The following is a 144,179-nucleotide window of genomic DNA, read 5'->3' as shown; positions in this document are numbered from 1 at the left end:
TGTAAAATACACTGTTTCTAAGACAAAATGTGGTGCCCTGCAGTAAGATGGCTAATCCAAGCTAAATATATTCAACTAGCCAATAACATCCCTCTCCAAACTATTTGTAGTTAAATCTTGATCTTCCTCCATTATTTTTTTGGCACCTAGAATAGTTGCTTTACTGGTCATAAAGTTTGTTGCGGGTGGCACTAAGATGCGGAACGCTAACGCGATAACTTCCAGTAAAGCTGTAACCTGAGACCGACTTCTGTCTTTTATTTCTCAAGTTCTATTCTCGCAAGAGAAACTCATTTTCATGTGACGCCGGCCCGCCATCTAGCATCGCACCATCCACTTGCCATTCTTCACACCAAAGCACTTAAATCAGGCCTGAGCTGGAGTCACACTGCTGATTCTGCAGCAGCTGTAGCGGAAGATAGTCTGTTGTGACATGCTGGCAATTCTTTCTGCCTCCGATGGCTGCTCACTGGGATGGTAAATATGAACCCGAGATATCACCGAGTGGTTAACGCTCCTCTTGTGGAGGCAAATAACAAAATTAGAATTTTACCATAAACGTACAGAAAATACAATATGGGGGTTTCACTTCAGGCTGAAGGCAATTTGAAATTGTAACAGCAGAGGCATGAGCTGCAAGCGTGCACTTCCTATTCTCTTTGTGAATGTCACACGGGCCTCAGTTTTTTTTGTGACGCAGCTTTATGGTTCAACCTTCAACTCTAATGGCATCATGAGTGAACAAAGCGTGTGCAGCGAGGCCACTGCGGCCGGCCTCCTTTAAAGGCACGAGAACAGGTCACATTATCCACAGCAGGGACTTTACACCCATGAGAGTGTGCCGTCCAGCACAGACGTTGCCCTGACAAATGAGACTGTATTGATGAGGAGAGGAAGAATTGTTTACCCGACCCCTTGTGTCAAGAAACTTTGGGGGCGACGCCGTGTCAGTGAGGAAGAGAAACTTTGGAGATAAGCTCTCGGGTGCCTGAGTCGATCAAATAAAACTCGGGATTCAGATTTTCTCTAAAGCTGCTCCTCAAATAACTGCATGTTTAAAGTTTATGTAGGACTTCTAATACTAATATTACTTTCCTGCGTAAGAATGATGTGGATTGTGCTCTTAATGTGCTTTTGTAGGCTGACTGGATGCAGTGCTTCACATAAGCATTCACAAATTAGTGGTAGTGTGAGTGAGGTAACAAGTGGAACAAATAATAAAATATTTAAGACAAATATAGACTCACACGGAGCCTTTCATCCATGATCTGCAATAATTTTATCTTGTCCATTTCCAGTTTATAGATCCATCAGTAAATATATCATCAACGTTAGTAAATTGATGCTTACAAATGCAAATGGAGTAAAAATAAATAAATATCAGCATGAAGAGTTTTGACTATCAATGAAATACAGACTGCTTGGCTGCAAAGCAGATTAAGTTGGAATTTGAATATCCATAGCGAATGAAGACAAAAGGTGGATTGCATCTTCAGAAGAAGCAGTGAATACGATCCATTCTGCAGATGCTTAGCATTTTTCTAATATTCCTGTTTGAGTATGAAGCTTCGAGTCCGGCGGTTCGACAGTTATTCAACGCTGAAATACAATTCATCAAACCACTGAATAGTCCCGCGTACTTGCTACATGCTGATAGACAAGCCAGCGAGTGCTTGGACGAGCAATGCTAATGGTGTCACTACATCTGTACAGCTCATTCTATGTAAACGCTGTTCATGGGCCAGACCAGTTTAGCTCACATATCCTCATGATGGATGTTGACATGCATCTGGTCTGCAGTGCGATTGCTGAGGCAAGAAGAGATAGCAGCCGCTTGGTTGGCAGACCGCCATTTGAGAGTGGGTTCCATCTCGGCCAAGGATGGCCGATTCCTGTCTCGTTCTATGTCATTTCCCACAATGGTATATCCACCTTCTCGAGGTAATACATGCCTAGCTACCTGAGGTGAGATGATTGTTATTCATACACATGCCGGGGGCTTCTTGCAATGCCCAAGGACCATAAACGGCCAGTGTATGTATGAGATGGGTGGATAAATTACAAGCGACTGGAAACGGAGCTCTAAAATAGATAACGTCTTCAGTTCACTGAAGATGGGAAATGGAATGACGGGAAACTCCACAGGAAACATTACGAGATTAAAAGGCGGTGCCTATGAGAGCCAGAAATCATGAATTTACTTTGTCAAATGTGAAGGCGAAGACAATGTGCAATCTAAAAAGGCAAAACAGGCATGCTTGTGCTCCATGACAGAGTTCACTGGAAAGGACGCAGATTGTTTGTATATAATAAATCAACCTGATCTCGTCGCATGTTTTTTTTTTTTTTTTTTCCCATTCCATTTTCTAACCGCTTATTCCATTATCGGGTCGCGGGCCAAGCTGGAGCCAATCCCAGCAGTCAATGGGCGAGAGGCAGGGGACACCCTGGACAAGCCGCCAGTTCATCGCAGGGCCTCTTCGCATGTACTGCAGAAAATATTCTTCCCAATTCTGTAGGTAAAATTAAAAGGAGTCTGTACACACAAACCCAATGCTTACCAATTTCATCAACGAAAGTCAGACATTTGCAAATTTCAAATGCAGCGATGCTAAATATGAATCCTCATCGCGAGCACCGCACCAAGTGTCCCCCGGTGCCTTTAATCCACCTCTTCAGTTCGTGCTCAGACGATGAAAGCTCATCTAGGCCTCTTTAAAACTAGTGTGGCAAAGAGATCCGCCGACTCCAGCTCCTCTCCCTTGGTTTCCACAGATCAACTCTAGGCGTCCATATTTCCACTGTTGCCAACAGGAGATGAGATGCTCTGAAATATACCTGTGAAATCAAAATCTATGATAGGCAAGGATGATGTAAAGGATCATAGTTAGGTGTTTTGTACACAGGGCCAGTCAGACGGGGGGAGACTGCTGTGTCAAGTCGACCCCTGCTGTGACAATGATTGCTCTGCTGGGACACATGGTGCTCTGGTGCTTTCATGCACTGGAGGTAAAAGCACTCTGAAATGGTGTGCGAGGCATTTAGCACATTCAGGGAGGGGGGACATTTAAAAAAAATCTAATTTTGCATCAACAATTAATCATTGTCTTTCTGAAGAATTTAATTTCCCTTCTGTGGTTCAGATCGCCACCACATTTCTGTGTCCGATTCTTCATTGTTATTCTGCATCTGCTACTAAATTAGAGATATTGACATTTTAAAATTTTCTCTGGCAATATTCCTGCGCTCATCTGTCTAACAATGCAGGTCGTCAGCACAGAATTTATTCTTAGAGGAGTGAAAACCTTGACGTAGTTTTCAGAAATAACAGCACAGTGGGAGGTAGCATTGTTGCCTAGCAACTTGATCGCAAATCAACTTCACACAACAACAAACATGTAGGGTACTGAATCATAGCATAGATAGTTTTGAAAAATTGAGTAAGGCCAATGAAGAATTGAATTGTCTTTCAAGTCGGGGGAGCAATGTTGAAGCCATGCAGGCAGAAGGTTCACCTGTGATTCGACACAACAAACAGACACTTGGAATTAGACTCCCATGCTCAATTTACGAGTAAACACAAGCCAGCGCAGCATTAAACAAGCATCTGGGAGCTTTGGCTCAGGCTGCCATCACATAAGCAGAATAATCCCTTTCTTTCTGAGGCTTAGCACAGAGGTGTGACTGCGTCTGAGGCCACGTCATTTAACACGCATTTTAAAAAGTAACGGTACCGTCACTGCTGCTGCTCTTTTACAGCTTCATTAGTAGAGTTTTATACTTATTGGTGCTGTAAGAGCATAAAATAATTCAGTCATATGACTTAAAAAAAAAAAAAAGAGGTAAATGCAGTTGAGTTAAATCCATGATCCGAGAAAAGTACATTAAAAGTGTTCCATGTTCTCTCAGGCTTCTTCACTGTTGCAGATGGATGCTCTTTGCACACCACCAACCCAGCAGGAGGCAGCAGAGAGCAATTGGCTGAATATGTGAAAGAGGAAGATGATACGTGCTCTGCCTTTTTTAAGGAGCTGGTTTTATAAAGATGCAGCGATGCCAAGGATTAAATTTCCTTTCCCCATCTCCTTCAAACACCATGATCAAACACAGAATTTTGGCATGAGTGATTTTAACTACCGTAATTGCTGAACTATTATGCGCACCTGTGAAAAAGCCGCACCCACTGAATTAAAAAATAAATATATTTTGTACTAAAATAAGCCGCACATATTCGTAAGCCGCAAGTGCATTGAGACAAATGATATTTAACGGAACACGGCTCGTAACGATATCCGCAGCAGGTCTCCAAGGTGAACAGCGTCTGGCATGTTAGAATAAGGGAAGTCGGCAAATCAGATCCGTAACTTCGGGATAAGGATTGGCTCTAAGGGCTGGGTCGGTCGGGCTGGGGTGCGAAGCGGGGCTGGGCTCGAGCCGCGGCTGGGGGAGCAGTCGCCCCGTCGCCCTCCCCTCTCCGCCCGTCGGAGGCTGCGCGGCGCGCGCGCGCGCCTGGCGGGGTGTCCCCGTCCCCCTTGCCCCCGTGCCCCTCATCCTCCGTCCGCTGGAGCGTGGTGCGGCAGGGGTGGGGACGCCCGGGAGGTCGAGGGGGTGGGTTCCTTCCCCGCTACGCGGCGCGTCCGACGCCGCGTAGCGGATGGCGGACAGGCGGCGGGGACCGGGTACGGCGGTCCGGCGGCGGCGACTCTGGACGAGCGCCGGGCCCTTCTCGTGGATCTCCCCAGCTACCGCAAGCGGGGCTTTCCCTCCGGGCGGGCGGGCGTTAATTTTGTAACGAAAATAAATAGGCTTTAACGAACCACGGCTCGTAAAGAAAGTGGGAAAATATACGTAAATTTGCCGCGTCGTTGCATAAACCGCAAGGTTCAAAATATTGGAAAAAAGTAGCGGCTTGTACACCGGGAATTACGGTAAGTTTTTTTAACCTAGCCAGAAAATTCAGTTTCCGAGAATGTGACGTGGGAACTTTGATTGCCCATTTCACTAGACACCAATTCATATTGGAAGCACTAATCGATGGTTTTGGGTGAAATGCAAAATCATTTTCCAGGGCCGTGAAATCATCCAGCAAAATTACACGTATGAAAAGATGGAAAAGAGGAGCCCATATGGCCTCGTTAGCATGCAAACACCTGAGAGGCACAATTTCATATAATTAGTAATGTCAAGGAAAAAAATACAGAAAAATACAGTGGGGGGGAAAAGAGGAAATTAAAGAAGACATAGACAATACATGATGCTTCGCTAACAATGATTTGATTTGTTTTTGAGACTTAATCATCAATCAAAGACAAAGCGTCTCCAATCTCTGACACAAAGTCATGCATGGAAGTCAGCAGGATTGAGGTCACTCCCGTGGTCCGCTCAAAGATTTCTCATTCATATCGGTCGTTAAACACACAAATCAGTCCAATTACGCTGGCCTCACACCGTCATGATGGCGCCGGGGGGACCACGACGAGAATGCCAGTGACTATTAGAGACAAACAAACTGCTCCAGAATCAGCCTTTCAATCCATAAAGAGTCCAAATCAAAGCCGCCTGCAGGCAGGAGGAAACAAGGCCAGACGTCTGCTTCAATATTTACTTCAATTCAGCAGAAGAAATAAGAACGCTCCACAAAAAAGTGAAACTTTATTAAAAATAACAGATGAAAATAAACGTGACCGCAGATGTGTCGCAAAGAAAAAGAATATTTTAAGAATATTATAAGAAGTAATATAGAAATCAATGTTGTAAAGCTTTCCATCTCGTTCAGGCAGACATGTAACTGTAGCTGCACTGCTGCAAACACACGCCCATAACATGCCTCATTCTCCTCAAGCGTCATCGCCCCCCCCCAAATTTGCCAGTCTATTTCAGATGCAACCATTTCTCTCTCCATCCGTCAATAACGCTGCGCCCCCTCCATGCGCATTTGCCACCTATAGGCTCTGATAAGAGGGATCAGGAGGCTTTCATCGCTCTCCGGTACATTCACGCAGACACGTCTTCTGGGGAGTGATGAGTTTGGAGCTTCTGCACCGAACTCGAACTCTAGGTGTCCTGCTGCTATAATAAACAGGGGAATCTCGTGAGGTCTCTGAATAGAAAGATAAATAAATGACAAACATTACAGTCATAGCTAATAAAGACCAGGCAGAGTTTGAGACTCATCTGCTCTGAATACGCCACATCCGTTTGTTTTCCATGCTGTAACACTGGTCTTCTTTTTGTCTTCGAGTGCTTACCGGGCTATAGCTTGATCCCCCCACTGTATGAAGAAAGAAAACGACCACCCACACTCCCTGGGGAGTGGAAAAATGGATCAGCCCCACGGTCTTTACTTCACACCTACACACTACCACGCACGCCACTCAAAACAGGATTCCATTTTACAAACTCAGATGGTTTTTTGTTCTCTCTTTTTACTCCCTGTGGGTTTTAGACAAAACAAACGTTCCTCTGTATTGACATGGTCTCGGTTTTAGAGTGCCTTGGGCTCAGGCACCATGATGAGTCACCAGGACCTGATCTCAGAACAGTTTGAGAAGCTTGCATGCCCTAGATATTTTACATAGTCGCAGAACAGATTAGGAATGCAGCAGCTCTGATCCTGTTATTATGATGCCTGCATGCCTTCTTTTTTTTGGGGGGGGGGGGGGGGGGCAGTTATGCCACATGAGACGATTTGCTCGCGCCTGCCAGGAGTCAGGAGAGAGTTCCAGTTCTCTGGATCTCAATCAGCAACTAACTAGAGGATAACTCTAGCATAGCATTTTAGGGGGACAGAAATGGAGATAGTCATCACGACTCTCTCCGGATCAGAGTCAATGTAGAATTTTTGAAAAGCTTCAAAAATGCCAAAAACAAATAAAAGCAGTACATTAATTTCCTGGTTCTTCTACTAAAGTGGCGCACTATCATGACGTCATGACGTCATGAAAAAAAATATAAATAACTTTAGAGGTCAGGAGCCTCGGTAGACTGTAGTTGATATCCACATGCGGCCAAATTGTTAAAATCACAGTTGAATGCAAAACCTGTAAAGGAAGACAACGAGTGAATTTAAATGTTTGCTTGTTTTCTTATGTCAATGTTGATATATGTACATTTATTCATCTTACATGCGCAGCCCCGCCCCACACCTAAAAATCTCACAAATGAATGCAAAACCAGGAAACGTCTCGTCCCTTTCGGTGGAGAGAACCAAACAGGGTCTGTCTTTTGCATTTGTCATATCTCCTGCAGCCCATGGTGACCGCAATATGTCTCAGACACTCTGGCTCACAAAGGACAGATCGACACCAAAGAGCCGTGGGGAATTGGAGCATTGTGGGAAATGGCTTCCCTGTGGCCATTTTGAACACGCCAGTCCATGTTCCTCCAATGAGTTGACTTCTCTTCAGCTCATCCCGGGGTGAACTTCTCTCTCTCTCTCTCTCTCTCTCTCTCTCCCTCTCTCTCACTAGGCAGGGATCACAGAGCTGCACCGGCAGATACAGACCAACCCATGTGATGGTTACTAAACAGCGCATGGCAGCCTGGAGCGCATACAGGAGTCACTGAGGACAAACTGCTGCATGCAACTATTACAAAAGGCATACTACTAAAAACAGCGGACATTAATAGAACACTGCAATGTGCGGGTCAAGATACCAAACATAAAGAGAAAGTATAATACCAAAGAGTTATGGTGGGGAAACAAAATTGAAAGTCTGTTACCACTTTGTTGTAGAAGAAAATACTTTTGAGGACAGATTCTTTTCACAATTTTGGACTTTCTTTTTAGTGAAACTCACTAATCAAGATATGTTGAAGTAATTTGCAGATTAATTAATAATTATAATCATTAGTTTACCTCTAAAATGTCCTCAACATCTACTAAATAGACTTGAGCTTTTAATATATTAAATTGAAAGCTCTCACCTACTAGTTTATATATCTGAGCAATACATGATAATAAAAGTAGGTAACTCTCTAACATTCTGACAATGTCAATCAAACATTAAAAACACGAACGAACAAACAGACAAAACAGTAGAAAATCACCAGCTGAAACTCAGTGTTTTTAAAGGTCCTCTATAATTTGTGTTTACTCCAAGAAACTGAACTGAATTATTGTGCAAAATAGTACAATTGTGATGCTGGAAGGACTTAGGCCTCATCTTTTAAATGAATAACTTGGTCAAAGCTTCTCTGTTTTGATTTTATTGTGAGACACAAAGCTTTGTGGTGAACACAGAAGCAAGCCTTTCTACGGATAATCAGGGGTTGCCAGACACGAAACGCTTTTAAAGGAAGAATAAAGACAGTATGCGATGACTTCCTCCGGTGCAATCGTGCCACAATACAATGTCAACCCCATCATATTCCATGGGGGATGATTAATATGCCTCCTAATGGGAGCCGGCGGAGACGTCTCTGGACGTGAGATTAGGTACGGGGCGTAAACAGCAGCCAAGACTACAGCAAGCGAAGCTAGGAAGAGCACAGTGCATCAATCACTGGCGACAGCTGGGACAGATGCAGGGACCTTCATCATCATCATCATCAAGAGAGGAGTGGGTGCTTCACTACATCAAATCAGAGAGCACTAATGAGTCATTTTTTCTAATATATTCCGCGAACCAGGAACCAAGCAAAAGTGCATGTGCTACCCTTCATCAGCAGATGAGAGGATTATCATATAACTTAATAATCAGAGCATTTATTAGAGCTCATCAACCCCGTATGTAAAAATCATTTGCGTGCACCATATCAGTGAAATCACATTCAAAATGATCAGTGATTTGCGCAAAGGGCAGATTGGAATTAAGAGGCAAGCGCCACTGTGGAGGCTGAACTCATCTTAAATGCATTGTAATCGACTCTGGTGAATATTTGTTTGTGCAAGTAGTGCAGTTCTACAGCTTTTTTGCTTCATCTCCTCCAGCCCATTCTACCAAATAAAGGAGGAACACAAATGTGGACCATTCATACATCATGTAAACAAGAGGCTAATGCCTCTCATCCTCCTAATTGAATGGCCACGTCACAAACTCTCCTTGTGACCACACGCCGACTTTGGTCCATTGAATTAGCACACAGCCTTCTGGGTTACAGGCTCGGGGGCCATGTTGGAGGCTCCAGTGGTGAATATTAGATTGCACGCCTCCAGATCTCATTAAAGGCAGCAACAGGACAATGTCTGCATCTCAAATGAGACCAGAGGCCGTCAAGCATCCTGACTCCCTGTTGGATCAACTGATTTGATTGATATAGTGTGTTTGTATCAGGGTACAACCGGGAGAATAAGATGTCCTTTTACAGGAAATACAATTAGGCCCCTTTGTACAAATGACACAATTGGGCATAACCAAGTATTTTGGATTCTATAATGTGCCGTAAATAGCCTGCTGCCAACCAGACACTTACAATATCTTCAGAACGATGGGTTTCCTCCAGTTTTCCTTTCCAAATGGCAGATCTGAAAGAGAGATTTCATTTTTGTCAGTGTCCATGAGCATGACAACATCTGCCTTTAAGCTATGCCGCTATGCATCAGGATGCATGTACAGCAATAATTCAGTACTTGGTGCAATTGAGTGAAGCATGCCAAATGAAGGCAGGCTAGCTATTAATTAACACAGTTCAGTAGCAATAAAATGGCTTAATGTCCACAGTTAAATTAAACAAGTATGGTGACACTCAAGGGGGATGATATGAAACCTAATAGTCCATTTACTGTAATTAAATATTCTACTATAAAAACAACTTTTTTTAGAACTAATAAAACCTCATCTTTACCCCATGTTTAGTATACTGTATTCATAGTACTAGTACATTTGACTAAATTTGAAATACAACCATCATGTGTTATTTATGCACGGAAAGGTCTGAGAGCAACATACGCATGTTAGAACACTGATGGTGGAATGAATCAAGAGCGTGTCAAGACAACCATTTAAAAACGCCTCTATGTAGTTACAAATGATGCTCATCTATGCCGAGCATGGATTTAATGGTAACCACGGCAACCCGATGTAAACCATCAATGTTAAGTGGAGAGAGAGCATCCTATTTGATAGAACTGAAGGCACGAAAGGTAAGGTTTCTCCATCTTAAATCAGATGATTAAGTGGTATAACTACAGATTTAACTTCTTCCCTCCAAAGGCAACACATAACATGCTAAATGTGATTAATTGATGACGAGGAACGTGATAATTTGACACCCTTACCATTTATGCCTCTCTACAAGACAGCACATCAAATATTCTCAAGTGTACACAACACTGCAATACTCATAAGGACCAGGAAGGACAGCGTCACCACAAACACACAGTATTAGACTGTAGCTCATATTGATGTTTAGATCTCAATATCTATTTAATAAGAAGCTGAGGGGTCCAATGTTGAAGGAACAATGGCGGACCTTCTTTTCAGCATCAGGCGCACAGAGCCAATATCCGGTATTAAGATATTACCCCTGAGAATAGAGAGCTTTCATCTTCTCTGAATCTCCTGCCATCTTCTCTTTAGAGATTGAATTCTGTTTTGGAGCCACTTCAATTGTTTTCCTTGTGCCGGTTTCAGTCTAACAACCAGCCTCAACAGCCAATTCAGAAGTTCCCTTGAATGCAGGAATGGTAACAGAAGGGAAACATTTGCACCTGGGAATTAGGCAGAAGGGGTGGAGCCCATGTCTCTTATTGGAAGATAATAGTTTGTTTTACTCCCATGTTCGTAGTTTCAGTGTTCCAGGATTTCCAGCAGGAGGGGAACAAGAGTCGACAGAAGACTGGATTTTCTGTTGGGATGTTGTCATTCAAACATCCAGCTCTTCTGAGGATTAAAAGTGAAACCGCATAAGGATTGCCCAGCAAGAATTAATTCACTGTCGTCTGTTGAGGCTGCAGAATAATGAAATGTTTTGCATCGGTTTTTGATGCATGGGAGAAAGTCTTTGTATGATCTGTTGCTCCATTCAGGCCAGGCCTGTCAGTCAACATTTCAATCTCTTGACAGCAAAACATTTGATTTGGTTGTGGGGGGGGGGGGGGCTTGAATGCAATGGCTGCTAATTATGGTGCTTGAGAGGTCTCTTTGTCATTGGACAAAATTGCACGACTTTTGACAATAAATTGTGAGCTGAATGTACAAGAGAAACAATGGAAGCGGAATGTTTGACAGAGATATTAGAAACAGGCGTATCTTCTGTGACACATCCAGAGCATTGGTTTGATTGTTGAGTGAACATAAGCTGATAAAATTTATGTTCAGTTTCCATGACAAACATATGCTCACTTCTCAAGCCGCTCAGGCCTTTGCCAGGGCGCAGTCGAGTGTGGGTGGAACACAAACTACAGTCAGGCAGTTAATTCCTACCCTCTGTTAAACTGTTCTGTTTTTTTTTTTTTTTTTTTTTAAGCGGTATCTTGTTCGGTCACAAGGGACTTGATTTACCTTGAGCTATTCAGAGATGTTTTCCTGTGATGAACAGTTACCTTGGAACCACCGTGAACATTTCTACAAACCAGCCGAGTGAAGTTAAAACAATTAAGGTCTGAGAAAGCAAAGCACTTCAATAACCGTCTGAGTAGAGCAGAATGCCCTTGAAGCTGGCCACTCAAATGAGACAGCATGATAACATTCAGATGGTCTCCCAGCATGATGATGACAAAACATTGGCAAGCCCTTCCCTCTCCGGTCATCCGTCCTTGAATTAGAAAGCCTTTACCCTTTGCATTAGTCGGTCTGACTTCTTCGACAGGCTGTTCTGCTCTGCATCAGCAGAAAAGACATCATGAGTATCATTCTCGCAGCCATTACCGCACAAGAGACACACACACACACACACACACACACAACTCACGTTTGATGCAACAGTCGGAAGGAAGGCAGATTTTACATAACATGAAGCCTCGCATGCTTTATTGGAGGAGACAACCGTGACCACGTGCAGCGAACTGCCAAGCCCAGCAGTCACCTCTGGTCAGGTTGACCCAGTTCCAGTGGAACATTGATCCAACACTGTTTAATTTGAAATAGACCATCTTAAGTGCAAGCCTGTCGGGGTAAGCTGTTTAAGCCAATGCTCTTAGGACTAAACCGAGATCAAGAACTCAAAGACAGTCTGGCTTTATTTAAGTAACGCCCCGCTCTATAACAGCAGGCTAAACCTTCACAAAATATGAACCAATCTAGAAAGTGGATCAGGTATACTCTTTGAACTCTCCCTCACGCGTGCTTAGAGCTGATCTCATTCCTCTCAAGTAGCACAATAACACTGAGACAGCGCAGAGTGTCTGCGCTTTGGATAATCATGCAATCAAAGTGCATTATTTGGCTTCCACAGGTGCAAAGCAAATATGGAGCTTTTGCCATTAATACTAATTTCAGCCATTTTTGGCTCCCTTGCTACAGCAGATCTCCATGAAAGTCATTACATTACGACGAGAGGCTTTCCTCCTATTTGAATGTTTGATAATAGGATATTATAGACCGAGGGTCTTCAATTCAGGCGTGGGAACACCAGCCATGCCAGCTCTCCCCAGCTGAGCTGTTAGACAACCTGCAAAAAAATGCTTTGTGCCAGACTAGAAAAAATGTGCGGTCCACTTTTTAAACACTGCATTAAAATATTAACCGTTTGGTACTTCCTGGATGAAGTGATTTTTAATGAAATGCAGCCGTCTGCCAGGATGATTTGGATTCAGCTTTATTAACTTAAAAAAAAACAATAAACAATTTGCCTCTAAATTTACATTGTAAATAAATTCATTGCACTTCCTAAATGCAAAGAGCCCTCAAATGAACACTTAATCACTTGAGATGGAATCACAATCATCTTATTTTAAGAAAGAAACGTAAAATATCACATTTGCATTCATCGTCTCCGCTTCCAAAATCAGATTAAATGTGAACTTCTGTGTAAATGTGCCTCCTACTGGAGATCCAGCTCATCCGGAATTAAATGCCTAACAACTACCAAAATATAGACAATTGTTTTTAACTGACCATTTTCGGCTGAGCTGCTTTCATTTAATTTAGGTGACGAGATGAGGGCAACCCTTTCATCAAACCTGGTGAAATTTAGTCATTTCCAAAATATTGGTCCATTTTTCCATGTTTATACATGAATAACAAACATCACATCTAGTGTGACATCCGCCCATCATTCATATTATTGTACGAAAGATGCAGCTCGGAGACGGCCGCTCATCGAGAGTAGAATATCTTTGGCAGGAGCACACACACCAAACCCATTCGGAGCCCGCTGGGATCATGCAGTTAAGAGAAATCCAATCTGTGCTCCTGCCTGTCCATTCTTTCTCTAGGAATCTTTGAAGTGGCATATCTAATGAGCTCTCACAACATTTGGTTTCCACTCCAGACAATACCTAAATGCATTAAGGTCAATATTTATTTATCTTCTGTGCTGCATCCTTAGTCCAGCAATAAATATGAATTTACTTTAAATCCATTCGATATGAACATTGCTAAGGGGGAAATGTTTTGCGGCAGGAGTTTAGTATTCTAGACACATCAGCATTTGCCCACAAATATAAAGACAAAAGCTAACCGAGTGTGTTGAAGGTTCCTAATTATTTGCAAAGGATTACAGCCAACCAATAAGACTGGCTTGGTGAAACACTTGTATGTCTGATGCTGCTCTCTTCAAAACCAGCACAAGGTGGATAAAAAAAATTACGAACAGACCATTGGAAACAAAGTTTTTAGTTGCAGTATACGCAATACTATCAACACAACTTTGACAATAAACCTTGGTATTAAACTAAATTCCTTTGAAATGTAAATTGCCAGATGTCTTTATATCGGCACATGGCTGCTATGGCATCATTAAAGATGACAATATTCTCTGCATAAGACAATAGTATTAGCATTAGGCTTATAGCGTAATCTTCTGAACCGTTCATTTATGAATTCAACAAACTTTCTAAGTTACAAGGTACAACAGGATCATCATCAAGGTGTCACTTGTGGCTCTTTATACTTATTTTTGGCCTGTTTTTGGTATTTAGATGGATAAAGAGAGGCCCTTATATGTCAGGACATCCAGGAAGAAACACAGAAACTACACAGACACACAAACTGCATCATAGCAGTCGCACAGATTAGACTTTTTTTTTTTAATCAAGTTTGTTTGATGAGAGTGCGGTCCGACTGGGACATGCAGCTGGCAGCAGAGGATGGAAGAATTGAATTAGCCCCGCTGTAAACACAGCAAACCACCATGGAGATTTGTTCCTAAGAGTAAGAACTGACCAATTTCCATTTGAGGAGCAGATGATAATTGAATGAATGAACCTGAGCCGCATCTTTTGTCATTTTCCTGCTTTGCAGATTTTCACCAAAAACACAGAATACTAATAGTTTCGCATGCCCAGATTTTGTAGCACTGGAGGTCACTTTAGAGCAGTCTAGAACTGGCTTCAGTAATAGAAGATAAAAAGGAGAAGATGGGAGGTTGCACATCAAAAATTCGAGTTTCAACCCGTTTTCCACAGTGAGGTCTGGATTTCACTTGTATACGAGCATCGAGTCGACCGTCACACCAGGAATTGTCATTAAACCTGCTTATAGTATGAGATCCTAGTTAGTTAGCCTCTAACTAGTTACTAGATAGAGGCTTGATGTGACTAGAGAACCTCTGTTGCAGAGTGCAACAAGTTGAGTCCATTTGCTGCTCAAACAGTTTCCTCGCGATGCAGCTGGTTCCGTCTAATCAGTTCCCTGCTCTGGCAAGAAGGACTCGACCTCCGCAGATCGCATCCATTACACATTACCAAATAGGGGGTTGCAGATAGTTTGCATTAGCAGTGCCACTTCTTTATGATACGAGTAGATTCTAATAAAAAATAGGAAAGGAGGAAAACAGTTTTAAGCTTTCTTTAACCAGCAGAAATTTGTGAATAATGATAAAGCTGCAGGAAATTATTATGCAAATTTGACCTGCTGTTTTAGGTCACATCACAGTGCTTCATAAAAAAAAACGGATTCACAACCAAAGACATTATAACTAGTCAAGCCTGGTAAGAAATGAGTATCCAGCTTCCACCGATATTCTCATCAAGTAACTGATCAACAGTGTGAAATGCTTTATTGTTTAGACTCTTTGTTCCACTTTATATTCAGAATCAAAAAGATTTAGCAAAACTGTCCCATTTTGATTATCTTAGTTTGTGTATTTGGAGGATAATTTGGAAGTCAAATATTGAATTGGTTCAGTTTCATGCATCGAGTCAGTGTCAGTCAATCTTTTTTTTATTTCAAGATAATCAATTTCCCCTTTTAATTGGAATTTAATGTCCATAGGAAACGACAAAAAGGAGGACTAACTTCCCATCGCCTCAGTGCTCAGCAACAAAAGGTCCAATTGTTGCAATTTTCAGGCTCATCCCACAATCTCAGTACTTTTAAATTTGCATATTGGAATGTTGTCAGAAGCAATTACCAGTGCTTTAGCAGAACACTCTAGAAAAATCGTTCATGCTAATCTGTGCTTATGAAAATTTACCCAGCCATTGACTGGGACATTTAATTAGTCTTCTGATTATGTTTTCTGCCTGTGCATAAATACAATCGTATTTGTATTTTAATTTTTAAAGGTGATAAGCCAGGGCAGGGAGAGGCCTGTGATTGGCCTGTGTGTTTTTCTGCTCCAGTTCCAACAGACATGTTATATAAGGTGTCCTGCTGCATCATGTGGACTCATCTGTGCAGGACAGAAGTGCTGCTGCTTGCAATGACGAGCGTGAAGAACGTTTATGACAGAAACAGCATGAATTAATAATTTTGCATGAAATTGAGACATTTATAATGGTTGTGCAAAATATTAGGTAGATCGTCCTCTTATTGGCACACAGAATCCACAGTCCTCAAATAAAATCCCTCTGAGAGTCTCACTAGTTTTCTGCATTTTAAGGCACAGATTTAATAAAACTCAACATGCAATATTGTCTTTTGCTTGGATCATCAGGATTGTACTTCAGAAACAAAGTGAAATATTGTCTTTCAGGATTGGATTTCTGGAATGCATCTAGCATTTAGGTTGTTTTTAGACACCAGACGGAGCAGCACTCCTAATCTCATTGTGTAGCTACTATGCCATGACAATAAAGGCTTCCTATTCCATTATATTCTATTCTATTCTAATATACATTTATTTATAATAACTTTAATTATGCCTTTGTGACCCACATACACAAGTATAAAACAACATTGTAATTTTCTGTAAGCATTCTCCAACATACACAAAGGAAATCTCAAGATCAGTTTTCCTCAGGGGGAATCAAGATTTCCCCACTTGAGTCGGAATTCCTGCACAGCAGCTCCCACCAATATGTTACAAACCACATTAGCTGCCCACCCAGAACCAGGAACATTTGCATGTCAGGATTGCTCCACCAGTGAGAAGGTGGAGGCATGAGAAAGCAGAGGTAGGGATCCTGGCAAATATCCATTTTGGACTCTCGGTTACCTTCACACAGCATCATAGTGGATGCTCATTGGATGGGTTGAGATGATCAAGATCATTGATATGAAGTCCCACAACAAAGCAGAAAATATGTCAGGACAAGAGAAAACAATTTATGAGTTAATCAATGTAATTCCAATTGAATTAAATCAATTGATACTGAAATAAATGACGCAACCACAGGCTGAACTGATATTGAAACGGGTGGCAGAAAAGGGTGACAGCCACGCCAGAGTATGTTACCAATTGCAGATGGTTATTAGAATTTGGTGCTCCCACCATTGTTTGCATTTGATAACAATACAGTATATAACAATATATATTGTATGAGGTTGTACATATCAAATAAATCAAAAATGTAAATCTTGAAATTCTCAAAAATCATAATAACTTAATTACCACTAATTACTGTATAAATCATGTTGTAACAAGTTGAAAAAGACTTCATGCAGGAATGCTACTTCCAGTTAAAGCTTTAACTGGCCAAGCTTAAAATTAATAATGTTTTTTGGCCTTAAATTCAAAAAGGAGAATCTGGGCATGTTTTACTGGAGTATTATATTTTCTTCACTTTTTCTTCTGTAGCATTTCATTGTATTGAGAGGCAATTTAGAGGGTATGCCCGATTAATGGACTGTTCTGACCCCCGGGTGACACAATTTATGTGTTTGCAAAGCTCCAATGGTAACAAACATGTTGTCTCATCTCTCTTAGCAAAGAGTAGTGCACCAAATGTCCAGCTAGCAGCCTCCCATCAGCAATAGGCACAGGCTACAGATTCTGCAGGGTCAAATGGTAAATGCTAATTAATATTAATTCAATGAAGGCCAATATTAAATAAAAAAATTGCTGTTCGCAAGCCAGTAAATATGTTGCTCTGCAAATTATTAATCTGACAGAATATAAATTGACAAAAAGTACAATTTAGTCTAATCCAACAGGATCTTTAGAGGGCAGAGATATATATATATATATATATACATATACACACACATTTATAATTACTCCCGTCTGATGTCATCCAGGAGACACTGACAGAGGGAAAGAGATCAATCAGACCTCTGTAGCCATTGGATGAGCACCCACCTACCGTAATTACCACCTTTGGAGCTGAACACCTCACAGCTGTTTATTACCAGTAGATTCTTCCCACACAGTAGCTAACCTCTTCTGACGAGGTCAGGCCTGTCCACCAGTAAGATAAATAAATCGTTAAATCGGAATACAGAAAACCCAGTCTCTCCCTGGGAGAAATGGAATCTGCCAAGCCATGGAGGAAAAGAACACCGAAGGTACGTCTTCATGTTTATATTGGGAAGGAAGATGAGCTTCCAATTGAATAATGCACTTCTCCTACCGTAGTGGAAGAATTCAGTTGTATGTGGGAGCAAAATAGAGTATTTGTCTATGTGCGTGCATGTCTGTATGTCTGACCTAAAAAGCAGCTGGACCAATCAGATGATCCATGGCAGTTGAGCAACACGCTCCACAGTATAAATAACTTGCTACGTGCCAGTTGCAGGCATAATTACAGAGCAGGCAACATAAAATAATAAGCCATGATGTGTGGACAGCAGGTGGGGAGGCAGCATCTTGGTCGTCATTAAGCAGTTCGCTAGGAAAGATGTCAGATCAGATATTAGCCTTCAGGTTGCGTTCTGGATTATGCCAAGATGTGTTGCTTATGTACATAAAATATTGCTTCCAATTCCACAGCGAACTTTACCAACAGCATCAATACAATAGGATAAGATGTATACGGTACATCTTCAATCAAAGCTATATTGTATCGTTATTCTAATATAAGGACGGATCTCATCCCATTTTAAAAGCAGAATATTATTTATGGATGTACCAGATGATTAATAAATGCATCTACAAATTTGCAGGTTGATTTTTTTTGTATATTATGTTACTAAAAGAATTTATCTTTTATCCTACTAATAACACACACAATACTATTTGCATCATCACAAAGTCAAGATCGTTCGTTTCAATGGAAAGCGGACTTTAGAGCATCGATTGTTAAGAGTCCCGCAAAGCCTGGAAAATGCAGGACATAAGATAATGGAGCAGGGATGAAGATGAAAGGAGCATGGTAACGCAGCTAATGAAAACCGCACACAATAAGAGAACTACAGAGGTAATTCCTCTATTTTTCATCTTCCAGTGATAAAGAATATGAAGCCAGAGGGACTTAATGAAAGCTGAAATAGGAAAAAATAAAATAAAATACACCATCTAGTCCACAGCTGTGTCTAAGGTAGTGAACAAATCATGGACACAGATTGGATCTCATTTGCTTATTTGAGTGAAAGTACAGTGGAGAGGGAGGCAATCTGACTGGAGGTCAGTGGGGGGATCTTAGCGAGCAGAAAGGCCAAATAATGAGGCATGCAGCAGGGTGCGCTTTGACCTTTCACGGCTGGTTTAGGAGCCTGATGAGGAGCGGGGGGGGTAGAAAGACGTTTAACCTGCTGAACTGGAAGCACCTTGGGTTTCTGTCAACTTTTTCTCCTCCACCAAACCCCCACCCAGGACTGGAACGGGTGTCGCACGGAGGATGATAAGGGTTAAGATGCTCATAGGCCCAGACGGGCATCATAAGCACGAAGTCTTGCGTCTGACTGCTCTTTCATCCGGCAGGCTCCTGCAGCAGGCTACGCTATTCTTCATCCCTCGGAGACTTGGTAAAATTGTGTTTTACTTTCAAGCAACAAAAACATGAACATATGAATGCAATAATCTAAACCATTACTGGATGAAGCATCCGTCCCCGACTTGTGTTCGCATTGAAGCCTGTCCCCTTTTCAATTATTAATCGTGTGATTATCCAAGAGTTTGTAAACAGCACGCCATCTGATGATTATATTCTGTTGTTATGTGTCACAATTATTGCACAACAACAACAACAAAAAACCCACAAAAGCAGGTTTAGCCGATTAAATTTAAAATTGGGTTGTGTCCAACATGAAATCCCACCTCTTAGGACTTTGAGGGTGGGCTCATATAACCTGGCATGCTCTCACGGAAAATACCTCAGTGGGTTGAAAGGGCTTGAGAGAGGAAAGCATCCCTCTCTCTGGTCCTCATTAAGGGAGGGAACACACTCAGAGAGACTTGTAAAATATCTAGCCAATATATGGAGAATCACGATTCCATCTTTTTCACACACAAAAAAGTAAAAAGGAACATTGATTTGCTTTCGAAGATTTTCTAAATTGATTTAAGAACTCATTTGGACAAATGGGCTTGGTATGGGAAATTGAGTGGCAACATTTCAGCACAAAAAAAGATTTGATGAAAGCTTTCAATACAACATAAAAGTAGAAATATTCAAACGAACAGCCAAAAGCTTGTTTTAGGTGTAGAAGCTAGAGACCAAAAACCAATAACTGTTACACATGTGATGAAAGACAGATGGAAAAAAAAAATGGAAGGATTACTTCAGACTAATTTGAAGCCGACATTTCACAAAAATGTAATTTGCATATAAACGCAGGGCTGTACTGGGCGATGCCAGGAAAAGATTGGGGACACTTAAGCATAGATGAAAGGCTGCTTTCCCATACATTAGATCTAGCACCTTAAAAGTTAGCAGCTGTCAGTTTTACATCTCAGACTTTTGAAAATGTTTTATTCAGGTGAGATTTGGCATTACTAAGTTTGCATATCAGAACCGGATGCCCAATAGTGACGTTGTAAAAGAACTCGTAAGAAGACAGGCTGCAGGCGTAGGGACCACGGAGCCTGGCGGTGACTTTGAACAAGTCAGGTAAGTCCAGAAACTCAGTCTTTCATCCTGCTCACAAGCAGGTTTTTCTCCTGGCATGAATGCTCATTTGACCGCCTATCAGTCGACTCCAACAGGGCTGAAACTGGAGTGAAAGCCGGAACAAGGGCATGCTAAACACGTCAGGTTTGATCATGAACCAGCAGCCGTGAGGATGTCCAAAGTTACCCATTTAATGAATGCCAAAGCGACCCCTTCCTTTGGCTTAGCAGAGCGCCTCAGCTGGAGAAGTCACTCACAAAGTTATCTGCCCAGGATTTGCCATTTTTTTGTTTTCCCAAAAGTGCTTTAAATGACAGTTATTTTCATGCACAGCTTGTTCTGCTTTTAAGTTGTATGCTAGAACAGACTAGAACAGAATACATTCTCATAAAACAAATGGCTTTCGCAGTTCTGGTCTACAGCAATCCACATTAAACTTAATTTCTAATGCTCAACTGTTTAGAAGTTAATGCTCCCACTAAACGTGCGTCTGTGTATTAGAGCTGAGTAAATAATGCAAATCAATTTCTACTTTGCCAGGATATGAGCCTCTGAGTTTTCCAATCGCATCAATCTACGAGGAGAGATGAGGTCTGAGCATCGACTCTCATCAGGGCCCATTATGGACTCTGGATTCAACGATTCCTCTTTTGGAAATACTAGGCTTTATTAGACATGGCTATTTAGCTCCGGCTTCTGTTTGGAGCATGCCTGCTTGTTGCTCAATACAGGGTATTAGCTCAAAGTGAAGGAAATGAATGCTGACAGACTGCGCACACGCGCACACACACACAGTGGAGTGCTTCTGCTATATTGCTACATTTCAAAACAACGCAGCTTCATTCTCCATTGCGATTTAAGCCGTTTAGAGCGATGCAAACAAATGAGAAAGAAATATTTGATCGCTGTTTCAAACACCCCAATTCCCCTCTTTGGCTGTTTACTGTTCAAATTACACTGCAAAGACTAATGAATAGAGGAAAGCTCATAACAGTCTGACTCGCAGCAAAAGTATTTCATGATCAATAGATATTTTGTTTTTGTATCATTAATGAATTTTACACAAGTTCCTCAGTGGCAAATCTTACAGCTTTTGAAATTCAAAACGCCATTAACCCTGAGAAGCATGAGATAATTCAAAGATCTGTGAGGTTACCGCAAACATGCTCGATAAAAACTGCTGTACAATCAAAACTGTCACGTCCAACCGCTTATCTATCACCACCAACCCTCTGAAATTCTATCCAAGCAGTGGCACGGGGAAGGCAAATTAGATGAATTGGAATACTTCCCATCTCTTGGGTTTACAGAGAATGCTTGTGAAAAGATTAACTATCCAGCAAGTGGCGGTTCAGAGTGACTCAAATATCCATTCCGTATAAGAGGTTTGTTGGAGAGCATCTCTCCATGCAATCAAAACTGCTCTGCTCTCCTGACCGCTTTAGTGCCTCTTGGTTTAAATGTCACAGTTTACTGCTTCTAATGGCTACTTCCTGGGAGACAACGTACCAAATCAGGACAAACATTAGATTCGGTCACGGCCTTCCACAGCCGTCAGATCTGTAGCCGATAAAGCAACTCGGGGAAGTGATGGAACAAGAGACTCACACGATGGAGGCAGAGCAACTCTGTTGCTACCGTGACCGCATCAACCCGTGTCTGAGAGGTTCCCACGGAGTGTTTAAGCTATATCTGAGATTTATACATTTTGAGTCAGCAGCTTTCCATTCCAAAGCAATTTCTTAGCCAAGATCCACTTTGAGCTTAATATCCATGTGTAATTATTTCTCAGTTATTTTTGGCAAACTGCAAATAAGCTGAAGGTGTTCATCTCCCTAGAGTACACACACACACACCTTATTACACATAGATTCTCTTCCATTAAGATTCCTTGAGGTGACCTTGAACCTTAAAAAAATCCACACTTCCTCTCATGACAGGAAAGATAAGTGAAGGGACTAAACATAGAGGATCAATACTATTCTCAATCAATTTTGGAATTATCACCAAGACCACCCCACACCCTATCAGAGGCAGCAAACAGGAAGTAGCTCAGGAACCAGAGAACCGTGTGCCTCTTAAACTCATAAAGGCTGAACGAGTCCATCATGGAAGACTAGCCTGTTGCTAACCATCTTAATTCTGTTTCTCACTCCTCTCAAGTTAGCATGTTATCATAAACAAAAAAAGACCCAAAGAAAAAAGATGCTGCTTCCTGATTTCTCTCCCACGCAAGTGAGGCGAGTAAAGCCCAGGCAGCTTTTAAGGTGGCTTTTGAATTGGTGATTGGAAGTGTGGGGAAAGAAAAAGAGAACTGGGCAAAATTAACCCTGGCGACGCCAACATGCGTGCGTCATCCTGAGCTCAACGTAGACTTCACCTCTTCTCTGATATTCCCAAACATGCGAGGCAGAGGTAATGAAGGCGGGTGAAAGCTGCAGCTTTCACGGATTCCCGAGGGGACCTCATTACATTGATGTAGGTAAGGGGCATGTTTAGGATGAAAGGGTCCGGCCTATTATTGGAGCTGAAAATACAGAAGGTTGTCACTCCAGCAGCGGCGTAATCCTATTACAGCCACTTGAATTCATTACAAACATGCCATGCATTCAAATTGAAAGGGGAAAGGTGGCCGATGCTAGCAAATTGCTGTGATTTTGTATTATTCCTAATGAATATTTGTGGAACCATGGATGCTAACCTCAGTGGAGAATCTACTAAAGGGGAGGAAAATCATTTTATGGTGAATTAAAGAAAGACGGGACCTTTTGCGATGGCATTTCACGGAGTGTTGTCTTTGCTCAGTTCTTTTTAATCCGCTGACACTGTCATCATTTGTGCAGCAAAAGCACTTCGTGATAAATCCCTTCTTTTCTCCAGAACCAGCACTCCTGGATTGGAAATACTCCAGCACAAATAATCTGCGGACACAAATAATGTTTGAATTGAGAGCCTTTCTCTTTGGCCTCCTCGTAGCATTGTTTAAGAAATTAAGTAATTAGCAAACAGTAGGATGTCATTTTTATTGAAAGGAGCGATTAACCCAGTTCACCATCTATTTACATTGTTTTTTGCATTGTTGTCCTTTTCCAATATACAAATAAAAAGTTTCAGTATAAACTTTAGGCATCCTTCCTATTTAGATGGCGACTGCAGGCTGGAGGCTGGAGATATCCACCCGCGGTGCGCTAATACAATCTGTCTACTGCACTCGCTTCATTGGCTTCTCTTCACTTGGCTCATATCTTCTCAAAGTGAAAAAGGAAATGAGATAGCAAGACCACTTCTCTCAGTGGGGGGGTGCACTTTAAACTGATGCCCTAGAAAATTCTTCCAACGTCTCCGTCTGAATGAGAACGCCATTCTCAGCATGCTTTCTCCTACCTCAAACTGTCGGGATTTGTTTGTTCAACAAAAAAACGATGATGCAAACGGTGATCAAATCATTGCCATTGAGAGCCGTGACTTTGCGTCATCAGACAGCCTTAAGAACGTTCGACCCGGTTTATGCAATATCCTGTCATCGATCCACACAGATGCCCGAAGGCGGTCGACTCTCGTTTTAAACACGCTGCAGAGATAATATCTCGTTTAAGATACAACACATCTGAAAATGGGCTTGAAATTATAGGGCCTCGCGTCCCCATCGTAACAAACCAAGTTGTGCGACTTTGAAAAGACTTTGCATTGCGACCAAACTGCAAGATTCCATCAACTGAAAACCATTTCGCTCCACCGTCTGGACAATTAAGTCGGTGCCTTTTCTCCCCAGTCATTGGGTCCTTTCGACTTGAATGAAGAAACCAGATTTGTAACCATGAGCCGTGGGACATCGGGAGCTACCCGGGAACAGCGGGGCCCCGGGCCCGCTGGGTTTATGCACAACTCATTTCAGAAGTCAAAGTGGGAGGAAAGAAGGGAGAGTCTGTGTGAAGCCGGCTGTCCTGGTGGCTGCGGTGCTGAAACTGGCTAGATTCCCATTAGAGCGTTCAGCCTCTGTTCTCTGATGGAGCTGGGAGAGCAGGATGTTAGCATGAGGACCCAAATGAGAACGATTCCTGAGACACTTTCAATTGTATTCATATCCGTCATTATTTGTGCCTCGGTTTTGTATATGATGCACCTGTAATCTGATCCTTTTCTTGAAGCGAGACGATGCTCATACTGGTAGCTATAGTAAATACTTAATGACGGTAAATAATCTGCTTCCATACTTCAACTTTCAATAAAAAAATAATAATGAAGATATATTTGAGCAGTAACCTAAAGCTTCAGAACCTTTTTGGCTTGTGATCTAAAGCCACTTGTTGGAATCTCCTCCAATTCTTCATGTGAGTAGAGAGGATGTCATTCTCAGTGTCATCAAACCTGCAAGTTAGAAAACTCACTTTTGAAAAGATATATATAAAAATGTCATCCATCATTAGAAACTCGTCACAAACCAGTACGTACCAAATACCAAAAGGCAAGAGGCCATTTTGATCTACATGCTGGCACCCCACCAAGTAGTGAGACAGTGTATTTAGCTACATATTGATTCCACATTTAAAAAAGACTAGTTCACTGACTATCAGATTACAAGAGCCACTTGCCCCCCCTTTAAGCCTCTGAACTGCACAAAATCCTATTTTAAATGACAATGCAAGATAAACTGGCTTTAAGCATTGAAATGCACGAACCAGGAAGGAAAGTTCAAGCTTCCCTGTTCATTCAGATTCTGCTTAGAATAAGAGGCAGAATCAATGCAAACAAAAGCCATGTTAACACCCATTCCTCATTGGCATGAATGGAAGTCTCCTCGTTATGGAGAGCTGCTGGGGAAATGCGTGCATTTTTCTCACGTGTACAGCAAACGCACCTAAAGTAAGGACTTTATATCCAGAGAGCGACTGAGAGGGGCAGAGGGAGTGCAAACACAGCCGGCTAGTGTGTTGTGACCCCCCGTTGCTTGAGATGGAGTCATGAGTCACTGACTGTGTTTACTGTGCAGAGAGAGACAGCAGGACAACACAGAATAACAAAATAATTTACTGGCACACCTCTGATGGCTCAATCAGGTCCCAATGATTTGCAGTAAGAGGGGGGGGGGGGCTGATTTCTGTCCGGAGGGGACAGATCCTCCTCGGAGCAGAGAAAACTGCTCCTGACAGCCACACAAACAGCACATATCAACGCCGAAATGACAAAGTAGTCAAAAAGTTATTTTATATTCCTGACCGGGCGTGTGTCCAGGAAGTCATCTCTGCAATAAATAAATAAAAATACATGCAATTGTTTGGAGGTTTAAGAGATTCTGCAGAAAATAATATGTCAACAGTGATGCATTTTATTTCCACCATCATATTTCATAAATAGAAAATCAAAATTGAGTGGGGAGACATTTAATTAGAGGTAATAATCTGCATGGTAGCTTTAAGGGCATCTGGCTGGGGTATATTTTTTTTTTTTAAAGCTGTTTGCAAGCTCTATGGGAAATTTCCCTGATTTATTCGTGTCTGATTCTTATTTACAGACGGAGAAATGAAGCCTCTCAGGCTGTCTGTTACGTAACACTGCGTTGGCTGCCAGCGGCCACCAAATGGCACGTCGGATTCTCCTCAAGGACGGCCAGACTGCAGGTTGCAGCAGTATCTAGTGGCTAACGTTTCGTGAAACCCCTTCTCCCAAATCTGCACGGCAAACTGCCCCCTGGTTGATCTGAAGACGCATGATGGAAGATGCTATAAATATGTTTCCCAACGAAAACAAACAAGGACACACGGAGGCTTTGCTTGCCCAGCCCAGGGGCTCCTGGAGGGGTGCGAGTGGGGTCGGGAGAGTGGGAGGATGTGATCCTGAGTTATTGATCGAGGCTTCTCATAATCTGAAAGCAGGTCTGGAGACGCCGCAGGGCCGAGCGTGACAAAGAGGTTTTTGTATGTCATCATGATGCTTGGGCGAGGTTTTCACCCTTCCTGTTTGCTGAATGGGTTCAGCAGCATTCCTGAATGATGTATGATGAGTTTCTGCCAGGAAGCCGCTCATCATGGTGTAAAGTGAAGCTGACAGAAATTGGACTGCAGCGTAAATTGTCTCGTAAAACAAAGATTCATAGAGAAATTCAAAGTTTACTTAACAAAAATACACCATCAAGTCTTTGTGGAGACAATATTGTGCTCAGAAATCTGCAGACATTGAACTGAACTAAACTTAACTGCACATTTCTCTGACTTGTTCCCTTCCAGGTCAAGACTGACTTCTGAATAATTGAGGTAAAAAATACATTTCCTAGTCCATCCTTCTATTTATAGCCAAACTTTATTGTCAATTTGATTTTCTATACAAAAGATTTTGTGTTCAGATTTGATAGACTGGCTCTGCTCAGGATTTAATGGATCCCTCCAACACTGTACAAGTAATCAGATGGTGCTTCCAACAGCTTTTAGTACAAGGAGGTAACTACAGTAATAACTTAAGATACAAGTATAATTTGTTCCTTGGCCGAGCACGTATCTCAATTTGCTCGCATCTCAGTTACATTTTTCCTAAAATAACTAAAAAGAAACATTTAGTTATGTAGAACTACAGGAGTAACAAAAAATATTTAATCAAATTAAAAAAAAGAGTTAAGAGAAGTAGGATATGTACAAATAAATTCAAGGCATGACTTAACGGGTAAAAAAAAAATAGATTTGACCACGACTCAGTAAAATAAATAAAATATCCGAGCTCTACTGGAGGAGCCCCTCTCATTGGTCCTCACTAATGACTAATATTCACAATGGAACAACCATTAATTGGGATACTTGTAGTTAATGAGGGTGGTTTGCGTGCGTGCCTGATAGGCAGTCGAAAGTGGCAGCCTCTTCATTAGCAAAGTTACAGAAAGTAATGCGAGGAAATCCGTCATTATCGCAACTTGCAATCACTAAACCCGTCAACGGGTGCACACTCATAATCTGAACGGAATTAGCATATGCAATTAGGAAAGGATGTGATTGACAAGACCGAAATCCGTCGCCTGAAGTTGGCAGTGCTTTAACAGTAATCTTTGTGGGCGTGAGTCTCTTCCCTCTAAAGCCTTTCTGAGCTCAGAAATGATGATGCCGTTTGACAGCTGACCTCTCCGTTACAGCAAATGTGTCCAAGTAATTGAAAATGTTCGGGCCAAAAGCGCCGTATTACCTTGGCAGTTTCATTTTTGTGTAGCGCAGCAGGACCAATAAAGAGCTGCATGCTTGGAGTTCAGGTTGGCGTTGAAAACCTTGCCTCCACGAGGAACAAAATATGATCCTAAACCTTAGTTTGATGGAAACCAACTTAAAGTATTCCATTTTGCCCCAATGACAGTCTTCCTTTCTCTGCTGCCCCTCCCCTCAAGGTTGTTCATCTATAGCCGTGGAGTCATAATCAATGGCAAGAACAGGGCACTGAATCTCTCGCCGTCCGCGAGACATGAGGGGGCAGCCATGTTTCATTATAAATTCAAGGCCAACGCGCTTCCAGGGAGGGGAAAGTGGGATGTCAAGGTAATGAGTTAATTTAGGAGATAAGGAACAGCAAATGCAATCGCTGAAATTTCACCAGCGGTAAAATGGCTCCTTGAACCATCCTATCAAACAGCCACTCGTTATCATCGTCGTTTTGCTACAGAGCGGGAAATGCGAGCAATCACGCGTCAAAATGGAGTAAAGTTTACCCTCAGGCGTCATTGCAAAGATCCCATTAAAGCCCCTGGTGTGAATAACATAGGAGGTTAACGTCAAAATGAGCTCAAGCAGTCGAGTGCAGGAGTCAAACAGCTTAAGAGAGCACAATGATTCCTGCCTCTATCGCAGAACCCAGACGACGCGGCTCTCCAGCATTATATCAAATTTAAGCAGATGCCTAGTTATTATCCCCAAGTGTTGGTCCCTTGGTGCTGTGGTAATGAGTGTTTTTTTGTCTGACTGGGTGGACATGTTTGGGAAGAAAGGCCTCTGCCCACCCCCCCCCCCCCCCCCCTACCCCACGACGCTTGGCTCTGTGAACGAACTATGCACAGCACGGACCGACGCATCCACCTTCCGTCTCGGACGCCTCAGACGTGTCACACTGCTCCATTTCTCAGGGATGAAAGCGTTGGTACATGGCAGATGAAACGAGATGAGCGGAAATTGAGGCCAATTCACTGTCGTATTTTTCTGTCTTTTGAGCTGTGAGGCTTTTTGGGGGGGGAGGGGGGCTGGTTGTGCCATCATTCCAGCAATTTACCCCGGCCGGGCTGCGGATCTCTCAAGTGAAAACATTCCAGTAGTTGAGGATGCAATACTATGGCAATGTTTTCTCTTCCCTAAAACGAGGGAGAAATCTCAAGACGGAGCCGACGGAGCGGCACAAAGAGAGCGGGTTACTAAGATAACCACAACAGAAGAGTGGAAGGATCTACGGCGTTCGCACGTGTCACTGGCGGTACAGTGCTAACGGGCGAGGAAGAGTATGGGGGAGGCGGCTGGCATGACAACCTACAGCAGGCAGGAGCCTTGGTTGCCATGGTGACAAACAAGGATGTTTGCATCAGAGGCAAATCTCAGCAGTCAGCATCGGAGGGCAGACATGCTGCTCGATGAGCAGCAGCCGAGGATTGTCCAGGTCAGAGACGGTGTGGTGTCTTTTCTTTGTCAGCCACAGCTCATGTTAGCCTGCCATGGCTTCTGCACATTTAGTATGTTGCTGTGCTCTCAACCTGGAGTTGACAGAAGTATACGAATATCTCTGACAACTAGGTTGTAATACTTAACAGAACATGCTGAAATAAATGTGATATATTTATAAATTACCGAGGCTATTTCTCTCAGGGGCCGAGCGGTGCAGGGTGACACTGATTTTAATTGCTTTTTTTTTTTTATCCCACCATGCCACTGTATCTTGCTCACACCGTTGGGGTGTCATGTTGCTTTGTGACACATGCATCCTGCAAGGTCATGCAGAAGTTTGTGAGAGGAGGCAAGCCTCGGCGGGAGGAAAAGGCAACTCGCTTGGACTGATTTCTCTCTTTTGCAGTGCAGATATATTTCTGGCGACTCCGACGGAAGTTCTGGAGCATAACAAAAACCTGGAAAGACACAATTAGCCTTTTAGGCCTCGGAAAAGCCTCGACATGATACTTGACATGTGAATGTGTCATTTTGTATAAATTAATGCATTCAACCCCGTCCTGAAACTTAATTTTCTCCCCCAAAATTGCATCCGTTTCGCCTCATACACCCTCACGAATGGTAAAGAATAGACACAAGTAATTTGATTCATGGCTCATCTATATTCTGACACTGGCATTGCACTGACTAAAGCATCATGGGACCATTGTGGATCACCTCTAATCTAATCGGTTCAGACGCAAAAAGAAAATGAACAAAAATGAGTCTAAAAGACACCGAGGACAGAGACTTGGTGAGGTTCCTGGAAGCACTAGCCTGGAGGTGAGATGACACTTAATCCTCTCCCCCCCCCTTCTCAAAATGTAAATCAGGTGCATTATGGGAAGTCTATATTCGTCTTCAGCTTTGGGTGTGTATGAACATTTCAGGTAAACCCAGAAAATGGTTGGGGCTTTTTTTTGGATGCCTCAATACATTCATGAAATAGTGAAAATGCCCTCCAGATTCTCTTTATGCGGCCTGCCTTTCAGTAATAATTAATCCACCCTTTCATTGTGCAAAGGGGGCATTTTGTCCACTATGTTCGGGCTCAGGAGGACATGCATGGAGCGCACGGGGCAAGGCTTGCATCCCATGGCACCCTCCTTATGCACAGAGATCGTATTAATCCGCTATAATATCAGGCAACGGCAGGAGAAACGCTATGGGTGGATGATGCGTTTTAACATTGAGCGTGAATCCGGATATTAAAAACAAATGGAGGCAAGGAAAGCAACTTTCCTCTAAAGGATATTTTAAAATTAGAGCCCTCAGACTGGAAGTAAGTTCTGCTCCTGCCCCCTCCCACCGCTGCCATAGACGTACAATTGCATAACGAAAATCTCTCACGGACGTCATCGAAAGAAATTGTCTCATTTAAGACAGGTAGTCGGGAATTCATTCAAGAATATTTCTCTCTTTTTTTTTTTTTTTACATAAAGATTTTTCCTCAGGAGACAAATCTGAATGTAGCCAATGTGACATGAAATCACAAATGCCTGCTCTGAAACCATGCACTTGTTTTCAATTAAGCAGACTGTTGGATGTGAGAACTGAGGCATGCTTATTCAACACAGATGGTTTTTTTACTAGCTTCATTAGACATTGTTCAAGCTGTGGCACTGATCCGTTCCGACTCATTCCAACTAAATGGCAACAGTTCTGACGATGCTGCGGCTGATGACTATGAATAAACGCAGTTTCATGAAACTGGGAGACAAAAGTCTAAGACTTGATAAAAGTGTAAAATGGTTACTGTGTGTGTGTGTGTGTGCCACCTGTCCTTTCCTTTTCTTTCAAACAACTTTTCTTTCAAAAAGGCCCGTTCCAATCAGGCTGACAGTTTCACATGGAGCAATCGGACTCAAATTTCAAGCAGAAGTGATGAAGAGGTAGACGAAGACTTTTTCTTCTGAAAGTCTAGCCCCTGATGAGTCCCCTCATTGTTTTTTTTCTACATAAATGCCTGATTGCAATGATTTGGGTAAACATTTTGCATAATGGCTAGTCATTTTCTATTCATCAGTAAAACTAAAAAAATAACAAAAGCCACAGCTAAATAAAATTTCAAAAATACCATATTTACACATCCATTTGTCTGTTTTTTTATGCGTAGCAGATGATCTTGAATATCATCATCCGGTCGCATTTATCTTTCTGCAAGAAAATAATTCAATTGGCTTTTTGCAGCACTGACTGCTAATCTTTCAAGGCACAGAACCTTTTCAAAGATTCTACTGACATGAACAGCATGGCTCATTTGGTGGGAAATCCGACCAGAGCACGGGAAACATTGAATAGATTTTGAAATTTTAAATGGCACATGTCGTGACAGATGTGGTGTCTTTTGCTCATTGTCATTTCAAGGTCAAATGTATTGCTTCAAATCAATGACGACTTTATATATTTTTAGTCGTCGATCAACGTGCTCCGCCTCCTGGAGCAGGGAAACAGTGAGAGCTACTGGACTGTAATTAATACACTGAAAACCTATCAATATTGAATGACTGACATGACTGCTTCTTTAAAGAATAGCAATCCGATAATCCAGACACACGGCTTCTTTTGGACTTCTTTTCCTCCATTTTCCAATAAAATGATGAAGTGAGAGGCTTCAGACGAGTGACTAATAACACCGGCCTTTGTTTCCCGATGGCTTTAGCTTTTTTTGAGAAATCCAAAACCAGAAGATAACTCCGCTCTGAAAGGTTTGAGATGCTCAAACAACCACTTGATTCGTCTGCGAGTCGACAAACGCCTTCAGGTTTCTCAAACGTGGTGCAGATTGCATCAGATGATGGGATGTGGACAGGCCATACTCTCAAGTATGGTGAATGTGATGAAAACCACATGAAAAAGTGATGTTAAAATGCAACTAAAAGCCACTTACATCTTATAATTGCATGCAAAATCCTGACAAAGCTTTTGTGCGATCGCATTGAAGAGTCTACAAAGAGTTTTTCAGGTTAAGATTAATTTGGTCAGGATTCGCTGAAACCCATCACTACGAAAAATATCCTCGGGGTGTTTTAAAAAGCTATTGCCAGCCTAGCAGTCCAAGCTGCATCAATAAGTGCAGACGCGGACTCAGCCCGTCTGATTCAGTTAGTGCTTATGAAATGGAGCATCTGCAGAAGCTCCCACACAGAATGTAAACATGAGCTCTGCCATGGGAAATGAAGGGTCATTTAGATGTGGGTGAGGAAAGCCTGGAGAGTGCTGCCTCAGACTCCCTCTCTCTGTCACCTGGTAGCCATCTAAGCTTCAGGGATCATGTTTTCCAATCACCGGGTTACACAGCAGCACCTGAGCGACTCCCATTCGCTCGCCATTCTCCCTCTCTCATTTGCCCTATCTCGTGAAATATTCGATATTCTGGGAGCAGGTGAAAGGTGATCGGTGATGCACCACTACAACCGCCACAGATATGCTTGACATGTTTGCGGAGAGCCAGGAGCCACTCGGGGCTTTATCATTCAATGTGTGGGGAGTGATAAGTGTACTTTAGAGCACCAGTCACTGGAAGAGTAGAGATGTTGGGCCGCATATGGAACTCAAGTGGCTTTTCAGCTGGATCTGCTCCCTCTCCAAACTCCCGAGCATCAGAGCTTGTAACTATGCACGGGACCTTATTATCCCTGGGGAGCATGCATAGTGGATAATCAGCACAAGCCACAGGGACAAAGGCATGCTGGAGAAAAGTCAAAGACAGACAGCGATGTCTTGTTCCCCTTTTCAAATGGTATTACAGCTCATTTCTGAATCAATAGCCTGCCTCTTTCCTCCCTGCCAAAGATAAACCCATCACAATTGCAGGATGGAGCAGAGTAGAGGAAAAAAGAAAAGGCAGGACAGCCAGCTAATTCTATCTGATTGAGAGAGATGAACAGAGGGATTAGCTCCAATAAGATGAAAGCAGCTGCTCATCTTCCATCACCATTCCCCTCCCTGCTCTTCCCGTCTCTCTGTCCGCCCACACATCCAGATTGTGGTCTCCCCTCGCAACCAGAGTCACGCTCTATATGTTGCAGCCCCATCTGCCTCGGCCAGCTGCACTCCGCCCTGTACCTACAGCGGCTCCGAGCGAGGCGGCACAAAAAGACATTCAGTACACATGAAAAGCAAAAGAAAGTTGCATTGAAAACGGGCGCCAAAATCGGTGTCACTGAGAGAAGCAGGGAGTTGCTGCAAACTGTAGTTTGGACCGATCCTTCCCAATAACGCCACCCACACACGGTTACAACAACAGAAATCTATGCCATCACAAAAGCAGATTGAAATATCACCCAAAGACACCCTGTGGCTTTACAACTTCTGGGGCAGCCCAAAGAGGAAATGTGTGCTCCTACCTGGCAACCCAGCACACCTTCAGCTCCAAATCTGCTTGCCCCGACGCGGACGTACGCTCATGTGGAGTAGGAGAAGGCAGTATCGGACCGAGAGAGAGAAAGCGCAAAATAGAGCGCTTGTAAGAGGGAGCATGAGGCTCAGAGAGACAGAGGGATAGTGAGAGGAGGAGCCTGATTTAGAGGAGAGAAGAGGAGGAGGAGAGAAAGACTGTCTGCCGCGTATGGGGCCAGTCTTGTGGGAGCAGTGTGGATGGCGCTAGATCATCGTCTGTTCAAATGTATGTGGTAGATGCACCTCGCAAACGCCGGGGAAGAAGAAACCCCAAGGACAGTGGGGGAGGAGGGAAAAGAGGCGGAGATGTGAGAGAGGCAGGAGAGACTCTGGGCTATTTACGCCGGCATCGTCACACAGCGGTTCCGAGGAATCCCTCCAGTAAGAGGAACACTGCATCACTGGGTCCTTGACTGTGATTGGCTGGGCAGTGTGGAGATGCCAGAGATAATGGGCATGTCATGCGACCCAAGATGACCCTTTCTGCACATATTAACATGCCCCGTCCGTGCTGGTCATTCCCCCGGGGAAGCTGCCACCTCCAAGGGCACTTGGAAAACAAATGTCCACTCCTAGCATCCTGGGTTCCCAGAGAGCACTTTTCTGTTTTTCCTGCCCTTGTACGTAAATAAATCCATGAAAGCAGACACACACACATCATCCTACAATAACATGTCCATGAAGGGAAGATGATTTCCCCAGGGGAAGGCTGGGTCTGTCAACAGAAAAGCCACACAAACACCTGCAAGGACAGTCTTCTATTGGAGAGACTCTTGTCGCATTGACACTAAAAGTAAAGGTGGAGTTAAAACCTACAGGTGTTACAAAATCAGGTGAATAATTTCAAAGGGCTTCAGTGGAATATTTGATTTAATTTTCAAACTTGTCTTGTGACAATTACTCCATTACTGTAAATACAATTTCATTAAACCCGTAAATGCGGCAGATTAGAGAGGAAATTGACCGGCTACGAGGTACAAGCAAAAAAAAATAAAAGAATCGGGTGACACAGGATTCATGATTATGAGAAGTGTTTGACGAAGCCATTTTTAGCTGCCGCAGGTAGTAAAGCAGGTCTTCCATTGGCTGCACGGGAGGACCGGGTAGGAGCATCGGACAGCTCAAAGGTCAGGCCGAAACCGACAGGCTGCAGAATGAATAGAGCTCGCTGCCTTGTGTTGAATGATTTACAAAAGTCTCAGAATCTACCCGAATAAATCGGTCGGATGGCCTCCTGATGATCGGAGACAACTGCTAACAGTAAGGGTGAAGTCCACTATCAGAGTCATGCAGGTTATTTCCTTCTACCAAATAACTGGACACACTGATGGACACCCACAAAGCTGGGGCTGCCTCATGACCGACAAAGCCTGCCTTCTGGAGCAGATGTTCCATTTAAGATGGTAAGACGGAGACACATCTGGCCTGGAAGAGGGAGAGAGAGAGAGAGAGAGATCCATCTTTATGATCGAAGCAGGAAGTAAAGGAACAATGAGAGGAAACAATGTTGCAGGACAATCATGGAGCCCTTTGAACCATTTGATCTTCACTACAAACAAAGTAACCAAATGAGCCGAGCTACTGCAGAACGTTAGAGATACATTCATAGGTGTGAGAAGTAGGACACACACACACACACACACGAATAGATGCAATATGTGCCCAGTAGATTGGAAAAAATACCATCCTGATCATTTTATTCTCAATCCATTTTAGCCATCAAATAAGGAAAAGTTGTGAAATATGAAGTTAGAAAAAGTGTGATGTGTTTATAAACGTGTCGATTAAATAATACGCACAGAAATAAAACTATCCAGTTGCTTAGCAGCTGTTCAAAGCAGAGATGACTATTTTTACTGGATTCAGTTCAGTAATATTTAATTAAACCCGTAAGTAGTTTGTGGGCATTATTGGCAGGGCAAGTTTATTTTAATGTGAGAGCCGATAGTAGCTTTTAATAAAACCCCTTTCGTAATCAAATCCCTCATCCTTCCCTCCTCTGGCTGTGCATTGCTTGTACAATGATTACGGGCTGCCTTTAATGGCAGTTTGTCTTCATATAAAAGAGCTCATTGATTTTGGAGGGGCGACACTGGCAGAGCTGAGCCTATAAACAGCAAGAACACCAGCATCAGAACATCACGTCTCTGGCCCCGCCAAACCAGGCAGTCAGAACCCGGCTCAGAATCCTCATGATGGTCCTCGTCCTGCAGGGCAGCGCTACGAACACTGTCCTCTGTCCATCATCAACTCAGAGACAAAATTAAAGTGACAACAACAATCATGTGATGAGGAAATAATTAGAGGGGCAGTGAAAGTCTGAGCAACTGTCTTCCTCAACTATCCAATGTACAGTTGGTGACTGATTGCTGCTTGTTCCAGGGAAAGATTAGAGGGTAGCCATTAGCAACCAATTACATTACAGACACGGGAGTTCCAGCAGCATAAGAACCAATCAATAACCTCGTTGATACTATTATCCTTTAAACATGCTGACCATCTTACAAAAACACACATTAATTCACGCATAGACCTTTATCCAGACGGACATAATGAACATTTCCAAAAAAGCTGTGCTAATGAAAAGTATCCTCAAATCATAAGCGGACAATCTCCCTAATCACTTAGTCCAAATAAGCCAATCAGAACCCTCCTTTCAAGGCGGTGAAGCATCTCATAGTAAATACTATACCCTAGCAAGGTCATTGGCTGTTTCCAATGTGGCCGATCGGCTTTGAGAGGTACTTTTCAGCGCCATTAGGCATCCACACCCGGTTGTTGGACCCAACTTGACTTGGGTCAAATCAACGCCCTGCCGGTGGATGATTCATGGAGAGGGAAGCTCGCCCTGGCCGGACCGTCTGCACACATGGTGCCCCCAGGACGCCTGGTGATCCTTTCACTTGTTTACAGATCGACAGCATCTCTGGGAGACAGACTGATGGATGATGGTGACGCTGATCCATTCCTGCATCAGCCATTCCTCCTTTGCCCGCTCTCACTCGCCGCCCGAGGCGAGAACGGAGGAGCAGACCCGTCTTAAAGTTTACACGCTTCCTCCAGAACGTACAACTCAATGTAGATGTAAAAAAAAAAAGATGTTGAATTTGGGGGTTGGGGGGGAGGGAGTTGTCAGATCGTTAAACTGAGGTGACAGGTCATAAGGGCAGGAAATTAATTTGCATAGAAATTGGCAAGTTGTCCCCAGCACACGTTATTCTGAAAGAGCACAGGGAGGGGTGTCCTAGAATCTAGCGTGAGCCCAGCTCAACACTCAGCAACTTGTCAGCCAATGACAGTCAAGGTGACACAGAAAATCCCAGAGTACTTTAAAAGTATTCGTAAGAGACTTTGTAGAGCACTTTTAAAATCCATGTGAGGCCAGATTGTGGCAGATGCTAATCCAACGAATGATCTGTCAGCGGCCATCAATGACTTCCTCTCTGGTATCGTAGTAGCAGGCTAATTTTTTTTGAAGGCAACTCTACATGGCTAAGAATTTACAACCTTTTTCTCTGCTTCCCCAAACTAATTTTATGTTTTCCAATAATCAAGCAGCCTCTGCTGGGCAAGTGGCAACTTTCTGGTCCTCCAGCCACTATAGTTCACATTGTCCTCTGTCTTCCGTCGATGAATATCATTCAATGAAACTATGGCAAAAGCTACACAAATTAACTTAAGAAAACAAATACGGCCATAAAGTAACATGGTGTGGTGTGTGTGTGTGTGTGAGTGAGTGTGAGAGAGAGTGTGTGTGTGGGGGGGGGGGGGGGGGGGGTTCACCACCACTGAGTCTGTTAATGGTTTCCATTGCTAATGCAAAATTGAGTTCAGATTAGTTTAGAGCTGAGACACGATGAGGTAATTCTCTGCTCAGCACATCGCTGATTAGATGTGAAGCCCTGATCATACCCAGTGCTTCATTTGCACATAGAGAAGTATGTACACGTACATATACACATAGATAGAGTAAAGTAACAGCAGTGACTCCGTTCCATTCACCACATCACCTCCCTGATGCTCTCAGGAGTCGCTCAAGTGCAGCATGAGCCAATCCGTTTATCAGCGCATCCGGACTTCAAGCTACTCTAATCATTTAACTTAACCCAAACATGCTTTGGGCTCGCCATGCACCAATACCGCCACCAACGCGATGGCACAAGATCACGCGATCAGACATTGACCCGTCTGTCATTCCAGTCACCGGATATTTGGGACTTGCATGTCTTCCGGAGAGCATTTGTCCATTACCGGGTCGCGGCTGGAGCCTATCCCAGCAGTCAACGGCCGAGAGGCAGTGTACACCCCGGACAAGCCGCCAGTTCATCGCAGGGCCTGCCTGAGAGTATACCACCTTATTACAGGACGGCTGCCTTCAGGGTTCAACGCTTGAGTCATGATAGTTCTCTGCTCACCGAAGGGTTACAGGTAACGCCACACATGTAAAAATAATAAATGTGTGGGCATTATGAAGAATAATAGAAACTCTGAGATTCACACAGCTCTCAGAAGCACATTTTATCTTAATTATTCAGCAGATGAACTTCAGCTGGTTGCGTGAAAACTTATCCGACTGTTACAAGCCACCATTTGAAAACAGGAAACGGCAGCAGCTAAATAACACGCCGATGATTCCAAGTCCTCTTTTGTTTACGAAGCCATCCAAGGTTACAGCTAAATTAATTGTATAGTGCTCAATTAGAGCCTGTTATACCAGACAGATACGAAGCAACAGCTCAAATTATTCTGTCGCAGGCTTGGTCGATGTCACTTTGCTTCAAGGGCAAATGAAAAACTACTTTCTCTGTTGCACTGCAGCCATTGCTCCACTCATGATTCGCCATCATGTCGTTCCCCTCGAGTTTGCCGATTTCCAGGTATCGTCCTTATCCGTGTATCGGGAAAGAGGGTTATGTTTAATTAGACTGTCACGTGACATCAGCACGAGTAGAATCACTCAGCTGCAGGCTATGGGTACAGCGCAATACAAATGCACAACCGCCAACCTGGATAGATATATATATAACCTTTTATTTTTGCTGCCTAAACACTGATAAAAATGTATGACAAAGTCAACCTCAATTTAAAGCCATGTTTTCTAAAACTCAAAGGCTGGGCAATACTGGGGAAAATATTTACTTTCTTCCTTACTGCAATATATTTTTCAGTAAATAATGTGTTGGAATGCATAAACAAAAAAAATCAGATATACAGTAAGTGAATAAATAAAGAAATGCATGTGAAACAAAAGAGAAAATATACGTACAAATGGTCAATCGTTTTGGATTATTTAAAGTCTATTCTACAACAATCTGTTCATCCCACTGTCATTCCTCCACTTTCAGTTTCGCTTCCCGTCATTTTAACACCAGTATGGACAAGTGTGACAAAGTATTTGGGTAAAATCACACATTTCTGAATAGAATTAACAAATTGCGCGTGCGTGCCAGAGAGAGATGTTTTCAGCTCTGAGATGAGCTTAGATAAACTTTCCTTGCAGATTAATCAGGACAAATGACAGCTTTGAACATTTTCTATGAAGCAGCAAAAAAACAATGTAATATCAATGCTATGTAGCTCAGGCCTCAATCACTCATGTGCCCCATTTGTTATTTCTGCAGCATTTATTAATCCACTCACCCAAATGACAAAACTGTAATATCTAGAACAATTTTGTTAATTATCCATATTCAATCTGTTAAAGTGGGTGGCACAGTGGTTAGCGCTGTCACCTCACACCGGTTCGAATCCCGTCTGTGCGGAGTTTGCATGTTCTCCCCGTGTCTGCGTGGTTCCTCTCCGGGTTCCCTCCAAAAACAGGTAATTTGGTAAGTGTGGAAATCACCCACTTATTTTATCGAGTCACTCAGAAACAATAAGATGAAACAACAGCATTGTTCCTCATTGAACAATGGAACAGGAGGATCCTCTGGCTCACTTTCCCCATAGCGTGCACCGAGAACGCGTTACTGCTTTTATGCAGAATGCGTTGCCGTAATCTCTCTTGTGCTCTTAATTTATTCAGAAAGCGACGCTTCCATTAGCAAAACAAAGAAATGCTATTAGTAACCAAAGGAGGTAGATAATTACACCGTATCGCCAGCCAACGAACTGTTGGAATACACCACCTGCGTTCTGCATTGTCAGGAACAAGACAATGTAGCCCTCGAAAAGAAAGAATCCATCCATCCACGCCTGCAGGGACTCGAGAAGATCTCAGGGTCGGAACAATTAACCACAGGATGGTGAAGAACAAGTGACAGAACACGAGACACCCCATAATCTACCTGGGCAGAAATAGCCATAATTTAGCCCGTCATAAAACACTTTGTATTTTTTATTTTTTTTTTTTTACTGAAATGAACTTGTTTTTTGCCCTTTTCTGAAGAAGTGACAGCGTCGTCCTCGATGCGGCTGCTGGCTTCTGCACAGTAATTTTCATCTCAGATTACTCACGCTTATCAGTCATGGTCAACAGACTCGCTCGTGCTCGCTCCCCAACGTCACAGGAAATAACTTGGCTCAGTGGTTTCGGAAAGCAAAAGGAAAAATGAAAGGAGGCGGGACCCGCTGGTGAAAGATCAACTGAGGAAGAGACATCATTCACAGGAGGTGGGATGTCAAAATCAGCATCAACCAACCAATAATGGCGTCTCCAAAAATGCATGACATTCCGTTAGCATCTCAGCAAAGCAGCCTGTGGATAAAGGAATGCGGCGTTTAGGCCAACGTTAAAACCAACTCGGATGGCCGCTTCGTGAGCTTTACGTTAGCCGTCGCTAGCTCTTCTGCCCGGTCAAGCAGATGAAGCTGTCCTTTCATGGTTTGTAAAAAAAAAAAAAAAAGAACACAAAGACATCCTCAGACACGATGTTGAAAGTGCTGCGAGGAGGAGAATCGACAAACCATTCCTGTTACAGCGACGTGCAACTTTTCATGAAATGCGTGACCTTTTATACGACGTAGAGGCCAAAATCGCTCTTCACAAAGATCAAACACTTGTTTTAGCCTAGACTAGTCAAATAAAAAAATAAGGTCAGTTAGTATGTCATAAGGGTCATCATCTAAAAACCCATCGAGGTCATCCACGCTGTGATTGGTCCCACTGGGGCACGCCATGCGATCGCCCGTTCTCGCCGTCCTGCAGCGAGGTGCCGTAGTGTAATGCCCTTACAGCAGCCCCACCCCCCCCCCCCCATCACCCCCACCCCCACCAAGCCGAGCTTGTCCCACAGGATTCGGCTCTGTGCAGCCCTCGGTTTCCGTAGAACAATCTCCCATCATGCACTGCAAATCCCCAGCTTGCAGAACACAATTAAAATGAATAGTACAGTAACCTAGCGAACCCACAGCCTCCTGTGAAAGGGAAGCTCTCTATCGCCGCACTGCCGGCGTGAAAACATCCATTCATAAACATAACGGAGAGCAGAAGTCAAGAAATAAAGAACTCTGTCATAGATGTAACTTTTTGGAAGGGTAACAAGGGTTAATGAAAAAAAAATCCTTTAACCTTAAATGCATACATTTAAGAGTAATTTCAAATGAAAGCTGTGATATAACAACATAAAACAGAGCTTGTTATACAGCGTCCTAACCTCCCTGATTAATTCCTCAGTTTGAACTTGCAGGACAGTGGGCAGATATTTTCTATGCTGTTGCAGCTCGTCTTTGATGTCTGTCATCACCCCCCCCCCCCCCCCCCCCCCCCCCCCACCAGCACTCCAAAGACCTGGTGCTCCCCTAAACCACCAGCTCTTTCAGGTAAGGCTCAGATCCCTTTCAAAGCTGGAGCAGCCATTCTTTTGCCTTCTCCTGGATTTGATTTCTATTTTATCTCCTTAAATAAAATGCACTCCCCAAGGAGACGGGGAATAAGTAACGGATGAGAGGGAGGGAACATGCTAAAATAAAGGTATCTATGCTGTAGTATTAATTCAAAAGGTGAATTTTCTATAAGCAGTCCAAGACTTTTCTTCACCGACAGTGCAGAAATAAAAATTACACTGCAAATAAAGTGGCTCCTCCTTAAAAAAGGTGCGGGAAGCAAACTTACATCTGAACCATGACATACATTTGCAATACTATGATGAAACAATTTTCAACTGAGCTAGCAAGGGTTGGTTATAGAAGGAAGCTTACCTTGGTGTGATGAAGAACCGGTAACATCAGGCAAAATGAGCGCAGGAAGGAACCATTGCGAACAATCTGGAAAGGGTGTGGCGTCCGGGCTGATTACAGAGTAGCTGCAGGTGTGCATGGGAGCACAGGTGACCGGAATGAGCTGATTGCAGGAGGAGGATCTGGAAGGCAGGAAAAGTTCATGCCCCGCCCTCAAGCTGTGACAAAAGCTGGTCTCAAAGCAGCATGTTCAGAAGGCCTTTAACTTTATTACAAATAGTTTTTTTTCCCACTACAAATTAAAACTCAGTCAGCTTTTTGTTCTCGAGCTTTTATTCTGAAATAAAGTCAGCTCTGATATTTTTCTTCTTTGAACATCTCCTGCCTGTATTAAACGTGTTTATATGGTACGCGGCACCTATATTACACCGCTGAATTTAATGCAAAATGTATTTATATAAATTTACATATAAAATTATATCAATATAATCAAAATTCTGAGCATTTTATTGTGTTTTATGATGATCAGATTGCTGCACCTGCCCCAATGAGAGCAGGCTTCACTCTGATTCAGCGCTTGCTTTATTCACGCTCCTATTTCTGAGCAATAAGCCGTGATCAAAGGACACAGCTGCATTTGCAGGTGGTGGAGTGGCCATACTGCGTCTGTAAGGGCGAAATAACGTCCACAACAAAGGCCCCGTGAGGCCTTCACTGTCTTTCATCAGGCTGAGGCGAGAGATAAATGGAGGGAGCAAATCCATCCACACTCTTTATCCAATCACTAATGGCTTTCGAGAGGAATCTTAAAACCACCAACGCTGCTGTTTCACAATGTTTTCTGCAACATCTCCCCCCCCCCCCCCCCTTTAAAACCAGCCATTATGCAAACCAGCCCACAGGATATGCCGTTTCATTCTATTTGCGCTCCTTCTGCCTCTTTCACTCCACGAGTCAAGATGACATGTTTCTGGTGAAGAGCGGAAAAGTGAAGCGATTGCTTGTGGATCCAATGTAATGCTGAAGATTTAAGGTTTCCAGAACACAAAACAGGAACATGTCGAGGTGGACATTTGTGTTACGGTCATAAAGTAACACTAGAGATGTAAAATTGAGGTAAAGAGCGGTGTTTTATGGGTGTTGGAGTTCAATATTTCACATGCTGAAGAAGACGACGTGATACCAGGCACTGCTTTTCCTGCATCTCTGCCTTCATGCAGGGATGATTAATGGGTTCATGGGCAGCACCGCGTGGAGAATGACCTTTTTAGGCGTGCTGCTTGCCAATAATGCTCTAGGTGGTCCTCTCAGCAGATCATGTGTGAATGTCAAAATGCTCAAGTGAAGCTGCATTTACCAAGTGTTCATATGGGGGGGGGGGATACAAACTAAAGAGCTGGTATTCAAGTCAAATATTAGTCCAGTTGAGAAGAGAGATCCGCCATCCGCTCAGAAAAAAAGCTCCATTTCAATTAAAATGATACTCAAAGGTGCAGCAACTCTACTTCAAGCTCCTTCTGGACTCTCGAGCTCCTCACCCTGACTCGTTTGGACCCCAGTCGTCCCACAAGGGAAGCGCATTTCAAACGTAGGGTCAGAATATAGTATTTGAACAGTTGAAGTGAAAATGGCATTTTCAGTATAATCTCTGGACTCCAGCAGCACAGGGAAATGAACAAAAGCCCAAAGACTGCCCGGCAGGTATAGAAAGCAAAATGAAAACGTCAAACTAAACACAAAGTCGAGTTTTTTGGCAGTATTTTGAAAAAGCGTGTCATTTTAAAATGAATAGCCCGAAACATCCAAAACCTTGACCTCGGTGAACGCTAATCTCTTTCCATTGAGCGACGCACCTTTCGGGAAAGCTTCCGGTCATTCCTCGTCTCTCCGGGTCAGAGCGCCTTGCGCTGAAGTCAAATAAAACCCAACATAGATAATTGCCTTGTTGGGGCTTCCCATGAAGGAAGCTCCCCCCGTGAGCTGTCATGGAGCAGGATGGGGATGGCTGACAGCCATTCTCAGTGTTTAAGAGCAGATGACAGATGGATGATTAGCGCATGTGTCTGTCCGATCCATCTGCGCGGTCCACTCTCACCGTTTACACACCGCAGGATGGCTAAAGAGTGATGAAGCGCTGGCCTCTTCGGCGTCCGCGCAACCAGGGTTCACCAGAAATACTAACTTTTGATTCTCCAACTGCAAGGCCGGGTGATGCTGGTTCGTGTTTATGCCGCGTCCTTCTCGGGGTGGGGGGGTGGGGGGGACACACAGCTCAGGGCGGAACATGCACCGCTGCCTCTTCCCCGCTGACTTGGACTCTGACTCTGATGAGGGCGGGAAGGGACGCCACGTGTTGTTTTTCGCACACATCTCAAGGCAGGCCTCCTTAAATCACGGCGTACGATAACACAAAACGCAACTTCTCCAAGGGAGGTCCACGCTGTCATGGTAACAGCGTCGAGCGACCTTCAGAGGCTGATGCTCCCTGGAGCCGGCTCCTATTCTGCTCGGCATGGACTTTGTGAGTCATCAACAACATTCAAAAAATCACATGTTGTGTCTCTGGAGGTTTGGCCGTTGTTGAAATAGGAAGGAATGATGGAAATAGCAACAAATAAATGTAACAGGATTGTTATTATAACAAATGTAACACTCGGGGAGCACAGACCTCCACCAAGCAGCTCACTCCCCTCCTAATCAGATTTAGATCATCCACATGGTGATCTGGATCATCATCACAAGGTTCTAGATTGTTCTTCGTATATTTATGCACCAACCATGGAAAGTAAAACTGAATCTGAGTTTGTGTATTTTTAACTGATTTTTGAATTCATAAATGGGTTTTTCAATGTTAAGATGAAATGTTTCTTTCCAGACCTCATTCTGGATCAGCTCCAGAAGACATTTTGCTTGATAGTTCATATCGGACCCCTTTACGACTGTGATTTTCTGGTGAGCGAATTGAATGCATATTTTAGAAGATCTGATTTTTGTTTTTTTTGAATAAGCCTCCGTTCTAAGTAGATGGAAATACCCACCTTCTTCCCATCAGATTTGTTTTCATCAAGATCCATCCAGCAGCTCTTCTGTAACAGATAAAGGCTTTCACAAACATAACCTCCTTTAGCGGAGGTAATGAAGAGGAGATGATTGCAGTGCATGCAGGATCAAAGGGTGACAGCCAACAGCGGCATGAGGATGCAGGCTGTTACGTAAGAGATTCAAAATGTTACACGGGATCTGCTTCAGCGCCGACTGGAAAGCAACTCCAGAGAAAGATCTCACAACAAACCCAGATGTGAAACGCCGTTTTACCTCAGGAGCATTTAGCTCTGGGTGTCCATTCAAACGGTAATATATCACCAGGGAACGCCATCAGTGGAGTCAGCAACCATCACTGAGCACACACACACACACATCAGAGACTGTTTGTGTCACACTGATGGACTCCAGGGTGGAAACACTGCCGCTCACTGGTGAGAACAGGAACTGACAGACTTGTCAGGGAATCTGTCCATCATCTCCAAGATAGATGAGCACAAATCCTGATCATTGCATGCAGTATTTTAAACAAAAGTATTGATTATTCTTCCAGGTACCATTTGAGGGTCTTTGGGGGGGGGGGTGGAAACTCATCTTAGTTATAGTTATTTATAGTTATCCATTAATCCTAGCAGTCAATATCATGGCATTCAGTACACAGCATGGTAGTTTTATGATTTGTATTTATGTATGTGTGTGTGTGGGGGGGTGTGAGCTGTCTTCACAAAGCACAATCCATATCCCATTACCATGGCAACCTCAGGGGAGTGGGATGAAATCTTTGAAACAGACGACTTTATTCCCAACGTAGAAGCCGTCCACTCAAGCCTGACATCATCGGCGTCTGTTGGAAGGGGGCGTGTCTTAACTTACATATGTCTGTGTGTGTGCGTGTCTGTGTGTAAGGTTGAGGGTTGTTTGTGTACATTTATAAATTAAATATCAGAGTAGCAGGCTCCTTAATGTTTATAAATGATAAATAGTATAATATAACACTTAAATGCATAAGAGATTATAATACTATTATATATACGATTATAATAATACCGACCCAGACTGACCTGAGATCAGATCAGAGCTGCAACTGAGGGGGGGGGGGGGGCTGCTGGAAAGCTGCAAAGCTTTAAACGCAAAAGACTCAACACAGAATTACTGGATGACAAAAGAGACACTGAGATGAAGTTTCAACTTTCAATTCCGAATGAGAGAAAAGTCGAAGCGACCCGTGGTTTCTGTTTACGCTCCAGTCTGCAGACGTCTCATTAATGCTGGAGATCGAGTCAAAGAGTTTCTGTCCAATTATATCCAGAATATTTAACAGTGGCAGATTCAATTTTTGGAGGAGAAAACTGAATTCCATTTATCCTACTTATTTTTTTTATACATAGATCTAGTTAATATATGAACACGTCTTTACTAATGATAGGCAGGTCAAGCCTAAAGCCAACAAGGCCGGATTAATAGAGACACCAACCAGCAGGCGAAGGACAGATTTAATTTTGTTTTTTTAAAGATAATGGGCTATGATGGGTGAGAGAGCGATTTAGGTGGCAGTTGCATTGATAAACAGAATGGGCTGAAAGCCTTTAGACATGTTGTAGAGGCTGATATGTTCAGGCTGTCCTATAATGAAATAATCACTTGTCAAAACGGATTAAAATGTCTTCCCTGAAAGGGTTGGAAACGGAATAGCGTTTCAACTGAGAAAATCCTGATTAATAATACCTCGTTATCAGTCTACCATTACAGTTTTACATTTATCGGTATTATTAGCAGTATTTTCCATGGTATAAAGGGGCACTTTTTGAAAGCAAAGTTTTTGAAAAAACAAACCTGGGCCGCATCAGGCAAATTTTGCCCTTCGGTAAATGTCACGCTTTTGGAGTGCCATTAGTTGATTCCTCTGCGTTTGTGACCCGCATTAGAATCCTGTTGACTTTTTACACAGCATTTCAACAAAGGACAAATCCACATGTGGTCCAGGTGTCGAGAGAAGTGTATGTGAGGCGTCTGGTCTTGGTATTTCAGTTTCAACGTTGCCTGGCGGTGCAGACATAAAAAAAAAAAAGAAAAAAAAGACTAACAACGCATGAACTGAGAAATCTCTCCAACTTTAAAGAGCATTTATCCTGCTGGGCCTACAGTCTGACACCTTCTGAGAGTCGCACCAAATATCACATGGTCTGGAGATACAGTAATACAGTTTTAAAAAGTGAGAGTTGCTTTCAGGTGCTGGCTGAGGAAACGGGCTGGCGGGATAAAGTCGAGCGGAGGGAACAGGCAAAGGAAATTGCACAAATATGTCCAGCATCATTTCATCTATTCCATCCTGCTCTTTCTGGCAATCCTGACCCCTGACCCCCTCTGCGTGGATGAGTGCTCCCCTCCACCAGGGATCCCGGAGATGGAAGATTGCTCGGAGAAGCAAGAGCATGAAACCAACCGATAATGAAATATGGCTGGGGTTTCGACAAGGACAAGATCAGGTCTGCATCTCAGAATCTGCGGAAGCCGGCATCAGGCATGTCTGTGAAACATACAAGCCCAGGCAGTCTGGTCATTTCAAGCTCGGCTGAAGTAATATAAAGAAAATGCAATCCTGAAAACTCTTGAATGCTTCTCGACAGACGTTTTAGGAATACTGAGCTGAAGTCTCTTCTGCATCCAGATCAGAGGAGAAAAATCTCATTTCTGTTGTACGTATCGACATTTGCATTTTCCCTGCAGCTGAGGAAAAATAGTTTTATTTCCTACCCCCAAAAACGCACAAGTTTTTCTCATTTAGGGGGTTTATCCAACAGTACGCCTGTTTAAACAGAACAAAACATTATTTTTTTTTCCTGAGGACGTCATGGTCTGCCACTCATCTCAGACACGTTGTGGATAGAATGACACGTTCCCTCAAAGCTTCAGATTGGGTTCTGATGCCGTGTGAACTTCAGCGACAGTCTGAGCCTTCTGCGGCAAGCTGGAGGCAGATTCGAATTGACTCTGCCCTCTGTGACTGTTCCAAACGGCGGGCCCAACAAATTTTCATAAAAATGCTAATGGGGATTATAGAAAGGGCCCTAAAGGCGTTTGATCAGCCGAAAGAGGCAATTGTCTGGAAATCTAGTTGATATTAGAGGTGAAATCCTCTCTGTCGTCAGGCGAGGGAGCGAATGCATTTCAGAGGCGCAATCGAGCCGCTGATGAGCGGATGGCGTTTGGAACCCCTCGTCGCCGTCACGTAAAATGAGCTTTAACGAACACAAGCGAGTCAACGGAGGAGAGATAATCAAACTTTTATTTAATGTCTTAATCTTCTGTACATGCATAGTGTAATGGGAGGAGAGATGGGTCTGTGACGAGTGTGTGGGAAGGCGGAACTTGGCCCCAAAATACGCGAGTGCATGTGGAAGCAGAATTATCCAACGACGGACTAAAACCTAGAGATTCATCGCAGCAGTCACTGAACAGCTCCTCTGGAATAAAACATCTGTAATCTAAATGCAGGAAGCGAAGCGCCAAAACCAGCCCGTTTCCTTCGAGTAAACAAAAGAGATACGTTTCAAACAGTTTGCTCCTTCAGTTCATTTCGTTATCATGCATAAATGTGCTGTAGCTCACGCCACAACGTCTTGGATGCCACAAATAGAGAAGCTAAACATCTATCAAAACATTGCAGAAGCAAAACATGTAAACAAATTACAGAGCAAAAAGTTTCTGTTTGTTTTTTTTTACAGAAGGATCCACACACGGGTCTGACCCTGACATGTAATACTCAGAAGTTGAAATGCTTAAAGCACTTCCAGTATAAAGGCTCGCTTGTGTTTTATTTTCTCACTTTAGTAATTCCATTGGAGAGTTTGAGAAGACGAGGTCTTCTTTATCTAGCTTTGTTTGGGGGTTTGTGTACCAGGAAATGATCGGAGGGAATTCATCTCTTCTGATTGTTTATTAATAAAGACAGGTGTGGAAAAAAAGAAAATTCTTACATGCACTACGAGGAAACTTTGGCTGATGTTGTCTGGAATTGGAAATTTGGTGCAAATATTCCCCAAGCAGAGTCTTTGTTGGTAAAAGCAGAGGAGACAATTGTTAAATTGACTCTATTGCATGATGGAGAGACTTTCTAAGCACATTTTAAAAGACCGTTTGCATCTCTGTGTGCAGCAGATACATTCATTTTACGTTTTCTTTTAAGAGTTTATAAAAAAAAAAAGAAAAAAAAAATCAAACATGAAAAATCTAATTTGCCTATATACAATGAATTTACATTAAATATGTATACGATGATGCACAATCCTCAAGAGACTGTCACAACAATTCACCTCTAACAAACAGACGCACGGGAAAAAGACCACACTGCTGGACTCGACCGAGGGCAGGAGGTGAGAGAACGGAGAAGCTCCGTCCCTTGAAAGAGGCCGGGCGGTCTGGCGGAAGGTCGATTCTACCTCGTCAGCTGGCCCACCACTTTCAGCAGCGTCTTATTCTCCTGTTTGAGTTGCTCGTTCTCGTCTTCAATGTCATCCAGATCCTGGGAAAGGGGGCAAAGCAGGGGGTGAGTTTTCTCTGTGGGCTGATTTAGACAGGAATATTCACAGCCCTGCCTCCGCATCTCTGAAGGCCCCTGGTCAGGTTAGCGCGTCAGTCTGAGAGCTAAAGCAAGCATTACTTACAGCCCGGGTGCCCCCCCCCCCCCCCTCCCCTAGCCAGCCAGCCCCGACAGAAACAAATTATCCATTAACAGCTTCAATGAGTTGCAAATGAGAGAGCGCCTCAGCGGCGTGTCATGTGACAGTCCTCATTTGGAGTTCCTTCCATCACCGCTTGTGATGAGATATACTGCTCTACAGATCAGGAAGTTTCTACACAGCGCTGCGTTTCTGATAGAATCAATATTCAAGATCAAATAGAGCGTTTTATTTACACAATCGGCGCATTTGGAAACATAAAATGAACCTACGAGTTAATCACAGAATCTACAGTTCTCCTCATCTTTTTCCACGATGAGCGACCTCCTTGTGAAGCTGTCCAAGCAAATTCTTCACTACTTCCTGTCACGACTCTCGCAGCGCTGCCGCTGATGAAAAGGGTCCGATAACTGCTCTGGAAACGGCGTGCTCAGAGCTAAACAACAGTCAGCTGACACAGTTAGCAACCAGCTGGTGGATTTGTGGTGGAAAGAGCCAGATCAGCAGACCGAAATAAAGTTACACAATTGTGAACATTTTAAATTATACCAGTACGAACGAGAAAACGTGACCATGTGTAACTGGAATGGGACCCAGTCGAGCAAATATTGCTGACAAAGCAGAATAATCTCCAACTTTTCTATTGCGCCGGCGTTGTCCACGCTCCACCCATCCATAAAGGGTCAGAGAAACGGGTATAATACTGCCAAGGAAAAACTTTTAAAAATACAATTGAGTAATACTTCCTGTATACAGGAGGATGAATCTTCTGTTTTAATGGTATATTTTAGAAAGTATTAAAAAGAGTGTGCACACACCTGTGAAGGCCAGAGTGGGCCGTTCCGAATGAATTTGTCGTTTTCCAAGAGAAACCTGAACGGCTCACAACCTTTAATGCCATTTTTACCTGCATCGGTTCTGCCGTGTTTATCTGCAGACCCGGTTTTCCCATAAAGCCTCTCTCAGGGTCGTTCCTGATGGCTATCACCGTGCTGACCGTCCTTTCATAAAGCCCCTCTGTTATGGCTAGCTTCACAGTCGATGTGATGTTATCAGTTGGATGCTACGTGCAACGCAGCGCTTGTAGCGTTTGCAGATGTCGGTGATGTGTTTCACGACTCAAATGTCAATAACAAAGAAAACATTTGTCTTAAAATGTGCTATTACTAAATTCAGTTAGTAATAGCATGATAGTAAACTAGCGAACTAGCTTTAACTAACGTTGCATGCCTCTGATAACAGGCAAAGGCCACGACTCGAGGAGGGATTAGTGACACTCTGGGGTGAAAGAAAGATGAAATGAGGGTTCAGAGGGCTTAGGGGAGGTTTCTCTCTTGGTGCTGAATATAAAGAACACTCGACTTAGAGGAGCATTCCCTGACCTGTGAACCTCGACCACAGTTTGAGGAGGAAACGGTACCCTGACCTCTTAAGCCAGGGGTGGGCAAACCTTTTGACTCGCGGGCCACAATAGGTTCTAAAATTTGACAGAGGGGCCGGACCAAGAACAGATGGCTGGAGTATTTGTGTGAGCTAACATAAATGACACATGAAAGCTATCGCATTAAAGAATTTGACCTTTTACAGGTAGCATTAAAGGGAAAAGGTCAAATGAATGAGGTTTAACTATAATACAATTATACTTAATGATATAATTTGGACAAGTTCGGCGGGCCGGATCAAAAAGACCAACGGGCCGCATATGGCCCCCGGGCCTGGGTTTGCCCATGTCTGTCTTAAGCCAAACCAAATATACGCTTTATGATCGCTCAAAACCATCTTTGAAAATGCCTCTTCTCCACCCGAAGGCCAAAGTTTCACTGAAATCCAAGAGGAAGCTTTTTTTCAAGAACTGAAAATGGAGTCGGACATAAGACCCATCCCTCAAAAAAGGCCCGGCAGAGGATGTACTTTCTGCCACAAGAGCTGTTGATCCACCTCTGCAGCCATCATTAAATCATTCATGTTGTGAATCCATCAGTCTGGTTCAGCGCAGCCACGAAACACTCAATCATTTAGGATTGCATCTCAGGACACGATCTTCTTTAACTCGACCCCTCCAGCAGGTACCTGCACATCAAAGCGACCACACAGCAGCAGCAGCTTCTGTCCCCTTGTTCGTCTTGTGTCGCTACCATATTATCTTCACTTTATCCCACAAAACGGCCTTTCTAAACTCTTAATTTGTAAAAAAAAAAAAAAAAAAATTAAATGCACTGAAATGTAAAATGAAAAAAAGACAAACAGTCCAGTGTGACTTTCCTCTGACTTCACCAGGAAGCAGATGTGTTTTGCAACTTTTGTATCAAGTGCCACTAATGAGTTGTTGTCTATGTATAAAATGCAAATTGCACTTACATCACCTCTTTGTAAAGCATTTACTTCCCCTCTAACAAATGGTAAATTCAAAAATGTGGTGTTTTTGATGGGAATAAATTCACTGTAGAGACAATGCCGCTGAAATGTCAGATGCTAATTTTCATTATACAAAAGCTCTGCACACGTTTGTACACAAAGGGAGGCTAAGAATAACCTCAACCAGAGCAGAAAGTGATGCGGGCTGAGCTCACTCTGTTCAGTAAGTCGATTTCCTCCTTCAGCTTCCCGATGAGGTCGTCTTTGTCCTGGTGGGCTTTCAGCAGCCTGACGTTCTCCTGACGCTCTCCGGCCAGCTCCTGAGAAACAGTAGACGACGTTTCGCTTTACAGACAACTCTATGGGACAAGAAATTACTCGTTGCCGTCAAAAAGAAAAAGCCCTCACACAAACCTTTTAACAGGTAAATACTTCAGAGACAGGGACGGTAGTAAAGGAGGTCAAGTCTCTTTTATTCCTCATCATCTGAGGTAGCATTGACGTGTTCTGGTTAAAGGGGAAGCACCAGGTGAAAGCCCTCGAATTACCTGCCCAGCTTTGTTGCAGCAATCACTTCAACATAAATACTTCAAGGAGCTGAGTCAAGAGTTTGTATTAAGAAGGCCCAGCTGAGGGGTTCTGCTCATTTGATGAGAATGCTTCTTAACTGCAGACACATCCAACTGGGGAAAACATTATCTGATGGTAAGATTATAAAGTACACCCCTCAAATGGGATTCAGCTCAATTTAGCAGCTCCAGTAAAGGCAATCTGTGTGAGCCGTTGCAAACACCAGGCCTCGGATCCAGATGTCGGCCAGTAAAATACAGAAAAGGGTGAAAAGAAGAAAGAAAACGTGAAACTTTACTGAAGGCGCGTTTTCTTTTTACCAAAACTTTACATTCTGTGATGCAACAGCTTTAATCAAATGTAATTTTCTTTCCACATTTTGCATGCACCTGTCTAATTTATTCTAATTAACACAACAGGCTGTCAGTGAACAGTAGATGAATGGTTGTTTTTGTCAGTGTTTTCATGTTTCTTCTAAATTGTGCTTTATTAAAAGTCAGAGCATTTCCTCTCTGCCTCCTTGAAAAACCACAGGAACATAAATGGATTTCGTTTCCTGCACAGGGGTGTCACGTCAGCGATTAGCACGCAAGTTGTAGCATGCAAATGTCAACACGTATCCATTTGTGTTCATGTTGGAGAGGATTTCTATTCAAACATTTAGTTTTAATATTCTTCTGCTGCAGATCAGCTTCATACAACAAAGATTAAAATAATGAATTCATTGTTTTCATTTGAAACAGAAATACAACCAAATGATTAAATCTTGGGTTTCAGAAATGGCCCCTCAAGTTGGCAAGATAATATTGTACTTTCACAGGGTTTATTTTTTTAAATCACCTGGAGACCCGCATTGACTTTGGATTTGCTTTCTAATCCAAGAAAGCCTGAGGGGGGGCTGTCCCCATTTCATTTTTATCTTGGAGAAAAGTGCTAAAAGGGTGCTGGGAGAACTGGAATGAGGTGCTTGTGAAACTAGAGGAAGAAAAGCATTATGTAATTTAGTGCTTTGTTAGCCGACGGTCAAGTGTCCCCCCCATTTCCTAGGTGAAGGGCATGGCAGGTCGTCACCTGTCTTCGGAGCCTCTGCAGTCTGCTCATTGGCTAGATTGAACGGTTTGAACTGGGATATGTCAATTGATGGTGTGCAAACTTTAAGTTGACCATTTTTTTAAGAATTTCTTTGAAGCTTCCAATTTCCTTTACTGTTGTCTGATGATTGATTATGTTCTTATACAACTGTTGCTTGGAGGTATTCCTGCAGCTTCAAAAACATATAAACGGTCATTGAAGATGAATGTGGCGTCCACGTCAGCACCTTCGTCAGGCAATACCAAACATTTTGAGCGTGCAACCAAACACATCTGCTGTCCCGGTTTAAAGCAGACATTAAAAAATAACATGCTGAAAGAAAGAGTATGAAAAGTGATTCTAACAGAGAAACATTTCACAAAGGAAGTGACAGCGGTGCTTTAAAAGCCTCTGAAAGCCTGGGTGACATTTGACTCAGAGGTGACTTTCCATGGTGGCAGCAGTGAGTGTTTCAGCGTCTGATGGGAGAGGTGCGCATAGAAGGGAAGAAATATCTGCAAAGGTCATCTCTTCAACGGCACCGGGGCGATTTTCTTGCAGTGCCGAGCCACACATTTTATCAAGATAATAATACCTCAGGCAGTGACTTAAAGGATTTTAACGGGGGGGTATTGAAAAGCTGACTCGGTAATCGGCGAGGTCAGTCATAAAGCTGGCGCTTCCTCAGAGTTCACATGCCTGTGGCGCTCGGGGTCGATTTCATCTTGACTAGCTAAAATTCCGTTCAGTGTTCTCTCACAATTTCTTGGATCTATTTAGAAATCATGTTTTCTTTCAAGACATTATGCGAAGAAACGCATTCAGTGCAGTAGCAGCTTCGGAGGGGCAGTCGGGGATTTGTCCTCTTTTTAAATCAAGAATTAGTTGACTAGTCTGGACAGTTTAGTCAGCTTGTTATCAATATTTTATTCAGTCTAGTATAATACTATACAGCTTTACCAAAAGTCTTTGGTCTGATGTGCATTTAAATAACACAACCAGACATGTTCTGATTTGCATATTTAGTTTGAACCACGCCAGTGAATGGGGCTTCCTACCCATTTGAATTTGTGAAATAATTTAGATCATTTTACCCAGAATATCTTTAATCGTGGGATTTAAAAAATAAAAGAGTGAGAGCACCAGCTATCCTGAGGATACTTCTCAGGGATCCAGTGATGAATTAGTCTTTTACCGCCTAAAACCTGGTCAGAGAACAGATCAGCACCGCTGAAGGCCTCCTCTGGATTCCCGCTGCCCAGGTATAGTTCAGCATCTCTCATCGTTGCAGTCACACAAGCTCATTTAGCCACATACTTCTACCAAGGCCTAATAATCCAGCACATCCGTAAGCGCGTAATGATGAAGATAATGAAGTTATATAATGAGGTGCAACATTAAGAGAGTAGTTTGCCATTCTTCACTCTTTGCCAAGAGTTAAATGAGAAGATCTATTTCTCATGTCTGAGGCCGCAGCTAGCAGACAGTTAGCTTTTTAGGATTTGAAAGGAAGACTAAGCTCACAATAAAAACATGAAGAGGTGTGTGTCCTGGCTTCAGTTCAGGAACCTACCTTCTCCAGCTCCTCCAACCTCTTCTCCAAACCAGCCGCTGCTGCAGCGGCCTCTCCGTCTCTGCGTCGCTGTCGGCTGCTCCCTCCCACCTCTTCCTCAGTGCTGTTACAAAAACACAAAATATGAACACAAAACCCACAAAATGCAACTTGTAATTTTATGTTGATTGAAATTAAAGTTGGAAATGAGCTAAAAAAAATGTTGGCAATTTCAAAGTATTCAGTGTTTTGATTAGTGTATTCACAGCGATGCTTTGAAAGCATGAATCACACCCACATCATTTTGCTTTAATGGGTTGACACATCCATCATCAAAGGAACAGGTGGAAACGCCTTCTGTATGTTTGCCCTTTCAATTTAACACGCATTATTAACACACTGCTCTACTTCTTATTCCATTAATGGAGGAAAGGCTTTCAACGGCTCGCAGCATGGCTGCAAAAAAAAAAAAAAAGAAAGAAAAGAGTCTGATTAAGAAACAATTTTCCCAGCAAAACTTCAAATGGGCTCAAGCACAGAACTCGTGTGTCAGGATTCTTAAGCTGGAGCGGAACATTAACCTTATCTCCTCTTTGCTTCCTCGCTGCTTAGAGAGCAATTCTGGGGCGGCAGGGGAAGATTATTCCTGTGCAGTTTATTTTTTTTGCTCACCTTAATAATTACTGATGCTTGAACTCGGAATGAGTTGCTGGCTCAGGAGCCCAGCAAACCTCCAGCCTACACCAACTACAACCTCTCCCACTCCCCAGTAGGAACAGACGGAGCCAGGTTATAAAAAATCTCCCTGGGAATCAAATTACCGGGGAGGCTGTAGGGGGCCGTCTGCATATTTCTGCAGTTGAAACAAGGGCAAATAAACTCCATTCTACCATCTGAACTCCCATCGGGACCTGCAGCATATCATGTTCCCATTATTAGACTATGCAAAGATAGGAGAGCGATTGAAAAGGAAGTGGCCAATCTGATGACAAGCAAAAGCATTTGTCAAATATGATAAAACCCAAAAGGAGATTTTAACTGCATTTTATAAAATAGAAAATGTGTGTACGGGGGGGGGCAAAAATGGGAAAACCAGGTTTCACAGGATGTGGGGACTATAATCATATCAAACCTGTATTAATGGACTATTGAGATAAATAGGATGGATATTATTACATCATGCGCCAGTTAGATGACATCATCAGTGGTCTAAGTGAGACTTCACATTATCCAGCTTCATGAAGGCTTAAGACTGGATGAACAGCTTCTAAATTAAAAACTCCTCTCCAGTTAATGCTGTTGTTTTTAATCGCAACACAGCAGTGGCAGCCTGCCAACTCGGTTTGGGATTTGAGACAACGTGGCAGCGTTCTGCATACAAACAAGCCACAACGTGTGATGCAATAACACAAGCATCTACTGGGGATGCCTCGCATGCACCTCAGACGGCACTTTCTAAATAATGGTACAGCCATGCCAGTTACAATCCTTTAATGACCCTGTTATTTAGCGGTAATAGGGCTGTTGGAGAAGAGGGGATTTGTTGTTTCCATAATGCTCCAACACTGACGGCTGTTGTTCTTTTTTGGGTTAGTCGCCAACTGCTGCCATCTGTTTGTTTTTTTTAATTGATTGTGCTTCACACAGGTAGCAGATACTAAATCCACCCTCGTCCCATCCTGTCGACTTACAGTGTCACCCTCTTTACCCAGAACACATCTTGGCTCTGTTTCTGCCCTGCTCGCTGCACTGGGGGTGAGCAACAATGACCCCCCCCCCCCCCCCGGTCCGTAACGGGGTAATTTATCCTGCCATGAAATGCTCTTTGGCACTCTACACAAAGATAGAGCACATTTCATTTGTCTTTTGCACCGACTCTTCATTTATTGACACAAATACAGACACAAGCACACATGCAAAATACCGATGCATGCACACACACACCTATGATAATGAAGCTAAACGAATTCCTCCCCCTCTCCCAACACAACAAAAGCGCCAATCAGACTCTCCTGGGGGCCTCGGCAGGTGGGGGGGGGCAGGAAAGCCTCTTACAGCAGCAGCAGCCACAGGTTCAACAAAGTCTCTCACAAAGTCAAGTGTCAATGCGTAATATGTTAAAAGCTGCAACGCATCCCGCCCCATCCTGACAACGCAATCAGCAAAATCCTCAACCACTGCACAAAATGACCATAATTTATGGGTGGGGTTTGCAAATGTCAGTCACACCTTTCAAGCTTTCTAAAAAACCCAGAGCTGCTCCGAGACAGTGATTGAGACGCGGCGAGATTGACGGGACGCTAGTTTATTAGACGAGATATATTTGCCGGCCACCTTTTGCTGCCGAGCCCACCTGGCGGATGATCGGTTGCAGAACTGTGGCTCATCCAAGTGTATCCAGACTAGCTGATGATATGAGAGCTGCAGCTATAATCACTCGACCCGTTTGAATGACAGCTGGTGAACATGGCTTCTGGAGTTGGCCACAATTTGGGCTGGGTTGCAAATAACAAAATAAAGATACACACAGAGAGAGAGAGGTAGACAAAACACTGAACCACTTGAAATGCTAATGATTCCCAGACAGGAACAAATCAGCCACACCTCCTCCTCCCTTGGTGTACTCATGGAAATACCAGCATCATGAGGGGAAACAGTCAACAAGGAAAATGCCGTTGTAATTAATGACTCAGACTGCTGCTTCTCTTCCTGGCCGCTGTTCCTAATGTCGACACATCACTACTGATGCTACAGCAGATAAACTCTTGGGTGTCAGAATGAAATGAGTCTCACCTCTTGTGGCGGCCGCTCGCAGATCTGGAGTTATCCTGAAACAGAGAGAAAAGCAACAGGGAAAGGCGTTATTTATTTACGTGCAAACCAATCATCATTGCTCGTCCTATATCACAGCCAGACCTCGCATAACATGCGTTTCTGAAAACATGTTCGGTGAAAAGAATAGAAACAGAATCTTGGTTTATATTTGATCAACACAGCATCGTTAGTGGGAATTTCACTTGTGTGGCGATGGAAATACTAAAATGTCAAAAGTAATATACGAAACATCATCTGGAAAATTATCACCAGCAGATAATTGGAGCGGCTTTGGCGCAGGTAAAACAGAACAGAGTTGATCAATTTTCATGAACATCGCAATCATGGAAATCTGATTCGAAAGTGTTTCCCTCTAAACAGTTTCTCAATCATAATGAGTTTATTGTGTTGCCTCGGGTTATCTTCCAATACGAAAGAGGAATAAACACAAAATCCCATCTACAGGAAGAGACATTTATCAGCGGCAGCATTTATAGAAAGCCTTCAGGTTGTGTATGAAAGCTGCTGAGCTGATATATCGATGAACTTTGCTGCGTTTAATGGTTCAGCAGGCCCGCGGCCCCCCGAGGCGTGGAAGGCAATCGTGTTGTGTAAAGTGATGCGAGTTTATCTTCTCCTCCCATTACTGCATGAACAAAAGGTTGTTTAGATCTGCACAAAAGTGATGCTCCAAAAATAAAAGTCCGCTTCCAGAAGAATGAATATGCATCTGCTCTTTTTGTCTTGTGCAGTGAACCCTGGTTCTGATTGAGGGCCATCGGCCGTGCGTCCGTCAGCCAGACCCCGACTTTAGGAGGAAATGGGGAACGCTGCTCCTCCTCACAGCATGGATGAATCTCCTCTGTCTCAGTGACATATCGCATATTTACATATAACCTAATCCAGTCATCTGTTCCCTGCCTCAGGTTTGGATGGATCAAAGACGATGGAGGAGAGGAACAGGAATGTGTGCAGCAGCAGGAGGGCATAATCTAAATAATACATCTTCTCCAGATCGAGAAAACCCTGGATTTAAGAGCAATTTGATGACTGTCCTATTGCAGACTGACATTTTCTAGGATTTGATGTAATCCTACAGCTGCCACTTGAAAAGCTACCTGGAGTCACATCTTATCCACCTTGGTTTTATAAGGATTTGAGTTTGAGGCAGGCAGATGCTGCCAATACAATAGTACTGAACTCCAATTTGAGTCTGAACCCATAAAGTCCAGCAGACAAGGACTTTGACCAGGCAGTGTTTTCGGAAAAATCTAACCCAGACCGAACAAGGAGGTGCAGGTACAAGACAAAGCAGGGGCCATTGCATTGCAAAACTAAAATGTGTTTCACTATTTAGTAATATATGTATCAACAGCCAATGAAATGCCAGAAAATAGTGAAACACATGCATCACAATTTTCCCAGAATTCTGAAATGAAGAGATAATTCCAAAGTTTTAAAGATATTGCTGTTGACGGACAAGGAAATATTTAGATAATTCATTCATGACGTGACAGAAGTGTGTGGTGTCCTAAAATAAAATAAAATATATTCTTTAGCTGAGCGTAAAGCTAAGTTCCCCTCACAGAGAACCTCCTGCAAACACACATCCTGGATGTAGACAGAAAAAAATGCCGTCTAAATGTAAATATGTGTTCACTGTCTGCCTCCAACAGTCCAGAGTAACCTGAATAAATCAACAGGACTTTTTGAGCATACAATTGACCTGGAAACCCAATCTGTTGGTACCAACAGGAAAGCGACGATGCAGAAAACAATGCTTTCACACTTACAAAAAAAAAAAACTATTTGTCTGCTTGGGACTACCCAGCAATAGGAAGCCTCATTTCCAAAGTCTGCTGTGCTGAAGATAAGAGTCTAGACTGACTTTCAAATGCAGGCCACAGCAGGCAGTAGATGCTGTGAATACTACAAATATACTTCATTAAAAAAATAAAAGCGCAAACTCGAGAAAAGCTAACTAGAGGATTTTATCACAGATCAATCTCATCCATTTTCGTGTGTGCATAACTAAAATATCGATCCAAGAAACAACTGAGCAGTATAATTTAAAGATTGCTTTAAACCGATCTGCATTATACCGTTGAGAAAATAGCTAATTCAGTCAGTCTGCCTTCTCCATTATAGCAGCACATGAATGGAGCAACATTCAAAGTGCCACGTGTGAACAGGATAACTGTCTCTTTTAAGACTCAGCTAAAGAGATGGCTAATCAGCTCTCAGTGCAGTCAGCACTAATAATAGTTGTGATCTGCTGCCACTCACTGTTTATTGCCCTGTTTTATTATTTCATCGATGCTGCTATTTTAATATGCGTAATGTCTTTGCCGCTCTTTATGGTCCACTTGAGTTATTTTAATATTTTATTGGCTGCTTTTTTATTTTGTTTATTAGTACTTTGATATGTGAGTTTATAATCTTTTTATACTTTGTTATTTTTTTTAGGTGGACTTAGGAGGCAATTTAACATCTGTCCAGGAAAGCAGATGAAAAATAGCCTCCTGGCTAATTCTGGTGCATTTACAGTTCGGTTTTATTAATGTGCAATGTCCCTATTAGATGAATAAAACAAACATCTATTCCTCCTCCTTTGTTCCTTAAACACTAAAGTAGAAGAGAAGCTTTTAAATGAGCTAACTAATGATGAATAATTCAGATGAAAATAATAAATGTAACAGTTTATTAATCGCGTAAAACAACAACAACAACATATAATTCGACTCCACGGACATTTTGGCAGTACGGAACTAATACCATGGTGAATTGTACAGTGTCAAATATTGTTTAATTATACACACTGCACGCAGGCCAGGCTGTGGTGAAATCTGAAAATGAAATCGCATTGTGTTTACCGAAAGCATCATTCATTTGACACATTACTATTTGCACCTTTTGGTGGCGTTTCACAGCAAGCAACCTCCCGTCTGGGATATGAATTTGTGTGACAAGGTCAGTGTAATTCATGTACGACTTCTTCACTGCACAGTAAAAGCGAGGGCAATTTTATTTATCGGGCCTGAGCTGTGCTGATAGTGCCCACACGAGGTTCCTGCAGCAGAGCTCAAGTTACTAAGAACGACACGGAGAAAGAAATCGCCAAAATAAACCAAAGTACTTTCACTGTGCATTCCATGTAGGGGGCGTGGTCTCAATAGCCCCGCAGTAAGCAGTGCGCTATGTGCATGCGATGGAGGAATGCACAGTGCATGTAGGGGGCGTGGTCTCAATAGCCCCGCAGTAAGCAGTGCGCTATGTGCATGCGATGGAGGAATGCAAGTTAAAAAAAAGCAATCTAAATGTATTTAATCAAATGTACTAATCAAAAATGCAAATGATGCTTGATGTTTATTCCACGTGTGAGAGAAGCAGATAAATCAACAAAGACAGGAAGCAGAACTGTTTCTCTCTGAGGGCCTGGCACCACTTAAATGCAGATGATCCAGTGGAATGTCCCACATGCTCCCGGTTGCTACATTACCTTGCATACCAGAGGAAGGTAAGGCCTGCTAAACAGGACCACATGCCTACCAGAGGGCCTCCATGACCACAGGCAAGGATTTGACATGGTTACAGAACATCTGATACAATATTTGAAATCCAAGGTCCTTTGTGGAGTTTCCATTATACCTTCAGCAGCCAACACGGAAGACTTATGGCTTGTTTTGACTGGGAAACGCACCGAGCGCTGGGGAGACTGTCGACAGCCCTGCGGCTCTGAGCAGAAGTTGATCTACACTTCTTTTTAAAAAGCCTTTGAGCAGATATTTTGATACCAGTCAGAAGGGCCCGAGTGGACGCAGTACATCATAATGTTCCTGACACGGTGATTGCCTCGCTCTCCTTGATGAATGGCGCCGAGGAGGAACAGCACATTTTTGGGATTCTCTGTCTGAACAGATGCCGAAGTGACTACGCTACTCGGGATCGCTCCGGCTTGTTACTTCCTTGTTTTTTTTTTTCATTAATTAGACAGAGTGGTACACTGTAGTCATGACGATTAATGGGAAACCCCCCTGCCATAGCTCCATAATGAACCAAACATCTCTTATGGTGGCAAAGACCCCAGTCCCATCCCATCTGCCTCCCACAGGACCCACACAAAGCAAACGTCAGTTACACACGAGTGACAGGAAGACATCTAGAGGTGTACTGAGCTGGTAAGAATAGATTCAGCGGGCATGGACAGACATTGCGTTTCCAGGGAGCGACACTGAGAAGCTCCTGCTACGTGAAACAAACTGAGACGCTGCAGACTAATGATTGTGCTGAACTGCTGGATATTTTGTTTATGCACAGAACTCCTTGTGTAACTGGACAAATCCTTACATTTGTTTTGTTCGCATAAAACATCTCAGCAGGTGCTGCCACAATCTTCCTGTTAGTGCCGTATTTGGGTACACATTTTAGACACAAGCTCTTGCTCGAGTAAACAGCCTCAAAAGGTTTTCTGCCAAAAATAAAAGATGCTTCCTGAAGCATGACAGACAATTCATCTGGAATGTAAATCTCAGCTTCAGACACAAGAAATGCACTCAGTGGTCGAGCCAATTAAAAAAATATAGATTTTAAATGCCAAATGTGACGTCAATCAGATGCTGTTTTATAGAGATTCGGAGCAGAGGATCCACAGCTGGATGCCTTCACATCCTTCTCATTCTGAGGATTCATAGTAAATGCGAGTTTGGTATTTTATTATGATACCTTTAACGCATTAGTGAATATAAAGTACTGCGCTAATCAAAACAAATAAATATTTAATTCTGAGCATGTCATTTCTGATTCAGTTTAATGTTAGTTAATCAATTCATGCCCCTGGGCAGCACGGTGGTGCAGTGGGTGGCGCCATTTCCTTTCGTCAAGAAGGTCATTGGTTCGATTCCGCCTGGGGCCTTTCTGTGCCGAGTTTGCTTGTTCTCCCTGTGACCCGCGTGGGTTCTCCCGCGGTTCTCTAGTTTCCTCCCACGACCAAAAACACGCAGCTTCGGTGAAATGGTCACTCCAAATTGCTCGAACGTGCGAGTGAGCGAGTTTTCGTCTTTCTGTGTTGGCCCTACGATGAACTGGCGGCTTGTCCGGGATGTACCCGGCATCTCGTCCTTACTCAGTTGGGATAAGCCCCAGCGTAAACCCGCGACCTGGATTTGGACAGGCGGCTGAAGACGAGACATTTGTGATAGTCCCGTCTTCAAGAAGATGAACGAATAAATTAATTCCATTATTTTAACAGCTGAACCCTGAAAAACGTATTAATGAAACTCACCATTCCTTGAATTCAAATGAACAGAAGTGGCATGGAAAGAAAAAAAAAAGACCTTCATGTCCAACCAGCTTTCGGAGTAAACAAATTCTACCACCGAAAACCAGAGGGCCATCTCTCCAAGAAGCTTCAACTGCATTTCTTTTTACTTTTAACCAGTTTTCACAGAGATGACGAAACACCTAGACATTTTAGGTTTTGCATCACCCCAGGTTTCTAAGCGTCTCCTTGAGCAACAGTGCCACTGTTTGGCAGCACTTATGTGGCAGAATATCAGAGAATGAACAGCACTTCTGCACATAAATCACGTCTCTTCAGAGACGACGCATATAAAATATTTCATATAGAACATTTTTATTCAAATTACCATCCTTCTATTAATTCTATCAATGTTTGAAAATTCACAAACAAAACCTGGACAAATGACGAGTACACACAAACCGCTTACTTCAATAGCTCCCTCTTACCAGTAAGTGGCCCGTGGTGGTGTCAGCCATCATGGACTCATTCTGGAAGGTGTTGGCCTGAACCAGTTCTTCCTCCTCCCTCCGCTCCTTCTGCCCTGCGTCATCATCATCCAGCTCATCCAGGCTCTGAGTGAAGAAGAAGAAAATGACAGGAAATTAGATTTAAAAAAATCATTTCATCCGTCTTGCATGTGCATGGAGCCTCAACAATTTGACGTGCTTGCAAACTGCTTTTGAGAAACAGAACCAAGGTCACTCTAAAAGCCGTGTTTATCTTTTCTGTTTATCATGTCTCTTTAAAGGCTTCAGCTACAAGAAAAAAAAAAAGAAATTAATTAAATAAATTACTTCCTTGAGGAAAGTCGAATGTATCTCATTCAATTCAATGCATGTTTCAGGGCACAGAGATGTGCGGTGACAGGCAAGGTCATTCCCACAATTTCAGCAATGTTGACCTCTGGCTGGACACATCCAGGGTCTTTTCTTAATCCTCTTAAAACACATTCACCTCCAGGAATTCCCTGAGGCGCTGCAGCTCGAACACTCCCAAACAGTCAATCAACTCTAGACAGCCAACAGGAAGATGGCCTGTCCGATGACCTCTCACCTTCTGAGGACAGTCAGGGGGGGGATTTATTGATTTAACCACGGGAAAGTCCCTTGTAAAACACACTGGAAGACATTTGCAAACTCGGGGAGCAAACGTCCATTACTTAGCCATCGCTATCTATGCTGAGATTTTACACACGACCTGGGAAATCCAACTTTACTCCTTGTAATCTTAGCTGTAATACGTTCGTGGCCTATATTTCCTGGTTGTGCTACTTTGCTGTGATCCCTTTGGTGGAGTTCCTGCACTCATCTGCCTGGTGAGAGGTGAAGCTGCATCGCATAAACACAACCAGATTCGAGGATGGATGATTGGATTGTGACAACCGATATCGGGCCAAATTCCCAGCAGGCCACAATCCAAACCAGTCCACCCTGCTTCACGCTGCAGGGCAAACAAAAGGTGCCTGCTCAACAGGCTCTCTCGTGGTAAAAATAGCCTTACAAGCTTAGCAAGGAATGCAGTCATTTGCAAGGCCTTTCCTGTCCAATCGTTTATCAGTTGTCCTTTGAGAGAACGCCAGCCGATTTTCTTTTTGTCTCTCACACTAGCTCTCCTCCGCCTCCTCCTGATCCAACTCTTCACTAAACAGTTCTTTTTAATCTGTAAAATAGATGCATGTGAAGGCAGATACAACAGGAAAAAAGGCCTGCAATGAATGCAATTTGTCAGAGAGGCATTAATACCATTAAGTTGTAGCATTAGCGCACCAGACTTGCGTCCTTGGACACACCTACACGTGTAAAGTTTGCGTGCAATAATCGATGGTTGGCAACATTTAAGATTAAGACCTATATGATGGATTCAGGGTAGATTGAGAGTTAAGAAAAATGAGATTAAACAGATACATGGTGAACTGCACAGTGACTAACCACTCTGCTATGCACAAAGTAGCTTGAAATGGGTAACTGGGAATCGCAAAGTTTATCTTGGATTGAAATGCAGACCATTTTAGCCTCCAATACTTCCAAATTGCTGTGCATACTTATATTCCAAATAAAGGGAAAAGGGGAATCTGCATGCAACCATATAAGGAATGCTGTTGCTCCTTACATCATCGTCAAAATGAGTCTAGGTTTCTGGCCAATGTCTTACCTTGGACCACGACAACCTGTGGACGGATGAATTTGTAATACCTCGACTGATATTTGGACTTAAACGTCTTGAGCTGTGTGTTCACATTCCAAAAGAATAAAAATAACTAAATATTGGAACATAGTACGATACAGTCAGTGGCAGAGATGCAAAACACCAATCTTCAATATCGGGATTCTGACACTTAAGGGATTAGTTTACCAAAGTTCATGCAGGCCACATTGTAGAATAGATTGTTTAAATGAAATATGTATATTTGGCATATATTTAACAGTTGTACAAATACTTTGCGCCTTAATGTCAGTGTGGCTGACAGCAAGATGGCTCATACCTGGACTACACAGACCTGGCTTTCCTTCCTCGAGAGTCAAGTACTTCCAAATGTTAATTTCAGCTCTGGCTTGTTGGGTGCGTGCGCCTGATTACAGCGTACCGTATTCCAAATAACACAAAGGCTTAAAATAGGAATATTTAAAACTCTCCTGTATTGCTGAATTTCATGATTAGATGGAAATCAAGTCAAAACAATCATCTATGACTTCCTAATAAGCCGTAATGAGGGTGAGCGCTGTAAAAATGCAGCCATACGTCGATGCGAAAGGCCCAACATCGCTTCCAGAGATAAAAAGCACATGTATAATCAGAAAGCTAGCAGCCAGATTTCCAGAATCCCCTCTGCTTCCTGTTTACAGCAGAGCCAAGTGTCAGGGCCTCGTGAGACTGTTTACTTTACTGAAACATGCATCCTGGTCAGCTCCAAGCTCCCTATCCATGTTGGTCACTCCACACATGGATAATTAAAGAAGCTACATCTGGAGCAGAGCTTTGCAGTCCAAATGGAATGTCTGTCGTGTTTGGGGAAACTCACCATTTTGCAGATGGTGAACATGCAATCATTCATGTGAAAGGGAGCAACCAATGAAGAGATAAAGTAACTGAGCTGAAAAGGGAGATAAGACAATAATAATCATGGTTTCCTTTACAAGCAGAGGTTTTGAATAAAAACACAAAGGTTTCACATAGGCAACATGAATAGAATACATGAATAGATTATATGGTGGTATGTGACCAGACATTGTTATAAAGGGATGTGTGTGTTTCTCTGGCTGTACGGCACTAAAGGGGAGTCATTTTTAACTTACCAGACAGTTTTACCGGTTGGAAAGTGCTCATTATTTACTTTGTCATAAGATCCATTTACTAATGAGTATCAAAAATATGATGTCATTTTTTTTAAGCCATCAGTAGCCATTCCTTGTTCATTATTGTAGTATTCCTTACTCCAAAACTCAAATTCCAGATTCAAAAATCAGTTAAAAATAAACATCAATTCCGATTCACTATTACTTTTAATGGTTTATGAATAAAGATAAGAACAATTTAGAACCTTTTGAAGATGATCCAGATCACCATGTGGGGATGGTGTAAATCCAATGAGCTGCTTGGCGGAGGTCTGTGCTCCCTGAGTGCTTTTACAGTTTATTGTATTTATATCTCAAAGACATATTACTTAGCTAGAGGTGAAGACCAAACTTCTTCTTCTCCTGGAAAATTATTTCCAAATCCTTTTCTTGATTTATATGTCTATGTGCAAATAAATAAAAATTGAAACATGGTGGGCATTATTTCCCATATTGGACATCATCATTTATGACAAGATTATGTTTCAAAAATGTGATGATTTCTTCAATAAAAGGAAAACTTTTTTCGAGAACTGACACACCAGAGCCCCTTATAACTACTGTGGCATCCATGGCAACCACTGGCGTTAGAATATTAATACAGCGAAGTTACCATGAGAACTCCACCAGCAATCCAAAGATGCATGACAGACGATATGATATGCGAGTACTTACTGAAAACAAAATATCTCCTGGTTTCATAACATCCCTGCTGTGCTGTCCGCCTGTCCACTTAGTCCTCAGATTCATCGCTAAACGAGGACATCTCTGCCTGAGGGACAATCTTATACAACAGACTTAATGGTGTATTAATCACCCGTCACCCGTCAAGGCAGAGACTTCATTAAGATGATCACTTAGGAGCGGGGGCGAGGATGCACAATCTCTTTTAATGAGGACCGCCAGTCAGGTCAGACAACAGTGAGACAGACGCGCACTGGACGGCGCTCAAGCGTGGCAGAGATCAGAGTGAGGACAACCACTTCAGATGGGTGGGTGATAAATGCAACACTACAAGGCTGCAAAGGTCAGCGTAAGGACCGGCCAGCTCTGGGCTGCAGGGAAGCATCATTTGAGGAACTCAAGGCGTGATTTGACCTTGATCTTGATCTGGGTCAAGGATGCACTTTTACACCTGTCAAAAAATCTTGGAGGAAAAGTTTAATGATGTTCCGCCTCTTGTTCAAGTCCTCAAGTTCTGAAGAAGCCTAATGGATGAAAGAGAGCTTTTCCTGCAAGTCCAGTTGAGCTTATTCAACACAAAAAAAGTATAAAAAGGCATAATTTCCCAGCATAATCTAAAGATATTAAATATTAAATATTAAAATATTAACAAACATTCCAATTAAGACTCACCCCACATGACAAGCCTGTCTACTTTCTTACCCTATTCTTATGCCTCTTCCTTCTTCAATTCAAATGTTTGTAGGGACAGAGTCAAGTCAAACAGCGAGCAAGACATTCTCAAGAATCAAAAGCTTGTACTGGCCTTAAATCCTCGGGTTGCTTTCTTTAAAATACGGTGTTCATCAAGAGAAAGCCTTGCAATTTTTGGATTCGCACTTCAAGCCTGTTTGACCCTCATTTTTACTCCAAGTGAAACTATAATATTTTAATCAACACTCAGCCAGACCACAAAATGAGTTTGTCTTACACAAGCAGAGTACTGAAAAAAACATTTTGACAAACAAACTGATTGTTGATAGCTAGTATATATCAGCCTTCCTGTGGAAGTGGCAAAAGCAGCTGAGGCTTGAAAGCGGGCCTGCCGGACCGGGACGAGATCTTTGACCATCTGAAAAAGTTTTAATGCATCTGCGGGAATCAACCCTTTAGGTTTACCCAAGTAGTTCTCAGATCTATAACTTCTACAGGAGGTTGGAACAGCAGCAGAGAAGCTTCTAAGATACTTAGTGGGTGTGGGTGTGGGTGTGGGTGTGGGTGTGGGTGTGGGTGTGCGGAGGAGGTCTCAGTCTGTATAAATGGAACTTTAAACTCCAAAACCAGAGACCTCCTCAGCAAACCACACGTCCACGTTCAGATATATCAATCCAGGAAACAAGAGCAAACAGAGCCGAGTGACACTGCAGCAGGTCGTTGTCTTGTCAGGCCTGACAGCGACAGTGTTTGCATGCATGCTCCAATAGGAAAAAAGCAACAAGAGATGTTTGTATCCTATAGCATAAAACATCAGGGAATGGCATCAGATTTTAGTACCGCATAGTAACGACTTCATTAATGGCCTTTAAAATCCATTGGTTCGACATTAAAACTTCAAAAGAACCGGGGGTTAATGCTAGCGCATTATCAGCAAGGATTTATGGCTTGTACCTAAATATCTGTAAGCATATGCAGACAAATTGCCCGTGATCATCCCATGTCATGCTGTGCTTTGAATGGAACTCCCTGCAGTATTTGCACTGCCGTTTTCTTTTGTTTTGTGATAAATGCAGCAGCAGGAGCTACACGCACACTAAAATGATTCCTTCTTTCCTTTTCATTTATTGTTGCAGAAAGCAATGAATGCAGACGGTTTGAAGTGGAGCCATCTGCATTAAATGTGTGTTCAATTATCACATGCATGCTGAAAGAATCACGCAGTATCCTGTCGAAAAAGAATAAAGCATATACTGTGGGTGAGAGAGCTTACGACTACAATAAAGTGAAGTGCCTAAACAAACAGTGCATTATTAAATTATCCTCCGCCCCGACAGACTGTGGCCCATCTTGTGACTCAGCAGACCACAAAAGTGCTGTGACCCCGTTCTATGCACATCTACAGGCCTTAAGAATAATGGGAGCTCATCAAGCATTTATGAGCACCACTAACACAGTACCCAGAGTATTAATCGCATCCTTTAGCACATCAATCTGAAAACAAATGCATGCCTGTCAGCCTCAATATGCAAAACAACTATGATCAATTCAAAACAGGATCCGCATGTAATTTAATTATTTAGGCATCAACGTCAAAAGGCAGGTAAAATTAAGATTTACGGGTAGGCAACACAAATTAGCCGAACAGAAAAACAAGCTACACGAGAGGCAGACATCGCTAATGGATTTCACTGCCTGAATTTGCTTAAAGCCAAGAAAGTCTCCAAGATCTCAGAAAATTATGTTAGATGGTATTACCTAGGATCTCTGATGAGTACTTGGATCACAGTTTATGTAAACAGATTGGCCATCATTTCCATTCCAGACATATTTTAGAGTGTTCTGTGCTCCTAAATCTTAGTGATGAATCCATGACAAGTGAAGTCAACACACGCAATCTTTTAAACAAAAAACACCAATAAATTATGTATGTATGAATACGCGTATAGGTCAGACGCATTTCCTTTTTTGCTTCATAAAACCCATTTAATACTTGTTTTTATGTTTTCCATTCCATTTTCTCCAGGTATAAACACCATCATCATCCCAGGAAATAGAGAGCAGACTTTCTAGTTTTGCTGCAGGTATCTTTGTGTGTTTGCTCAAGCCTTCTCCTCATAAACACTGCTGAGCTGCTTCCCAACCGAGGAGACACAGCACCTAGTAATTGTCCCTCTAGGTCGTCATCCGTTTGTTTTTTCTAATGTTTGACCGAGGGCGAGCCGCTACAGCCCAACACAAACCCAATTCTAATGAGGTGGAGCCTCGGATTTGTCAAACTGTATTGTACTCAATGGGTACACATTGGTGCGCACACATGTATGTTCGGTGAAGGCCAGACTCTTTCACGGAACACAAGCCACTGAGTAATTGCTCCTTGCTCCCGACATTGGGACAAGAGCTACGCGTCGTCTTGAGAGACGCAAGATAGATCTAACATCTGTGTGGACTGACCACAGACCAGGCTGGCTGTAATTCACGATAGAAGCAGCAGGGGCTAGCTGGTGGTGATGGCTGCTGGAGTGCTTAACCCAGCAGCCTCTCCCCGAGTCCTGAATCCTGCTCAGTGAACCGGTCGTATTAACAGGGTGCCTGCCGTGTGCCGTACAAAGGCTGCAAGGGAGAAGTGGTTGTGTGTTTTGTCTAACTCCTAATCGTGTTTTAATCCTGGTGCTGGCCTGTGCACTTCTTTTTCCTTCCTGTCTTCATGTTTTTGAGGGTTTTTTTTGTACGAGGATGGAAAAAAACAGAAATGAAAAATCCATATGAAAACCCTGATTCTCATCACCAGAGGGTTTTACAACAAGAAGAGCATCTCGCCCCTGAAAGCCATCTCTCAGGTATTTTATCGGCCGACTACAATGCAACCCCTGACCCCAAGCTTGCACCTGGCAGCCTCCAATTCTCTGCAGAATTTCTAACTTGGAATGTTTGGTATGTCCTAATGTGCGCAGCCGATCCTACCTGGCCCAAAGCAGGATGCCAAATGAGATGTACAACATCAGGTACCTCGACCATGCCACCCTACCTTACCCACAAAAGCCTCAGCGTGAGGGAGCGCCGGCCCTTCCGTGCACGTGGAAGATGAGAAACAATACCAGCTCTTAGACAGAGAGGCATTGTGACAGCAGACCCTTTCACGATGGACACCCCACAACAGGAGATGTCTTGTGCCATTGTGGAGCAGAAATCTGTCCCAGTTGACTGGGTTCATCTAATGAGAACAAGATGGTCAGAGCCAAGGACCATTTAGTGCTCGCTGCCTTTATGCGTCTGCTGTGTTTTTTGGCTGCCGATGCTGGGTTTTCTTGGCTGAGGGCTTGCACTCATTCAGAGCTCCAAAGACTGTTCAGGTTTCATAGACCTATCAAAAGAACCACAGACAGGCTGGAGCAGGAGTGAAATCAGGTCTACAGCATCAGAAGCTAACCGAGCGGTGGCAGGAACCACGGTGTGAACGACTTACACACATTGTGCGAGCGTTTCCTGATGCTATACGTTTCATAAGCAAAATACCTTATACAATACAATACAATGAAATACAAACTACAGTAGTGTTAAAGCATCAGCAGGTAATTTTAGAACCGGTTACTCAGCTAGGAAAAAAGGCTTTAGCTTTTTGTTTTAAATCAGCAATGTTAATAGCCCCCTCGTAATAAAGTAACATTCTACATATTACTAGGAGAAGCCATATATGGGATATTTAATAAAAGAATATGCTTTTAATCAAAAAGGTTTGCTCTCTCCCCATGAAAGTCTGAATAGAGACACATGATGCATTTCACAGACTCCAATAAAATGATCAGGCCATATCCAGTCAATTTCATGTATTTTGTACATTTGCATGTACTTATCTTAATATTACAACAGGCAGAATAATAGCTTCCTAGTTTAATTGCATTTGTGCCCGTTCTGAAACTCTCTGCTGCAGATTTTAACCTCCTGGGACCCAATGTCCACATACGTCACGTAAAAAGCTGAAATAAGGTGTTTTTTCTATTACAATACAGTACGTACCATGTTGACTATTACGTCAGGTCATTTCCCAGTCCATCAAGAGTAGGGTAAGTGTTGTGAGTGAAAGCAGAGATTACCATATATGTTTTAATTTAGCCCTAGATCCAGAAAGCAGAGTCATACATATGTGTGCAATTAGAGACTTGTCTGCAGCACTGACTGAGTTAATGATGAAGACAAGGAATTAGGAAGACAATCGCACCCTCATTTAATGTGTGTGTGTGTGATTACCGAGTGCCTGCTGGGCAGCTGGAGGGCAGTAGCACCCCGAGGGCACCTGATGGCAGTGCTAATCCATCCTGTGTCCTCGCATCACCCGAACAACACACCCGGCGATAAGTGTGTGGCTGTGTCACATTTCAGAGCAAACAAACGTGCTAACATTATGGAGGAAGAGGAAGAACGGGAAGCTCTAAAACTGCCCAGGATGGCGCGCATGGCTGTACAGTCACTGGACAAGCTGGCTTTCATGTGTAATATTTATGCCTTACTGATAGTGTGTATTTTATGACAAGTCATTCATGCTTTTATTTTTCAATTATAGAGCTAGACAGGCATGCGTAGGATCGCTGGCTTCAGCAGAGGTATGCACTCTGACTGAGTGCATTCTAGGTGAGTTATTTCTCATGTCCAAGCTGTATTAAATCAGGCTTCGAGATAGATATTTATTATTTTTTAAAGCTCTGGCACCGATTTAAAACAAATTTGATCCTCAAAACATTCCTATAGGAGGTACATATTTTAGCCAGAGGGGAATGCCTCTTTCAAAACAAAAGACCAGACAAATTTAGAATTCAATCCACTTATAAATCAAGTGAAAAATTATGACAAAGTTGAAGGCCCTCTTGATATTTGATCCTTAACACCCATTTGTGCCTCGTATTACACAACGACCCGTGTGGCGGAGACCATATGTGGAATTCAAGGTTGAGCTCATGTTAAAATGCACATGAATAGATGTTCCAAACAAACAAAAGGCTGAGTAGCATCTACCAACGCACAGCCCAGCAGGAGAGAGGCCTCTGGATTATTGTAGCTATGACTGATACAGGTTCAAAAGAAAAACAATGAGTGGAAAAACACAGGCAGTGCTTCTACTTAAAGCCACCTCATTCTCCGTGCAATGGCGTTCCTTCTTTTCATTTCCATTACAATGACTTCCGTTGAGAGACAGACTCGTCCAGATGACAGAGAGGGAGGTCGGACGAAGGACGTATAAAACTGATTTACAATCCAAATAGAAGAGGAGTGTACTTCCTCAGAGTTCCATCTCAGAGTGGCGTTAGTGGTGAAGGATGGAGGGGATGCATCCATAGCTGACTGTTGTGATGAGAGCCCAAAGGACAAAAAACATAATGACAACATCCCCAAAACATTCTGAACCACGATGTGTGACTCTACTAATGCAAGCGCGTGTTCTTTTTGTGACCAAAACATTTGCAGACTGCTGACAACTTACATTAGTTACAAGTTATTAGCTTTGTTTCCGTTTTAATACAAGTGTGACAATATTTCTGGCCATTTTTTTTTTTTTATTAATCCTTGCTCTTGACTTATGAGAACATTTTTCCTCAGATAATTGTGTATTTTTACTTGATTAAATGTTCACAGGGCATAGTCCTGTCTGCGCCTCTTTCTCCCATAATTCCAATAACCCTGCTACAAACCCAGTTGTGTGTTTAACACAATCCATCTCATCTAGCTTCAGTTGTTAATCACATTGATTTACATGAGAACTACAACTGCAGAAAGCCAACAGTAACAAGGTTATTTAAACTCACTACCAACTGAAGCAAGAGAGACACAATCGTCTGTTCAATAACCAACAGTTACAGCCTAAGGACGTAGCTGAAAAGGATCATTAGCAGAAGAAAAGCCACAAAAAGGCAACAAAAAAAAGGACCCAGGAAAAGTTTTCTTCAAAACTTATCAAAAAGAAAATTAAGACAGTGGTGACGGTGTGGAGGATCAGGATGAGCAGCGAGCCAGCCTCCAGTATCAGAGGAACTTCACTAACCTGTGAGTTAACCGGTTTCTGTGGGTTTGCTTTGGCAGGCTGCTCCACACTCTCTCCAGAGTGGGCTCTTGCTGCCAGCAGAGATGAGTAGCAGACACTTAGGAAAACACCTTTTTGTTTCTCCCCTGTGCAGCTGCCGAACACGAAAGTGACATCTGGAAGAATGGATAAACTCGTGTGGCCGATGACCACGCTGGCCAATCCAGACTTCTCACTGCCGATGCCGATATAAAGCACTGCTACCAGGCCAAACCTCAAAGATACCACAGTGAAGGTTTTGCGCAGAGAAGGACGCCGCAGAGTCAGTGTTTAAGGAGAGATATTATCTGTCTTAGATGTAATTTAGAACTTTACAAAAGCAAACGTAAAAATTAAACATAAAAGGAATAAGACTTTTCACTTCAATTTCTACAATTTTAACTTGCGTAGAATCCCAACATTCTCTGGAAATGGGGCACAGCTCAAGTCTCCTGCCCAAAATAAACATGTGGCTCAGCATTACTGGAAGCTCTTCAACATTCAACAATGAGTGGGGGCATGATAAAAGCACAAGACTCAGGATGGGGAAGCCGCCGGCCTGTGTGTGTCTGCGTGTGTGTGATTATGTTATGTAATTTCCACTGGAGGCAACAATGGTTTTGCTCCTACTGCTGCATGCCTGCAGCCCTCTGTCTGCACACAATTACCTCATTGCAAGCATTAATGGGGTCAAAACTGGCCCTCGTCTTTTTGGGGCAGGGGTCCGTTCTTCTGTGCAGAGCAACTCTGCACATGCATTGCACTCCTTTTCTTATCCCTTAAGGGTGAGAACAAACTGAGAAGAAAAAAAAAGTTCACGCTACCATCTGCTCTCCCTCAAGTCAAACCCACTAAAGCAATCACCACTGCAATACCATAAAAACGGCGGTTAAACGGACTTCCCCGTGGACACAGTGGAATTTGGACAGAAGACACAGAAAGAGTCTGAGCTTTGGTTAAAAATGAGTATGCATCCCAGCAGGCTTCCCTAAACGCGAGTAAATTAATCAATAAAGGGGAAGAACTACTTAATGTCTGCATAAAATCAAAAAAAACTTTTTAATAATTAGTTTTTAATAATTACTCTCCCAGAATAATGTCGACGGCGCTAAACGTGCTCCAAGTCCACAAACGTGCAGATAATGAGCACGCGTCCTCCATTTGTCATTTAACTAGTGACGACAACTGACTGCAGTTTGGTGACAATAAAAGGTAGAAACTATCTTTCAAAATCCGTTGCGTCATGTTCCCTTTTTACTGACTCAAGAGAGCCTACGTTCAATTACGACCATTGTTTGCCTAACGAGGTTGTCTTTGGAGTTTTTCTTGTGTTGAGGGTATTCAACAACTTATACTGTGCTTGACTGCATTTTACATGGTTGTATTTTGTATAGTAGAATTATACTCAGTGTTCAGCGTCATGTATTTATAGAGGCTGTAAAATAGATTAAATTGTCCCTGTGAAGCTTTGCTGGGAGGAGGAAAGGCAAATGTTTGCACTATGCGAGGGTTATAGCAGTCCTGCTAACCCCAACGTGTCCACGACATTAAACTGCAACCAAAAATAATGTACTATTTTACAGTCAGTGTTACACACTTACAATGTTTACCTCATTTTCAAACACACGTTGATAGAATAATTTAGATATTTCCATCGCTTATAGAGCCTTAAAACTCTAACACACGTATACTGTTTGATGGTCAGTTTAACTTGTAATTGTATGGCTTCAGTGACATGACAGCATTGAAGCTGTAAACAACATATCTCGGCAATAGTCTATTAAAAGACAGCAGCTTGTGAGCAACATCACTTTGCTTTGACATGTGGAACAATTAAAGGCTCTTTGCGACCCGACAGATGTTGACATTGCCTTTTCCACTGGACACATTTCAGACTTATTTAAGAGGAGAGAGCAGTATGGCGGCTCCAAGTTACAAAAAACTGGTATTTGATGAAAACAATGATGGCTTGTAAATAACAGCACTTTTAGGCACCGAATATTTTAAATGTGTTGTTTACCAATGACAAGTTTAGCATGAAGAATAAGAAAAAGGGATAATCTTTGTCACTTAATGCAAGATATCAATTAATCATGTCATATTGCCACGTCAGAGTAACCAATCACATTTTTAGATTTCATTTTCGCCTGTCAAGTATGTAAAAAAAGGAAATATAATTAACTTATTGTACAAAAAACAATCAGTCAATTTGGTGACAGTGAGCTGCGCAGTCAGAGACGTGCTGTCGATCATCCTTTTCTAAATGGGGAGTAATCTGGAAAACTCGCCGGATGGAAATAATGAAAAATGTTGCATGCCTCAGGCCAAACCGTCAAACCGTATGCAGCACAAGATTTAATTCTGCGGAAACGCGACTGGTTGCATGATATTAGCAGAACCACGAGCAGCAGTAGGTTTTACTGCAGGATAGCAGAGCACAGCTAGTCCTACGAAACATTACCTTTTTTCCCTTCGGCGCAGAATAAATCTCAGCTATGCAAAGCACGCAGAAGCTCAGGAACAGATCATTTTTGGTTGTGTTTGAAGTTTATCGTCTTTCTAAAGTGAATAGCAGACTCGTAAAACAGTGTTTGCGTAATGCATGAAGAAAGCTGCATGTTGTCCTTGTTGAACGGTGCAAATATAGCACGACAAAATTGAGCACAGGTGAGAGGTTTCCATTACTGATCAAGTCAAAGCATTCCTAGCTCATAAAAAGGAGAGGATGGAACTGGGACGCGGAGGAGAGGGGGTTCGACTCTTCCAGAAAGATTGAGCAAACACACATTTCCCACAGCCTCTTTCCAGCCATAGGTCACCGTATACGGAGTGAGGAAAAAAAATGGTTGAAACCTATCACTTGCTGTTTGCTTTGATTTCTAGTACAGACAAAAGGAAGGTTGGCTGGCAAGGGCATGGCACCATGATTAGTACATTCCTCCCCACCTCAAGCCAGCCAGCCAGCAGACCAACCCAAACCAATGTTTCCTTCTCCCTTCCCTTCTAGAACTCTCCAGAGAGCTGATGCAATGCATGGCTGCGTCCACGTATTTACTTATAAATAAGAGCGAGGATGTGGATAGTGATCACTGCCCCCCCCCCCCCCGCATTCCTATCCGTCTCGTTATTTACCAGACTTTCCTCTTTCTTAAGAAAACCCAAAGCAATGCAGTAATGATGGCAGAGCTTATCGACACTGTCCCCAAGGCAGCAAAAGAAGAAAGCATCTCTGTTGTACTCGGTCTCTGTAGCAGCAGGTAGATTCACCGTTTTCTCTTCTTTTCTTCAATCTGACCCTCAGTGAGAAATAAACTCTGCAAAGCTTTTAGGATCAGCCTGAAGACCTTATGCTTTCTCACCTGAAGATGAAAAAGCATAAGGGTGAGACGAGTCGACCTCCTTCCCCTGAGCGAAGCTCAGCTTGTTAGTCACAACAGCGCCAGCAATCCTTGTGACATTCTGAAGACAATTATACTGCGGTTCTGGGAATGACCGGCTCATTTTCCTCCACTGGACAGGATTGTCTGCCGTCAATTTAAAGTCATTGACGATGTTGCACCCTGCTGTGGCTTGCATCTGCTCAGCAGAGTATGAGGGGGGGAAAGAGAGGCAGACGGGACAGGCGCGAGAGATTGAGCGAGGGAATTAGTTCAGTATTTTGATAGTGGATATCCTTGGAAGAAGACCAACCACCCGTCAGGTCAGAGGGAAATATGCGGGGAGGAAAAGAAAGGGATGAAGACAAAGAGTGCAAAGCAAAAAACTAAAAAAAAGTGCATCGAGGCATGTCCTGAGGACAAATTCCAGCTGGTTGCGCCTAAACCTAATCGCAAAACCAGACTAAAGCAGCTTCTTTTAAATCTACACTGAACCTTTAGCTGTGTAATTTATACAGCATGCAAGTTCTATTTAGAAATGTGAAAAACAGAAAACCAGCAGCGTTACATATAACCAGTCGATGGCATCTTAACTTTTCAAGCTCTATATGTTTTGGGATGCATCGCTTTAGGAAAAAGGCAATTCTATATATTTGAAGGAAGGAAACGCGCAAGAGTTTTCCATGCAAATGAGGAATGCATGAAATAATCTTTTACAGCTCACAGCTGGTCATGAACCAGCATTTACACAGAGACCATGTCCATTTACAGACCGGATTCCTGCTGCAAATAAACCAGAACGAGGAGACACAAATTGTCCATTAAACGGATGGGCCAACTCCAGAAAAATGAAAGACTGGAGGGGGGCGTATCGAGACGGCTCCTGTGCAAGGATCTGGCTGCATAAGAGCATTTGCTCTGTAACTTTATGTGATAGATCCAAAGAGAAAATTGAACCACATTATGCATCATTCCCTACTGAGGCAGTTGTGATTTATTCAGTTTCTAGTGGCTGAAGCTCAGAGGAGACGGACAGCATCTTATAGAAAGCAGAGAGTTTCATTCGCTTCAGTTTTTGTGTAGAATCGCTAATTAGAATGCAGGAGCAGCAGTGAGGTAATAGGCCTCCCCCTAACCCGGAGTGAATGGGAGGAGTGCTGACTCGTTACTATAAATGGGTAGAGAACCTTGTGCCACATGACAATGCAATGACAAGTCATTGATTGCTTCTCTGGGCTTCTCCATATTCGAGGTTAGCGCTCATAACTGCTCAGGCTAATCACCCAGTTTTATCACGCAGCATTTATTTCAAACAATTGCAAAAACATTCAGGAATTGGCTACAAGGCGAATCAATGCGTACAAACAGGGACACGTAACCACTTTAGAGCAGAATTAGAAGCCATTACTGGATACATTTAAGCTTTTAATGAAATGATTTAGGTGCAGGTCAGAAGTCAAACAGTACATCTGACCTATTCTAAAGCAACAATCTAAAGCTACATCCTTTTTTTATAGAACCTGTCTTTGACCTGCGTTGTGTTCAGAGAACCTCAATTTCCAGAGGACTATGTCTGCATGGATAAATAAAGTGATCGTATCGTAATAAATTATTAACCATTAATAAAGTCAGACGTTTTATAACAGACAATAAAGTTGTGTCTGAGCTCAAGTCAAAGTGCAAAAACAACTATTTAAACAATAGCCTGCCAGATTATAGAACAGATGGCATCTGCATGCGTCTCTAGGTTGGGGAGGGGGGCACGTTGTGCACCTTGTCCAATTCCCGAGTAACACAATACACAGTAAGGGAAACCGTTGAAGCATGTTTAGCATTCCAGCAGGAGAGGCTGCACTATTGTGTACAGAGACCATTGTGTTTGGCCGCTGGCACACTAAACCAGACCATGAGTCATGCTAAGCACAGTCTGAACTGAACCGGCAGCTCAGAGCTGGAGCTGGGAAAGGTTTCAGCCTGTTCACCGTAACGGCTTTAAACGCATCCTGGTTCGCTCTAACAGCACCGGCCGTCCATGGATGGGGCAAACAAGCTGTGACATGTAGATGGGCCTGGCCCTCGCCAAAAAAAACACAAAATCATTACAGGACAAAAAAGCATTCAGGTGGAACGCGCTTCCTGTAACTGTGGAAAACGAGCCAATCAGATTGCTCGCTTGCAAATCGTACACACTGATCCATCAAACGCTGCGGATATTTGTACTTAAAATCTGAAGCACCAGAAAGGAAGTAATAAAACTTGTGCTTCTTCAAGTATTCCTTGTAAAGATAAGGGGAAGTTTTCTATCAAACATTTTGGTTTTTTTTACAAGTGTTTATTATTTAATTATTAAGTAAAGTAGAATAATGTATATCATTTTTTTATTGTTTTAAGTCATTTCTTCTTTCAAAATAAGAAGTTCAATGTACACACTGACTCAAGATGATAAAATGTCATTAAATGGGACCAACAACGAAGTTATGCAGTAACAAAGTGTAAAATTTAAAAGTGACAAACATTAAATGTGTGTTCAGCACATATTTTATCTGTGACGCACAAATAATTAGATCAGTGGGACAAGATGCCATTAACTCAATTCAAAACTGCAAACATCCACGTCATGCTTGATGCAAACTATGGTCAAATATTATAGCGGAGCAAATCTCGACGGTGTTAACATTCAGTAACATTTCCAAAGACTTCCCGGGGGGGGGGGGGGGCTCCAACACTATCTGTGCTCCAGATAATGGTGGTCTGATGACTGTCTGCACTTTATTGTGTGACCTTTCAGGCTGACGCGAGGAAGATAAATCCGGTCCTGCGGATAGATAGAGCTGGTGACATCCTGGCCTGGACAGCTTCACATATGGCTAACAGACCAGCGGTGAAAAGGGGAAGGAGAAAAGAAAACGTAGATCTGAAGAGGAAGAGAGAAGAGAAGGCACACGGGCCACACACACACACACACACACACACACACACACACACACACACACACACACACACACACACACACACACACACACACACACACACACACACACACACACACACACACACACACACACACACACACACACACACACACACACACACACACACACACACACACACACACACACACACACAGAACCGTGCGTCATGTTTACTTATGAGATTGAAGCCTGACATCTTGAATGCAAGCGCATGAGTATGCATGCATGCAGGCTTGGGGACTGATTCGCTGATGAGCTGTTTGAATACACAGCGGAGGACGGTGGGATTTTTAATGGAATCAGAGAATGAGGAAACAAGTGGAAAAAGAAAAAGCCATGTGCCTGCACAGGGCAAATGTTAGATGAAACAGCAACAGGAAGGGACCGGACAAAAGTACAAACAAAGAACTGGTGCAGAGCAAGCCGGATTAAGAAAGGAACACAATCACAAGGAAGGCTTGTGATGAAAAATCCATTCTGTCACCTGAACTGAAGTCTCATTGGCTATAAATGTTTTAGGAGGCAGTCAGCGCCGCAGGCATTACTGCTCAGCTCCTCTGTCACTGAACACGGACGCATGGCCGAAGCGCCTCTTCAACTTTCACTTACGGGCTTGTGGCTTTACAGCAACAGGTGAACCGCCAGGTCACAGCAGCGTAACAATGCAGAGACTTTGTTTGAAGGAAAAACTGGCCCCGATGGAAGTTTTCAGAATATAAATCAGAAGAAAATTGGCCGGGGTTCTGGAATATCCCTTTGGTGTGATCCGCTCAGAGCTGAGTTCACATCAGCACAGTGCATGCGAGTTGCAGAATTAAATCAGTATGTGTGTGTCTGTGTGTGTGTCTGTGTGTGTGTACAGACTCCCGGGGAATCAAACATGGAGGAAATGGCATGCTCAGTTTGCACTTTATTGCTTGTAAGAAATTGTTTACGTCTGAGAACGAAAGCAGAATAGCTAAAACAGACTTGTTTGACCTCAAAAGGAAAGGTTTTCCATCACCGAATGTTTAAATCGTCGTTACCAATAATCACCGTTCTCGCAGTCAAAGGGCTCCCGATTGGGCTGAAGGTCAGAGAGTCAGCACAAAGAGTAGCTCCAGCTCCGCACCTTGACCTCCCTCTGTTATCATGAAAGAAGCCTTCGTTTCAGAGGTCATCCAGCGAAACTGCAGAGCAGACTCTTGCGTAACAGAGAGCGTTTAAACAAGGGAACAGTTTTCTTCACTGCGGAACAGGACACGATTCTCTCGGCAAAAGAAAACCAGACAAACGAGATATATTTCTTTATTTTGGGTCCGTCTGTGTGACTAAGCCTTGCAGCTGGTTTGAAAACGTGCCGCACGCCATCTGAAACGTACTCTGAAGGGCTTCCTATGTTCTTTTATATAATTTTTATATAATTCTAAAACCTAATAAAGTCAACTATAACTATTTTATTTACTGTAGCTTGTTATACGTATCTTGAATTTCACAGGTCAACTCTCCCATCGAATCACAGTCACTCACACATTCATAAAATAAGGCAAATGATCACACTTAACACATTTTAACCTACATTAGGAACTCATCTGGGTTACACAATGAAGGCAACGTGTTGCTCGCGCGGCAGGACAGCTATGCAGTTTGTTTTTTTGTGCACTGCTGTATTCTGGAAAGATAAGATTAGAATTCTGCAAATGCAGTTATACTAGGAGGCAAAGTAACTCGACAAGCGAACGTCAACTCGCAGAATCCTGTCTGTAGGTTCTCAGTCACCCAGGAGGGGGTAAATCAAGAAGACCAAATACAATATAAAAATAAAATAATCGGGATGAGGTGAAAATATCTTTGACTAACCTTCTCTCACGTCGAGCTGGTTTCAGGTTCCTTTGTTGGAAAGAAAGACTGAAACATCAAGGCTTCATATGTTTGGCAGTTTAGAGACTCATTTATTCAACTTTTCAGGTTCATCTCCATTCCTGCACAGTTTCAGAGCTGTGTGTTTAATAAGTGCTGCTCTCTCAAACAGCCGTGGGGGGGGGTCTAACAATCTGCCAGGTTTGTCTCAAAGAGAAAATTAAACCAGCATTGAGAATATTTTCACTCCGTCCTAAATTACCACATACATCCCTCGTATGTCTTTTACTAATAAAACATATTTTGCGTTCATTCAAAGGTCAGTATTACATTTTATTTTGCACTTCAGTTTGTGAAAACTAAGTTGATCCTGCCCATTGGCAAAAAAAATAAAAAGATTCCTTTAATGAATACAAAGAGTCACGCTCTGAAGTGCTTCATCGTGTAGTGTCCTGATTAGAGGGCTGACTCACAAATTCCCCACAGTCCTCAGCAAACACACAGGAATGTGGGACAAATAGGCCACGCATTACAGACGCACAAAATCACAACATGCCCACGTCTCTAATCCAAAGACTCGCTTCCTGCTGCGTGTGTCCAGTGCGTGTCTGCACAATAAGTTCCCAAACAACCACACAACTGTGGAAAGTTTATTTCCCAAAGTATGAAGCAGGAAACGGATTCTCATATCTACGCAAGCCTCCACAACCGTCAGGCATAAAAACCCAAATATAAAATTTCCATGAGCAGCAAGTCAGTCATCAGAACTCAGCTTGAATGCTGGCGATGATAGGGAAAACACAATAAAAGGGAGTTATTACAAATAAGTAAATGAACTAGAGACGTAAAACACACCCGAGTGAGGATGGTTTGACTTTCAAACATCGGACTGAAAGCAGGGGCAGATGAGGACAAGGCTATTCACATCTGACCGATGCATTTCCACAGGATCAAACGTTTCTGCTCCATTTTAGGGTTTACTGAAGAATTTAAAGTTGACTACAACACAACAATACTTAATTGATGGTTTGCATTTCCTGCATAGGAATACAGTCAGTAGTCACAAATTAGCCACACAGAGAGCAGTCGTGTCACTCAAGCAGCAGCAGAGCATTATGGGTCATCTTGACAGGCGGATTTGGTTTTGCATCGTCATGACATCCGAGTATTAAATGCTATGCAGGGGGGGGGAGGGGGGGATATTGGTAATAATCTCCAGACTGCCCCACAATGTCCCAAAACAGACGTAACCAAAGAGTAACGACCAGGATGAAACAGACTTTGAACTTTGTCTGCAAATAACGGCAAAACTCCCAGCAAATATCAAGCGGGAAGGAAACGCTGATCGCTCATGTCATCAGCCCGCGTGGCTTATAACACTCAACACCACCAGCGTTCCCTGTGCACCAAGAAATGTACTAATTATATATATATAGCTTAGTATCCAATTAAAGGGACTCCCGTCCTCTAGGGGTGCTGCAGACAATTCAACATAGTCTAACTAGACAGAACTTCATGCACATGAATGAGGAGCTGAGCTGCTTCCCCGGTGGCGCTCTGCAAGCCTTCCTTCTCAGTCTCTTTATCCGGTGATCTAACGCTAACCGACAGAATAACGGCCACCTAGCCAGGGGTCACTTTAATGGGAACTGAAGTTGGCATAAATTCCCAGAAACTGAACAAAAACCACGCGCCCCCAGCCCATGAAAAGGTTGCTGCGTTTTACGAAGCGTTGAAACACTCGGATGCGGCAAAGGCAGGAAAGAAAACCTTCCTCTCTGAGTACCTCTCGTCTTCCGCTTTGGAATTCCTTTCAATTTCAGTCGCTCAACCGGAAGGTTTTCTAAATGGTTCCACCTTGTGAATATTTCAACCAAAGTCGACCCTGTAAACAACAAAGAGTTCAAGCCAATGAGACAAAAACGAAATACTCGCCAGGGTTAGTGTTACTTCTTGCATTTACCACTCCCGACATATGTTCAACTGAGATGTGAAAAGAAGGGAATAACAACACTACCTAAATCACGTCTTTGCGTGCCTAAGCGTGTGATTAAATCTCTGGTATTGACTGTGATGATGTGGCCCTTGTTAGGAGACGGTTTTTTTTTTTGTTTTTTTTTTACCTTGTCTGCATTCGTGCTCCACAGTGACGGACATAACGTCAGTCACTGCTGGAGTTCTATGCAATTTTTATTCTTATAGTGATTGTGACCGTCACCTGCCCTCTTGGCAGCCTAGCCTATTCCTATTTTATTAATTTTAGGAGACGGTTTTAATAGAAAAAGAAAGACACTTCGGGCTACGCAAATTAACATTCCTGCTTTTTTTTTTTTGCCTATTTATATACATTATGGTGAACAAATGTAAGGTTAAGACCGCAGGGTTAGTGTTTTTAGTTCGCACAATTATGTGGACAGACAACAAAAGCACACACATTACCGAGCCAGGCTTCCTCCCAGCTGCACTGGGACAACACTTCCAGGTTATACTGTGATTGTGGCCTTTCTCCAAACCAACCGCCATATCAAGCTGCACCGCATAATGAAAGTGTGTTTCAGGATGTAATAACTGAACAAGTAATGGATCTAAAAAGGTAATTTTCATATAATCAAAGCATATCAGCCATATGAACAAAGCTTATTTATTAATAAATTACACCGTTCTTGATTTAGAGATTTTTTCTGAGGAAAGAAAACAGTCATTTCAATCATTTCATTTGCAAGAATCAAGAATTAAAAATAATTTAATATTCACTGTCCAGCAACAGAGGAAGCCCAAAAGACATGACCATCTGTGTGAATCCGAGGATTATTAGTGATCGGTTTACTTAAATCATCGGAGGAATCCTCTCAGCTGACGTGTAAAACCTCATTGAGGAGTCATGTTGCACTAAACTGGGTCATCAACTAAAACAGCATGAGGTCCATGTAAATGAGCCCCGTCCCCTTTGCTGAGGTTCAGGAAGAAGCCCCTCGGTGGAGGTACCTAACCCCTGGACTTACAGAGGATGAGTTTAAACAGGGGCCCCTCTCGTCACCAGAGTGTTAAATGCCTGAGCGCTTGGCACAGAATCCACGTTAAACCCGTTGACCTCTTCGGTGACGCTGCCGTCAAACAGCCATGAGGGGGGGGGCGGGCGCCACATTCCCCGACAGCAGCAGCTTCTCTGGGGCAGATCCAGCCGGCGGCAGGAAACACGCTTACGTCACAGCCCAGTCGTTTTCAGGTGAGGGTTCAAACCTCGTAGAGATGCCCGACGTCTCTACCAACACAGACGCACAGTCGCTTCCACATTCCGGTGTCGCGTAAGCAAGTCGTGAGAAGGTCAAAGGTCAGCATGAAGGACGTGAGAATCGATTTACGCTTAGTAGAAGCGTCTTTGCTCCAGTAAACCACGGAGCTTTTATCAGGTCATTATAGCCGCACCGGGAGGAAGATCGGGTTCACACTCAGCCGCTATTATTCCGCTCAGGTGATAATCCCATTCACACCTGTCCACTCATATTCACATCACAAAGGGAGTTTGTGTGAGGGAGTATTCTTGTTTGGTCCTCTTTCTATGCAACAGGAAGAGAAAATGAAACATCTCAGAGATAAACGCTGTGATGCCAGTTTCGGCATTTTAGGTTTCTCCCCGATTTCCAAGTTTTGTTGAGATTGAGATCCGGCAGATGAAGTGTTCACTCATAAAACAGAAACTTCATCGGTGCCACATGTCATAAATCAAAACACAATATGTCAGGAAAGGAAAGATAAACATTTAACCATTGAATAAAAGTACATAGTAATGAGAAGTAGTACTTTTAGTTTAGTTTCTAGCAGTCAGGATCCTGCGAAATGTTTTGCTGACGTAAGTAGGTCGCTCCAAAGCCTGATTATAACTGGGTCACGAGAAGATAACTCGTAGGTAAAGAGCTGACACGCAGCTTTTTACTGACGAGAATGAATTTACAGCAGAGTAAAATGCATTTGGTTCTTAAAAAAACCCGTAATATTTGCAACATATTAAAGCGGGAGGAAAAACTGCTTTAACAATATGGAACATCAAATCACCCATCGTTGCAGGAATGCATTCCATCTTTAGCTTTCCTCAGCTCGTTGTGCATGAGACTGAATGAAACCTGAGCCAGTTTAAGCCGGTACAGACGCTCATGTTTAGCACTTCTGCAAAGCATCCATGCCTCGTTCTCCTCAAACATCAACACACCCTCCCACTCCGTCCATTTAAGACGCAACTCTTTCCCTGTGTAGAATGCTACAGCTCAATAACCCCCCCCCCACCACCCACCACCCACCTATGAGCTGTGGTTGGGCGGGTTTCATGGTGTTTTTGCATCACTTCCCAAGCACCTAATAGCAGGATGTGGAGTGGCAACTGATGAACTGGTCGAACTCCAAGTTGTGTTACCCCGGAGACCCTAAGCCCAGTGTGTAACGAATACGTGTGTAACGAATACGTGTGTAACGAATACGTGTGTAACGAATACGTGTGTAACGAATACGTGTGTTTCTGAAGCACTTCCAGAGGCAAGGCAGCAGCACCTTCATGAAAACGACAGTCTCGCTTCGTATCAGCGTTCCTGCACGCGTCCGAACCACAGGACTCGGGAAAGACCGAAAGGCGTCGTAAATTCAATCACGACGACCACAGAACTCCTCCAATACCAGCCGACGACCCCTCCCTCCATTTCTTGCCCCTCCCTCGTGCACAACATCTGAAATACGCTTTCATTCCTCTCGCTGCGGACGGTCGATTAACGCGGACACATTTACGAGAGGAATTTGGAGACTTCGGGGGAAAACAAGTCGATCTGAATGATTTATGGACACGTTAGAGCAAGAACATTTCTCCGACGCGATCCCAAGATGTTCAGGAAAAAGACTGCCAAGGAACATAAAGTCTAATATTACCACAGAGGAAAAAGGGTACGCTTAAAACCCACATAAAACCATCTTAAAATAACGCATCAAATACATCATAAACACGCAGCAATAATGCGCCGCCTGGCAGGGAAGATAAACTCAGGCTCTTCTAGCCTCCCTGTATTTGTAGAGCCCGATATTAAAATGGAAGCTGGATCGTAAATATACGAGCGCGCTCATTTCATTCCGTGCTGCAGCTTTTTAATCAGCCGTTTGCTCGTCATAAATGTCAGCCGATGAGTGACCGGAGATGTGCCCGCTGTAAAAAGACGGACACACACTTTGTGTCATCGGTGAAAGACGCAACATTTCGTCTTTCGGTGAAGTTTGATTGAAACCGGCCGATTCGCTCGACCTTCAGGGAGCACGGAAACGTTCTCTTCTCTGGAAAACACGGAGCGACTCACCTCGCTGGACGGGATGCTGACGACGCCCGTCGATCTCCTCTTCTCCCTGAGCTTCCTCTTCTCGATCTGACCTTTGCCCTTCCTCGCGCTCGGGCCGCCGCTGTTCTTCTCCCTGGCCTTGCCGGGCGACGGGCTCCCCTTGTCGCTGTCGTTGCACGTGGGGCTGGATTCCGGGGTCACGCACGGAGGAGTCTTCTCCAGCTGAGGCGGGGCTTTCTTCGGGGTGCTGACGGCGGCGGCGGCGGCGGCGGGGGGGGGCGCTTCCTCCTCGGGGCTCTTCAAAGCTGTGCCGGAGGAGGACCGAGCCACCGAGCTTCGGTCCGGGCTGCCGCTGCTGCTGCTGAGCTCGGCGCCCGGCGGGGCGGAGGGGCGGCTCGCAGCCAGGGGGGCCCCAGTGGCCGCAGCGATGTCCCCCAGCATCTTAGCCCTCATCTTCTCCCGCTTTGCTTTCCATTCCTCCAGAAAGTCTGTGGTGGCGTTCGGCTTGAACCCCCCCGTGGCCATGATCCCAGTCTGGAGATGGGTTTGAACTTTCACCTCGCGGCTTCCGTCCTACTGGCGCCGCATTCCTTTAACCCCGTGAGCTGTCCGCAGGTACCAGGAAAAATATAGTTAGCCTCGTGAGAGGAACAGAACTTTCACTCAAACTCTCTTTCTTTCTTTCTTTTCTGTCATTATCTTTTTTTTTTTTTTTAATCGAACGCTGCTGCGCACGTAGCTCCAATAATGGCAGGTTCCAGAAGTCTGACGTTCGCTTAAAAGTTTGACACTTTCCAGGTAGCTCTGTTTTTTTTACCTGCCGGTAAAAGGACGTGAAACTTCACAGAAGTTGACGCGACCGGAACGGGAGTATAAATTCACGGAGAAACTTACCGGTGCGGAAATGTCTCCGTCGCCGAAACGCTCGTCTCCGGTCCGGACCAGGTGCGACTGCGCTGCGCTCTGATGAATGGCGCTGGTCTCGATGCGCGCTCTGCCCTCTGCCACACCGGAGGGGAGGGGGGGGGGGAGTCCGGCAAGTGCCGAACACCTCCGAATGAAGCCGAGCACTATCCGAGTATAGCCGAACTTTGATAATTCTACTTTTCAGTCTTCTAGTACTTTTTTTTTACGTTCCAGTGAAGGCGATCGTAAACATGTATAAGTTATTATATTTTATCATATGTTTGAACTTTAAATTATAATTCCATGTCTGTAGTTTCATGGTTTTATCGTTTTTGTTTTTTTTAATAATCTAATTTTTTCTATTTTGAAAACAAAATCAACCAAACGACTTGTTCAGACTTTACATATCAGACTTTATTTAAACAGAACGTCTCGAACTAAGTTCATTCTTAACAAACCAAATAAATAAAAAGGGGTTTCTAGACTAACACAGATTGACATACTAAAATAATAAAGGCTAGATAGTTAAGATAATAACAACAAACTCGAATAAAATAAGTGAAAAAATATATAAGAAGATGAATTACAATTGGGAAAACAATAGTAAAAAAAATTCCTAAAGATGTTGATAAAAAATATGATAGACATAGAAGTGTGTTTATGAAGGATTTTGCCCACTTTCACATCTCATACATTCATGTCTTCAACAGGCCTTTGATTATCACAGAATTGGAGTGCAAGATTTTTGCAGAAGACCATGTGACGACAGTTTAGCGTTTCCACGGCAAAGCCTGAATCTCTAAGGTGCGGGATGACTCACTGAACCAGCCCAGCCCAGAGAAGAGCAGAGCTTTTGCATTCATCTCATCACTCACAATAATGTTCGCACTTGATATGAGCTGAAGGGAAGGCTGAGGATGACTTGAAATGATTGACAACTTGTTTTGTGATGCAAAGGTTGAGAACTGTCACTCAGGAAGCTCAAATCTGATAACCACAATCATTTATAAGGCACAAAAACAGCAATGAATCCTTTTTTTCATCAGATGCAGATTCTGGATGACCTTTTTTATTGTATTCACCGGGGCCAATCAAGATCATAATCCAGATATGAGATCTTAAAATACTGGATCACTACATATATATATATATAAGATGAACCCTGAAGCCAGAATCTAGGAGTACATTTATACAGTCAAGAAATTATTAATCAGTGTGACTTAATTTGGTAAGAGTCGAATGACATCATCAAGGTTGCATCACAGTAGTAATAGTGATGTCATTTCTTGGGTCCAGTAATATAAGGAGATCTATAATCTATATAGGTTTATATATAAAATATCAACAACAACAAAAAAAAAGGTTAGATGGCTGGAATGAACTTTCAGTACAAACTTTTTTTAATAACTATTTCAACGACAAATATGCAAACGCTGGTGAGAAAAGATTATGTGACGGGATGGAAGCGGCAAATGACTAAGCTTGTCACATACTTGACATCGTTCCGTCCCGTCTCCAACGCTCTGGTGTAACATTCTCATCTCGGAGGAATTGCAATGAATCAAACAAAACACCGCCCTTCGCTGCAGTGCTGACGGCGTTCCAGCGATAGTCAATCTTCACAGATTATGCCATTACCTGCCCTCTCTGAGCAGGTTTCTCCCCACGATGTGATTTAAACCATGCTTGAGGTGGTTACACTGTCAGAATTCAAATTTCACACGAGGCTAATAGTCGCTATAAGTTAACTGTGATGACGGCTATGAGCCTGGCATGGTGTTAGATCTAAGTGTGTCCCCTTATTGCTCCAAAGGGTGCACTGATGTTCTGGGAAGTTCATCATTTACACGGATTCCGGCGCCGCTTGAAAAGAGGCCGTTAAGCGCCGCCATGTTTATTTGGCGTACGGGCCTGAAGCTTGATACTCAAACCACCTCCCTGCATCGAATGAGTGGGAGAACAAGCATCCAGCGATTCTCTCCACCAAGATGATGAAAAAAAGGTTGGGTGGTGCAAAGGAGTGAGCCTCCTCTCCTAAAAATAAACCCTGATCTGTGAACTCAGGTCACTCTGCTGCGTGTTCAGCATATTTCTGCTCATAAGGAGGGCGAAGGAATGAAAAGGGCGCAAGGGTTGTTTTAAGTATTTCCTTCCGTGCCAATGCAAACTTTTAGCTCGATCCCGTTTAGCGTTCCTGTAAGCGATTGCATTGCTAATTTAAGTGAGCTTTTAACTCTTAACTTTTACGCAGAGACGGCATTGGGTTACAATGAGAATCAAAAGTGACTTGACAAAGACGCGTAATGACAAAATGGCCACAAATCACTCCCCCCCCCCCCCCCCCCCCTTCACATGTTTTCGATTCTCGGACAACGCTTCAAAAACTATTAGCGGCGCAATCTTGCGCAGAGCGGCTCACGATGGGAGCTCACCGATTTATTGAAGTTATTCTACTTCAGCTCACACACACAAATCATTCATTTAAAGATGACTATGTTTTAACAGCTTTATACTTCAACCATTAATAAATCCGATAACATTTTTGTGCAGATCCAGACAGGAGCAGATCTTGGATTTTGTATTTGTCTTCTTTAACATTTAACATCCGTTTTCTGTGATAGAAGGGCATTTATTACGTGGACGTTTGCCACTCTTCCTCGATTTGAACGGTTTAGCTTCCGGCCACAGGCCCACTGCGACGTCACCCTCCTTTGTGCGCCTGGCTGAGCGTGCATGTTCATGGTCAACAGTCGGAAGGAAGTTGAGCAGAGGGACAACGACGGCGGCCTTTAGGTGACACTCTTCCTGTGAAACAGAGAGTGCAAAACACTCGCGTGGAAGACCTTACATATATTATATATATTACCACCAAATGTCATCCACATGGAACTGATAAACTGGAGCTTCTGCAGCTAAAAGGGACTAACATGTGGCATAAAGCAAGCGTATCGCTTTGCTGCATAATGGACGCCTTTGTTCTGCAGACCCAGTCACTCCTCCACCTCATAGGTTTATCCCCTCTGTGCCCTCCAACGGCTCCCGGTGCCATCTGCAGCGTACCATCTGCTGATGGTGATGCCGGCATGCTGGTGGCTTGCTGGGCGGGTCGCCGTGCCGGTGTCGTCTCTGAGCTGCACTCGCACCCAAACGAATCTTAGTCTAGTCTTAATTCATTTTAGCCTCATAACTCAGTCCAGCTATCATATTTCTACTACAGTAAATCGCTGTCTGGGACCGAGATGCGTTCTCTTTTCCAGATGTATCCACCTTGTTCCATTGCTGCTGTGAAGTGTGTTTGTCTTCGTTTGTCAAACCGCACTAAGATATGTAAATTAAAAAAATAATAATTTGGCGTCTGGATTCCGTTCTCGTGTGAGTTGGGGGTGTTTCACAATTGGTAAATTGGGGAGGAGGTTTGTTTGGCATCTTTTAAAGGAAAAGAGAGAGGGATTTAAACTGGTGAAAAGAATACGAGTGGAGGGGATGAGTGTGGGTATCTCGCTCTGTGTGTGTGTGTGTGAGATAGCAATTGCCAAGATCTAATTCTCTCTTTATGGATGATTTCCAGCCTAGAAAAGAACAGTAAGTCAACCCACGGCGGCGGCGCTGCTGTCGGGAAGAACGGAAACCAAATCAGCAGTCATGAGAACTATTCCTCGGCCTCAAAGCGCCTGTTGGTTTTATTACCAGTCGCTGATTAGACCAGATATCATTAAAGATGCTCCTCAGGCGCCGCCACAAGGTCGAATTGACGGCGTTCTCATCTCGACGAGTGGGGAATCGATTCCTGTGAAGTTTTCTAAACACGTTCATGTTCCATCCAGGAAGAACCGTGAGCTCTTTTCCAGCAGGTAACATTTTCATTTACCTGTTGCGCATCAGTCTGTGTATTTTGATGCTGTAGAGATAGTAAACATGTTATATGCACGCACATACGTGATTTGAAAATGCACAGCAGTGTTTTACTTGCAAATTAGTAAGATGCACCAAAACTATGAGGAACATACATTTCTCAGGCGATACAACTGGAAGAAAAAACGTCTTACAAAGTCGGTAATCCATGCCTCCCCCCCGTCAGCATTAATTACCTCAGTAATCCTCCTCCTCATGGAGTGGCACAACCTCCAGATGATGTCATCCTGTGGGATGGTGACCCTCGCATCATACATACTCTGGTGTAGAAGCATCATTGCGGAATGAGGAGCAGCTTTGTCTGGTGGACTGCCCCACCTCCTGCATGCCAATGGCAGGATCCAGGTCACGTTGCTCCTCCGGCCATGTTTCTTCCTACAGATGTTCTTTTTCACCCTTATCTTTGTGCGTTATTAACAGAGGAGTGGTCAATTGCAGTTTAGTAATACCATTGTTACTAAAAATAAATTGTTTTTTTGTCCAAAAAAGATTTGCCCTACCTATAAAATATTTGCGGGTTATGTGTGCATATTATAACCTGATTTAATAGGCCTACAATGAATGCATTTAAGTGTAGGTTCTACCAAGTAACATTTACCATCCACAGCAGATAAAAGTTGCAGATTAACAACAGCAACTTCCAATCCAACGTTGTTCCCTTTGGACGACAGAAAAGTGCAGCAAACCAGGATTTCACAGGGTCCATTTTTGAGGTCAGAATCTGTCTACATTTCTCTTTTTTCATCCCTTCTGAGAGAAATGGTTGAGGAAGCATGTCCATGGGAGAGTACAAACACAAACCACACTCATTAACCAGGACTGAGGCAATGGAAAAATAGAAAATAAAAGAGCCGAGATGCTTTCGCGTGACTCTAAGCAATTACAGCAGATAACAAAGCGTGTCCCTGAAATTTATTCTGAAGATTTAAGGGCTTCAACAGGTTTAAGTACCGGTAGCTACTCACGCCCACATAACTATTATCAACAAAACACGCAGCTATACATGGAGGGTGTTTTAATTCAGTGGTGACGCAGACAACAATCTGTCACTTAATTTGGTTTACAAGTGGTAACAAACCTTATTTCTTTGAAAGCAGCCGACATTTGGATTTTTTTTTAAACACACAGTTAGCAGTTTGAGGATTGTGGATGCACCATTTGGGATTTGAAACTCAAGGAGGACAGGATGCAGAAGGATCCTCGTCAGCGTGTTGGTGTAAACAGTGTCAAGAGATGGCTACGCCCTCTACTGGAGCAGAGATCCCATATTTAACACTAACGTGAATTTCAGAACCTTATAATCACTAGCCATATTATATAAACAAAAATAATTCAATAGGGTTAAAAGCATCCTGCCAGCGACATCTACTGGCAGGATGCAGTATTGCAACACTGAAATGGTTTTCTCCCCTCTGCTGAAGAGGCAGCAGGTCAATTGGATGTTTTTAAATCTACTGCTTGGTCAGGGAAAACATATACGCAAACTAACCGTGTAAATGAGTTCCTCCCAAAAACCTATATTGAAGACTAATCTTAAATTATAACTCTAAACATCACAAAATGCACACACCAACCAACCTTCACGGAGTCGGCGTTAATAACTGTACAAATCGCACTGAAATACGTCCAATGAATGAGAATAATCACACTCGGGAAACAATGTACAAGTTTATTTTAATGAACTCTTCAGTGGTTGGTAGTCACAGCACAGCTTGCATGTATTAAGCCACACACCTATTTTACAAGATGATGGGGGGGGGGGGGGGAGGACAAGAAAAACAAGTCGAAACCAGAGGAGATGGTCGTCAGTCCATCTGCGGCGACTTTTTACTAAAATATCCTTAAAAAGGCCACTGAAATGCATAAAATGTTTCTGATGCATGAAATAATTGAAGGTGGCAATTTGCTTAAACCTGACATCAAGACTCCTCCACATGGCGTTGACAGTGCATGTAGACATCGTGAAGAGGGTTAGCGATACCTAAGAAAGTCTTTTTTTTTGCTTTTGTGACAACACCGTGGTTATAACTACAACTTTCAAAATAAAAATAAAAAAAGGAAACAAAATTAACAGCACTCTTCCAAGATACTGAATACAATGAAAGTGAAATGTGTTTTTTTTTTAATTCTCACAATCATTAAAAAAAAAAGAAAAAGAAAAAAAAGGAAGAGCACTGAACACCGCCAACAGTCCTGTGAGATCGAGGCTCCAATGTCTTCAGACTATGGAAGAAAAATAATTAAAAACACACCTTTTTGTCCTCTGGAATTTGAATAATTTTAATAGTAACAGACGGGAACCATAAACGCATGCCATGTGCTGGTCTCAAAACAAGTACATACAGGTATATACAGCATCACTCAGTACCTGCTAAAACAAAGTGAGAAATACAGAGTATAAACTGACTACACTATAAAAAAAAAAATAAAAAAAAAAAAAGAGGGAGGTGAGCGATGGAAGGGGTGGAACAGTGAAAAATCCTACTTTTGATGGACTCATAATTAAAGCATTAAAAAAAGAAGGAAATGCATATTGCACATATAGTGAAAGCTTAAATTCCACCAGGTATCGCCTCGTTTCGCAAAAGCGAGAACTTAAATTTTCCCTCTTGGAAGACACAGAGGTACAAAAAAAAAAAAAAAAAAAGAAATACAAGGGGGTGTGAAGGGGGGGGGGGGGCGTGTGTGCATTGGTGATCTGTGTGTGAAATAAGGGGCCACAAGGAGTTGATATGGGGCAAAACGTGGCACTTTGAGGGAGGAAACTGCACGGCACACAACACTTGCAAAGGCAGAGGCAGAAAAAATACGTCCGATATTGTCACAAATAAAATCAGGTGATGATAATATCTGTTCTTCAGTGATCGATGAGTGTGTTTTTCTTTTTCTCTTTATATACAACTAAGGCTTATTGGTTAAATAGTTTTCAGTTTCTTCCCCGCCCACAATGCTTTTAACATGCTGATCACACACAAACCCTTTTCTCCTTTTGCTCTGTAAACTCAACGGGGACAGAAGCCACACAATTCTAGTGGATTATAGCCGGTGAGGCGGCGCAGAGGGAGGGATGGATGCTGCGGTGGTGGTGGTGGTGGATGAGCAGGGAGATCTAAAAAAAAAAAAAAAGGACTTGGGAGGAGAAAAAAAAGGAGTCTCGTCTCTGATGTCTGTAGCAATTAATATCTAAATGTGCAATTCCATTAGTCACTGCCACGGGGAACTTGGAACACAGGGCGTGGGGGGGGTCTGTTCTACTTGGAAAGCTTGCTAATGACTCGAATGAGTGCTCCATTCTCGTCCTTTAGTCTCTGGTTGTCTGCTTTCAAGTCTGGGAGCATCTGGTAGGGAAGAAAAAAGGAAAAGAGGGGAAGGGAGGAGGAGAAACGGAGACGAGGGTTAGACAAGTCTGAACAGAAATGCGGCGTCATAAAACGAGACAGGCCAGTTTACTAATTAGTTACTTCCAGCCTGTGTAGGCAACTTTGGACTCACGCAGCATGTCTCATACTTTGTTATCTACTTTTGGTTTCGGGGAAAAAAATTGCATCCTTGTTCCAATTCATAGAAAAGTCAAAGCGGGCACACCACAGACCAAAAGAGCTGCTGAGAAAGCCATGCAGAATCTGAACAACTGCTCGCCAGCAGCCGAAAAAACACCCGGCGGGGCCGCTTCTTATTTTTTTGGAAGTTCGGGTGAGGGCACAAGTCCCTTCTTCAGATTAATTTTCTTTTATTATATTAAACCATCTCTTAAACGTGTTAAAGACGAGATGAAGTGAGGATTCAGAGGAAGAAAGGTGATCAGGTCAATGACGATTGTCGTGTTGTTGATTTGGTAAACTATGCCGAATAGTGAGTATGACTATTGTAGCATCCCTAAAGTGATGCTACTTAAGCTAGTAGATATTTTGCATTTCAAGTTTTCAGAAATATTTTAATGTTCAATAAATATACACCAGATTCTACACATTTTATTGAACTTTAAATGTGTTTCTCAAATCCCTTGATTGTCGACACCGACTCAAACTGATGTTTGTCTCCTAAGAAAAATTCTCCAGCAGCTGTGGGCAAAAAAAAAATGTTGAGCACAGATATCAATCAACCAGGAGTTTAAATATTCAATCATCCGTGCAGTGAGTTTGCTTTACACTTGAAAAATGCTAACCCTGTGTCTAATCTGAATCTGTTGGTGCATGCAGCCAACTTCATTCCAGGTTTAACTTGAGGTGGAAAAATAAGGGGAAATAAAAAATAAAAAAAAGGTTCAACATTTGAAGCTTTGGCCAAAGAAAAGGTTGAACTCTATACCAAAATCAGAAGAAGCCACTTCATGCAAAGAAGCCAGAACCAAACCAAGCTGAACGACCTAGCTTCCTGTGGTGGAAGCAGTCGCAACTACAACTACAATCAGGACACTTTCCTGTACCGTTTAAAAAGGGAATTTAGAAAGACTTCAGACATACAGTAATACCTTGACATACGAGCGTAAGTCGTTCCTGGACTGAGCCCATATAAAATAACCGAAAGGAATGGAATCTGTTCCGGCCGTTTAAAAACACTCAAATCAATGCTAACAATGGGGAAATTGTAATTGACGATGGAGCTAATGGCGGTGAAGGAGTTGGACGATACATAACACTATTCCGTAATACCTTACAAACGTAGACTTGCATAAACTTAGACATAATAGTTCTGCCTTTGGAAGGCTTTGAACTGAACGAATTCAGGGCCACCGTCTTGAGGCTTTTCGTGTCTCAAAGCTAAATTTTGCTCGCAGGTTTGCTCGTGTCTCGGAACACTCGTATGTCGAGGTATTACTGTACTTACTTACTTTTCCTTTTCTCAATATTGATAATTGCATACTTAGGATGTAGTCAGAAACAGACTGGGACTGTACTAGGAGAGTGTCTTATCGTAGAAACACAAAAAACGCTCCCCAATCTGAAAACCAAAAGCTCTGGGGAGGCAGAAACAGGAGTTTACGAAACCGTTGGTGGTTGGGCGGGTGGGCACCTGCCTGTCTATGGGCGTGGGCAGAGCACGAATGGAGCATGACAAGAACGGGGTTGGGAAGAAGGGAAGGTGAGGAAGAAGAGGAAGGAGAGCAGAAGAAGAAAGGGAGCAGATGGTTGTGGACAGATGGGCGTGGCTTAGAGGTCGACGGAGGGCAGCTGGCTGCAGGCGGACTGCGAGAGCTTGGCCAGCACGCGGGACAGGGCCCGGTTCTCGGCCTGCAGCCGCTCTTTAACCTGCCGCAGGGCCTGAACCTGCTTTACCTGTGGGAGGTTCTGCGGGGGGGGGGGGGGGGACAACAACAACAACCACAAAACAGGAGAAGAAAAGACAGAAAGGGAGGGAGGGAGGGAGAATGAAAGAATGGCAGAAGTGTTACAAGAAACAAATGAGCAGAGAAAGGGATTAATGAAAAGACGGGACAATATAAATTAAAGGAGAAGAGGGGCCGAGGGAGGGAAAAGGGGGAAGCAGAAAAGGAAGATTGTTAGAAAATGGGGACAGATTCTGGAAACCGAAGGAATGATTAAGAGCTTTCCGCTCCAGCGCGACGCTTGTAGCTGGAATGGAAAATCGAGACCGATAAGATCAGCCAGCTGTCCAGGAAGTAAAAATAAACACACTTTGTTGTCACAACGTTGGGAACAATGGTGACTTACTGGAGTTTGATGGATTTATTTCCCCCCCTCTCCTAAAGTTTCTAGGGAAGCAGCGTTAAATTTGCCGTCTGAATCGAAGGGCTTCAATGTTATGTCAACGTCAATTACAGCAGCTGACCTGAGAATCCACGGACGCATCAAGTAGCCTAAGACGCCGCCGCCTTCTTATTTTAGATTCAAAACTTCTCATCGCCTCCATTTGGAAACGTCAACGACGCATTCGAGGAGTGACAACATTTTCTTTACCGTACTTTTATTAAAAATCTAGATAAATGTGGAAAATAAATTCTAAATTCTGGAACCGCTAGCTTCAAATGAATATCCGTGCTCAGACGGGATGACTGCAAAGACTTCTGCGGTTTCATTCTAACAAGGAGAGAATAGTTTAATACGACTCAGAAATAACCAGAACAGCATAATCTGTGTATTTCTGTGCTCCATTAAATGCTAAAAATGAATAAATAAATCCAAGATAATTAATACAACCATGAAAATGATGAATCTATGATTGGGACAGGTCAAATATTAAAGTATAAATCTACATTTAAAATAGAGGATATTATATTATAACGCTGATAGCACCAACTAGCATGTCCATGCTAACACAGGACGCTAACTAGAGTGTGAAAGTGTTTCGGCGGTACCTTAAGTTCCTCCTCCATCTCAGAAATCTTCCTTTCTAGAGCTCTTCTTTCCTGTGGGGCAGAGGAACACGCATTAGCATCCACATTTCAGAGATGAATAGCAGAAGACACTTAAAGCGCAGTCTCTGTGCGCTGCATGAAATGAGGTGTGGAAGACGCGAGCGTGTAGCGATGGCAGACGCAATTAAACACACACACACACACACACACACACGTGGTGAGGCGTCGGCAAGCGTCAGCCAGTTCACACGTTCTGATGGGTGGTTTCTACGTGGTCTAAAGGCAGGAATGAATCGTGAATCCAGGATAGAGACTCAGAGGTTGTGTTGGATCGGTCGTTAATAAAATAAATCATGGAAAGGCGTAATCAGAATGTCTTTTGTTTTGGGGTACGAACAAAGAAAAAAAAAAAAAGACATTCTCATATTTTAAAGATTGTGGAGACAAATGGATGATCTGGAACATTGCTGGATAACAGATTAATTTTGCGCATCAGGAGGTTATGAGGTCGGCACCTGAAGACCCCCAGATGAGTGAGAACACGCATGCACAAGATCATTGGACAGAAGTTTAAACCGGCTGGTTCCACTCCCTGCATAAGGTCGAGGTAAACAACCAAACAAAGCAAATGAACAACACAGGCAGTCTTGAGAAGAGGTGACCACACGGCGTCTTTGACAATCAAACATGTGAGAAGGTGAAGGTGGGGGGGGGGGGGGCTTTTGACCTCCGCTACAAGGGCATGTGTGACAACAGCCAGCAGCAGAGAGGAGACTGATACAGAAACTCATTTTAAGATCATACCACCGCCCAGATGATATTGGGGCCTGCTTGTTACCTTCAGACATAAACCCATCGGGGGCGTTACCAGGAAGTGTAAAGCAGGTCAGACTGATCAAAACAACTGACAGGAGCTCTGAGTTCCAGATTAAGATCGAGACAAACTTGAGAAAGGCAGATGTCCTTAAATGCCATGGTGTGAATGTAACGTAGCCGGGTTAATAAAGCCGTTACCCTTTTCTCCATCTCAAGCTGTGATCGGTCGGCGTAGCGTTCCTGCCTCTGCAATCACAAAAAAGGATAAGGCTCGATCAGCGATCGCGTGCCGTGGATGCCGATCGGCCGAGGCGGCGTGAGCTCGGCGTACCTGCGTGGCCTTCTCTAGTTGTAGCTTCAAGTCGGCTAGCTCCAGGTCTGTGTCACGTAACTGGGCCTTCAACTTCTCGTTCTCAGCTAAGATCTGCTCGTAGAGCTGAAAGGAGGAGGCGCTCTTTTGAAACAGTTTCCCAACGTATAATAAAAACGACAGCTCTGAATGTTCACATGGTCCAAGTCTCTCCCACCCACCGTGTTCAGCATTCGAGCTACGCTTCCTGCAAGTAACACACCTCTCACCCCCCCACAGGCTCATGTTTGCTTCTTCAAATGATACACAATCAACGGCGTAAAGACCTTCTTATAGTCAGTGGCGTCGTCTCTGTCTAGTCGGCTTGAGTACGTCCTCCGACTCTCGGTGTAGCCGCGGCTGGAAAGGGTGTCGTTGCGATCCGAGGATGAAGTAATCTCATTCCTGCGACAGGAAAAAACAGACATTCATTTAAAATCTAATCATATAAATGAAATAAAGAAGAAACGGCAGGAGATAGAACCTACCTGGATAATCTGTCACTCTGTGGGGGGAAAAAAAAAAAAGGCCAACAGTTAATTTTCAGGAAAAGGAAAAAGTTATTTTCTTCACTTCAAACTAAACTTTCCACATTCAGATTTCACAGCAGTCCTCTGCACATCTTAGCACCTCCTACACACTATTCCTAAACAGCTGCTGTGCTCAGCCAGCGCCTCGGGCCCGTTCTACCTCTCAGACCCTGCGAACGGAGCCAGGCATCAGATAGCGAGGTCGAGTTGGACGGTCGGGGCTTCCAGCTATTTTTGAAAAATCGCAGGCTGCTTCCTGAGGCGGATTCGAGGGCGAAACAAAGCCGTGATCTGAGAAGGACTGATGCTTAGGAGGAAAACGGTGATCGGATCAGAACCGGAGATGCAGCCTAAACACGGCTCCTGTAAGAGTTTTTTTTTTGTACATTTCAAACCCATATACAGGCAGATTACTGATTATCAAAGACTGCTGGGCTTGGCCCTGACTTCATGAGATGAGACATGAGGATGGACTGGAAAGAAGAATACATTTAGAGGGGCAAAATTCAGAAGTAGGTCGTGCCACACAAGAAACTCGGCTCTGCCTCAAAGGGCTCCTTCTTAAAAGTCCGTTTTCTCTCGTTTCTGCGGTGCGTGCTGGGTTACCTGTGGGTCTCCTTTGATGCTGCCCTCCTCCGAGTCAGACTGCTGGTCAGGGTCATTTTCATCACCCTGGGCGGGGAGGAAAAAAAGATTGGTATCCACACGATCAAAGAGGAACATTTATAAACTCCTGGACGATCTCTGGGAATCTCATACATCTTGGGTCCAGAAGGAGACTCCTGTGGAGCGCCTCTTCTCGCGGGGCCGCCTGCGATCCCGTATGGAGCGGGGCTGAGACTTGTCCTCTCCCTCTTTCTCATCCTCCTTTTTGTCAATTTCTGCCCAGTAAGAAAAAAAAAGAAGACAAAAACAAAGTTTGATTAAGACGACAAACTGGCTCGAGTTCAGAGGCCAACGAAACAGGCTGTGGTTGAGGGAGTACGATCAGATCATCCTTAAAACCACCTTAGGGATGTGAAAATACCCCAAAACAGACCTGGTTTACCAAACGTCGCAACTTCCTAACCTTTCTCTGCATCTCTGGAGGAACGGCTATAAGAGGAGCTGATCCCCATCAGACTGTTGGGCCTGTTGAGGGAGCTGGAACTGGAGGACAACGTGGTGCTGGAGTAGGACGGGGTGGAGGCAGTGCTGACCGTTGAAATGGTAGAGGTGGAGGAGGACGACAAAGGCCGGTAGCGCTGGTGGGAAGTTAAGAGGAACGGTTGGGTTCACATATTTAATGTGACGATTACAGTGGCTTGGGGAAGTTCAAGATCTGAACTTTACCTCTTCAAAGCTGCGATACTTCGACCGGTAGTCATCTTCCTTGGTTTCAGTCTCTTTCTTGTCCTCCTGCTTCTCCTTGTCCTGTTTCTCCTTTTCCTCCTTCTCCTCCTCCCAGGTCTTTGAAGGGCGACTTCTGCCGATTGTTTTTTCAGCTTCTTGCAGGTCAGTCAGAGTCACGCCCTGGGAGAAGAGGGTGACATCTTTAGAACCAGACATCCTCCCTCGTTGCAACAAGCATGAATGTCAAGCGGACGACATTTACTGAGAATAATCTCCAGTCAACCTATTAGAGCTGACAGACCTGGGTGGACCTCCTCGACTGCCGAGCCTGTCTGGAGCGGGCTTTCCTCTGGGACTCGGACTCCTCGTCTCGCACTGGCGTCAGGTATGACCTGGCACACGAAGACAAACATAACATATCACGCTCTAGCAGACAGACACGTTTTTCCCTGGTCTTGTGGCAACGTGAGGTTTACAGGCGCGGTCTTAACCCTTTTGGCTGCTTGGACGGCATCTATAGAGGCCCCTATGATAAAGATTATTATTTGTAATATCATGTAGGCTACATCAGAGCGAAACCAGTGATAAACGAGAGCCTTCATGAAGCAGCCGACAGCAATCGCAGTGAAGAGCAAATATTCCTTCTCTTCATAATGGTAGCAACAAATCGATTATTGAATCTGACAGCAGAAGAATAGATCAACACTTTGACGCCGTCTTCTTAATAGTTTTTCCATTCAGATTAGTTTAGCCTTGAGCCCCCCCCCTCTTTGCGGAGCATTACTACAGCGAGTTGCAGCAGCCGTTTAATCTCCATTTGCTCCATCTGCTTCTGGATGAGATCACAGGAGGTGGTGCGACGCAGTCACCAGAAATATCCTGCGTTCACCGTTGCTTTAATTCATCGTCTGTCCTTTTCGCAAATAGAGAGGGAAAACCTGGAAGGCCTCTGCTTCCGCGTGTCCGCGCAACCGTTTCGTGGACCGTGAAATATGTAACCAATAAATAAATAAATGTAGATTTAAGGGGATTTCCTGTAATGAAGATGTGAAGGATATTCCTGAAACATGGTACCAAAGATGAAACTTAATATACATCTTGTAACATCTTGTTACAATTGGATCAGACGCAACAAGGCGACACAGTCGCGCAGCTATTCTGGCACTTTAACGTGCAGTACGACTCCGAGGACCAAGCTGAAGGACGATCCCGGCTCAGAGCGGAGCCTCGTCCTCAAAGTAACGGCCCTCCTTCCTTATAAGGAGAAGGCACTGGAGCGGTCCGGGCTCTGAGGCCGGCCCGCCCTGCTCCTCACAACAGGTGGCTTTCTTCACCCCTGCAGCAGGAACACGTACTCGACCCCACTTAAGCACAGATGCAAACAAGTCTTCAGTGGCATGCACTGATCCACACGGAGACCCTCTTCACGCCACCCTTGTGCGCTGGACTGCTCTCGCATGCCCGGTTCTCAAACAGGAAATGCATCCGGATTACCGTTCCGACTGATGGAAGCTTTTGAGGTCGACGGCAAAGATTCAGGAAGTCCCTCGCAGTAAAAGTCAACTTGCAAATGTTCTACATAAACAGTGTTTGGGGGAGATTCCTAAATTATTGTCCTTATCCAAAAATAAACTGATTCAACACTGCGTAACTAAACAATATTTTGTGGGCTATTTTATTATTCTTTTTTTTTTTTTACAGAGATAAGAACTAAAACGGCACCTTTATTCCTACACGGGGACGCATGCATGAAGCCTACAGGTGTGCCGGTTTTACCTGCGTCTCTCGGGGCCAGTGACGGTGCCAGTGCCAGTGGTGGTTGTGGTCGTTGTCGAGGTGGCGGTGGTGCTGGTAGACATGGTGGTGGTGGTGGTGGTGGTGGAGCCAGTGTTTATAGTGGGGATAACTGCAGCAGATTCCTTCTCCTTCTCTGCACTCTCTTCTGACCAGTACCTGTTCAAACGCCAGCGATTTACAAAGAAACTGACTCACAGATTCCAGTTCCTCTACACAGGGTAAAACTGGAACGTCATTGCAGAGAGCTTCGAAATATCAAGGAGCTGGTTTAGCCGCTTGTTAAAACTAGTCCCATAAATAAGGGCACATTTCTGCAGGGCTAATGCAGTAATAGCTACTTTCAAATGGGTGCATTGACGTGTTCCCTCGATGCACATACCCACTTTCTCCAGGTCAGACGTTACATTGGAACCATTTTTGTTGACGTGAAAGACAATTTAAAGTCCTTTCAAAGTTCCCCCCCCCCCCACCTACCTGCTGGTAAGACTGGTGGAGCCAGTGCGAGTGGAGGAGAAGCCCAAGCTGGAAAGCAGGCTGCGACTGCCTGTGGGTGAGGTAACAGATGAGGAGGTGGTGGTGGGAGTCGTGGAGGAGGTGGTCGTCGAGGAGCTCAAGTCCTCGTGTCGTCTGCCAAACGACCCGCTGGAAGACAAAGTCGCCGATGAGACGGGGCGAGATACAGACGAGATGGCCGCCTTGATATCGATAACGCAGTTAGTTGTCCTGACAATATTGATTATTGTTGTACCGAGCTGAAATATTTTTGCATCACACGTCAACCCAGAGACAGCATCAAATCAGAAAGATGTTTAAAAAATAAAAAGGGCCAACGGCCTATTCTCTGAAGCCAATATTTGGGACCCATATGGACAGGACATACGAGTCACATATTTTAATATGGCATGACTGAATATAGATTTAGTTTAACTATTGAAAATTAAGGTTTCAATAACGGTGCTGTAGGATAACGGTTTCTTTGCAGACAAAATACAAAATAAACATTTTGAAATGCCCCACCTTTGATTAAAGATGCAGCACGACATGTTTCTGACTTTACCGGGTTGGTTTAAGACACTTCCTTAAGTTAGTTTGGACTAAATCTTAAGATGCAAGTTCTGCTGGACACTGATTTCAACCAGAGAAACAGTCATTCCCAGGATGCAATCTGATGCACAAATGGAGACACGTGGCCAGAGAGGACAGGTGAGTGTAGAGGTGCCGGTGCCCTGGAGAGGCTGGTGTACCTGCGGTAAATGCTGTAAGACTGGTAGTGGGAGGTGGGTGGCTGCCAGGGTTTAGTATTACAGGCGTTAGGTTCCAAGCTGGAGGTAGACGAAGACTTGGCGGGCACGTCCCGCGTGCTGCCGCTCCGCCCTAGCGCTAGCGTATGGGACGTGCTGGCGTGTTGGCAGGTGAGTGGGAGCAAGAGAGGCATATTAGCAGTGCGCTCACACACTCATACACACACACACACACACACTTTATGACAGATATTTCAGACTAACAAAAGCTTTGCCATTGGCGCACACATGTCACATGGGGGCTGCCTGCAGACGGGACTCTTGCAATCTTATCTTTGCATTGCGCATTTGAAATTGTTACAAAAAGATTTTTGTTTGTTTCAAAATGCTAACACTTGATTTAAGGATGCCTTTGGTAGCAGTGCAATACAAAAACAATGAGTTCTAGAGTAGATTTTACAACTTTGAAACTAGATGAAATGATTGACTTTTTTAATCCCCCCCCCTCCCCCAAACATAACATGCATGCAGAATATGTTCATGCCATGGGTTTGTGCCACGATTAACCCTTAGAATAGGATTCACCTTGAAGTCAATGCGCGTTTAAGCATCTGTGAAATTCATTGCAAACACATCGGCATGGCAACAGACTGCGTGGTAGTGACGAAGCGACGCATTGGATTCGCACGGCTCTTAGGAACTGCTGCTGGGAGTGGAAGCATGTATTTATATACCTAACTAAATCAACCCATTTGGTTTGGTTCAGAAGCTATTAAAGCCATCAGATCCAATGGAACAGATCTGAGGACCAGGTGAGGCATTAGGACGGGCAGATCTGCGGAAGCTAACCTGCGCTGGTAGCTGGGGGTTCGGTTGGTGGAGGCACCGCCTTCGTTGTTCCTCAGGTCGTCATCCCAGCGCCGCCGGGTGTACGAGCCGCTACGAATCAGAGCGGTGGAGTCCCTGGAGGAGCAAAGGCTTCGGTAGTACCGGAGCTTTTTCATACCAATACTGACCAAGATACTAGATACCATAAGGTTTGTTTGTTTTTTTTCCCCTCTTTCAACCAAACTCTTCTAAAACCTTTCATTCTTATGGTCACTTTGGATACTACTAAATCCGTTTCTGCAGAAACTGGCAAAAGGCCGTTTCCTCAGGTCTCAAAACAGGCAGAGCATTGAACCCAGGGTTTGCCTGCGACAGGAGCCACTAATGGCCACGCACATTTGCATAGAACCACTTCAGGACTTCACCTGTTTTCCTTCTCGTCTATGTCTGTAGTACTGGCCAGTCTCCTGGGTATGGTGGGGGCCACATAGGCAAGTCGGGTCCCCTTATCCCTTTCCTGTAGTAAAAAAAAGATGCCTGAAGGTAAGTGATTGCTTCCTTTTCAAATACCTTCAGATAGATAACTAAATATAAAGAACTCAGCGGACCTTCTCTTTGTCTTTGTTGTCCAGAGAAGAGGAGAGGCGAGGGCTCGAGGCCGAGCGCATCACCCCCGTCGTGTCTTTCTCCCTCTGCGCCTCCTTGGTGGCTGTGATCTCCGCTAGCGCCCCGTAGCTGCCGGTCTTCCTCAAACCCAGACGCCACGATGCCGGCGAATCGTCCTTCCTCTCATCCTCCACTTTAGTAGAGACCTTTCCAGCTGGCTGAACGGCCTGTGAGGAAGGATGGGGGGCAGCAATTGAATTTTGATTTTACGATTCTGAAATGTAAAGATGTTAGATTTTTAGCCATCTTAGTGAGAGAGAAAAAAAAAAAAAGCCAGTCAGGTTAAACATAGTTCAAATACATTTCGGATTAGTCTCCAGGAGTTGCAGTCTTCCAAAGTTAAAAAAGCTACTTCACCTCAAAACAACATGCTTTTTTTTCTGCCCGTCATGCTACGCATTTATTGTCAGTTTAAAAAGATATTAGCTAGAAAATCTGCCTCCCTTCTAGATGGCACATTTGTAGCACTCAAATCACCAAAATATCTGCTGTCACCACCACAAATGTCATCTAGATCTTTTACATCTGAGAGAAAGCAGAGCTCAACATGCTAGAAATATTTGATTTTGGGTGAACTGCCCCTTTAACCTATCATAAAGGTACATTTTAGAGGGATGGCACGCCAGCCATTCCAGAGTGAAGGTTCTTAATTTTACTTTTGAAACAGTTGCCAAACCTGTTGGAATTTCCAGGTCTGGTAAATAAATGTATTTTTTGTGAACTAAAAAAACAACAAAAACGCCCCACACACACACACACACACACAGAGGGAAGGACAATCAGGATAGTGCAGCTGCTGATTACAGGTGAAACTATCATGTAGGGTTGATGAGTGAAAGTCAGCAATAGGGTCGCTCAATCTGCATCGCCTCGATTGGGCGAAGGTGGTTAAGGGGAGGAGTTAAATACTTTGTCAGTGCACAGGTGCATGTAGGACGAGAGAACAGTTCTGGTGCACACCAGTGCCTCACCATGAGTTTTTTGGGCGCTAGAGAAATGCCAGTTTTGCGCAAGCCTTGACGCCACAATGCAGGACAGCCTGGTTCCGCCACAAGCATGAGGGGGGTAATACATTCAGACTAAAGCCAGCCAGGACGAGAGCCGGGGACGAAAAAGACGCACGGAGGGGGAGGAGGGAGGGCAGAGAGGTCGACACACAAAAGCCAGAATAAGACCGAAGCAGCAGCAAAAGAAGCACACTTGAAGTTGATGACAGACTTTAAGGCCTAGTCACAGCACACAATGCTTTCTGCCAAACCTGGGGGGGGGGGGGGGGGGGCTGTGATTATTCTCATTTGGAGAAATGAACTGATACAGCAAACATTTGGTCGTGTCAAACTGGGCACTGTTAATGTTTCCTAACTCTTGTTAGACAGAGGACTTTGTGATGTTTGAGCACGAGGCTTCAAAGATGAATCAGAAAGAAGCAAGAAAAAAGGAAATGTGTTTTTTTTAAAGCCTCCACGTTTGTTTTCCAATGACTGGATTTCATTTTCAATAATAAATGTATCCCCATTTCACCTCCGGCAACACAAAATGCATACAAATATACTTTCAAAGGATGCTACATTTTATTTAATATATATATATATATATATATAATGGAGTGAAAGATGCAGGCATTCCCTTGGAAAAACTAGTCGTTTTTCTTTTCATTTAGTTACATGCATGGCCTCATTTGGCCAGCAGAGGGCAGCACAGGCAAAGGTGGGAGAGAACAGCCATGTGAATACTAGTTTTTAAATCAGCCAACCCATCCCCTTCTCTGCAAACTATAAACAGCCTCCTGGCACCCTGTCACACAATAAACTATTACCGAGACTACCCAGAGCCGGCCACCACCCATCTGCAAAAATGAAGCGTTTGTTAGCGGCACCAAAAAGAAGATGTAAATTTCCATCTGATGGCACCTGTGACATTTGTTAGCCATGTGTGCTCATTGTACTGCATTATCAAGAGCATAGCACAGCTAGAAACAACGATTTGTTTTGTAAAGGCCTGGAGACTACAAACTCGTTTATGTAAAGACCAGTGTCTTTAGCCCAGTGCTTCTCAATTATTTTCTGTCACGCCCCCCCTAGGAAGAAAAAAACATTTCGTGCCCCCCCCGAAAAAAAATAAAAAAACACTCTTGTATCCTTATTAACATACAAAGAAATATGAAAAAGAAAGAAATATAGATTAACTTACAACAAACAATAACTTTATTACCATTTTTTTAGTCTGCAACCGAAAATAAGGAAGTCATGTCTTTCATCTTCTCCCACCATAGATTGTTTACAACCGCTCTTCTTCTGCTAATACTCCCTACGCGTACTCTGACAATCAGGGCGCCACTGCCAACTACTGGAGTGGATGTGCAATTACACTTTACTCTCGTAAGGCAAAAAAAACATTTTCTCCGCGGTCACAGGCGCCCCCCCTGACATCGCACCGCGCCCCCCACCATTTGAGAACCACTGCTTTAGCCAGTGGTGAAATTGTTTTTGTATTAAATAGGGATGGATCGGCGCCGATTTCCTTAATTTTACGGGACCAGCCGATTCCTATATATGAAACCAATCGTATCCACCGATCTTATTTACCTCCGCAAAGGTGTGAAGGTCAGCCGCTGTCCCCTTCTGCTCTGACATTAGATCACTGACAACCCCCGCCTACTTGCCTGACCCAAATTCTCCGCCCCCTGCTGCATTGAAAGCAAACGTCTGTCTAGCTTCGCTGGATATGTAGATGAGAAAAGAAGTCGCCTGTCTGGCGAAAAAGCGGAAATGCTTTTGTTCATCAAAAAATACCTGCCACTAATGTAAGAGTGTAAGAGAGACTGCAATAAGTCAGAGGACTTAGATTTTACACATACGGCACCATTTTCTTTTGTAGAAAATGTTCGGGGATTTTTCTATTTTTTGCACTACAAGAAAGAAAACCTAAAACTCAGGACACCTTATTGGTGGTTTAGGTTGTTTTGTAGATAGTTATTATTATTATTATTCACTACCTCAAACCTTTGTGATCTCCTTTTATTTGTAAAAGCAAAATACAGATCTGCAGGGTAACCTGTTGGAAGAGATTTGTTTGTGTTCAACGTCAGGCTTTTAAAAGATCGGTGCACCCCTCGTGTTAAAGCGGGAGGAACCGTGAATAGATATTGAAATTGTCTTGTTCTGTGTACATAAGGAAGCAGCGACCTGTCGTGTAGAACAACAAAACTGGAGCAGAAGAGACGCAGATTCTATCTGACTTCTACGGTGGCTTCAGGGGGAAACCGGCCAACACCGTTGCTTCCAGGCTTTGGCTGCAGCGTTTCATTTTCTCCAAGGAGTTTCAAAAGCAATGACTTCCAACTGTTAATCTGAGCGTTTGGATTATTTCTTTTTTAAATGTCACAAATGCTCGACCGCCAGGCCCTACCTTCTTAACGGGTGAAGTCGGGGTCGTCACCTGGTTCGTCGGACTAGTTGGCGGCGAGACGGCGATGCTGGTCGAGGTGGCCGTTGTGCTGTTGCTCACTGACGCTGAAGGCTTGCTCTTCCCTGGGAACCCAAAGAGAATAATACAAGCTGTACTCAGCAAAGGCAGATTCACTGATACCCCTGCCCGTTCGGAGTAAGCCCCACAGTACCCGCTTCAGTCTCCGACTCAGAGTCTTCCTCCTCCTCTTCTTCGCTAGAACAGCTCGACTCGTCCTTCTTTCCCTCCTCCTCTTCATCCACCTTCTCCGGTTCCAAGGTTTCAATGCGTGGGGCGCTCTTTTCGGGCTCGAGAAGCAGCGTTTCTTTGCTGCAAACGAAAATGTTATGCATGATGTCGACTTCTCGTCTCAAGACAAGGCGGCTTGCCACCGATTCCGCGGCACCGCTATGCCATTTACCTTTTCAGCGGTTTCAGCGATTGGTTGTTATCCCCGGTGGTTGTCGTTTCAATCAAAGGAGATTTCTTAACGTCCTTCTTTCCGATCATCAGCTGGAATAAAGAAAACAGTTGCAGTAGTTCTGATCAAATCACAGAATCGCATCATAATAATGTCGTCCTCAAACACCTCGCAGCCCACACAGACTCACCAGATTTTGTTTCTTTTGTAGTTCTTCTAAGCATCCGAGAACGTCTTCATCTGCTACGTCAAAAGCCGTTTGGCCCTGAGGGAAATACACGCAATAGTTCTCTGAAATATGCCTGGCGCTGCACGAGCTGATGCCGTGTGAGCTCCAGTTTACTCACCATTTTATTAATAAGGTCCATGTCGCATAGATTCTCCACCAGTATCCTGCATGCCTCCTCTTTGCCCCAGTGTGCTGCCGCATGTAGAGGAGTCCAGCCATCGTAGTCCTTAATATTTACATCATACCCTGCTTGGATTAAAAGTCTGTGCGGGGAACGAATGATGGGTGTTAAATAAAAGGGGGAGGGGTGGAGAGAATGAGAATAAAATTAGTAAATCCAGCTAAATCAGATTTGATTCTGTAATCTTTCAAGAAGATGCCAGGTTTTGGGTCATGATTTGCCAATTAGCAGATGGTAAACAGATTAGCTGTCTTGTTTTTAACTATGGTAATAAAACTACCAAAAACATTAGGAACAGAAGTGAGACTCATTTGAGATAGACCCCCCCCCCAGAGCAAAAAGAGACCGGTAAATGTTTTCAGTAAGACAGTATTTCATGCCCCAACTTCACCACGATGACGTGAGATGTTTAGGTCCCCCATCTTGTATACGACATTGCTAGCTAGCAGGTCTTTGAGCTATCTATGGCCGTTCTGTGTACTGGCTCTTATCCCAGGCCAGCGGAACAGATGGCTGCCGATCCTGAAGCCGCATGGCCGTAATAGCAGCTAACAGAGACGACGTCGGAACAACACCCTGACAAGATGCAGAACACCAAGATGTGTTTGGCATTAGCGACGAACACTACACAACGCTCGGTCTCACCCCTGTCTTGACTATAAATAGTACTTGTATAAACGGGGGCTATGTGGATGACATCAAGCGTATATGCAGGCTACTACCTCTGAAGTCAAGACGCCGCTTACTTTAAAACCTCGACGTATCCCTTGGCAGCAGCAACATGGAGTGACGTTCCTCCGGACTTTGCATGCCGGACATCTTGGATCTGGCCGCTGTTCAGCCACTGCCGGGCGTCCCTCAGCATGACCCTCTCCTCCTCTTTCCGGGCAGCTTCGATGTCCACCCCTAGTGAATGACAGGTGATCGAGACTGTGAGAGCGGCACTGAAGGATTTACCTGGGATTAATCAGTGGGATTGATCACACTTTATTATCCATACGGATCATAGAAGAGAAACTTCTGTCAACACTAGATGGTGTTGTAATGCGCTTTTGTTTGCTTCCAAAAAACAGTTTCTGCCAGTTTTCTGTCAACTTGACAATGAAATCGCGCTGCAAGCACACAGGCCTCAGTCAGTTTAAGTGGGTCAACATGTCTAAGCTGTAATCTGCATGTGGTGCGGCAGTGAAAACAGGCCTGTATTGTCTCGCTGACACCTGGTTCGGACATGAGACCATCTGAAATGCCCCGCAGCACAACTCTGCGACTTGTTCGCTGAGCTTTAACGGTGTCCAAAAACACAAATAGTCATTTATTGGAGCTAATCAAAATAATATTCATTAGAATTGTTTTAAGCTACTAAAGTCAGTAAAACCAAAATGCAACTTAAGTGGAATCATGATATTCTCCATGAGGCTACACACTGTTCCAAGAAAGTTCATTTGAAAATGTAATACAATCTTGTATTTAATCAACTAAGCTTACTAATCAGAGTCCGGTGTGTATTTGCATACTGTACCCATTTAATCTAGATCAGGTAATCCCACAGATGCCAATGCAAACTTGAGCCACCGTTAAAATCTGCCTCAACTTGACAACTATGACAAAACTGTACAGAGAAAAAAACCAATAAGCCTCCAGAGGCTATTCAATCCATTCAGGCAATGAGAGCTGGCTCCTAGGGCGATGTCTCCTGATCTCTCGGGAGGCAGACTACTGCGTCTAGAAGAAGCAAAGAACCTGATGACCTCTCGGTAGGACTCGAGAACAAGAGCCAAGCGGACGATTTGGCAGCAACTCCAAGTGGAATTTTAACAGGAGAACAGCACATCTTCTAATTGACAGAGAAGCTACAAAGAAAATCCAATAGACCAAAAATGGACTCGATTCTCTCTCCACCTCAATCAAAATGTACTTACAAAAATCTACCCATCTGACTCAGAACCAGGAAGAGACATACATTTGTGACATACAGCTTCAGTTTATTACAACGAAAAAGCAGCTAATGGAGGAATAAAAAAATGTGGCAGTGCTTTCAAATACAGCTGCTGCTAGCGAGATGATGGCGGTTAGAGCAGGTGTCATCTCTACCCGCCACTGCATAGCACAGCCGTAGAATGCAACACAAACAGCAGCGTGATGCAAGCGTTGGTGAATACTTGGACTTTTAATTCAAGAATTGTCCAGACACTGCTAGCTTTGAGATAACTTTATGCGAATAGACAACATAAACTAGGAGACCAAGCATTTGCCGACACTGTGGGCTGTTTAGCACATTCTCTTTAGAGTCTGCTGTTCGGTAAACGTATCTGCAAGAATTGCATGATCGTGAGACGAGGCATTTCACACCTTAGTGTGCATTTCTCTCTGCAAGCAACCACACGTAGTTAAATATAACAATATAGAGCTTGCTTTGAATGCAGCCGCAGAGAGGGAAAGAAATCCTTATTCGAGAATATGGACAGCGCCCGTCTGACCCTGGGACAGTTAAAGCGTCCATGTGGCCTTGACATCTAAAGAACGCCCTGGCCAAAAATAGAAAAGACGAGTCTTCTCAGCGCCGCTGGATCACTTTTTTTTTATACGGATGGTTCTCGTTTAACGAGGAGTTACAAAGGGCTTTCAGAAATGTAAAAGTACAGATGAACCTCAGCTGTTGGACATAAGTCATTCCGTAATACTGTTTGAAAACAGATTTGTTCGGAAAACAAATCGATATTTCCTCTAAGAAATAATGGAAACTAGATTAATCCGTTTCCCAAGCACCAGATAAATTCCATTTACATGCCTATCGTTACGTTAATATGTAACTACATGTATTTAAACAATAGATAGCACAAAAAGTGTAAATAGTATGATAAACAAAAGCATAATAAAAGTTTATTTAACCCAATTCTTTATCATTTACATACCTTTTTGGCTGCGGTGTGATGGCATGTGTGGATGGATGTGGAGGGAGGGAAGGGTTATTCCTTTCAAAGGGAGTCCTCCTCCATAAAATCAAGATTCAAGGTTACTTTATTTAAAATGGCTGGGTAACTGACCTTCTGGGGGTTTTTCCCCCCCACTTCTTTCTCTTTAGCTCAACTTTCTAAAGAAGAGTCGAAGTTGCTTTCTCCATACCGTACTGCGTAGCAAGAGCAGGGAAACGAACGGCATTTTCCGATTTGCCGATTACGTATCTCCTTGTTCAATTCAACAACTGTTCTCACTACTTGCCCCTTTTCTTTTCCTGTAGTATTACTGCTGCCTTTCTGGATCCATGACTAAGAGCTAAAAATAACTAAGCGAAATAAAAACACGCACACAAAGCAAAAAATGTGCACCGTCTTGCACATTGGCAGGTCGACTCAACCCGAACCTACTCGGGTAGACTCCGCCTTCATTCGCGTGCGTTCGGCTCGCCTCATTACTCGTGTGTTCGAACTCCGGAAACTTGCTCGACTATCGAGTCGCTTGATAACCGAGGTTCCGCTGCGTTCCTCAAACAAGCAGCAGGTAAGCGGTACTCAATGAGCAGCCTGGTTCTATGACACAACATACCAGCACATGCATGAAACAGTCACATGACCACCCATGCTCCCGTTAACATGCCGATAGGGCACTGGAAGCTGCTTCAGGTTATTGTACTTGGTGGCATCAGTCTTTATGAACGTACCTTGTCTGTTGATTTCATTCTGCAGCAGCTCCTCCATCGCCTCCTCTTCAGCTATGTCTAACGGCGTCTCGCCTTCACTGTTTACGACACCTACATTGGCGCCCTGGCTGATAAGATACCTGCAACAATAGCATACATTATCATTTCAGGGTTTTTCACAACAAACATTTCACCGAAAATGATTTAGTTCTAGAATATTTTAGTTAAAGAATATTGTTTTTATTACCATTTACTGACTCACCACTTGAAATGACTCCAGAGTGGAACCTCTCCAAATAATAACAGACAACCAAAATGAGCATTTAATACTTCAAAATAAGTCGGTAATTAACCCTTGAACTCTTGGTTTCACATAACAGACATTAAAAATGGTTTAAACCCTTAAGCATCCCGACTTTGGCTGCTTTCCATTAGCGCTGCGGCGAGACTCGGGGCGTTCTCGTTAGGCTCACACGCCACTTAAAACGCGTTCAGTGCGTACGACTTCCTCCCCAATCCGAAACTTGCTGCTGTTAAGGTTTCACCTCGTCTTGATTGGACTTTCTACTCTTCCCATTTCGAGTACGCTTTACCAGCCTGGATGGCTTTGTGGTCTGGAGCCTCACTGTGGGATTCTGAAACCCTACCATTAGGAGGCTGCGGCTCAGAGACAGTCCCCGCTTTGGAGCTCCCGTTACGGCGAACGGAGAGATCTGGATGAAAACGAAACCTCGCCACCCACGTCGCAGAGCTTCTCTGAGTGAACTGATGTCTTTATTAGGTCATTCATATCAAGCCAATCAGTTGATTGGTTTGATTACGTGACAACACATATATATATTTTTTAAACTCCCAACCAGACAGTGGTCTACACTGACATTACGCAGATGTCCTGTGTGGAGCTTTTTATTAATGTTAATAAATTGTTGAAAAACAACATTATAAGTTAAATACCATTAAATACTAATTTGTAAAAGAGTCAAGTGCTTATCTTCCTTGTCAATTCCTGGGAAATCAGTGTGAATTAACATGTGGGTAAGCTCCTGTCACGTACAACAGAAGTGAAGTAGGTCACCGCTCAGTCCCAATGTGCTAAACAATAAGTAGAACCGAGCTCTTTCAGCCCGTTTAAATACACTCCGATAACATCTCTGCTGTATTCTGCACTCTCGGGCAGTTTTCTCACCTGAAAAGGACAATTGGCAAGAAAATAATCCAGTGTACCTCTAGAGCTTGATTCCAGATATAGTTGCTGACACTGATATCTTCATTTTTGATCCCTCTGGTGAAGAGCTATCAGATGGGATGCTGTTCGTGTTTATAACTGTGTGATACTGAACTCAGTCACTTCTAAAATCTTGGCACTGGCATGCTTAATGAAATCCACTATTTCTTAAGTAAAAATGTGCTCACTGGCAGGCGTTGACATTGAACATTTATATTCAATTAATTCAGTCAAAACAATGCTAATTTCATTCAAACAAGCTACATTAGAGCAACTGTTGCCGAAACTTTACCCAGCAGCCATAGCGTTCAAATATTTTAAGAAGTTGTTGCAGTTCAAGGAAACGTTTTCAAAGGCATTCACACTTTAGTTTATTCTATTGATCCAGAGCAAACTAGAAATGCGTTACAATCCTAGTTCATGAGGCATTCACAGCAGCATTAAGACAAAAAGGTATACGGATACAGTGCCGACCTCATTTGACAGCTTAATGACGTTAATCAAATGTGATGCCTTTTAAACTCTGGATAAGCGCCATCATGAGCAGGTATCTTACTCGGCTATGTCTAGGTATCCACAGGAGGCTGCAGCATGGAGGGGTATCCAACCCTCGTTGTCAGGCTGGTTGATGCCGGCTCCGTGCTCCACCAGGAAAGTCACCATGTCAACATTGTCGTCTATGCATGCCTGAGAGAGGAGAAAGAAGAAGTGAGTCTGGCTACTAGAAGCAGTAATGGCGATGACCCACCATGAATGTGTGCAGGTGTGTGCAGTGTGCACATACATACGAGCTCAAGCAGGACGGATTACGCTATGGTTACAAATAGGTTGTATGGAAAGAGCACTGTGCTGTTTATGACGGGATTGCCACATGCTTTCGGAATTCCTGTGGAATTTTGGCAGCTCAAGCATTCCCAAAATGCCTGCACATAGCACAGGTTCTTCAAATACCACATATCCTAGGACTGCCGATGGAGGCATTGAGGTGGTTGAGCCTATGTGCCACCCTTTCATGCGAGAAGCAAAAATTTATATTAAAAACACACTCTCCAAACACCCAAGTGTGATAAATCAGGTCCTCCAGTATCTGCAAGCACTTGAAGGACCTCATTAAATGCACATCTGCAGTTGAGCCAAAGTAAAACAACTTCATTTTCTAGAACATTTTGTACAGCGAGCGTGTACTCATAAGGTGTTCTACTGATCTAAAACCAGTAACATTATTACGGACCAGTTGGTGTAGGAGTAATCTGTAATGACTCCTGCACCAACTTCAGTAATCTGAAGTGCTTTGTGGAATGTGAAGTAAATGCAAAACTATTTGCATTAAAATAGCTCACGGAGGTCAAATTACGGTCAGTCAGTCACCGCGTTTCAGAGGAAACAAGCCTCTGAACTACAAAGAATGACTTATGGTGATGTTGACTGGCAAATCACAGACGGTCTGGAGTTCCAACAGTAAACTGGGGACTTGGTATGTATAATTTTCTTCACACCATCCATGATGTTCCCAAACCATTGTCTGAAACCTCCAACGCAGCAAACCTGATAACAAAAAGTGACGCAAACAAAAAAAAGAACAGTCGTAGGCAAGTGGGAGAGATCTATTTTAAGATCATCTGACTCACAAAGTGGGTGATTTATCCCACAATACAAAGCAGACTTTGCACCAGGGTGGGCACACTTTGGTTTTCCATTATGCCTTTAATCAGCAGGTGACAAAATTGACTTGATCATTTGTTAACTGTTTGATAAAATGTAAATGCGTTCCAAGAGCTGCATTCCAATTTAAAATAGACCTACATTGTAGAGGTTTAAAAGGGAACTATATCAGACATGCAGAATGCATTCCAGAAAATCAGCAACCAGTTCATTTGTATGTTTTGAGGTGTCTTTTTATACACATATCAATCTTTTGAGACTGCTCTTTTACTTCAATCAGAGAACGCAATGCATTTTTCATTCAGAATACACTGAGTTTAAGACGTTACCTCACATCAAAGACACGTCACAGCACTGGTCAGAAAGTTTCCTGAAGCAAAATAGCTGACTTCTCTCACTATTTGGCATGTTAAATTAAATTATCCACATTTATTGACTGAATCGTGGAGTCTCACGTTCTGACAGGTATTGCAATAAATTATCAAGACAGACACACACTTCAAACCCACATTTACCACTTCTGAATCCTAAACTTTGCCACTCCAGAAACCCCATCCATTGACCGCAGAGCCTGGGCTGTCTCCCTGTCTCTTCAGATGTTGCTATGACAACAAAAGGTGTTGACACGGGAAACAGATACACATGAACACACGGCAGCCCCACGTTTAGGGCACACGACAATCTGGCTGGAATCCTTGTCCAAATTTGGGCCGTTAACCACGCCGTACATGGCCAGAGCTGAAGAATGCCTGCTAAGGCTTCACTGAGCTTATCTGTCTGTGCATGCGTGCGTTAGCCTGTGTATGTGACTTTGCTGTGTGGGTTCTAAGGCACCGACTCACTCCCGAGTTCGTCCACATCTGCGATAGGGCAAGATTTTATTCCTTCTGAATAAAAGTATCAACAACTCAGAGGAAATTGTCCTCATTTTAAAAGTCAAATCAAATTCGTTACAGAGAGCGATTGTAGCTACCACGCCCGGCTGCTCACCCTGCATGGTGACCGTCGGGACCCCAACCAGCCCAAGGCTGAGGGGGCCCAGACGGTGATCATGGTGACGTTCAGCTAGCTGCTGCCTCACCACACGCGTCTTCTCAGTACTTGAATGAAAAAACGGCCTCACCTGCCTCCCCTGAGCGTACGCCTCACTGCACTCCCAACACTTGGCAGCTAGCGTGCCCCGCCCCCCACCCAAAGCCTACAATGTGGTAACGTCTTCAAGAGCAGACAAGTAGTTGGCAGCTTTAAAGTGAGTGCGTTAGCGCCTTAGACTTCCTAACACACATGGTATTAGTGCAATAGACAAGCCTCACTTTATGCATGATCAGCGTACTGCTAGCAGCCCAGTTATAATAGCAAACTGCTTTTCATCGTCCTATGTGATTCTTTGGGGGGGGGGGGGGGGGGGGAATTCCATCCCTTTGGTCACATTTATGAGTTAACAAGTTGCTCTGCCTGCCCTCCATTGTTGTCAATATATTGAAATCTGTTCCTAATGGATTTAAAATAAAGAAAAATTATCTGCCCTTCAAAAGATGCCCGTCTAATCGCAATCCAAGGCAGTTACCGGTAATCAAAGTCACTAAATAGAAAGAAAAAAACCGTTACAGTGCTCTGCGTTCCATCTTAAAGCTTTCCATACTCCTTCATACCCTCCGATGCAAGTCTCTGCCCCCAACGTCTCGGTCTCTAAAAATGGAAAGAAGCCCCTTAAGACGTGCACAGTACCAGCTAGATGCGTCCTCCCTCTCCAGTGTGTCACCTTCTTCCCCTGGCTCCTCCCAGCAGCTACTGGAGCCCAACGAAGGTAATCCCATAATGGCTGTATTTGTTTGTGGCTGACAGGTGCCGGAGTGACGTCCTGCACCAAGACCACGCATGAGCGATAGTGGCATGTAATCCTGTCTTGATATGAAATGGAATGACACTGCTGATGTGTGTGTGCAATATAAAGGGAAGCATACATTCACAGAGGACAATCCATACAAAACTACAAAAGACTTGAACCAAGCTTTCTGTCAACAGAGACATTCTTCATTCTGTCTCACATCACAATCAGCCTCTGTGTGACTTACAGGACCCACGTTGCTCTCATACTTCACCATTCAGTCATATAGTGACTCACTCTCAGGCACATTGCCATTTAAACCTGCTTGGCCAGTGTGTCTGACGTGTGGAGAAGAGAGGACTCCTCGTCAAGTAGGATTCAGGAAGGCAGCAAGTTGGATAGAGCGGCACCATTACAAATGTGGTTTTCATCACAACTACACAATAGTCAGAAAGTCTACTTGACTGGAACAAAATGCTACACGCACATGCCAGTGTCCAGCCATCACATGCACCAGTCTGATGCTGTAATAATCAACAGGGATTAAAGGCCACTCCCGACGAGTACCTCAAGAAGATGTGCTAAGTGAGAGAAAGAAAAAACTAAAACAGATGTACACCTATGAATTTAGGCAGGCCTTGTTGCCATGGCATCTCACTCAGATGACAGTGCTCATCTTGAATCCACAGGATGGAAATGTCTCAGGTTTCCACAGCTGGCTAGCATGACATCACACTTACATTATTGCATTAAATAGGCCAAGACTGAACTGCTTTCATAAAAAGATACATCAATAGCCATATTTACATATTTTACTGATTAAAAGTTACAAACGTGACAGACAGAAATCATGAGCTTCATTCTACAGTAACAAGAACTACAATTTTGCAACACAAATTCATAAAGCAGTTACCTGGAGTAAATGTTACACTACACCCCAAGTAAATGGGTCTAGCTACTGTGTATGTAGAAAAAGACTGATTATTTTCTGAGTGATCCTGCACAGGACCCCAAGCTTAATTTAGTAACACTCAACATCAAGGAGACACTCAAAGACTCCTCCCCTCCTTGACTTCCTTTAGTTCAATCCCGAGACGGCCAACTTAAGCACCCTGATAAAAGCCACCGCTGTAGCTCCTGCAGCTAGTAGCAGCTATTCTTTATTTAATAACGATGCCAATTACAAATGTCCATGGTAACAGACGAAACTCCGCTACGTTAGACAATTATAATAAAGAAATATTCTAACATTAGGATGGATCCAGCTGATTAACCTTTCTAAAAATTTGGCACACAATGCAACACATTGCACATAGCATCAATTTGCGATTGTGAATGGAATTGGAGAAACTTTCCACTTCAACACATAAAGTTAAAATTTCTAAAACTGACTTGTCTGTGAATTTAATACACCTAAATTTGAAAATAAAAACAACTCATGAAGTCAAACTTTTATTTATGTTATCATTTGAAATTATCTCGAGTCAATTCAAGCTGCTCATGTTTTCCGTGTCGTGGATGAATGACTAATTGATGTGGCGAAACAGATGCTGGCAGAAACCCGTAAGTATCTGCGAGGACAGTCAAAACATTACCAGGTATTCTTGTGTAAGACTTCTAAAACATTACATGTATAAAAATTAGACTTGTTGGTCGTCAGAATACAAAACTGAAATATCCATTCACAATAATATCTGCCAGAATATTGCAGCATGCACAACAAAGCAGCTTATTCTGGAGCGCAAAACTTGTTTCTCTTTCTGTTCTTCCTCTAAAAGTATAGCTTTTCGCTGCAAGAGCATGAGCACCGAGCAGTGAGGCCCTTGACTAGCATACCAGTGTAGAAATTCCCAGATAAGTAATACTCCTAGCCTTGGGGCTTCAGGCATCAGCGCTTCTGGCCACTCCTCATGGGCTACGTCACTGACTCAAAGGCGCGCAGCCACTTCCACAAAAGGAATTCCTTCTTACCGCCTGTACGCAAGTATGAGTGCAGTATGTGTCTGTTAGAGAGATCAACCAACACAATGAGGGCTGTGGAGCGACACGAAAAAAGTACACCCTACAGACTTACCAATAAATCTATACATGGCTAGACAAAGTACAGCACAAATGTTCATTCGATATGGTTTTATACATCTTGTGTGTCTGTTTGCGCCTGAGACAAAGAGCTAACAGCTCCCGTGTTATCACCTCGGTTCATGAGACCAGAGGGTACGAGGGGGAGGGTTAGAACACCTCAGGGGAACCAGCTGGGCCCATCCACTAGATGAGCACTGTTAGGAGCTGTAACTAGACTACACACACACACACACACACACCCTCTACCTTCCGTGATCTCGCTGGTGCTGCTGCTGCTGCTACTACTGAGGACGACCATATATGGCCCTGGGATCCCCATGGAAAAAGAAGACCAGGATAGAGGAAGCTGGGGGGGGGGGGTATTTTAACTGTACGTTTCACTTGAGCCATTGCTCAGCAGCCAAGACAATAGAGGGGTTCGTCCTTTTCGTAACAGTAGCCAACAATGCAACGCCGCCGGCCATATTTGTGGGCAGTGTTTACAGAGACGTAAACAATCGCTAAATGTGTAATTTTTCCCAAGTAATCGCTGGACATTAACTTTTCGTTGCATTTTGTAAGACGGAGAAGTATTCCGAGTCGCTAGACAAGAAGGCTTTTACTCGTTACACGGAGGAAATGGCTGTGATGAGGGCGAAGACCCTTCACAGGAGCGACTCGGAGTGGAGTAATGATCACTTCATATTCCCTGATGCTTCCTACCCGGACTCGGTAAATTACCTCATCTTTCAACCCATTTTACTCTTTGAAGTACTTCAAGAATGATCGGCGCCTTGACGGCTACGATCGTTTTGTTTTGGATGGGTCCGTGATATTTGTGTTTATCTGCTTAAACTCCGCTCTGCTCACATAATCCAAACTACTTTTCGAACAGACACATCAATTTAACATGGAATGTGGGCTTCATTTATTACGACGTTACATCGATAACTAGCAAATTCTGCATGATATAACTCGCCCGAAGTTATCTGAGCAAACATGAAGCATCGGGTTAGCATTTTATACAGCCGAATGATTTTCGTTGCTCTCTGTATATTTTGTCTTTTATTAAGAGAGCTGTGTTTTTATCGGCCAGCTCTTATGGTGTTTCTGGAGAGTCATATGTAAAGGAATGTTCACTACCATGCTAAAGCCGAAGCATAATTAAAGGTTTCAGAAAACCAGTATGTTTCGTCATGGTCTGCCCGGGGTTGAGCTACAGGTCATAGCACGGCACATCCGATCAGTTGTTCTCATTCGCCACTCACTCTTCTGTTCTGCCGCTTCCCCCTTGCCAAGAAATAACCTTAGGAACGCAGGACCAAAACAGCTTTTTATTTTTCTCCCGCTGCGATTGTTACAGTTTATAATAGCACACGTAGTCGGCTTTATCACTGGATGAACGATCAACACGGAGTGTGTAAACACAGCCTACAAGTATGGCCGCCCGCAATGGATTGTGGGAAAACTAGAAAAGGACGAATCCCTCTAAAGCCCCACTTAAGGGCCAAATTAGTTGTCATGTGAGGGATCCAAAGGCAAGGGGTCCGATAGCAACTTTAAAAAAATGGCAGAATACAACCTCCGTTGGAATTTCCATACAATAGAACCCTTATGTGGCGGCGGCTGTTTGGAGGGTGGTGGACAGCTCAGTCAGCAGTCACTGACAGTCAGTCAACTAAAGAGTCCCTCCCCCAAAACACACACACTTCCCTCCCATTGCACTGGCACTATGCCATCAAAATGGAACTGTGTAGGTGCCAGGGTCTGCCCTGTAGGCATGCCAACCATTTGCAACTATTACCAGCAGATATATGGATCTTCAAAGAAACAACACATCCCGATGTGTGTCAAACTGCTTTTTAATCACCACATTGCATAAAAAGCAACATTAAAGGAAGGTATCAGAACTCTTGAAATGTATAAACACGTGTCCCTTTTAGACACGAGTCAGTAGCAAAAGAAGAGGGAATGGAAAAAGCAGTCACTAGTGTAGCCTAAAAGAGGAAATGAGAAAAATAAACAGCCACTTCCTGTTCCGCTCCGGCTTGAAATCTCCAACACCCTAATCCCTCCTACCATGACCACCTAAGAAAAAGAGAGACAAGCGCAGTACCCCCACCCCCTCCAAAAAGAAATACATTTTTATTGTCCTTTAAATGACCTCAATAAGACAAAAACGGAGATAGACTCATTTTAATCAAGGCTTACAATGTAAAAGCATTTTTAGTTCACTCTCTATCAATACTATTTAAAATGTAGCTAAACAATCATCAATTACAGTGGTGGTGATCATCAAAACGTACGCACCAGAGCATGATGTATGCAAAGTCAAGTCCAAACATCTTCAGGATTGTAATTTGCCTTTGTCTTAATGCTGCATAGTAATGACTTCTTTGTTCTCTATACAGCTGTCTGAGTGGTTGTGGACAATTCATTATTAATGTGGCAGCCTATTCACATTTCTGTTTGATTGGATTCAGTGACCGAATATTTGTGCTCTATAAAACATGGGGATGAAATTCTGTTTGGAGGTCAGGGGATTCTTGTCACTTTACAGGCTCTTATTTTGAAAACACTCTTGTTATTAAAAGACGGTTACATTTTTCACCTCAATTTGAGGAAAACAAATGTTGTTCAATTGGCTCCTTGGTTGTTTATTAGGATTATAACATTAAAAAGATTTTAGATGGTAGTCAGTAAAATACTCCTCATCTTCCTCCACACGTCCAGTTATATCATTTGCTTCATCCAGTGAGGGATGATTGAAAAACAGATATACGAGGTCACAAGTTAAATTGCTCGTCAAGGTCCAGACTCACTGACTCGCAAGAATAGGATTGCTTGCATTCATTACAGTGAACAGAAGCAATATTTAATTATATGGCCACTCATGGATCATGCCTTGTAAGAATGCCGGTCACGTTCAAAGGGCTTTTTTTTTTTACAACCAGGAACACAGTGTACATGATGGGCAAATTATTTTTCTCACCTTTATCCCTCATTTCTTTCACTGAAGATCCAGCCATTTTGAAGTAAAGGGAAAAAAAGGTAACATCACCCTTCAAAAGACAACAAATGGACACCCACCCTCTGTCTTAATTGTACTCACTGCTCTCCAAGACAATAAGGAATTTCAGTCTTTGAGTCCAGGTGTTTGCAGTTAAAAAAAACAGCTCATAAAACAAACACACAATGAGGCATGTGACGGCTGCCAAGAAAAAAAAAACAGCAGGACCGCTTCAAGAAGACCTATCTTAAGTAGAAGACAGACAATGTGCCACAGGGTGGGAAAAACAAGGTGAAGTCATTCTGCAAACATTTCACAGCAGCTCACTGGTATGCATGGTTTGGAGATATAAGGGCAGATACGAACGGGACCGGCGGACATTAATCTGTTCAGACACCGCGCACGTTCTGCTCAAAGTGTTCCACAATGCAGCATTAAGAACAGGTGACAAATACCCATCAAAGTAGAAAACTTTAATATCGTCCAAACACATTCATCATACAGGGGATAATGGTGGCCCTGGGTTCCAAAACTCAAGCAATAACTACACCAAACTGAAAAGTTAAATGGGACAAAGATCTACCTCTCAGCCATATAAAATATGTTTTTAAGCAAGATCATGTCTGTAGCCTTGCAACTAAGGCAGCAGGTTGACTGAGGAATTCTCCTTACGACCCCTGGTGAACCAGTTCCAACCTGCAGCAACGCTGATCCTAAATATTTCAGAGAACCATTGCTGTTCCAGATCCACCAATGGGTATGCCTCTAGCGTTTTTCCAGCTATGGCATTATCAACAACAGCGTCATAAATAGATTTGAGATGCACAGGATCCAGCCAGACCGGTACCAACAGTGTTGGGCAGGTTTTTCATTTTAAAAGGAAGCCCAACGTCAGAGTTGCAGTGTGAAACTCAATAAAAGCTGTCCCCTACCTGACATATACAGGTATCCATGTACCTGTAAACATGTGATGTAACCCATTTACATGTTCAGTTGCACCATATTGCTTCAGAAGTCATAACCATGCTTTTTAAACGGCGTGCATGCATACCTTTCTAACGTAGAGGGGAAGGAAACAACACTGACGTGTCGCAATCAGCAGATGACCTGGCATGCTGCAAAGTATTGGCGCGCTAGCAGCACATTTCCTGCTGTTGATTACGGGGCTGGTCGGAAGTCTGAACGAATCAGTGATCACAGCCAGCTTGAAAGCAAGAGACCTTCAAATTACACAGGTAAAATATACATGTTCGGGGGCTCCATTTCCAAAACAGACACCCAGTCATCATTACAATAGCGCAACAGCGATCCACTGCAATTTAATGCAGTACTACTAGCACATCTACAGTGTAACTACAACTACTTCAAAGCACCCCAAGCAGCAAATAGGTAAAGAGACACAAGACACATTGATTCCTACCAGTGTTCACACTGAAGACAATCCATATGCCTATTGTTTTTAAACTGAAAAACGGGGTAGTACCGTCAGAAAATGAAAAATCTAAAGGCAATGCCTACATTCACTATTGTTTTTGATATTGCTCCTGCAGAGTTTTCTTTCTTGCATTAATAATGTACTTCTGCAAGTTATGTTTTGTTTCTTGTCAATAAGGTTGTGATCAAATAAATAATATCCCAAATGTGTCCTTGACACAGCAAAACTGATCATGAAAATTATGGCTAAAGGCAAATAACATTTGATGCACTGAACACAACAAAATTGCACGAGTTCATATTGACTGGAGCTTTTTTTTTTTTACAAAGACGTATCATTGGCGACATTACGCAAACATAACTCATATGTTACAAAGTATATCGGCCCCAATATTATCTTAAGTAAAATACGAAGCCATAATGACTAGTTAAATTCAAGGAGCAGTTGCAATTTCAAGCTAGACAATGTTCTAACAAAGACTACACGCATGAGCTAGGAGCTGCCACTGTACAGAAACCTGAAAGGTTTGGGCCGCCTTTTCCAATGAAAAGTGATGTGAAAGCAGACAAAATGAACAGATATTCAACGTCCGAAGACTGCATGAGCTTTACATGACCGGTACATACGGCTTTGCCTTAAATAATGGAGCCCTCGTTTTCAACTAATCTGAATTGAGGATCTAGACCTGCAGTGTAAAGACAGCGTAGGAGATGAGATTGCTGCACGAATCAAAGAAAAGACGGGCATGCTGGGTCGACACAACAAAGCACTCCGTCCCACACTACACATGATCAGCTCATGCTGCCAACATAGCGTAGGAACACGTCATTTGTGGAATGCACTTTTTTTTAGTAACATTCAAACATTCGGTAAAATGTCACATTCTAGCCTGCATTTCAAGATCAATTCAAGTGATGTCGAAACCAGCTGGACCTTAATAAACCGTAAATTATAGGAGGATTAAACACTTATTCTTCAATCCAAAAAGCGCCCTGCCCCCCCCCCAAAAAAAAAAGAACTAATGTCTATTCTACAACTTGTGAAAGCCAGAAAATAAAGATTTCTTTACCTAAATGTACAAACTATTAAGACCATCATGTTAAGAATTATTGTCTTGCCAACTGAGCTCATTTTCCTAAAGGTTTTGGGCCACCTGCTGAACACCCATACAAATATCATCCATCCATCTTCAACCGCTTACCCGGTCGGGTCACGGGGGCAGCAGCCTGAACAGGGTATCCCAGACTTCCCTCTCCCCGGCCGCTTCCTCCAGCTCCTCTGGGGTCATCGCTCCTCTCAACGCGGAGGAGCAGCGGCTCTACTCAGAGCTCCTCCCGTATGACCGAGCTTCTCATCCTGTCTCTAAGGGAGAGCCCAGCCACCCTACGGAGGAAGCTCATTTTGGCCGCTTGTACCCGCGATCTTGTTCTTTCGGTCACGACCCCAAGCTTGTGACCACAGGTGAGGGTAGGAACAAAGATAGACCTGTAAATCGAGAGCTTTGCCTTTCGGCCCAGCTCCCTCTTCACCATGACAGACCTGTGCAGAATCTGCATTACACCAGACACTGCACCGATCCACCCGTCGATCTCCCGCTCCATCCTCCCCTCACTCGTGAAACCAAGACCAAAGATACAAATATAAACTACCAACAACAAAAAACAGCAATGTCCACTATCTCACTTTAAAAATCTATAATCCGAGACATGATATTGTCACAAGATGTGGGAGGCATTATGCACGTGGGTTATCAAGATAGGGGTCTGGTGCCTTTTTTTTTGTGGGTCTCAAATCGACAACGTCCTTGTCTATTGTGCAAGCCGGGAAAACAGGTGAGCGCAACGGCGGGGGGGCTATGATCCAATGTGCCGTTTTGCCTGCCTGTGACAAGGGGCCTCTCCACACAAGCTGGCGAGTGAAAGCCAGAGCAATTACGTAATGTATAAATATGACTGGTGTCCGTTTGGATGAAAAGAGACAGCCACCTAACCATCCTGCACATTTTAAAATGTTGAGCTCTGCCAAACACTTTCTATGTTCTCTGTTATGCAACTTTCTCTCTGCACACTCAAACCCACCAACACAAGTGACTAGCAACCTGCCGTGCGTTGCTGTCATGGAGACAGTGCAAGATAATGCTCATAGCGAGGGAGTGCAATGCTAGCAGAGCGACAGTTTAAAGACATGTTGTGATACCCAACTCTGACAGGCGGTTCTTCTTTTCCTTACATTGCTGCAAGTCCTGCCACCTTATTCCTGGAGATCGGCACCTGCTGAGGATGCTAAAGGAGAAAGTTCAGGTGTCGGTCACTGTGCAGATTTTCTTTTGAGAGGCAACAACACTAATTGCCTTGAGCCAAGTGGAAATCAGTCCGCTGAGCCTTGGCATTGCATGAGGAGAAGCAGGTCATAGAGAATGACTGGAGAGGAGGGGCTTAGGTGACAGCTGAGGAATGTCTGCTCTGCTCTCTTTGCCATGGTTTCCATTGACTGTCATGTGAGGAATGTGTGGCCTGGGACGACAGGACTCGGAATGTTACCCTCTGATATGGGTTTAGCCACGATCTGGAATCTCCACTTATCTACTACACCCCTCATTTACTTGCATATATACTCCTTACCTTTCACCCCAATCCGTGCAGTCTCTTGTTTATGCGTGAATCAATGTCTAATTCAATTAGAAAAGCACTGGGAGAGCACAGATCTCCGCCAAGCAGCTCATTGCCCTCATAATTGGATTTACACCATCCACATGGTGATCCAGATCATCATCAAAAAGTTATAAATTGTTCTTGGTATCGGAGTAGTTTTTCTGTAATCCTGCTCGCAAAGACAGAAAAATGGCGTCAAAACATACCGTAACCTCCCTGGTGGAGGTAATCATGTCACATACCGAAACGATTGGAAGTGCTATACCACCTACCTAATTAATACTCAATTCTTTAAATGTTATATCTCATAAGAGCCACATGGACAAGAATGCTTGTGACGGTCACCATAATGAAAAGAAACAAGTGAAGAGAATATAGTCGCGGGTCCTTCTGCAACAACTCCTTTTTAAAGTGGCTGACAGTATTTGAATCACATGAAGACACAACCTCTAACCTAAATGTGAAACTGTGCCAGGGCTGCACTACAAAGCAGAGCTACAGACTCTGAGTCATACCCAAACTTAGTATCATCTTCTGAAACCCAGTTAGGAGAACTTGTGGCGGTGATATTTATAACCCTACATCGTTCACCAGTGTTGGGAGTGAGTGATATCGCTGCACCCAGTGAGGAGTGAGCCCTCATGTAACAACATGACACGCTTCACAACAGAGGCTGTGGTGAAACATTTAGCAGCCGTGCTGTTTAGTGGGGGGATGAAACGATCAAAGTTACCAGGGATGTACAAGCACATTGTTGCTAGGATATTAATTACTGCTTGCAACTGAAATAATATACATAAATACATTTGCACATTATACATACACACACCCACAACATGTATTAAGGTAAAATGACTTGCTTTAACAAAACGGTGTTCCACATAAAATGGTGACGTCTTGATTATGTTTTATTTTTTGAATAAGCATGGTTTTTGATTTTTGCAGAGCACAACAACTCCAGATTGTATAACATCAACTCACACATCATTTAATCTGGCAGTAATGTCTTATTATTAACAATGCATACAACATACTCCTAAACAGATTTCAACTAAGTCAACAGACATTCCATCTCTTCTTCACTTCATCCAAGGAAACAAACAAACAGCTTGACCTGTCTGCAGTTCTTGGATTAACATTTTAAACACAAATCCTCACAACTCTCAAGACCTCAACAACCCCAGATTCTTAGGCTGACCTACAACACATTCACATACAGCAACTTCTCATTTCCAGAGACAGTTAAGGCTACCATCAGACTGCAGATCATATTCTTTCATCAATCTAATTGATCAAATGCCAATTGCCCCCCCCCCCCCCCAAAAAAGCCAAAGGTTACACTCAATGCGTTTGCACAAGGTGCCATGCTAATTGCAGATATGCTGACTTTACTTTCAGACTCTGAGAACAAAGGATAGTTCAACATGGTTGATTTTAAGAAGAAAACAAGGGTGAAAAATATTCACAAAAAAGATCAATACCTTAAAAAAAAAAAGGCTAGCAATAGCCTATGTCTGAAAACTAACTTCAAAATGTTTAATAGGTGCAAAGTCTTGGACAGTGTTAAACGTGCTTATCAAAGCAATGCCATAATACTCCGGCTTTATAAGACTAGGCTTGTGTATAAATGGCATCAGTACAAATACCTGTCAGTATTGTACATTTAATGCAAGACTTCCGTCATTCATTTTCAGATCATTTAAAAAGGTTTATTTTCAAAAAGGCAAACCAAAAGACATTATCGATGCTGCTGTAGCTGCTGTTCAAGGTACTGTATAGCTAATATTTATGTGCAATTAATTTCATAAGCATGTTTAGCATCTCCAGAGGTCTGTTGGATTTGGAAAATGTGACTAATAGGTGCATCAACAGAACAAAACTATCAATACATAAGTATTAAATGTTGATATAATTTATTACAAGTGAATAATCATTTTATTACAAGTACAATAGCACAACACTAAATTATACTGTCTGATAAAATAATGAATTATTTTAACAGTAAATTGAAGATACGGAGCTACATTTGGAACGAAGCAGATATTTGACCAGAAGATTATCTAGATTTTCAAAATTAGCTCTAATTCACACAGTATTTCCATTTTTAAGAGCCTCTATTGTTATTGTGTTTTTGGACACATCTCTTGCCAGCCGGCTGCGCCTACTAGCTAATAGTCAAATCACTAGACTGATGTTTTTAAGGGCATCACGAATAAGTTATCTTCCGCGTAAAGCTCTAAAAAGTCTCAGACATAAGGTATCGTAAAGCATTACTATCTGGCTGCCATTTTCGTTATTTGCTTTTGAAAGTGAATATAAGCTACAGAACGCAGCAACAGTGGTTAGCAGGCAATAGTTAGCTTAGCACTTCAGACATTCCAGCAATGATAGAAACATAATCACTACATATAAAGTATCAGAGTCACCAAATTAAAAGCTTTCACGCGAAATACCAATCGCTGACGTAGATTATCGAATTGCCTAACAAATCGATTTACAATAGCTCAACCTCTAAAGCAGCTCACGGCCATTTAGCTTTTCCAGCTAATTTAGCATACATTCCGCTTAGCCACTACGGCACTGAATCGTCTTCCCGAGGTTCTCTACCATCTTACGTTTTAAATAACAAACCAAACACTGCTGTAAACAACATTTCTATTTCATAAAATCAGTTGCGGCCTCACATACAACATAACATTAGCCTTGCAACGCGAAGTATGTCTGGCTAGCGTTCCAGAGAGTAGCCGCAGTCGCAGGAGAGGGTTTTATCAACAAAACGACTTCCATCGCTAGCCGGGTTTTAGCTTTTGGTGCGGAAATGATTTGACCGTGTTGACTGTCTCCGTCATTGACAGCCTTTACGTTGTGCTTTCGGCATCACTCCATCCCGGTAAACAAAATAAGTTGCATTCAACAACCTCAAGGAGCCATAAAAAAAAACAACACTGCTCGGTGCTCGGTTTGAGTGTATAACCCGAGAGAAATGACTCAATGCTACAATGCTGCAGCACAGCAATTAGACTGCACCCAATGAGCATATCATGCTAGTTCACTGGTCAAAAAGGTGCTCCTGGAAATGACGATTTAAACTTTGTTATTCAACGCGGATAGCATTCTACAAGCTGTGCGCATACTTAATACTGTTTCTGTGCTCAGGATTCCGTAACCGGGCTCGGAGAGAACCCGGCGAGTTCATTTTTAACGTTGCCCTGCGTCGAAATGGACGGAGGTAAACAACGGGATGGGAATGGCTTCCATTTGACAGGTGTTCCAGGGTAAGCGGCCGCTAGCAGCGAGCCCATCGAGCCTGCGGACGCTGACACACAGCGGGTTAGCACGAACCTGGTGGAGAGCCGTGAGACCGTCCACATTGGCGTAGTTGATGTCAGCGTCCCGGTCAAGCATTCGGAGCACCTCCTCCGTATCGCCGCTTGAGCAGGCGGCCAGAAACACGGCGCCATCGTCGAACTTCACCTTCGTCTTCTTCTTCTTCAGAACAGGAGGCTCTAGGTCCGTTTCTGAGCCCAGCCATCGCTTTAACTGCTCATTCCTCTTCTGCTTGGCGTCCGCCATCTTCATCCCCCTCCTGTCTCGGGCTTCTTATCTGTCTCGGGGAGAGGATATACTTTATAGTGCCACTATCCCACAGCGCGCTGGGGCGTGGGAAGGGAGGGCTGGGGAGGAGGGGGGGGGGGGGGGGCCGCGAGGGTAAGCGAGAGGGCGGGGGAGAGAGAGAGCGTTAGAGAGAGAGAGCGTCTGGATTGTTTTCCATAACATCGCGAGATCTGGAGCTCGGGCGCTGCAGGATTACGTCATCGTCAGAAGATTATGAGGGGAGAGTGATCTGGGTAATCCCTGAAACACTCGCCAAGTAAGACGAGTACTCGGAAAATATTACATAATATTCAGAAAATTAGATAGAAGAGAGTAAGGGCTGTTACATACTTACATACAGCATTTCTGCTTCATATATTAATGTAAACAGAGGTGTTTATTTATTCATAGATTAATAGTAGACAATGTTTGCTTTAAATTCAGCAACCACAACATAGAACCACAAAAAAAAATCACCTAATCTGTGACTACAATTGGTCCAAATATAAAAGGGGCATTATCGCAAGAATAATGTAGGAATTTAACATTTATAAACATCTTTAACATAATAGACATCGCCAAAACGTCTAACCTTCACTGTTCCTCTTATTGTCTCATTTCTAATCCTGTCCAACCTGGTCACTCCCAAGGAGAACCTCAGCAACTTCATCTCCTCCACTTCTAGCTCCGCCTCCTGTCTTTTCCTCAGAGCCACTGTCTCTAAGCCGTCCATCATGGCTGGCCTCACCACTCTCTTGGAACACATCAAATAATACCGCTAATAATAATAATAACCCCGGTACCACAACGTACCTGGAATGATTTGATGAAGAACTCTTGGAGAGGGAGGAATCTTCTAGTGAATGTAAGCACCGGGGTGGTCCAGCGCAACCTGGAGTGAAAGCAAAGAGGTCGAGCATAAAGTGTTTTATTTCTTTTTGGGCTCCCACCATGTGTTATTGCTGGCAGACACCCATGGGCACTCATCTGGGGGGGGGGGGGGGGTGAGGAACGTCCTCTTCATAGGCAAGTTGTGGGTATGGTGCATGCTTTTCTTTCATTGTGCTGTCATGACGCATAACAGTGATGTTATTGTTGGGTTCAAAGACATTTCAAAAGTGATACTGCTTCTGCTTCTGCTCGATTAGATACCCCCCCATGTATTGAACCTGAAGCTGACATCCTGAATAACAAGCTGTTCAAGCAGAATCACCATCAAAAACATTTACACATTTAGGACCATTGTGTAATGTTATGCAACCCCCCCCCCCCCCCCCCTTTTTTTCTCTCTCTCTTTTCAGAACCATTCTTCATATAATCAACGCTGAATGTAGAAACATTTAAATAATTTATTCTCCGCAAATGATGCAGTAACCGAGAATCGGATTGTGGGCAAAACTGACTCTGAGGGTGAGAGAGAGAGAGAGAGAGAGAGAGAGAGAGAGTGCAAGCAGCTTCGTTGATACGATCCTCAATGTTGCATAAATGTCATGGGAAATGATAGCGCTCTACTGAGTCGCAATGTAGTGGAACACCGACAGCGTCAGTGACTGGAAGTTGTTGGCTGCAGGCTACATATGCTGATATCGGGGATGGTCGGAGGGAAAGTGAAAGCACGGTATTAGTGCAACAGACAAGTCTCACTGTATGCATGATCAGCATACTGCCCCCCCCCCCCCCCCCTGACTGCAAGTCACTGGTGCAGGTGACCCAGACAGGCAGCACTCACAGTGGGGTGACTGGTGAAGTGTGGACAACTCTGTCTCATCTGAGAAAAGACAGACACCCTGTTCCCATGTCATCTAATGGCTGTTGTTGGCGCCTGAGACGCAGCACACTCACCTCCTTTCCCAGTTCACAGGTCCAGACAGCAGCGCTATCGAGCATATAGAAATAGTCTCGCTTTGATGTTATCGAGCGATGCCTAAAAACTGATCTTTAGAATTACCCTGATAACGCTGGCTTCAGCCCTTCAGACCCTTTCAGTTAATCACTTTGTGGATGGAAAGGCCGGTCGCAGCTTGTCATATCAGGTGAGAGTCAGCAGCAACGGGAAAGCAAAACGATTCTCCCTAAGTGTTCGTGCATGGAGCAATAGTCACAAGGGACTTCATTAGCCACGCGTAGAACTTCAACCTTCCCCGTCTAACGTCATCAAGGGCTCCAACTGTCAAAGCGTTGAGGGGCAACGTGGAACGAGAACGCAGACTTGGTCCAAGGTTGATCTCGTGTCACGCGACGAAGACGAGCGGAAACCAGTCGGCAAAGAAGCAGAAGGAGAAAGAGAGAGAGAGTGCAGGCGGTTAAGAGAATGGCAGGTGGGGTAAAAGAAGGGGGCAGATTATTTCCGGCCAATCTCATCCAGGCACATAATAATAGCAACCTGACCTGAGCGGTGGTCACATGCTGTGGCCTTTCTCGTCAGCTGTGGCTACTACTTCACATGCTTGTGTGGCTTCCTCTGTGTGTGTTTGTGCGCTGTTTATCCACCTTGGGTCCTTTAATATATTACACAACGCCTGTTTATACCTGCTATTAACATCCGTCCTGGGTGATCTAATCGTAAGTGGACGACTCATTAGTTGCACGCATGCAGGCTGCCCCCCCCCCCCCCCCCACTGAGGACACATTAATGTCAAGTCACTCTGACCACATTATAATGGTTTGACCACAAGTATGAAAGTAAATGCATCCCTAGCCAATTACAAAACTTGCTGTAACGGTCGCGTTCCTCTCATGCCAAACTGAACTAACCTCATAATCGCTCAAATTTATATTACGTGTCTTGTCATTTTATGCCTCTACTCATAATGTTTGGTATTAAATACATCACGTTAAAGAAATTGTTCTCCCAGAAATAGCCTGTAATGCAGAAGTCAGACGATATTTCTCAGTCCGCAATAAAAGTATGAGCTGTATTCCCAGAAACAAATAAATTTGTTTCATTCCTTGTTGAAGAATACACCAGCTTGATCTGACCTTTGCAAGTTCACAGTTTAATTGCCGGTCCTAACATTGGGAGATATCTCAGCGACAGCAGTCCTGCACCAGAACTGGGGCGTTTGGGTATGACAGGCAAGATCGTCGGGGTTTGAGGAGCGCTCGAGAGGTCATCTACTCCCAGACAACAGCTGAGCTGTGACCCACGACAGAAATAGGGCAGTCGCTTTCACTTAGCGGGGACTGTACGGCCACAGCATCACTTAATTCTACTATTTCAATCCAAGGCCATTACACAGGCCCGATAACAATGGATGTTGGGTTGTGCTAACTCAGTTCAAACGTGTGGTGACGTTATTCCAGGTATGCGCAAATGAACAGTGGATTTAGTCTATGGTGCAGACGCGTTTAATTTTGGAATGTGTGTTCCTTTAAGCTCCGATGAGCAGCAGCAGACTGAAAAGACAAGGCTATTAGAATGGCCTTGTTTCCGAGAGAATAGCGGCTAATAATAGGCCAAAATCTGGAGCTGTGGCGAAGCCTGTAATGGGTTAGTGCTAAAAGCTGCAATGAATCATTCTGCCCAAGCAAGCACCGAAAAAAAGAGCATCGCTTTTTTGCTGTCAAACATAATGTATCATTCTCTAGCTGGTTACAGGTGAGCCTGCATTATGTCCTTATACTCATTCCCAATGTGTGCTTAGGACTTTACGAGGAAACTGGACTACAAATGACCAAACGGGAACTTTAGAAATGTAAGTTCATATTGTCTTCAAGCATGTCTGTCTTTTACGTCAACTGAAATAGAGACTCTTCCTGTCTTACAAGGGTACGTTGACATCACATCCTGAAATGACTGCTGTGAGAGTGTCACCCTGTGCCTGTGCATGAAGCGCTCTCACCTGACTGGTTCCGGGGCCTGTAAAGACCTTCAGGTTTCCAAAGCTCCCACGATAGCAGCGTAAGCATCCAACATTCCTCCAGTGCTCTGACATCCTCGCTCTTTTAAAGTGTGAGCATAACAAATAATTGTAAATGCCAGTATACTCAGAATGCGAGCGGCCAAGGCACTCTGGATTTGGAGAAGAAGAAAAAAGGAGTGAATACCACACAGTCATGCTTTCCACAATGAAGACGGTCCCCGCTAAATTATGTAGGACAGAATGGCAGGTGTCATTGTCCCTCCAACAAGTCAGTGCATTGATACTGAAGATGTTGCTTTAACGGTCCCATATTATGAAAAACTCACTTTTCCCAGGTTTCTACTACTATTTTGCTGTTTTTGGGTCATTGTCAACCCAAAAACAGCAAAATAAATGCATCTGTTTGCTATTTTGACCAAATACTGTCGCAGATGTTTCATATAAGTGTCTGGGAACTGTGTTAATGTGTGGAAAAAAGGGTATAATATGGGATCTACCAAGCTTCTAGCTCAAGTGGCACATTTAATGGCAACAATTAATTACATGGGATTATTTTTCCATTCATTTATGTTTTTTTTTTAGAGAGTGGTTACTATGATATCTATTTAATAGAAATATTGTACCACAACACAATAGTAGGGGGATGTCCATGAAATGATTTCCTCGATAGCGGAATAGATACTCCAAAATTCAAAATTCATCTATCTGCTTTTCCTGTTTCGGAGTTCTGGATTTAGCCATTGAAACGCCATGCCCTCATTATTTCCATTCACCTCGATGAAAAGAAGCATGATCGGAAAAACAGAGCCGTGTTCAGTATTTAAAGCCTCGGCACTATCAGGTTTAAAATGCCACTTACACACTATGAACTGAACTCAACCCTGTGGATGATCAGGGGGATGGGGGGCAGTTTGTGCATTCCCCGAGGTCAAGGGTCACAGAGCATTTCATTTGTCATGGGCAGAACATCAAGGCAACTTTGCTTCACATGGGGGCAGGTTCACGTTTCAATTAACAGGTGTCATATATATATCTCCTTTCGTAAGTGTGCTCATCTCCCACGACCTCGCTAATCCTAAAATCTGCCACCAGATACAATGGATGCAGTGTTTCCGATGTCTATCGTATTCGATTCGTTCCAGCGAGAGATTAAAGCTTTGATTTAGGGCCGTCAACAATGCCGATAGTTTCCTTGAAATCCAGAAAATCAAGTTAATCTGAGAAACACATTTTCACGCCAAAAGAAATTGTGTCAGGCATCCAAATGCAGCTTTTAACTCTAACCTATTACTGTACACAGAAATAACATTCAGTTCCATCCACACAGTTCACGGAGAAAGGCCTGAAGCAGCAGCTTAAAAATAGTGTTACTTGTGCTGCTCTCTGTTGCAGCCAAGCCACCCACATCATTATTAGCCTTTTTGCAGCCACGGTGCTATCAGTTCCACTTCTGCGGCTCACACTACAATAAAGCTTGCAGGCAAAAAGAGGAGGAAAACTGTCAGGTGTTTTACATTGCTTTTAATGTATAATTTTACTGTTTGAATTTTATTGATTTTATAACCGTGTTCACTTTTTTATTGTCTGTATTTTCTGTATTTCTTTGCTGTTTTTATATTATGTACACTGTAAAGCGTCTTTGAGTTCCCAGAAAAGCGCTATATAAATAAAATGCATTATTATTATTATTATGAAACTGGATTTAATGCATGACTTCCGGTAATGGGTCAAATCCATCTGTGTTTTTGCCTTCTGACACCTTGGCAACAATATTTTGATGGACCCGTACGAAAGGTAAACTGTAACTTCATCGTTCTAGAATAATTTGAGAATGCCTGGATAGATTTTGGGTGTAAGCAGTTCTGATGCCACCGTCCAATGTCTGAAGAGCAGGGAAATGTAAATGATGTCCATTTTGAATGCTGCGGAGGTCAGCTGCCTGTCCAGGAGAAGGAGAGACTAATTTTGCCTGCTGTTAGTGCTTCACGCGGGGGCGTTATCATCGAGGAATGGGCCCCCGGCAGCGAGGAGCGCCCCGTGGCGCAGCTGGCAAAGGGCTGACCGACGCTGCTCATCACATGAGGTGCCTGTCAACAGGCTCGGCCTGCTCCAACCTGGTGCCAAAGAGGAGAACGATAGAGGGCGAGTTTGAGTGATGTGGAGGCAAAGGAAAGCAAGGAGGTGTTTGCAGAGTCCCCAGCTACTAAACCCGTCAAGGGTGGCTTCCCCTTTCCTGTGACTGAGCTTCTGAACACAGACAAAACAGAAAACCTTTGTCACATGGGATCAGCGAATAGCAGCGCAATCCCGTTTTGTAGCCAGTGTGCTGGAAACACACTGAAATGTTGGGGATTCAAGGCTTTTCTCTGATCACGGCTCCAGCAGAGTGCTAAACTTTCTACTATCTGAATGAGCGTTCGTTAAACTCTGTCTGTATTTTATTTCTTCAGCTCATAAGGTCTCACTGTCTTCTCGCCACCAGCCTGGGTTGTATGTGCACACAGGGTTTCACAAGAACGAGACTCGGTGTTGCCATCATTCATCATGATGATTTTGTGTGTACAAAGGAGCTCAGCATTGCAAAAGTGTCACATGAAACATAAGGAAACAACTTGATATAGCTACTTCCCCAGAAAGTGCTTTCTCATCTGGAGAACAATTTATAGCAACAACCATCGACCAAGAAGAGAAAATGTGGAAAACTATCTGAGCCTGAATCCAGTACGAATCATCATTCTCTGATCATGTGAGTCCATTCAAGCATTAATCTGGTGATGAGAGGCTCAACTTTTATTTACCCTGTTTACACCTTCCAGTAAAACACTCTGCTGTCAACCCATAACTGCAATAAGAATGTTTGCGGTGGGGAAAGTTGAAAGAAGTTTGGAATATAGAAAAAAAGGCTTTATATTCACAGAACAGTAATAAAAAAATAAAAAATAAAAACTGTACCGGTAATTGTTAAAAGATAGAACATCAATGAACGAGAGGGATTGCAACTTTGACATACTAAGTATGTGTGGTAACGTCATAATTACAGTATGCAAATCTGTCACATCTAATTGTAAATGACTTTTAGAAATCAGTTGAATTGCACTTGAAGACCAGGGTGCAAGTTCCCCAACATAAAATCCAACCATAGCATTAAAGGGGACATATAATGAAAATAAAATCACTTTTCCCATGTTTCTACACTCATATTTTGGTGCTTTTGGGTCATTGCACAAAAAAAGACCCTGTGAACTTCAACCATTCAGTCAATCCTGTGTAGTTTACGTAGCTCTGTAATCAAGTATTGTAATCATGTCTGGCAGCAATCCTCCCCGTTGTGACGTCACAACGGGGGCACTTTTGCAAGACGTGCGTGCACTCTCCACGTGTCTGTGCGCCGCACGTCCACCTGTGGCTCGTGCATGAGTCAAAGAAGATAAAGTTTCTTTTTGATGGTAAAGTTCCATGAAAATTGGCAAAAATATTTTAGTGTGTGCTAAAAAAGTCACAGAATAATTAAAGCAAAACATGGAAATCAAGAAAGCAAAACCTTCCTCAAATTGTGAAAGCATTCCTCGATTTATATATTTATGTAAAGTGTGTTTCATAAAGAGGATTGAACTAAGGAATGTGTGAATTTCTGATTATGTGCGTTACTCATTATGTGAGGAATAAACAAAAACCCTGGAGATGTAAATCCGGCAAAATAAGTCCTCACAACGAAGAACAAGCAGTTTGACAGATGAATAAACACAAACAAGGTTGACACGAGAAGCGGGCAGGAAGTGCAACCAAAGATAAACAATCAGATTTATTTTCAAAGCCTGCCTGACATCATTATAACAACGTGCAGTGGCTCTAAAAATAGCAAAGATGTCAAAGCCCTGGTACATATATGTCCATGAAGTGTGTGGAGAACATTCCTCGGATAATAGCAGATGGCTCAGTGAGCCCTGTGAGGAAAGGGGTGAAGAGCGCTCCCACGCGCCCCTGATGCATCTCTCCACCGGACCTTGAAGTCCACCCGGAAAAAGTCACTGCAAAAGACTCCGAAATGATTGTTTGTGGGGGGTCAAAAGAGGTGCGGCGATGTGTTTTGGCCTTGTTGTGTACATGAAGTGGTTCTTGACCCATTGCAGCGGCTGTGATGGAAAAAATGAGCCTGCCTTCCTGAAACAGAAATGTCAGCAGCTGCATATGAAGGCATCCATTATATAACGTGTTTGGGAAATTGTGATCAGGCCAGAGCTGTACCAGGATGTAGCAGATCCAGCTGATGGATGCCAATGTGTCGAAATTAAAAAGTTCTCTCTCCCTCAAACAACATATTGCAAAAGGCCTCTTCCGCATCTGTTGCTATTGTCGACATTGCGCTTCCTTATTTCTGCTCTTACTTTGCAGCTAATGAAAGATTTGCAGAAACTCTGCAAAAAAAGTAGTGGAAGAGTTCAAAAAGCCGGAAAAATTCCCAATCCGTGAAGTCCTATCCTTGCTTTCAGTCCTTTCCATATTCTGATGGATGGAAGCCTTATTTCAGCTCAATGAAGTCACCAGTGTCGCGTGTTGCACCAATGCGTATGACGAGTTTGGACAAAACTTGGTTCCACTCCAAGCTGCTGGGCCGCTGTAGGAGGGACGAAGAAACTTTGGGGGACTTCATCTCTCCAGGCCTTTTAAGGAGCTCTCCAGTGGCGGGCTAAGAGTGCTGGCCCACTTTCTCATCAGAACTTCCCAGCCTTGTCTCCTCTCCCATGGGAACCTGGAACGCAGAATGACTGAGTACAGACTGAAAGACACACCAGGAAACACAACATGGATACAATATAGTCTAAAAACTCAAACTGAATGAATATATACACCAAGGCAGTCAAGCAAGGTAGATATAAATATATTATTTTAAGTACACAGGACATTAGAAGAACACACACAGGTTCTAACATGTATTTTTGTTCTCAAGGTCAGGATGAATCATCTTTGAACATTTTAATGTGTGCAGGCACAGGGAGAGAACTGAGGGGATGCTAGTGACTGGCTGCAATCATATTCATCATTGTATTCCCAGATGTTGTCAAGAGCTGGAGCGCCTCGTTCCACATCCCATCGGGGGGGGGGGGGGGGACAAGAAAAGAAATGAAAGACGGCTTTTGCCACAGTAGTGACCTTCTCTATCACTGGAGATGTCAGCCAGACCCCACATGGCCCCGTTTTCATCCATTGCCACTGCCTCATCAGTGGACCACAGCCAGAAGCAGCCCACACACACACACACACAAGAGAAAATGTAAGACTGAGAGAAATAATCAGGGGTAGCGCAAGAAGAGAAGAAACAAGAAGAGGAGGGTGATGGAGAAGACCGCGTGGGCGAGCTGAGTGAGAGAGTGTGATAGATCGAGGGGAAGTACCGGTGCATGTGACAGGGCAGACAAACGGTCGAATAAGAGGCTGTTAAGCTGGCAAATTTGGCCGCGCTCTGCTGCCAGATCCGTTACACGGACTCGACGCTTCAAGTGCAGCTTTGAGACCCTTAACCTGCTCTAGAAACAATAAGGCACAAAGAAATACACAAAGGAATCCTTTTGTTTTATTGAACCAAATCCAACAGTAGATTAAGAGTTGAAGAGTTACTCTTCTGAATTCTTGGTCGTTCTAAATAAAGTAAAGCTTTGTTCAAGCATCAGATATTTAAACTTTATTTTGCAAGATCTCATTTATTTAAATATAAAACCGATTTCATTTCATGAATTGATGTCACTTCTCACATTTAAGAAGATTTTGATTGTTCCGTGATATATGCCTATTTTTCTTAACGGCTCGTTTGCATGCTGTAATGTCAAAAAACAGACAAGTTTTGTGTATTTAATTGAATGAGTGGGACCCTTTTGCAGAGAAATGTTTCCCCCCATAATAAACAGATGAGCAACAGAAAAGCAGATAAGCACAGGTATTATTATTACTAATAACTCCAACAATGGCGCAGTTGCATTCTGGGAGTCGAGACAATATGTCTGCTGTACTCTTGAGCCCCTTCTGCATTATCCTGTGGCCCCGAGTCCAAGGCCACATGGAAGTTGACAGGCCATGGGACAGCTGCAAGGCCCGTCCCTATGTGGTGAATGCGTGCCGAAATAGCCAAATTAATGGAAGGGGCTCGGGTCCAAAACAGGGTTCAATACCCGGCTAAATTTTAGTGCTATGAGCTGTCATCCACTCAGGCAGACATCAATATTTACTGCTGCCATGGCGCAGGCAAGACAGGAGGGGGTGGCAGCAACATTTGGTACCTTTCACTTCGAGGGGTGACCTGATGGCAGCTTGAAGAACCCCCCCCCCCCCTTATGTGGCCCACTTCCTCTGGAAGCTTTTAATTTAGAAAGAAGCTGTAATGTGATACTGAGGGCCCGGGGGGAATGATTATCATTATGAGACAAATTAAGGTGTAATGCTGAAATGATTAATGCATCTTCATGAATTCATGATTCTTGAGTTTTCTTTCATCCTTTAAGAATGAAATCTTACCGGCCCGTATGTCGAATAGAATAAACAATTTCCTCATATTCCCAGCATTCAATTAAAAAAAAAAACTGAGTCTCAGATCGCCATTTAAGGATCCTCCCGAGAGCAATCAGCTCTCTGAACGTCAACCAGGACTAAACAGGACAACAACTCACTGTGCAATAAACAACAACAAAAAAAAGTGCAATAACAAAAGTGCAATAACTACTGTACTCTATTTCTATACGCAATCTCACTGCATGCACTGTGGATCACTTTAAATTTGTGTCGTTTTAGTCTGCTTTTGTTTTATTACTTGTGTTACTATTGGACTTTGTTGATGTATTACGCACCGGACGGAGCAGCTCCTCATTGTGTATCCACTATACAAGGACAATAAAGGCTTTATATTCTATTATATTCTATTCTAAGGATATAAAAGGTAAGACCTGTTCCCTTGAATCATATTTCTCTTAGCTTGCAAAAATTCAAGGGCCTCACAGCTGCTTCCCAGGGACGACACCTCCCTGCCTCATGAGCCTAAAAGAGTGTTCTCCCATTCCCATGGCGACCGCGCTTCTGTATACCACACAAAACCTTTTGCCCCCCTCTCAGCCCTCTCCGCCTACAGGGTTTAGCAGATCTTCTTCTTCTGCTCAGGGTAACTTCAATTACCGGCAGCACTTTTTCCAACCATCGCCAGGCCTATTATGGTCAGATGAGACTCTATGGCCGGCCAGGAACAGCATCTCCTCCCCTGTAAATCTGCGAGCGTCGTCTCATGCTCAGGGTGCTGTGACAAGACAAGGTCGAGGGGTCGAGCCTCCAGGTGATGTGTTTCCATAAGGCTGTGGAGAGGAGCTGCACATATATGGCGTGCTCTTTATTTATTGCAACCTCTTTTACTGGATGACTGCAGACTCGCCTTCTGTAAAGCTCTGCATCTGTTCTACAGCGCTGAAAGTATTCCCCCTTTCAAAACCGTTCTGATTTCAATTCGCTGCATCGTTAGAAGCATTGGCTTGCACGATGACGCCGTCAGAGTTCAGTTCTCAGAAAGCCGTGCTGAAAATACAATTCAGAGCAATCCTCTGAGAGGGTTTGCTCTTCAAATGGCCAAAGTGATCCGGACAATGTGAGACGAACACCAAAGGATCGTGCGACGCAGAGGTAATCAGGGACAATTCAGCAGCCTGAACATGTTTCCTACACAGTCAGTAACAGAGTGACCCCCCCCCCCCCATGACCCATAAAACAAACTCAGGTTTATCTGAAAGCGTGTCCGCCCACGATCCCCACACAGCGCTTCCTCCGTCTGCTTGACTCTGTTGTGGATATTGGCAACCTCGGCCTGTAAGCTGCAGCCCTCACATTTATCTCTTGGTTAATACACTCCTCAGGCTTGTCACGCACAAAGTGAAAGGGGAAAGAACAAAAAAGCGAGAGCTGCATTAAGACACCACGCTGGGCCCTGGACTAAGTTCTTAAATATTGTGACTCTTCAATGGAGTAGGCTTCATTTGTCACTGCAGGGAAAACGTCCAATCAGCTGCTGTCCATCTTCATTTATTCCATCTCAGTCCTTTTCTCGTTCTTCTCCTCCAAAGCTGCACTTAACATTTTTTTTCTTTTACATTGACGAGGGATAAACTGGTTAAGATGAAAAACAAAACGATGCCTGGCATCTATTAGCCCCACTGGTTTCCATCAACCTCACGCAAACGCTGCCAATTGCTGTGTCCTTGCTAAAAAGTTTAGATCATATAGATCTGGAAACACAAGACTAATTGGAAGACTTGAAAGTTATTTGCTAGTTGTTGTTGTTCATCTCCCTTACACATTTTAAGATATTTGTTTGATTTCTCCTCAAATATGATTATCTTGCTGCATGGACAGATTTGTATTTAGGGTCATAATGCCATATATTTGGATATTTTTTTCAAAACTTCAACTGCAACAGCCAGAATATTCACCAGTCAGAAACAAGGAACTAAATGTTGCGTTTGTGTCCGTTCGGTGTGTATAAGTTATCCAGCGGGTTGCAAAAAATGTTCATGATAATAACTTTATAAGGTGATGATATCTCAAAGTTGTTTGACTGCGGGGCAACATGGTGACACGAAACACGTTCTCCCCGTGCCTGCATCTCGTTGGTGCTCAGGCATCCTCCTACAGTCCAAAAATATGCACAATTGCCTTGCGTGAACTGGAAACCTGTCCAGGTTGCACCTTGATTCTCGTCAAAGCTTACTGACTGGGATATTCCCCTTCCAAATGGCCCAAACCGGATTTAAAGTGCATTGGCAGAAAGCCTTATCTTTGTCAACCAGCATAAAACTTTAAATCTGTGCTCTCACACAAATGAAGCTCCAATCGGACTGCCGTGTTTGAATTCGGGAGTCCAGGATGCATCCAAGTCAAGATTGAAATGAGAGAAAAGAACAAAACAAAGATGACGAATGTAGTTCCCCAGCCAGCCCAGCCAGGAGTAGGTTTTCCCCTCTGACAATAAAAGAAACCAGGTGCCTCTTCAAGTCGAGGCCAACACTATAAACACCAGCCCTGCAGTAGTAAATGTCAGGCATAGGTAGGTACTGCACATCACACACATGACTCATGCTACTGTATACAGATTCACAAGATGCTATCTGTCTTCAGTCCTTCTCTGACCCAGGAATGGTTCATCTGCTTC

At 43.4% G+C, this 144,179-nt stretch overlaps 2 protein-coding genes across 2 annotated transcripts; both read right to left on the bottom strand.

The window, feature by feature from the left end:
- Nucleotides 1-47,737: 47,737 nt before the first annotated feature.
- pawr (PRKC, apoptosis, WT1, regulator) lies at nucleotides 47,738-88,013 on the bottom strand. Its single transcript, XM_068755263.1, has 7 exons — nucleotides 87,962-88,013; nucleotides 87,089-87,672; nucleotides 63,256-63,381; nucleotides 57,490-57,524; nucleotides 54,718-54,820; nucleotides 51,719-51,823; nucleotides 47,738-48,991 (listed from the first exon to the last, which is right to left on the bottom strand). Exons 2-7 carry the CDS (start codon nucleotides 87,590-87,592, stop codon nucleotides 48,905-48,907), a joined length of 960 nt encoding a protein of 319 aa, XP_068611364.1. The 5' UTR covers nucleotides 87,593-87,672; nucleotides 87,962-88,013; the 3' UTR covers nucleotides 47,738-48,904.
- Nucleotides 88,014-95,136: 7,123 nt separating this feature from the next.
- Nucleotides 95,137-131,126, bottom strand: ppp1r12a (protein phosphatase 1, regulatory subunit 12A). The gene is made up of 26 exons (XM_068755463.1): nucleotides 130,890-131,126; nucleotides 115,457-115,587; nucleotides 113,697-113,815; nucleotides 110,785-110,944; nucleotides 109,976-110,120; nucleotides 109,819-109,893; nucleotides 109,629-109,720; nucleotides 109,380-109,537; nucleotides 109,169-109,290; nucleotides 105,703-105,927; nucleotides 105,520-105,611; nucleotides 105,116-105,229; nucleotides 104,270-104,422; nucleotides 103,551-103,667; nucleotides 103,005-103,184; nucleotides 101,530-101,620; nucleotides 101,229-101,408; nucleotides 100,966-101,140; nucleotides 100,656-100,777; nucleotides 100,503-100,568; nucleotides 99,855-99,871; nucleotides 99,654-99,771; nucleotides 99,349-99,453; nucleotides 99,216-99,263; nucleotides 98,202-98,252; nucleotides 95,137-95,223 (listed from the first exon to the last, which is right to left on the bottom strand). The coding sequence occupies exons 1-26, from the start codon at nucleotides 131,124-131,126 to the stop codon at nucleotides 95,137-95,139; spliced, it is 3,180 nt and encodes a 1,059-aa protein (XP_068611564.1).
- Between the last annotated feature and the right edge of the window lie 13,053 nt (nucleotides 131,127-144,179).

Source organism: Brachionichthys hirsutus, chromosome 22, assembly GCF_040956055.1.
Source record: "Brachionichthys hirsutus isolate HB-005 chromosome 22, CSIRO-AGI_Bhir_v1, whole genome shotgun sequence".
In the NCBI taxonomy this organism is placed as follows: Eukaryota; Metazoa; Chordata; class Actinopteri; order Lophiiformes; family Brachionichthyidae; genus Brachionichthys; species Brachionichthys hirsutus.
The sequence above is the reverse complement of the archived record's forward strand: the minus strand, read 5'-3'. Positions and strand labels throughout refer to the sequence as shown.

Coding starts and splice junctions, on each gene's coding strand:
- pawr (XM_068755263.1), bottom strand. CDS start 87,592: ATGGCCACGGGGGGGTTCAAGCCGAACGCCACCACAGACTTTCTGGAG. Junction 63,382..87,088: donor TCAGCATCCCGTCCAGCGAG/GTGAGTCGCTCC, acceptor TTCTTCACTCAG/AGCCTGGATGAGCTGGATGA. Junction 54,821..57,489: donor GCGAGCGGCCGCCACAAGAG/GTGAGACTCATT, acceptor TTTTTGTAACAG/CACTGAGGAAGAGGTGGGAG.
- ppp1r12a (XM_068755463.1), bottom strand. CDS start 131,126: ATGAAGATGGCGGACGCCAAGCAGAAGAGGAATGAGCAGTTAAAGCGA. Junction 101,409..101,529: donor AGTCGAGGAGGTCCACCCAG/GTCTGTCAGCTC, acceptor CTCTTCTCCCAG/GGCGTGACTCTGACTGACCT. Junction 99,264..99,348: donor AACTAGAGAAGGCCACGCAG/GTACGCCGAGCT, acceptor TTGTGATTGCAG/AGGCAGGAACGCTACGCCGA.